Below are 140,205 nucleotides of genomic sequence, written 5' to 3'. Positions count from 1 at the left end.
CAATGAGGCGTGAGCAGGAAGGCAAAGTTGATGTTCCAGGGGGACAGAGCAGACCTCAGAGAAGGGCATGGGGAGCAGTGGCCCCGAGTGGGGAGCACTCTGCCCCATTGCATGAGCCTGAGGGGTGTGGGGTATGACGCAGAGATAAACTCCCCCGAGGGGGCCTTCGAGGTATAGCTGGCTTCGGTTAAGGTCAGGAGGTAGGGAAAGTGCTCAGAGGGGTTGAGGCTATGGGGGAACCTGCTGGACGGAAGAGGGCCTGATGAAGGGGTCTGGAGGGGAGGCTGCGGGAGGCAGATTGTCGGAGAGGGAGAGCACGTACGTAGCAGGGTGTAGATGACAGTGTCTGCCTTCCGGACAGCGACCGGTGCAAGGAGAAGGAGTGAAAATGTAATCCTGACAGGGCTTTGGGAGAAAAGCGAACCGAGGGTCCCAGGAGAGCCAGGCTCAGCCAGGAGGCCGGAGACCCAGAGTGCTGGGCAGGGCAGGGAACTGCCACTTCTGCTCTGGCGTGGGGTGGGGGTGGAGTCAACTGGGAGACTGCAGGGTGACCTCTGGGTGAAGCCTCAGGTTCTTGGACCCGGGCCCCTAGGACCCGCTGTGCGCTCCCCAGACTCACCTCTTCCCCACCCCTCCATCATTCTGCATCATGCTGGCTCGTGCAGACTCGCTGTCACTCTCCTCCCTCCGGGAGAGAGCTGGAAAGCGTGATTAATTCATCAGACTCACAACTGATGCTGATGGTTATGCCAGGCCCCGTGGAGGGAGGGAATCTGCTCCCCCAAAGACAGCTATCCCCTTGAGGGTTGCTTCCCAGCTGCTGCGCCCTACTGACCCACTAACATCCACGGGCAAAGGGATGCTCTGGTTTCCTTCCCTCCTTTGCCAACCTGGCCTATGGTAGGGGAAAGGCAAGGCAAGGCAGGATGGCTGAGGGTGTATGAGAGTGAGAGAGCAAAGAAGAGGTGAGGCAGGAGCTGGGGGTGGGGGGTGGGTGGGGGTGAAGGGGAGCTGCGGACAGATGGCCAGACCAGTATTTGCCTGGAAAGGTCCCCAGTGGTGTGTGTTTGCTTCTGTGACTCCCTAGGTGTATCACCAGAGCAAAAGGATGGAAACTATCTGTTAAAAGTCTATTATCCTGGAGCCTCCCCCCTGCCCAAGAATGTGACCTCCCACACCTCCACCCTCTGGGTCTTCTCCAATGGTACTAGAAGGTGTGACTGAAAGTGCCGGAAACTCATCAGGGGAACACACGGACTTGGAGGCAGCAGCAGATCTGAAGCTGAATTTATTGCCTCTTTCCCAAACTTAGAGGGCAGACACGTTGTAAACCCTCCTCATCCTCACTCCTGGGGGCCCGGGATCAACCTCCTTCATCTCCAGACAGCAAACAAGAGGAGAGGCCCCGAGACTGCTAGAGCTTTCGCAGATGTTGTTTGGGCAGAACCATAATGGGGCTGGGCCTCCCGGGGCTGCCGAGTGTCTGGGGCAGGCAGGAAGCTGGCATCACAGCTGGGACAGCCAGAGACAGCCCCCCACCCTCCCTGGGGTGGGGCCTCAAGTGTGGAGAAAGACAGACTCGGGAAAGAGGGACACACGGAAGAATCTGAAGGAGAGCTTCCCTCCTCCGGCCCCCTGGCTCCAGGCCCAAGGTGTTTGTGAAGCACACTGTGGCTCAGATCCAGGGGAGGCTGAGCGTTTGATCCATATGGTTCAGGGGAAGAGGGCTGATGGCCAGACTGGGAGTCGGGGCCCTGAACCTTAGTTTGCATATCTGTAACAAGAGAGTGTGGCCCGGAGAGCCACCCTCTCTCTTCCCTAATCTGTGATCTATGCTCGGCATTGATGACTCCTGGTGGCCCGGGAGATTATGTGATCACCAGCCACATTGCAGATCTCCTGATTCGATGACAGATATCCAGGAGGCCTCCTTCCTGAGCTGATGCCCTACATCCAGTTAGGGGCCAAGCCCTGCCAATCATCCTTTTGAAATATCTTCTACTCAGCACCACTAACGCTCCCTGCCATCGGATCTCGCCTAGACAATCACAACGATTTCCTACGCGGTCTCTCTTGCCTGGAGTACGCCCCTTCTTGCCTGGAGTATGCCCCTTCACGCCCTTTCCTCAGTCTATCCTCTGTTGTAAGAGCTCCTTCTAACCACAGGCTTATCTTCTCTCTCTCCTGCTTGGAAACCTTTGAAGGCTCTTTACAGGAAGTTCAAATTCATTGTTGGGCCTTCAAGGCCTTTATAATCTGGGTCAGTCTCTAAGCTCCACTAACCTGATTCTCTGTTTCTTAAACATACACTTGTCCTTGGAAACCACTGTGTCTTTGTTCATATTATGCGCTCAGCCTAGAATTTTCTTTGTCCACTTCTTTGCCCATCAAAAAGGCTACTCACTCCTTCAAGGCCTGGTTTCTATGTTACCTCCTTTGTGAAGCTTTCCTGGATTCACCACAACCTCCAACTCTCCATTGCAATTAGTCACTTCCTTCTCTGTCTATGACTCCATAGCTCATATGTTGGTGTTGCGGTTCATTGCGTAGTCCTGTGCCACTGGGACCCCTTGAAGGCGGGGTCTGGCTTCTACCTTTGTACTTCAGCGCCTGGCACACACCTTGGTCCTTAGCACATAGTAGGGACTCAGTGAATCTGGTTGAACTCATATCTCCATGCAAGTGATGTAGAAAGAGAGAAAACGTTATTCTTCCCATATTAGTGAAGGAAAACGTAAGCACAGATAGAGTGATGGACGTGTCAGAAAAGGCACTAAACGGCGGAGGTGGGCCTGGGGAAGGATGGGAAAGGATTCTAAATCTTACTGTATCCACCCCCAGCACTAAGAATAAATTGGTGGGAAGGAGTCTCTCTGCAGATTAAGAACGGGTGGTCTCAGCTGCTTAGTAGATCAGCCTTATTCTGAGGACTGACCCTGATGTTCATAATTAAACTTCTGAACTAGCTTGTAATTTATTTATTCAAGTGTGGTGGTTAGAGCACGTACCTTGGATCCACACTTCCCGGACTCAAATTCTAGCTGTGCAATCTTAAGCAAGTTATTAAACCTCTCTGTGCTTAGTTGTTTCTTCTTCTTCTTCTTCTTCTTCTTCTTCTTCTTCTTCTTCTTCTTCTTCTCCTCCTCCTCCTCCTCCTCCTTCTCCTTCTCCTTCTTCTTATTTAATTTCTTTATAATATGAGGCTAACAGTGGTTCTTACTTCATAGAGCTGTTGCATTAAATGAGTTTACAGTACTTAGATTAGTGCCTGGCACATAATAGTGGCCAGTACATATTAACTATTATCACTTATAATTTATATTTTGCTTCCTTCCAAGAAGAATTTGAGACAGCTTAAAATATTGAACCACATATAAAAGAAGACAATTATATGTATATATTTGTATTATGTTAAAGATCAGAAACCAATTGGTAGTATGAGGGAGAGAGATAACGTTAGGTATTTGCTCATGTGTTTGAATTCGTTCCTTTATTGACCCCTTAATTATCTTTGAGATTCCAGGAAACCAAGGCAAAAAAGGAATACATGCATTATATAGTTTCCATTGTGAAACGTAAGAAAGCATTCAAGTTAGCCTGTTAAATTAATGCCCCCCACACACACACACACACACACACACACACACACACACACACACGTGTGCATGCGCACACTGAACTCAAGAAGAAATTTATGGTGTGAATCCCTATGCTGGGATATTGGAGCCAAGGGATCTGAAGTTATTCTCAGTTGGCAGTTAGTGCCATCCTCAACTGGGCTTTAATGAGACCCCATGATGACAGTGGGAGTAATCAGAGTCGGGGATAAATGGCTGGGAAAATAGCAAGCAACATCCTTCCCATCTTTCCTTCTGTGCTCAGCTGACAGTTTCCTACCCTCCCTCCCTCTTGGCTCAAACAACTCCCTTGGGGTCAGGGGTTGAGTCCTCTGAGTCATACAAATGGCTGCAGGTGGTTTTTGCTGCCTCCCTCCAGAGCTGGAGTTGTAGGCAGGGAGGCGGGTCCCCTGGCAGAAGCTCCTGAGGTGAGTGGAGAGAGGAATGCTGTGAGATAGGACTAAGAGGGTTTTGAGAAGGGGGAGCCCCCAGATTTGAGCAGGATGATGATCTCAGTGGGAATGGGTAAGCTCCTAGCCAGATAACAACTCCCTGCCCCCCACGTTCTGAATTCAAAGAAGAATCTATAGTAAGTAAGCATCCTTATGTAAAAACATGTAGAAGTCCAGGAAGGCCACCACCCCTGTCCAGCCTGGCCCGGCTTAGGAGGAAGGACTCTGCTTAAGAACAGAAATACACAAAGGCTTTTCACTATTTCACTGAATTCATAAGGAGGCTCAGAAGTGTGGGTGGGGGGGTAGAAAACGCTGACTTACTCTGCGAAAGAAACAGGAGGAATCACCAAGGAAAAGGACTGAAATCCACAGCTCACAATAGCGAGAACACCCAGGGATCAGCAAGACGATTCCCAATCTGGTCCGCCTGGAGAAAAACAGGAGCTCAAAGCCAGAGACAGTGATGAGAAGGAAAATCTTCCTGGCTCTCCAGCCCCACTCCTGGAGGAATCTGGAAAAGTGTGAGGAAAAGCATTGGATCTCCCATACATCTTGGAATGCATCTTTGAACAACTCTTAACCAGCACCTAAAGTGCAGCTGACCTCGGCTAACGCAGTTCACCCATCGGGAGCATGGCTGTGGGTGTTGCCCCCCAGTGCCTTGACTTTAATGAGAACAACCACCTCCAAAGGAGGGTTTCTCCCTGCACGCCATGCAATCTACTTGGCAGTGAGGCTGTTCCATGGGGATCACTGAAGTCAGGGGCTGGGGAGGAAGAGAGGGAGAGTAAGCCCTATAGAGATTCATTCGCCCTGTCTGGTTCTCACCATGACTCACTGCCATTTACATATGGCTCATAAATCAACCACTTGACCCCCGGATCTGAACACCTTTTGTCCTTTTTGTCTTAGAGCCAGCGATCAAAGGAAGGAGACTTGGTGCCCATTCTCAGGGCTGGAGAGTGGGGGCTCTTCAGTCTGACTTGGGGAGAAATGGCCCCTGCCCTCAGGGAACTTCAGGTTGCCAAGGAGGAGGAAGCGTGCCCACGGAAGGCACCGTATGCCAAGCAGCCAGTGGACAGAGAAGTGTGGCCCGATGAGCATTGCGCAAACATAGTCTGAAATTAACGGAAGGGGCTGGAGCGGAGTTGCTAGCAGGCGGCCGGTGTCCAGCAGGAAACAGCGTGTTGAGCCTGGGAATCCTGCACCTGACCTGCATTTGGAGGTCAGACAGGCCCAACCAGTACCGTGCGAGGCATTCACACAAGGACGGCTGGCCTGCTGGCTTTTGGCAATTCTGGTCTCCCTCCCCGGTTTAACCGGAAGGGTCATCTCAAGCAAGCTCACTCACCACTTGCTTACTAACCAGAGACCCCAAACAGCCCTTCACAGCCTCGGGATTCAGGGAAAACACCAGGTGACTCTGTTTACAAAACTTAGACTTTTCTACAGGGTCAAAGGGCCTTCCCAGAGCAGCTGGGTGAGGCCCCAGAGAGGCAGGTTCTAGAGGTTGAGTCAGCATGTGGACCTCCCTCTGCTCCTGGCTTCTTCAGAAGGGGCATCTGAACAGGTTCTTCCAGGGCACAAAGTGACCGTCATTTTGCACAAGGCTTCACAGTTTACAAAGCTGTTTTGCACCAACAAGTGGAAGGCTCATCTGATCCATAAGGCAAATATCCTCTATACTTTATGAGCAAGGAAACTGAGCCTGGAGGCATCAGGAGGCTGAAGGTCAGCCAGCGGAGACAAGGAGGTCCTTCCCACTACACACACTGGCCTCCACATCACAGCTTTGGACTTCAGGGACACGGGGAATTCAGGAACTGAGTGCATCCATTAAAGGCCAATTCCTCCTCTGCATTTCAACCTAGCTGTGCCCCTTTCATCTGGAGAAGCCCCAAGAGGGACGATGCAGGGAGCTAACGTCTGGGTGACAAGACTGCCCGCCTGGACGCTCCTGCTCCGACTCTGGCTCCAGCTCTCGAAGGAAATAGAAATGCCACATCCTCTCCCCAAATTGGCTCACCTTTGCCCCAGCCTGGGAGCTGCTCGGAAGCAGAGCGCCTGGCTGGGGATGGGGGCAGCAGTCGCCCGGCCCCTCCGGAGTCTACACCCATATAAGGGCAGAGCTTCCAGTCGGCAGGGGCTGTGACGAACCAGCGGCCACGTCAGCGGGCGGCTGGGAGGAGCGGGCGCCTCGGCACGAAAACAAGTGACGCTGAGCAGACTGACGAGGGGCAGGGGGCAGGGGGAGGAGGAGCGGGGGCAGGTTAACCCCTTTAACCCCTGCGGGGCGGCCAACCCCGAGCATCGAGCATCGGTCCTCGGGTGTCGGTGTAAATGTGGGAGCATGGGTACTTTCTGTCCCCGGGGTGGCGCGGGTCCTGGGCCGAGCAAGTGCATTTGATGATTGTTTTGTCTCCAAGTGTATTTCACTTAGGATGTGTATTTCACTTACGATGATGGTGCCTATTCTTACTCTGGAGACAGAAGAGGAGCTTTGCCCTGTGTTGGGAGACCATCGCATCTCCTTTTTCCCTTAAACGAACAACACAACACGGCTCACACCCCTTGTGCTCCCCGAGACCACCCCCCCACCCGCCCGCCAAAAGCCTCAGGAGGGGCGCTGCTGTAAGGGACTGGTTTCCCTTTTTACCAAGCCACCTCCCTCCCACCCTCGCCAGAGCCAAGTCAAATAAAAAGAGGTCTGGCCTACGGGCTGACGGAGGATAAGCCTTAAAAAGGAAGTTTTCGGGATGCCTAGTGCTAGGCAGAGGCCTGGAAACCACAAGGAGAGAAACTCAGGCCTGGCATTTCCACCAGGTTTCTCGGGCAGGGGTGGGGGGTGGAGGTGCTCCTGTCTGCGTCCCTCCGGCTGTGCTCAGGTGAAGCCTGCTGGCGCGTGGCTCTTAGAGACCTGCCTGTGTCACCCGAATTTGTGAGGGAGAGGGTGAGGGCAGTGAGGAGTAAGGGTCCCAAGAAGGAGGGGAGGGGCTGGGAAGCAGAGAGGGTGTGAGAGAAGTTGGACACAGAGGAGAGAGCCAGAAACTCAGGCAGAGGCTGAGCTGCGGTTGGGTAACTTGGCTGGCCCTTCTGGGGGAGGAACTCCACCCAGGGGAAAGTCCCCAGGGCTTCCCAGACTGTCCCTTCCCGCCCACAGTGCTCACCTACCCACCCTCCCGGCCCTGTCTAAGGCCCACTTCCGCTCTTTACTTCCCCTGTGGAGGATTGCTGGTAGAGAAGTGCCCAAGCTGCAGGCGTAGAGAGAGAGAATGGGGGGCAGGGGCAGAGATAGCGGCCCTCCTTTGTGGGGGATCTGCCCAGGATTCGGCCAGTTTGCCTTGACTGTGGACACCATCCTCGATGCCCAGGCTCAGGGTGGTTAGTCGAAAACGGCTTTGAGGCTGGGAATTGAAGACAGTGCAGAACAGAAGCCTTGCTTCCTTCAAGGGCCAGCATCCTGGGGCTGGATAAAAGTGTCCTGCGCAGTGGTTGTGAAGGTGGACTTTTAAGTCTTAGCTCTGCCGAACCTCTCTGAACCTCAATCTCCTTGTCTGAAAAATAAGAATACGGGTGTCGAGGGGCGCCTGGGTGGCTCAGTCGGTGGAGCATCCATCTTCGGCTCAGGTCATGATCTCGCGATTTGTGAGTTCGGGCCCCGCGTCCGGCTCTGTGCTGACAGCTCAGAGCCTGGAGCCCGCTTCAGATTCTGTGTCTCCCCTTCTCTCTGCCCCTCCCCTGCTCATACTCTGCCTCTCTCTGTCTCTCAAAAATAAATAAATGTTAAGAAAAAAAACTTTTTTTTTAAATACGGGTGTCGGAGCGCCTGGGCGGCTCAGTCGGCTGAGCGTCCGACTTCGGCTCAGGTCGTGATCTCCCGGTTCGTGGGTTCAAGCCCCGCGTGGGGCTCTGTGCTGACAGCTCGGAGCCTGGAGCCTGCTTCGGATTCTGTGTCTCCCTCTCTGTCTCCCCCTCCCCTGCTTGTGCTCTGTCTCTCTCTCTCTCTCAAAAATAAGTAATCATTAAAAAAAAAATTTTTTTTTTAAAGAATACGGGTGTCTATCTTACTGGTTCTTCGGAGGACTCAAAGTGATTGTGCTTATAAACTATTCATCTCTTGCACAATATATGTGCAACCGACACGTAGAAGCAACAAGTCGTAGCTGTTACTACCTTTCGTAGCAGCAGGGGTGACTGAACAAGCCCTCTCTAGGACGCCACGGGGAAAGTTAGCCAGAACTGCCAGGTGTTCAGGGTCCCCCCCGCCCCTAGGCTCTCTTGTTCCCCTAGCGCCTCATCACCTCAGCCACCCCTTCCTCCACCCGGGGCCCAGCCTGACCTTGATGAAGGAGCAGTGAGTGTGGAAACACCACAGGTGTTCGTGTCCCAGCTGTGCCTCGGTTTCCTTACCCCTGAAATGGGGAGTATACTTTCTGGCTGGCTTCTCTTCTCGTGAGAGGCAGGGGAATAAACATGTGTCAAAAGACGCTGGGTGGCTCAGTCGGCCGGCCAAGCGTCCGATTTCAGCCCAGGTCATGATTTCACGGTGTGAGTTCGAGCCCCACACTGGGCTCTGCGTTGATAGTGCAGAACCTGCTTGGGATTCGCTCTGTCTCTCTGTCTCTCTCTCTGTCTCTTTCTCTGCCCCTCCACCACTCATGGTGCACATGCTCTCTCTCTCTCTCAAAAGGAGTAAATAAACTCAAGGTCCCCAGCTACCCATTCTCTACTTGGTACTTCTCCCTCCTGTTCCCGTTCTCCTGGACCTGAGTCCGTCTCTTTTCACAGCTGTGGGCATTTTGTGCACGGCTCCATCGATGGCTTTCCCTTCCGACCTCAGGATTCACGGCTGTTTAATTCTGGCTTCCCTGGTGGACAGCTCCATAGGGCAGGAAATCTGTCTCATTTCCCCAGTGTCCAGGGCAGGGCGCCTAGTAGGGGCTCAGTAAAAGCTAGTTTCCTTTTCGTCTATCAGCAAATCCTAGGGACGGAGGCCAAGGCAGGTGGCCCCAACAGAATTTGGGGAGGCGGACTTCTGTCCCCTGGGAGGGAGGGGGTGGGGAAGACAGGAGGGCAGAGGAGGGAAGGCACCCTTGGGCCTCAGGGACCCCTGCCCTTCCCAAAGCCCAGGATCACCCCCAGCGGTCGTGCTGAGCGGTGTTGCTCTAGGTTCCCAAGGCTGGGAGAAGCCTCTGAAAGCCTCCAGCCTCCGTGCTCCCCTCCTCTTCGGGAAGAGAGCAAATATCAAAGAATAAAAGGGAAGTGCTCGGGCCACAAGTTCTGCTTCCTCCCAGCTGCAGCACTAACCCAGGCCCTCCCGGACCCACACAAGGCCAGGCCATCTGTTCAGGAGGCACAGGAGGTGCTGGCTAGGGAAACAGAAAACAGCTGTCCTCCTGCCGATCGGTTTAAAATGAGGCGGGCTGTATCGTGCCCTCACCTCTGGTGACTGAAGACCCTGGCACAGCCCGGCTTCTGTCTGGCTAGCCCCTGCCCCTGGGCTGGCTGGAGGCCCACCCGCTTCCCTGGGGTGCCCCGCCGGCCACTGGGCCAGACCTGTCCTCACCCTCCCTGGGCGATCAGCTCCCGGCTGCTCACAGCTGCCTCTGTGCTGTCTGGACACCAGCCCTCATCAGTGTGGCCCTCTACACACTCACTTCTTAGCACCATGACTTTGGTCTGCGAAGGGCCTTGCCTGAGGCCGGGAGGAAGCTGCTTCTGCAGAAGCCAGGCGTTCACCCTCCGGGAGGGCCGGCTTTCCACGTAGGGGGAAAGGATGTGAGTCAGCAGCCCTGCCTTCACTGCCACTCAGCAACCTCTCTGAGCCTCAGTTTCCTCCTCTGAGGGCGGTGAAGACTGCTTACAGAGTGGCCATCAGGATCGAGATGAGATGTGGCTGCGAAGGCGCGTTATGAACGGTGCCAGCTCACACGTTATTTCCACCTGCCAGCCCCACCGAGCCCAGGTCACTGCGACCTGAACTGCCGACTCTACAAGGGGCCGTCCTTTCCTCAAACCCAAATAGTCTTCCCTCCTTGGGTGGCTGAGTGCGTCTCACTCAGGGCCCATTTACTCAGGCTGTGCCACAGAGAGGTACACCTGTCTCTTGTGGGGTACGGCACGTATCCTCAAGTGTTTTCTGTGGTTTGTGCGCCTGCCTTAACTGCTCCTGCCCGCTCCTAGTGTCATGAGAATAAAACCTTGTTCCTTGTTGATCCACGGCCGGCTGGTGCCTCTTTGTTGCCCCGCAGCACAGGGCAACAATAAGTGTAGGGAATCAAAGTGTGTAGTTTGGAGAGGACACACAGCCAGACAGCTCCTTGGGGCAAAACTTTATTTCTACCGCTTAGGACTTGATGGACAAATCCCGCTCTGGCTATAGAAGGGTTTTGTGTATCTTTGTCATGAATCGAGCGAATCTGGGATTCACGGGGCTTTCGAGAGGGCAGCTGCCTGCCCGAGGAGCCCAGAAAACCAAGCAGAGCCAGGCCCTCAGGAGAGGGGCTGTGGAAATCTCTCCTTTTAGAGAAGGACAAGGGTCTCAGGTTTTCAGCTCTCAGTGGCTGTCCTGCCCAGCTGGTCTCTTCTCTCGGAGGTGTGGCAAAGGGCAAGCAGCCCAGCACCCGGTGGCTCCCTGTCTGAAAGCTGTCACTGCTGTATCAATGCGCTGCCTGTGTTGCTGGGGCAGATGAGCCCTTGAGGCGGGAAGCCCTATTCCAATAAACACCCTAACCGCCCCGGGGAGCAGAAGGTTCTAGAAGACACAACATATCTCTATGCCTAGCTTATCAAGCAGACCCGGAACTGGATGGGAGAGAGATTTGAATCTCCCTCCAAAGGTCCAGAGAAGTTTCCTCGGGCCTGATCATTGTAACAAGAGCTCCCCCTCAGGCAGCGGGCTCCCCAGAGTAGTCAAACGGAGATAGCATCGTGTAAGGAGGAGCCAGGGCTTTGGGCTGCTGAGTCAAACTGCCTGGGTTCAATTCTTAGCTTGAACAAGTTCCCTAATAGTCTCTGTGCCTCCGTTTCCTCATCTGTAAGGCGGGAATTACACATATCACACACGATTGTTTGTGACTAATGAGGCCACGGGTCTCAACAACACTTCGGGCTCAATAGATAGTGTCGTTATAGGACCTCACTCAAGAGGCCTTCTAATCTATTTCTCTGCTATTATGAAATGAGGCTCTCTCCCTGATTCTGATGCCACTGAAATCAGGCCAACATATATACAGGTATTTCTTCTGGCCTCTGAACTCCAGGTCTAGCAAGAGGAGAAGGCCCGTCCCCTGTGGACAGTGAAGGCCACAGGAGGGTCCACCACCAAGGGGGTGATAACAGCTAGTCTGGGGGCCCGGAAGGTGGAAGGTCTGAGAATTTTCCACCTGGAAGGTGGAAGGCAGTGTGGGAAACCTGCCTGGCCAAGTGTCTCTGACCTGACTCATTCAGTCCCTTACCAGCCAAATATGTTTTATACTGATAGTGTTTATCAGCCAGAACTTTCGCATTTAACCTTCATGATACGTGATTTAATCTTCACGATGATCCCACAGAATAGGCTGGACTCCTCAGAAAGGCTGGCTGGGCCTGGATCTCCCACTCCTGACCCCTGCTCTGGCAGGCCACTCAGGGCTGAGGAGGGGCCCATCCGGCTTGGCCCCTGGGCCACCCCACTGCTACCAGGTGGCTCCATGGGGGTAGAGTTCAAGGTCCCACAGTGACAGGGCGACTTAATAACAGATTGATTCAGTGGGTGATTTGGGGCCGCGTGTAGGGAAAGGGCTCATCCTCTACCTTCTTCAAAGACTCCCTCCTAACGCCTGACCTCCCAGAGTTCAGAAGTACCGGGTGCAATTTCTAGAACCAAGACTGAAAACGAGCTGAGGACCTTTTTATCCTGCAAACAGGAAACTCTGGGTGCCCCGGGGAGGGGGCGCAGAGGGCACAGTGCTGGCCTGGACATCCAGAGAGAGCTACCTGGCTCCAGGATCACGCTCAGCTGACTCTGTGTGACTCTGTGAGGTCAGTCATATCACCCCTCCAGGCACCGGGGCAGGGAAGAGAGTCCTGCCCTATTCACAGGCGAGGGCTGAGTGCCTCCTGGTCCCAGCCCCAACTCTCCAGCCCAGAGCCAGGAGTCGGGAGCCCAGTGAAATGTTGGGCTCCGCGGCTGACTCGCGGGCCTCAGTCCCCTCCATTATGAAGTAGGGGTGTCGGACCATCCGTGAATTTGGGCAGCCTGTGATGACCTTCCCTGTGCCATAGGATCTCCGTTCCTTCCGTCTTTGGACATTTTGTCAACAAACCTTCAGTTTGTTGGCCTGATTTGAGTCCTTTTAAAGGCTTTTTTTTTTTTTTTCAATTTTTTTCAGTTTCATTCAATTTAACATTCTTCAAGCAACTAGTCTATGCCAGACATTACTGGGAAATCAGCAGTGGTCGAGATAGCTGTTTTTCAAGGTTCTTCCCGTTCGGCGGGGGAGATAGACAAGCACACCTGTAATGAGACCAGAGTCTCTGGAAGGTCCCACCCACTCCGAGAGCAGCTCCCTGAGGACACTTCAGCCTAGGGAGAAAGTCAGCCCCTTCCCGGAGAAAGGAGAGAGGGGGCTCACCTTCAGTAATCATCTCTGTTGGCCAGACACTGTGCCGGATAACTCATATATGCTACTGCAGTCCATCCTTATAAAGACCTTTAGATAAGAAGTAGGCCCATTTTACAGATGAACAAAGTAAGATTCAGGGTGCTGAAAGCCATGCTATGGGGTCAAACTAGGACCCAAACAAGGATGCCTGATGCCAGAGCCAATGCTCTTTCCACCCAACTAATAGAACGGGAAGGGTAGGAGCAGCGAGCCTTGGATCTGGGTCCTGCTGGCCTCTCTGGGTCTTCCTGGTCCCTCCGTCTCGGCCAGCTGGAGAACTGCCACTTTAAGAGACACAGCCCCTTCGCAAGGGGCTGGTTTCCATCCATTTTTAATGGCCCAGCTGCTGTGCTCTCTCTGCCTCCCTGTGGACTGACCCGGGAGTTTCTCTGCAACCGAGCACCACGCTCAGGCCTGTCAATGTTTAATTGCAGCAAGACTCTTATCTTGGTTACCCAAGTCGTTTAGATTACCCGGCAGGGCCTTGGGCATCGGGGGAGGCGGCAGATCGCAGATTCTGCCCTGCAGAGGGAGGAGGAGGGATTATTGGAGCGAGAAGGGCAGGAAGGCAGGAGGGGTGGAGGATGGTGGGGGAGATACTGTAATGGGAACAGAACATTCGGCTGCACTTGTACATGGCCCTGGCCGTGTCTTCCTCCACCCTGCCTCTTCTCAGCCACCCCCAGCAGTGAGCACTCGGGGTCTGCCCACTGAACTCTCTCAGAGCCTTCCCGGGAGGCCCAGAACCCAGGGGCAGGAGTGAATGAATATCTGTAGGGCTTACACAGGCACTTCCTTTGGGACCACTGTAGTGACCCCCGAGCATCTGGATCCGGTCCTTTTCAGGGGGAAAACACAACAGTATTGGCCACTCTTATGAACTGTTGAAAACAGGACTTTGAGTGCTCCAGGGACACAGGCATGTTGCAGAGGCCGCTCTTACCCTACCTTCGGCAGAACCCTGCTATAAACCCATGAGCTGAGGGTCCCCATGCCCCCATGCCCTCTAGAGTACCCTGAGGGGGAGGAACAGGTTCCAGTGCCTCCCCCCAGGGCCCATGCTATGCTCCAGGCCTGGAACACACAGGCAAGGTCTATTTGGGGAGTAGAACGTCATGGTTCAGACATCGCACCACAGGCCACTCAGATGTTATTTACAGACCCTGTCTAATGACCCGGCCTCCAGGCTGGGAGGGAGGGCATGGCCTTGCTGCCATCTCCGATTTCTCCTGCTCTCTGATTTTCTCACACCCTGTCACAATCCCTCACCTTCCCACCTTCTTTTGTAGCCAGGAGCACCCGGTGCCCCTGTATGTGATGTGTCACTCACAGCTGGGAGCCTGGACAGAGTGGTCTCAGGACAGAGGCAGAGGTCTGGGAGCAGAGCAAAGGCCAGAGGCCCAAGAGAGGTTCCTAGTCTTGGGGTTGGCATGGCAGGGAGGGTGGAGAGTTCTCCCGGAGTGAAATTGACCTGGCCCTGCCCTCTAGGGGAGACCTCTGTGGGAGGCTATGGGGAACAGGGACAGGGAAAGGAGATTGCATTATTATTTTGCTTCTAATTCAAGCGAGAAGCCGAGTGGTGGAACGGACCAGGAATGGCCAGCGTATCATGTGGATATTCACAAGCCTAGATCCTTGCTTCCCGGGTTCCGTGTTTGAAGGTTGTGCTTGTAGAGACTGGGGAATCTCAAAGGACGCGCCAGAGACCCTGTGGTATCAGGATCGGAGGCATGATAGACATGGGGCTAGGTCTCTCTGCTCGGAAAAACTCATGGGACTTCGTGTGAACCGGGGGTTTCCCTGCTGGTGGAGTCCCCTCCTCTCCCCCCATCTCTTCCTTTGCCCCCTCGGCATCCGTGCTGGGGCTTCCCCCAACCCCACCAACCACTCCATACCCTCCATCCCCACCATGGCTCAGGTCCTGACTGGCGTGTGATGTGTATAATAATAGTCACTGCCCCAAAATGGTATGAGAATTAAATGAGATAATCCTTATGGAATGCTTAGAACAGCACTTAGCTCACGGTCAACACTCAATAAATGTTGGCCATTATTGCCAGAGGTAGTGGTCAGAGGAAATAGGCAGGTGCCTTAGCCCCAACATCAAGGCACGTCGCTGTGACTCCCTTGCTTCACAGTTAACCCCCTGTATGATAGACAGAGCTGCTGTCGATGGAGGAAACCCCTCTGGTGGGTGCCCGCTGGGCCCTAGCATACACAAAGCCCCGGACATGACTGTGTTCCATGGGCTTTTTTTTTCCCCCCCAGAGCCACAGACTCATGACTTACTGGGAACCTTCTGGGTTGTAGGTTCTGGCCAACAAAGGTGAATAAGATAGGGTCTGTGCTGTTGGCAAACCCGACGTCTATTCAGGGAGGCAGGAAGGATCCTGGGAGGGGCCCAGTGACGATACTGCAGCCCCGCTGGCCGCCGACCGTCGAGCGCTGGCTGCTGTGCTCCTTGGAGCCAGGGGAAGGGGGAGAGTAGCCCAGGGAGGTCTGCTGGCTGGAAGAGGGCCTAAGGAAGGGTGGGAGTGGTAAAGGCAAAAGGGAGGGAGTCTTGGGAGGCAAAAAGCGTGCAGCTCGTCCCCGGCTCAATTATCCCTACTCTGTGCAAGGTGGCTCAATATTCAGGTAGCAGGTGGAAGCTGACTCAACCCGAGCTCATGTGAGATTGTTGGGTCTTGCTCTGCCTGGGGCCTCGGAGAATCCGGGGAGGGCAGGGACAATCTTACTGATCTTCAAAGGATCGCTGTCTCCCTCCCTGCGCTCGCCCTCCTTCACCACGAGATCTCATCGAGGAAGGCTTTGTTCATTCAACAACTATTTGCTAAAGCACTTACTGTGTGTTGGGCATTGTGGTAGGCACTGGAGACACAACAGTGACTAAAACAGACAGAACAGCCATTCCTAGCGTGAGGGGTGGGGGTGGGCGGGGGAAGGTCAGATACTACACGGGATAAGTAAGGGAATACACACATACTGTATCAGATTGCATTGTGAGAAGTGCTGAGGAGGAAAATGAAGCAGGGGAGGGGGTGAGATGCGAGATAGGGTGGCTGGAAGGTGAGAAGGTCACCGTCTGGGCTCCAGGAGGTCACCTTCATGTCTCGTTTGAACCTCCAGGGGGAGCTACAGAAGGCAGATGCGGGAGTGGGGGGCTGGGGGGGAGTGTCACCTCCGGGACTCTCATTTAGCAGGCCTGGGGTTGGGGTTGGGCCCAGACGTGTGAAGCCACGAGTGTGGTGCTTTCTTAGGAAACCGAGTCTAACTAAGAAAGATGGCCCTGGTTTTTCCCCTACGAAGGCCCTGTGGGAAGCCCAGGAAAACTGGACAGGGGTGGCTATGGCAGTGCCCCCCAGGTTTCGAGCCGTGGGGGAATCTTCACATGCCATATCCTCTTCCTGGAGCCCGGGCCCAATGCCCAGCCTCTCCAGGGAAAAGGATGAGTTTGGAGTTCCCGGCCAGAGCCTCCACCAGATGCAGCCGGGTTGGGCTGGAAGAAGGGGAAAATCCAGTTTGAGGACAGAAGCCTCGTTCGTTTGGGGTTCTGGCTCCTGAGTCAGTTCTGCTGCCCAGGGGCAGGGAGGAGGGTCCCCGGCCCAGCCCAGAGGCCGCTGTCCCAGCCCTCACCGGGGCAGTCTGGGGGCCCCAAGCTCTGGCGACAGAGGGGGGAAACTTCCCCTCTAGCAAAACTTCCTGGGGTGATCTGTTTATTCCAGAGAGCACTTTCTGAATACTGACTTTGTGCCAGATCCCACTCTAGGGGCTGAGCACGCAGTAGAGAGCAAAACAGGCAGAGTCCCGGCTCTCTTCGAGCTTACATTCCGTTGAGGGAGACAGACCCTGAACAAGATGATAAATGGAATCTAGATCTCTGGTCGTGATAAAGGCTAACAAAGAGAGAAGGGAGTTAGAAGGTGTTGGTAGCAAGTATATGATTGAGAGGTTCAAGGGAATGGGGTGACAATGTCCCCCCTCTCCTCCCCTCCCCCCACCCCACCCCAACCAGGGCCGCACGGGGAAGGTGATTTGAGTGAAGGCTCCAAGTAAAGCAAGGGAGTCGCAGGAGTAGAATTCCAGGTCGACGGAATGACAAGTTCAAAGGCACTGGGGCCGAGCTGTGTGTGGCAGGGTTGAGTTACAGCACGTTGGCCAGTGTGACCGGAGCTAGCAGCAAAAGAGGGAAGGCAAGGAGATGGAATCAGAGATCGCATTGACTAATCACAGAGGGCCCCACAGGCCCTATCAAGGACTTGGGTTTTCACTCCCAGTGAGGCAGGAAGACCAAAGGAGAATTTTGGCAGAGGAGTGACCAGATGTGACTTACATATTTAAGGGATCTCCTCTGGCAGCCGTGTTGAAAACAGATGATGTGGGACAAGAGTGGAAGCAAGACCAAGGAGGAGGCCATCACGTCCGTGAGAGATGATGCTAGCTTGGAATGGGCTGTTAGCAATCGGAAGATAAGAAGTGGCTGGATATTTTAAGGGAAGGGCCTACCGGATTTGCTGACAGACAAAACGAGGGTTGTAAGAAAAATTCTACGTTCGCACATACCGGGTGCCACGTGAAATCCTTCATGTGCCAATCATTCAGATTTTGCAATGATCGTTGAAGTGAGGTTTGATTGTTATATGCACTTTACAGATCAGGAAACTGACAGAGAGGCTCAGTACCTTGAAAACCCTCAAGTGCTGTTGCTGGTCTTTAAGCCCCATCTTCCCCCGAAGGCAAACCCTGAGCCCTTAGCAGCTCCGCTGTGACCGTCTTATCCACTCGTCCCCCTGCAACTCTCTGCTGCACCTCTACCCTGCGTCGGGCAGCGGACTCGATGTCGGGGATGCAAAGATGAGTAAGAGACAGTGCTTGACCTTGGAGAATGCATGGTTTGGAGGAGGAGACAGATAGGCGTGGAAATAACTACAGTTATAAGAGATGTGTGTGCAGAGTCCTAAGCCCTCAGAGGACCGGGCTGCCATACGGGGGCTAAGACACCTCAGAGGGGAAGGTGTGGGGCCGGGGCTGGAGTAGGGGCAGAAGAGGGGACCAGAAGAATCGGGGATGGAAAAGCATTCCTGGCTGAGGGCCCTGTGTGTGCCGAGGCACAGAGGTAGAAAGTGGTCTGGCACACCCAGAGAAGGGCACGAAAGGTGCTTTGGTTTGGGAAGAGTGTAGAGAGGCCCGGGAGGCTGGAGTGGAGCCGTGGCACTTTGCCGGGCCTCAGGCCTGCCCAAGAAAGAGCTCCTCCTGAGAACCAGGGGAAATCACCGCAGGGTTCCCAGGGGCAGAGATTCGGTCAGATCTGTTTTCCAAAGATGGTTCTCCATGGTTGGGGGGGGGGGGGGGGGGGTGGCGGTGGATGCCCGGGGCAGGAGGACGTGGTTTTCCCTGCTTCGGGATGACACTGCTCGCCATATCTGGTAAGACCATGAGAACCAGTACGTGTTTCCAGGAAACAAACAGTACTCTCCCGTGCATGTGTATCTCTGCGTGTGGTGCCTAAAAATAGACTCCGACACGGTGCTTGGCTCGAGTCTCACGCAGGGCCATGGCAGCGTCTTGCCACACTCCCTGAACTGCCTCTGCTGCTTCCTCCCCTCCCCTGGCAAGGCTCAGCCCCATCAAGCACCACCTTTCATCACCCAGAGGGCAGGGCCGGGATCTGACCTATCTTACCATGTTCCCCCTAGGACACCAAGGCCAGTGTCTGAACTGCCGAGTAAAGGATGTGAGTTTGGCCAAAGGGGGAGATATGGAGACTGTGTGACTCCTCCGTGACAAGGGTGAAAAGGAGAAGTGGGTTCGAAAACCTAACCCTCCCCCCCCCCCCCCCCCAGTGGTTCAGGGATCATCCTGGTCAGAGGTAGTGAGTGGATACGATGACCCTCGTCCCATCCGTGGGAAGCTCTATGACCTTTACGTTAGATTAATGAGGAGAGAGGAAACAGAGGCAGAGAAAGACAATATATATGTATATGTATATGCATATCTAGAGATACACATGTGAATATGTAGATACGGTATATACAAGTATATGTATATAAATATATACATGTATACCCACATATGTGTATATATGGAGAGAAAGACAAAAAAGGCACAGGAAACAGGGACAGAGACAGACAGACAGACAGCTAGAGACAGACAGATGGGGCAACCAACGTGGGTTTTAACCATGGCGATCTTCAAAGCCCCAGCTAGAGCAGACCTGCTAAGATAGGGCAGAATCGGGGCGCCTGGGTGGCGCAGTCGGTTAAGCTTCCAACTTCAGCCAGGTCACGATCTCGCGGTCCGTGAGTTCGAGCCCCAGGTCGGGCTCTGGGCTGATGGCTCGGAGCCTGGAGCCTGTTTCCGATTCTGTGTCTCCCTCTCTCTCTGCCCCTCCCCCGTTCATGCTCTGTCTCTCTCTGTCCCAAAATAAATAAACGTTGAAAAAAATAGAAAAATTAAAAAAAAATAAAATAGGGCAGAATCGATCCTGAGGTGCCACGGAGTCCAGCCTAGTTCCCCTTCCACATCCCCAGCTCAGAAATTTACATCAGTTTCTCCCTCTCTTGTCAACTCTGGGGGGAAAAAAAAAAGCAAAAAGCAGGAGGACAGCAAAACAGAGAAAACCCAGACTCACAGGGATTCGCAGAGTGAAGCCCCCCGCCCCCCAAGGGCTTACTAACCCCTTCTGCTCCAGGCTGAGGGGGAGCCCACGTTCTTGGCAGTTCTTTGTGAGGGGAGCCCACGTTCTTGGCAGTTCTTTGTGAGGCTGAGCCCTGTCCCAGAGGTCAGGGCCCGGATCGGGGAGGGCACTGGGCACCCGCCTCTCCTCTGGAGCACCAGGACCTGGCATGTCTCACCAGGCAGCCAAGTGGAGCCCAGTGTCAGCCAGGCCGCCCTCCTGAGCCACCCAATTCATCAGGAGCTGCAGGGACCTTGGGAGACTCCCTCACCTTGGGAGACAGCAGAGTCCTGCTCTTCACATGACTTCCGGGTGAGAGATATCGTCCTTTCCCTCTTGGGCCTCAGTCTCCTCATCTGGAAAATGGGAATAAAACACCTGCTACCGTGTGATCTCCCTTATACGTGGAACAACAACAAAACACCAAGCCTGTAAATACAGAGAACAGACTGGTGGTCGCCAGAGGGGAAGAAGGGGGCCGGGGGGAGTGGGCAAAATGGGTGAAGGGAGCCAAAAGGTACTTCCAGTTATAAAAGAGATAAGTTATGGGGATGTGATGTACAGTACGGGGCTGCCATGAATGCTACTGCATTGTATATTTGAAAGCCGCTAGGAGAGTGGATTTAAGAGCCTTCATTCTAAGAACAATAATTTTATCGCAACTACATACGGTGACGATGTTAACTACTCTTATCGTGGTGATCATTTTGGGATATAGACAAATATCAAAATCATTACATTGTACACCTGAAACTAATACGCTGTATGTCAATTGCACCTCAATAAAATTTATTCTTATTTATTTTTGAGAGAGAGCACAAGCAGGGGAGGGGCGGAGAGAGAGGGGGACAGAGGATCAGAAGTGAGCTCCGCGCTGACAGCGGTGAGCCTGATGCGGGGCTCCAACTCACAAACCACGAGATCATGACCTGAGCCGAAGTCCAACACTCAACCGAGTGAGCCACCCTGGCATCCCCATAAAACATTTTTAATCAAAAAAAAAAAAAAAAAAATCTGCTCTCCCATTTTACAGATGATGCAGCTGAGACACAAAGAGGTTGGGTAACAGGCCCATGGCACTATCTTCCCCAGGATTTGGGCCAGGCAGTCTGGCTCTAGATCCTGTGCCTTTCGCCACATGTCTTTGCTGCCTGTCTGCGTCACCAGCATCGCGGGAGGCCCGCCGCAGCACGGGGAGAGATATTTGTTCAAGCGTGTGAGGCTACGATATCTGCATTAAGATCATCCACTTTGACTCTAAGCTTGAATCCCAATTCCTACATCCGCACTGACTTCGGGTTGAACGACGGTGGTGGCCTCTGTGTCGAGGCTGGTGTGGGGCAAATCTTCAGGTTGCAGGGTCTATACCACGGTACGACCTCCCCTTCCCCGCACCTGAGAAAACGAAGGAGGCAGTAAAACTCCCAGCCTTAGCAAATTGAGATGGTTGAACACCATCTAGAACGTGGCAGGATTTTAACGAAATGCTCAAGAGCTGAATCGTTACGCATCGAGCACTTTTCAAAAAACCCCCTGATTCTTGAGGTTTAGGGACTACTAATCAAAGTTTCTGAAATGCCCAACACAAACGAACAAACAAACAAAACCCCAAACCCAGCACCTGCTCTGCTTCCCCCGCAGGCCTGCTGTGAGCAGGGATTAAGGTGGTAGCATTGTGGGGATTTTGTAAGCTGCACATGACTGGCCCGTGTGCTCCAGGCTGATGCATGCTTCCACGCCCCCCCCCCCCCCCCCGGGCTCCTAACCGCAGCAGGATGGAGACCCGGCCTGAGTGTGCTTTCTTAGAGGGTGTGTCTGAATCGGGGCTCCCCAGGAAGACCTGTTTGGGGACTGCCTGTCTCCCTCAGGGGTTTGTGTACAGAATGTGGGGTAGGGATCACCGTCGGGAGGGGGCCATCAGAGGACAAGAAAAGACCTTTTTCTTTTCGTGCTCAACCAAGCTACCCACAGCCTCTTTCCTACCCAGCTACCCCAAATCTCCAGACTCCTCAGGGGCTCTCAGATCTTCCGGGAAGGAGCACTCCGGGAAGGAGCATTCTCCAGGCAAGAAGCACTCCGGGGAGTGTCGGGGAGCAGACCACTCTGCGTTGCCCAGCTCCCGTACCCGGAGTGCCCAGAGTGGACCCTTGGAAAAGCTCTGTGCACTCGAGCTGGAAAGGGGGACCAGCGGGATTTGAGGGAGGACCCAGGAGGGCAGAGGCGCGGAGGACCTGTTTCCAGCGTCTGTGGGAAGCCTCCCGCCTCGGCCTCTTTGTGAAGTTGGTCTTTGCCGCCCCTGGGCTATAACAGCCATCCATTTATGAGGTCTCGTCATCCTACACCCTCGCTGCGCCATAGTTACATGAATGAGGCCCCTGAATTTGACACTTCTAAAATCCACATCACTATGATAACAAAACAGTTACCATTTACGGAGTCCCGTCTGCACGCCGGGCAAGGTGTCAGTCACCTAACACAGCTCAAGTCTAATCCTCCGCACAGCCTCAACTGAGTTGGGGCCCCAACTGAGAGGTCGGGAAGCCGGGTCCCACAAGGAGAAGTCACGTGGCCGAGGTCACGCCCAGTAGCATCATCCAAGTCCCAGCCTGGGAAGCCTGCGTTCTTGGGTAATGACCTCTCCAGGGAGGGCATATGATTGGCCCCTCCACCTCCTGTGTGTTTGGTGCTGTAAGCCAGGCCCCCCAGAAGTTAACCGACCCTGGTACCTGAAAAATCAAAGGAAAACGAGTTCTAGGCCTGTCAAGCTAAGTCAGGCCCTGTTGTTCCCACCCAGGTTCTGCCTCGGGCGGTTGGGGCGGTGGCAGGGGCAGAAGCTATCGAAAGAACCAGTCAAGGCTTGGGACGTGCAGTCAGAGCTCCTTGCTGTGTGTCCTGAGGTAAGTTAGTTAACTTATCTGAGCTCCACTTTCTGATCTACCTCACAGAATAAAGGTAGGTGTGCCTGGTCACCAGCGCCACCAGCTGTGCCTGCCTGACCCACTGGTCCTAAGTCCCTCCAGGACAGGAATCGCAGTTGGGCCTCGTTCCTGTCACCGGCCTCGACAACTTCCCTGCTTCCTTCAGGTGTCCTTGTAGCTGGCCCTCCCTGGTACCTTTCCCATCAAGGGGCTTCCTCAGGGCCTGTCACTCTGTGGTGATTGTCCAGCGCCAGCCCTGTTCTGTAAGCTCTTTGTGTCCCCAACTTGGGAAGGATGGTCACATAGTGGCCTTTCAGGAAGTGTTTAAAAGGGGGCACTCTGAGGAGTCGGGAAAGCAAGAAGAGAGCCGGCCGCTGACTGGGCGGTGGAAAGGCCCTGAACACTTTGTCTACTTGGCAGGCCGAGTTCGCCTTCTCTGCCCCCGTGGGGCCTCAGGCCTTTCTCGAAACAGTCTGACTCGTCTTTGGGAGAATTGCATCCTGCAAGCTGTTCTCTCCTGCATTTCCTGTGGAGCGGACAGCATTTCCCCCTCAGGCCAGAGCCCTGGGGCCCAGGCCATGCTTCTGAACCTGTCCCCGTCAGGCCCACGCAGGCCGGGTCCATTCCCAGGGCTCACCGCTGACAGAGCCCAGGCTGGCTGATTTGACTTGAGCAATTTCTGGCCTCGGGGCAAGACCGTGATCTCGCTGAGCTTTTCGTTTTGTGTTTTGTATTGTTTTGTTTTGTTTTGTTTTGTTTTGTTTTGTTTTGCCTTCCTGTCCAAGAACCTGAGAGCTCTTTTGCAACCTTTAGTCTCTTTCCTCTGGCAAGAAAAGGAAGGGAGACTTCTTCCATCCTGGGCCCATTTACACTGACTGGGGAGCGGGAGCGAAGGGGGGTGTGTGTGTGTGTGTGTGTGTGCCACAGGGGTCACCCACCGGGCTGCCTCCAGGGGCTTTCTCTAGAGGACACCTGAGCGGGTCCTTCCCATCGTAGGACCTACAGAGTGACTCCTTTCTGGACTGAACACAGAGGCAAGGTGTTCCAGACCCTTGCCCAGAACCGGGGACCCCCTCTCCAAGCCCAGGAAACAGGCTGCCTGGCCACTGCTTGGAACCCGGGACATGGGCTGATGGGAGAAGCCCCTTCCCTCCACTCAGGACAAACCCAGGGCCACACGGAGCCACTGCCCCCGCATTCAGCTTGTCGCACGCTCTGTGCACTCAAGTACTTCTATCTACGCACACACCCAGGGGAGTCAGCTGGTGAGATAGGGTGACTGGCTTTAAATAAACACTGTCAGCTATTTTAGGCCCCTGGGACCGGGTGCGTTTTCCTGGCCTGACACGCCTTCCAGGAGCCAACACCTGCGGAGACGTGCCCAGCTCCCAGCCGGGCGGCGTAGACCAACACGGAGGCCCAGCTCCCCCTGCTGGTGAGTCTGCAGTGTCTTCTCATCTCCATTGGCCAAGGCCTCCCCCTTGCCATGTTCTCCCTGGCTGCACAGTGGCCAACGCCACACCGCTGACACCATCGGGCTCCACGTGACCTGCCTGAACAGCAGCTCCTCGTACTCAGTGGTGTGAACACGCCTGAGGTGGCTGTGTGACACGGAAAGCTTCTTTGAAGGAGGCTGAGGAGCCATTTCTACATCCTAGGCCCACTCGTGAGCATCTAGGCCAAAGGAATTACTGATGTTCAACAGGTACGTGGTCAGACAGGGGCAGTGGGACAAGGCGGGCACCCATCACTGTGGAATCAGTGCCTAGAAGGTAGAGGGTCCTGTGGTAGGAACCAGGGGTCCAGGAGAAGGAGCCTGCCATGGCCCTCCTAAGGGGGGAGCTCTCAATCATGGGAAAAGCAGGCCAGATGGACCTACCAAGAGATCGCATCCTCAGGCAGGGAGCCACACTGAATTTACACGCGAGGGTGAAATGGCCCCGAAGGTGAAGGTTGGGGGACTCCTGAGGCTGAGGCCAGGATGGTGTCTCTGGCGGGGAGCCAGGCCTGGATCGTTCCCTCCATGTCAGGAGTCTCCTGTGTCATCCTCTCCTCGACACCCAGCCTCTCCGGGATTACAAGGGCCACTTACTAGTCCTTCTAGCGAGGGGCCCCTCTTCTGTCTTCTAGAGAACCTACAGGTTGAGACAGCGTCCACGTTCTTTCTGCTTTTCTTGGGCTGGGACCACCTTGGTGTCCCTTCTCCTGGACACCCCGGGATTTCAGGCTGAAATAAATTCCTCATGACTGACTGCAGCTCCCAAAGAAGATTTTCCTTTTCAGAGTTTCTGCCTAGGGATCCAGGGCACTCTCACTTCTACCTGGTCCTGGCTCTCTGCCCTTGAGGCCAGGGTGATATGAAGAGTGCATGGGTGAGCCCCAAGCTGATCCCATGTTATTAGTCATAGCACCTCTCCAGCCTCCGGACTTCTTGCTTGGTTGATTTGGTGGTAACCACTGGGGTCGATGACCCCACAGTCCCCCAAGCTCGATCTGCTCACCTGCGAGAAGACTCCCTTCACGGCACACCCTACTTACCCATTCTGCTGTGTGGCCAAGATCCCTTAACAACAAGTTCCAGTATGGGCCGTGGGTTACCCCTGTTTACTGTAGCATGATAATTACAGGACCAGGATTTGGAACCAGATAGACTGGGATCTGAATCCCAGTTCAACCTGTTACTCTCTGTGTTACCTTGGGCAATCTGCGTAACCTCTCAGAATCTCAGTTTCCAAATCTGGCAGCGAGGATAACACAGTTGACCAGACAGCATGGGGGAGACGATTAGGCGCCAACCCTCCACACAGTAAAAAATTCGAGGGTAACGTTTGACTCCCCAAAACTTAATTACTAAGAGCCTACTGTTGGCCAAAAGTCTTACCGAGAACATAAACACTCGACTAGCCATTATTCTGTATCCTATATGTGTTACATACCAGATTCTTACAAGAAAGCTAGAAAAAAGAAAATATTATTACGCAAGTCATAAGGAAGAGAAGCTACATTTACAGCTCTGGAGTGTATTTGTCAAAAGAAATCTGTATAGATGCGGACGGGTGCAATGCAAAACCCATGTTGTCCAAAGACCGAGATGCCATGGTTGTATGGCATGAGGCTGTGCAGGAAGGGAAGGGGATAATGCAGCGACTCCAAGAAATATGTACACTGGGCCAAAGCCAGATGAATCTGAAGGAAAAACATGGTATATCTTGCTGGAGAGTTAATTTAACCGGAAAAAATTTAGGGAAATATATTCTGAAGGAAACCAGCAAAATATACACCTCGAGTGCATTTCAAAGAAGCGAGAGGAGGCTGGAAGAAATGCTTTTACTTATGGTCACTTGCTTTGGGTTACGCTCTAAACTTGGGGGTCGGGGGAGCATCTGGTTAAGGGTCACGCCTTCAGCCTTTAGGAGTCTTTTGATAGAAGAGTCTGATGCGTGTGAGGAGCGGGTCCCTGCTTGTGCACAGCGACACCTCGTCAGGGGAGCTGCCCCAGACTTTGTACAGGCTTTTGCACCTCTGAGATCTTTCCTTGAATAATCCTGACTCTCCCGGGCTTCAGCCACCAGCACCAGGACACGAATCTGAGGCTCCAGTGAAGGAGCTGCGACCGACCGGTGTTCTCTTGTGCAAAATCGCTAGCTGATTAAGAAAGGTGGGTGGGGAGAATCTCTTTTCACAGATTCCAGGGGGGTAGGCGTGGGGATGAGGCAAGTCACTATTGGCTTATTCTAGTACTCTGAGGCCCAACCGCAGAAGCCCTGGGAAATTTTTGGGCTGACCCTGGGAGTCAGGTTGGGGATAACACTCAGAAACTGGTTACAGGAGCCCTGGCCACATTTGAGAGGAATTACGGAAACCGCACATTCCAGAACCCTGGAATCAGAGAGGAGAAAAAAGGGAGGTTGTGCGCAGCATGCTCCAGGCTCTGGGCTGGATGGTTTGCACGTGAGGTTTCAGTTACTAACAACAGCTTGTATAAGGTAAGGTAGCATTATCTCCGTGCCCAGAGAGGTCGTGAGACTTGTCCAAGGTCACATACCTTCCGTGGTAGAAGCTATTAGTAGTTCCCCAATAATTGTCTACTACTTGTCTAGGCAGTTAGAGCTGCCTAGAAAGGAGACTACATTTCCCAGCCTCCTGTGTGGCTAGGCATGGTCATGTGACTGAGTACTGACCAGTGAGAAGTAAAAGTCTTGTGGCAGTTTCTAGGAACCTTCCTTAAAGCGGTTTGTTTTGTGCCCTCTGCCCCTTCCTCTTGGTTCCTACTTCTATTTTGCTGTTTGGCAGCTAGGTGCCACCTTGAACCGTGAGGACAAGGGCCACCCAATAAGAACAGCAGAACAGTGATCTGGAAGAAGACTACTTGTAGGCTTTTACGCGGGAGAAACATAAACCACCTTGTTAAGGCCACGTTGGTGCAGGTTTTCTGTTACCTTCATTTGTACCTCACCCTGACTGAGATACCTAGTAAGTGATGGAGTGGGAGTTTGGACCTGAGTCAATGAGATCTTAAACCCACATTCTTCTACCACAATATGATGTTTCTGGGGCGCCCATGTGTATTCCAGCTGTACTGCTGTAAGGTCTTGGGTGTGAAGCATTCCTTGGAACCATGATGGCATGGGAGGAGGTGGAGGGGGAAGCTTATCTAATGCAACTCTTCACGCTCATTTATTCGAGGCAGCCCAGGGGTCTTTGATGGATCCAGAGGCACCTTGAGGCCAAAGTCCAGGCCCCTGAGAGGGTCGTGGAGGCAATATTCCCCCTGAGATCCAGGAAACTCCATCTTTCTGCCATTGGACTTGCTACACGGCCAACCTCTTGGGGTAGGTGAAAGCTGCATTCAGGTAGCCCCCAAACCCCACCCCAGTCTCCTCTGACAGACTGTGGCCACTTGGGACGCCTCTAAGGAAACTTTGCCAAGGAAGCCTGCTAAAACAGGTGAGCAATGCTCTTTCCATTGGGGAGTGTTGTAGGAGTTTTGTGAGCCCAGAACAATCTCACGTAGGCAAGGCATGGCCCCGTTTGGGGAAGGAAGTATGTTTTCTTTTACCCAATCTCAGAAGGGGTGGTTGGCAGCTTCATTAGAACTTAGTCTGAGTTAAAAGGGCTTTACGATCCTACTGTAGACCACTAGAACCTTCACATCACCGAGGAGAATCTGAAGTAGGAGCCACAACAGCTGGCTCTATATCTGAGAAGATGCTATTCACAGAGAAGACAGTTATCTGGCTGGGTGATCTGGAGGAACTCTCCTACCTTGTCACTTCCCTGGTTCCTATAAGGGGCATTATAATCACTACCTCTCAAGGTTACTGCAACATTGAATGAGATGAAATTGAATTGATGAAAACACGCTAAATTCTGCAAAGCACTTACCGATGTGAAAGATTACGATTCCACATTTGCATGGTAGAAATAAAAACACTGTTGCTGACACTTTGTGCCCAGCCAGATCCTCTTTCCTGGGCTAGTTGACCCGCAGTTGTGTGAAGACTGGTGCTAACAGTTCACAGGTCTTCCTTTCCAGAGAGTTCCCTTGGCTGCATGGAAGCTGCCTTGCCTGGGGGCCTGCAGTCAGTGACTGGCTGACTCAGGGGCAGGAAAGGCCAACCCCCTTACCTTAAGGTAGGATTATCTCTGGTACAATCCCTGCTCTGGAGCTCCCCTGCAGGATCAGGCTGATGCTGGTCCACAGCTGAGACCACAGCCTCACTTAGCTCCATCCCCTGCCCTATCCTGCTTCTTTTTCTTTCTCCTGAAAGTTCTTCTTCAGTAGACCACGTGTGCTGAAATCTGCTTTTAGGGAACCTGACCCAAGTGTTTACCTCATAAAATTGCTCTGAAGATACAATGATATAATATAGATAAAGAAGTTAGTCCCATACCTGATGTACAGCAAGTGTTCAAAAAAATGTTAGACATTGTTACCCAGGAGACCAGAGCATCAGAAACCTTCTAGTGTCATAGTAAGGGATAGAAATCTGGTGGGTTGGTCGGTGGATTGAATTTCACCTGCTAAGGCAATGGGATGAGTGGAGAGGGGCGGCTGAATTTTTCTTGGCTATCACTGGTTCTCTCTGCTTTGGGCAGTCAATGAAGATCAGCAACGGATGAAAAAATTTCAGTCATTACATACATTTACCAACAGAGGGCGCCATTTCCACACAAATAATTGCATTTCCTGGGCTAATCTGAACTAGGTTTCATCAAGGCAGCTCAGGTTGGTAGGGATGATCAGTTACATGGCAAAGCAGATTTAGGAAAATATCTTTAAGACCAGCACAGATCATTGGAGAGGAAAGAACAGGGAGAAACAATGGGTGAAGCTGGTGGGGAAGCTTCCCAGGAGGTGAAGCTTAAGCTGGGCACTCAGGAACGAATGGGGTGATGGGACATCACATCCCCAGAGGAAGCCATCAGCCTAGGCTAGGTGATCAGGGCCTGGGCAGGGCAATGGCAGGGAGGATGGCTAAGGGCAGGTGTGAAGGACCTCAAAGAGGGAAACAGGACTATGATTCCAACCAACAGATTATAAGAGAACAATAGGCTCAGTGACCTAGGAGCAGAAGTCAGGAAGGACAGTTTTTATGGAACACTGACAGCACTTTCTCCAACTGGTCTGACTGCCTTGTTATGGCGTGTACAATGACCTCACCCTACATAGCACCTTTCCAGCAAGCCATAATTCTGCAGGATTCCTGCTCTGTGAAGATTCTAGAAACCAGTGCAATATTCAGAGATGTTAATAGCATTAGGATTCCATTGGTTCTTTCTATTCAGAGTAGAGAAGGCAAAAAATGACCCACAGTTTTCCCTAGCCTCTGCTCTAGGAGAGAGGAATCATACAGTAATTTGAACAGGGAAGGTTTGATAGAAGAAATATCAACTATTTTATGTAGGGAATTAACTACACAGTGGGAATAGAGGGGAAGATTAAAGAATCTCCTAGGACTGACAGAGAACACACAAAGAAGAAACACACTTGGAAGGGGAGGGAGCACCCAAGGCTGGGGTTCAGCTCTTGTTGGAGAAAGCATGGTTACAGCTCCCTGGGTGGCAGAGAAATTGTCTGGGTTGTTTCTGGACAAAGCTGGTCCATACTCAGAGAGCCAAGATTGATGAGCAGAGAATGGCAGGTTGGGGCTGTTGGCTGGAAGCCTTCTGTTGGGTGCCCAAGTAATTTCCCCAGGAAGTTGCTTTTGGGGGATGCTGATGAACTCATGGCAAAGCCACCTAGGGCTCACTCAGAAACCTTTGGGAAGCTGCTCCTGGGAGAGCACTGAGTGCTGCACTTTACCGGAAACTGGCCCAGTCACCTCTCCTTTGGGAATCACCCGTGTGAAGGTGCAGCAGAATCTTGGAAAACAGGTGGGGCACCCACAGAACTAGCCACGAAGATGCCAGCAAGGAGTGATGCCGAAACTAGCTGGGTATGAACGCCCCCAGGGTTCCCCCCCTGGGGTCCTGGAACCCTGAACAGAAATTTCCTCTCCCCACTACCTTGTTCCTCTAGCGCTCTCTACCGACAAAGTTTAACATGTACCAACAGGCAAGGGAGAACTGTTCCAGGCTTATATGAAGGGTGGATTTAGAGCTGAAAGGCAATAAATTGTTAATTGCTACAGATGTTAGTGGGTTCCTTTGGGGGCGAGGGCATAGTGGGAGGGCTCTTCCATAAAACCTTTTTGAAAAATACTACATTAGGAAATATCCCTGCCAGCTAAGAAGTGAATCAAAATGAAGAACTCAAAAAATGAAGTTCTAAAACAAAAGGCAAAGAACAATTAAATCAGTAGAACCAAATAAAACTACACAAACTAAATAATTGTGATTCACATGATGCAAAAGTCCAGAAAAAAATGAGGTAAAGATAATTCTTACAATTATATACTGTATAATAAAGATTTCATCATTATGAACTGGGATTTTAGAATACAATTCACTTTGACAAAAACTGGGAAGTAGCAAAGTTAAAATTTTCATCTAGCAAAGGAGACATCAATAGGTATGGGAGCATATGAATTTGAAGACAGGTCAAAAGAAGTCATCCAGTGGAGCAGAACAGAGTTCTGAAATAGACCCACACACATATGGTCAAGTGATGTCCTACACAGAGTTAAAAAAAAAAAACTAACCATAAAAGAAATACTTCTTTTATGAAGTCTTAGAATATGATTTACTCAAAATTAAAGACCGCTGTTCATCAAAAGACTCAACTGAGAAAAGAAATAGACAAAACCAAAGATTGGTAGAAAACAGTCACAATACATGTATCTGAACATGCACTTCTGTCCAGAATATATTTTAAAAACTCGCATAACACAGTAACAAAACCAAACAACTCAAGAAAAATATGGATGACAGACTCAGACACTTTACATAAGAAGACATACAAATGGACAGTAAACACAGGAAAGAGTGCTCAACATCATTAGTCAGCAGGAAAAAATAAAAACCACAGTGAGCTGTCACTACACGCCCACCAGAATTTTTTAAATTTCTGAAACCAGCAACAACACATGTTGGCAAGTATTTGGCATAACTGGAACTCTCACACATTGCTTTTGGATGTGTCAAATGGTACAACTACTTTGCAAAGCTGCTTGGAGGTTCTTACAAAGTTAAACACACATCTACTCAATGATCCTGTAATTCCACACCTATATATTTATCCAGATGTTACGGACTGAATGTGTGTGTCTTCTCTCCCCCCCACCCCCCAATTCATGAAAACCTCACCTCCAATGTGATGGAGACTTTGGGGAGTAATTAATGAAGCCTTTGGGAAGGAGAGTGGAGCCCTCATGAATAGGATTAATATCTTTATAAAAGGAGACAAGAGAGACATCAGTCTCTCTGCCATGTTAGGGTACCATGAGAAGATGGTCAGATGTAAACCAGGAAAAGTGCTATCACCAAAAACCCAACCATGCTGGGATCCTGAGCTTGGACTTCCAGGCTCCAGAATTGTGAGAAGTAAATGCTAATTGTCTTAGCCAACCAGTCTATGGTATTTTGTTATAGCAGCCCGAACTGATGAACGCACCAAAGAAAATAAAAACATATGTCCACAAAGAGACTTGTACATGAATATTCATAGAAGATTTACATTCATAACAACCCCAAAATAGAAACAACCCAAAGTCAATTAACAGGAGGAATGTATACACAAACTGTAGTATAATTATACAATGAAATACTTCTCAGCAATTGAAGGAAACAAATATTGATAAACACAATACTATGGATGAGTTTCAAAACGTTATGCTGACTGAAATATGCCAGATGCTAAAGGGTATATACTTTGTGATTCTATTTATATGACATTCTACCACAGACAAAACTAAATCTATGACCATAGAATAAAATCAGTGGTTTTGGTGTGAGGGGTTACAGATTGACTGGGAAAGGCACGAGAGAACTTTCTGGAGTGATAAAGTTGTTCTCCACCATAATAGAAATATAAGTTATACAGGTGTGCACATTATAATAATTCATTTAACTGTACATGTAAGATGTATACATACATTGCAGTGTACATACGTTATACTTCAACACAAAGGAAAAATAAGTAAGATAAATAGGTATAAAATTTAACTGGGCAAAGGAGAAGGCAAAACTACATGAATGAAAACCAGTAGAAACAACTAAGAAATAGACACAGACCCAAAAGGGATGTTGGAGTTATCGGACACATACTTTAAAATAACTGTGCTTACTATGTTCAAGGAGATAAAAAATAGATGAATATTTGCAGAGAACTGGAGACTAAATAATGTGACATAACCAACTTGAAAAAGATCCAAATATAAATTATAAAACTGAAAAAAAATTCTAAACTGAACATAAGAACTCAAAAAAGGAATTTTACAGCAGACTAGATGCAGTTAAAGAGAGAATTAGTAAACTGAATGAGAGATCCAAAGGAAATATCCAGAACAAAGCATCACACAAATCTTGGTGTTGTATTTTCACTTTCATCTGGCTTGAAGTATTTTTTCATTTCTCTTGAGACTTTTTTGACCCTTGTATTACTTAGAAGTGTGTTGTTTAACCTTCATATATCTTATGATTTTCCAGCCATCTTTCTGCTACTGATTTCTAGTTTAAGTCCATTGTGACCTAAGAGCATACTTTGCATGACTATTATTCTTTTGAATAGGTTAAGATATGTTTTATGGCCCAGAATGTGTTCCATCTTGGTGACTGTTCCATGTAAGCTTGTGGGGAATGTGGATTATGCTGTTGTTGGGTGAAGTGTTCTATAAATGTCAATTAGATCCAGATGATGAATAGTGTTGCTCAGTTCAATTATATTCTAACTGATTTTATACCCACTGGATCTGTTAGTTCCCGGATGGGTGTTGAAGTCTCCAAATATAATAGATTTGTCTGTTTCTCCTTGAAGTTCTCAGCTTTTTCCTCAATATTTTGATGTCCTATTGTATACACAGATGAAGAATTACCATGTATTCTTGGAGAATTAACACTTTTATGTTTATGTAATGTCCCTCTTTATCTCTGATCATTTTTCTTGTTCTTGTTTTCTTGTCCTGAAGTCTGCTTTGTCTGAAGTTAACATCTGCTTCAGATTCATTTTGATTAGTATCGGCATAGGATATCTTTCTCCATCCTTTTACTTTTTCTTTTTTAAAGTTTATGTATTTATTTTGAGAGAGAGAGAGAGACTCTTTTTTTTCCCCCCCACAGCCTTAATGGGTTTAATAAGTTTACCCCTTCAGGGGCTCCTGGGTGGCTAAGTCGGTTAAATATCCAACTTCAGCTCAGGTCATGATCTCATGGTTCCTGGGTTCAAGCCCTGTGTTGGTCTCTGTGCTGACAGCTCAGAGCCTAGAGCTTGCTTCAGATTCTGTGGCTCCCTCTCTCTCACCCTACCCTGCTCATTCTCTCTCTCTCTCTCTTCTCTCTCTCTCTCAAATAAACATTAAAAAAAATAAGTTTACCCCTTCAGGTCCTATTTGCAGCAACGAATATTTCTTTGAAATGCCAGACAGACCCAGCAGTAGCCAACAGTACTCTTCAGATCTCGAGTTAAAAGTTCAGGTTCTCTGAGCATTTGGTGTTGCAGTGGCACTTGCCCAAAACTGGTACCTCCCTACAGCTGGATAACTTTAAATGTACCGGTGAAAAAAGGCTTTTTTTCCCCATCAAGGGGAAGAAAGAAAATCACTCCTCAAAACCCGCAGACCTGGCTGTGAGGTCTTTCCTCCTGTCCCATCTCTTCGAGTTTGCGTTTTGCAGTGAAGCAAGAGAGACTAAAATCTAACCTGACTTACAAGAAACAAGACAGTGATGGCTATAAAGGGAGTGACCAGGAGCAAATGAGATATTCCTTCACCTCCCACATCCAATATATGTGCCTCGCAGAAAAACAACAAAAAATAACAGGTCCACACAATACAACAGCTAAAATTACAAAATCCATTCATCCAAGGATGGTGGAAGGCAGGAAAGGGACTTGCAAGGATAAATAGCACAGGGAGAAAAAAGAAAAAAGTATTCAAATCGCTCCAGGCACGGGGGCCGACAAGTGCTAGAAAAGAGCTGCAGAAAAACCTGTGGTCCATTCAGAATCACCGGTGTCAAAAATCCACATCCTGGGGTCGGGAAGATTCTGCCTTATGTGCACCAGTGACAAAGATCCCAGTTCCTCAGAGAGAAGGGAATATGCAGCGGGCCCTTGGCAGAGTGGGTCCTGCCTTCCCAGGTGGAGGAAGGGACAAGGAAAAGAGATCCTGCAGCCTCCTTCCGATCCCACCCATCCCCTTTGGATGGCAGGTGACTCAGTGGCCGGCAGCAGCCTTCAGTTTGGCAGGAGAGCGATGGCGGTGATGGGAATTTTTCTGCAAAGATCGAGCTACTCAGGGGAGACTATAGGTAGACCGTCTTGTGGAAAAGTCTGTTGCTTAAGAAAACCACCAAGGAGAAGAGGCGCCACTGGAAAAGACATGCCGTGCCAGGGGTCTTTGCTTCATTGCCGCCCATAATGAACAGAGGAACAAGGATGGGGAGGAGGCATCCACTGAGAATATACCAGGACGGCGTTGCTGTGAGGAAAGCCAAGGGCAACCAAATCCAAAGTGGTGAGGCCAGTTCCTTTCTGTGCTTGACAACTGCTGGTGCCTTTCAATTCCTCTATTGAACCAATGATATTCAAAGCAGTACAGTGAGTAGAGGAGGGACATACGCAGAAGACTAACGAGCTGACCAACAAGGTGGTTGAGAAGGAGACTCACAAACATCCCCCGGGTGAGAAAAAGAGCCTGCCGCAAAAGGTTGAAGAGCATGTCAGTAATTATTTGGCTGAGACTAGGGAATGGGTGGGGCTTCCTCCCTGATACCTCAGATGCTAGATCAGCTATGTCTTGAAAACAAATGGCATTGACAACTTTGCTGAGCACAGACAGAGGAAGCATGCAAAAAGCACTGAAAATGGACGGAAGGAAGAAACATCTCCACGTAGTGATGGATCGCCGACAATTTGGGCTGTTACGGAGTGGAGTACAGAAATGAACACCTGATAAAACAAGAGGAGACTCAACCAGAATGCCCCGCCACCCCAAGTGCAGCACTGGAAAATTCCACTAAGGCTATGCGGCTCAGTCTCCTGCTTCCTTTCTGTACGTTGGGCTGTCCTCGGCGTCAGCACACCTGCTTGCCCTTCTTTGACGCTGCTCCTCTCTCTTTTGCTGAATCTGAGCATGTAGCTTTGAGATGGCACAAATTCCCTACAGGGAGTCTTTGATTTCCCTGGCAAAGTCCTAGGAAAAGGTTTGACACCTGTCAGCCATCTCTTCACCACCCAAAACTTACCAACTACGCAGAGGAGACAGAAGCATCTCAAAATCTCTCATCATGAAGGACCTTCTCTTCAAGAAAGAGGATACTCCGAGTGGAAATTAACAAGATCAGAGAAAGGAACGAAGCATTCAGAATGGAAGCCTGAGAGAGAAAGAATCTGAAGCAGTCTCCGTGCTCGGTGTGGAGTTAACATGGGGCTCGATCACATGATCCTGGGATCACGGCCTGAGCCGAAATCAAGAGTTGGACGCTCAAACAACTGAGCCACCCGGGTGCCCCTCTGTCCTTTTACTTTTAATCTGTGTCTTTATATTTATTATTTTTTTAAAAGTTTATTTATTTATTTTGAGAGAAAGAGAATGGGGGGAGGGCAGAGACAGAGGGAGAGAGAGAATCCCAGGCAGGACCTGCACTGTCAACAGGGCTCAAACTCACAAACCATGAGATCATGACCTAAGTGGAACTCAGGCGCTCAACCTCCTGAGCCACTTAGGTGCTCCTGCCTTCTCTAGTTTTAATTCAACATTTCAGAAGATTGCACTTCCTCTTTTCTTTCAGCATATCGGCATACCGTGTACTTCTTTTAAACCGTTCTTAGTGGTTGTCCTAGTATTTGCAATATACGTTTACAACTAACATTACTCCAGCTTCTATACCATTTCACGAGTGTGCAGCTAACCTTACAACAGAATATTCCCGATTCCTCCCTCTGTCCCTCATAACATTGCTGTCATTCATTTCACTTATCCATATGCTATAATCCCCCAACACGTTGTTGCTATTACTACTTTGAAGACTTATCTATCAGATCCATTAAGAATAAGAAACATGAAAGATTTTATTGTATCTTTATTTATTCCTTCTCTGGTGCTCTTTGTTATACAGATCTGAGTTTGTGACCTGTGTCATGTCCCTTCTCTCTGAAGAATTTCTTTAACACTTTTTTAAAGTTTATTTATTTTGAGAGAGAGAGAGAGAGAGTGCAGAAGCAGGGGGAGGGGCAGGGAGGGAAGGAGAGAGGGAGTCCCGAACAGGCTCCCCACTGTCAGCGCAGAGCCCGATGCAGGGCTTGATCTCACAAACCGCGAGGTCATGCAAGTGGGGGTGGGGCGGAGAGAGAGGAAGAGAGAGAGAGAGAGAATCCCAAACTCGACTTGGGGTTCGATCCCACGAACTGTGAGATCGTGACCTGAGCCGAAGTCAAGACTCGGACACTTAACCGACTGAACCACCCGGGCGCCCCTGAAGAGATCTTTCTCTAAACTGTAATGTGAGGAGGAAGTGGGGCTTCCGGAGGGAAGATCTATAATGCCTGACACCACTCCTCAGACTGGACCCCCAGCGGCTTTTAATTCTCAAGCTAGCCCGCCCTCAGCCTCCAGCAATTCATCACAATCACTATTTAAGGGTTCCTCCCAGCTTATTAAACTTGTAGAATCAATGAGTAAACATATGAGAGTGTTTCCTTCAAAAGATGAGTGAAATACACAAAGCTTGGGCACGCTAGTTCTTTTTTTAAAAAAGGAAAAACTCAAAGGCCCAGAATTGAGAGTGAGAATCATACACGAGTGTACGAGGGCACGATATATGACATGTCCCGCCGGGCCCTGCCCGGGCCCAGCCCAGGGCATGTGACAAAGCACCCCATGATGGCCTTGGGGGGCCCACAGGAGAGGAAGCACGTCCTCAGAGTCACTCAGCAGGCGGGGAGTGTGGATGGAAGTGCCTGAAATAGAAGCCTGTGCACAACCTCTGAGTGGGAGCTGAGGGAACCCTTCTAGGGCTGAGATGTTCCCACAAGGAGCAGGGTTTTGTGTGTGTGTGTGTGTGTGTGTGTGTGTGTGTGTGTTGGCCGATCCTGTCTGCCTGGCTCCCTAGAGGCTGAGTGGAACCCATCTCAGGGGGAGTCCCGGTCCAAGGTCCCGAGCTCAAGGCCACCACCGCTGCACGTGTTTAAAACCTTGAGTGATAAGGAGTCTCAGCTTCAAGTTTGGGGGAAGATAAGAAAAGCTTCAAAGCCTGTGGTTGGGACCAAAAGTGCTCCCTCCAAGGGGCCGAAGCGTGAGTTACTCAGAAGTCTGCGCCTCCCCGAGGGATTTGCGTTGAGGAATGACCTCAGCCCAGAGCAGTGCTAACCCTGCAGGCTATTAGCTCCACAGAGACAGCGGCTGTGAATGGATCTCGGGGTGCCCAACGCCTGGCACAGTAGTTGCGAGCTAGAAGGTATACAGCCAACAGGCTCATCAACCATTTTTTTTTTTTTTTTTTTTTTTTTGTAAATAATGAAAGCGATGTTTGCTCATTGTGAATAGTCAGAACGTAATTGCCCGAGGTTGAAAATCCAAAGCCCTGGGGCGCCTGGGTGGCTCAGTCGGTTAAGCGTCCGACTTCGGCTCAGGTCACCATCTCGCGGTCCGTGAGTTCGAGCCCCGTGTCAGGCTCTGGGCTGATGGCTCAGAGCCTGGAGCCTGTTTCCGATTCTGTGTCTCCCTCTCTCTGACCCTCCCCCGTTCATGATCTGTCTCTCTCTGTCTCAAAAATAAATAAACGTTAAAAAAAAAAAATTTAAAAAAAAAAAAAAGAAAATCCGAAGCCCTGTCTGACACCTGCTCTGGTTTCTTGAAGTTCCTTTTTTTTTCTGTTTGTTTTGGTCCATCCTTCACGTGGGGACTCTTTCATCAAGCATCTGGTGATCCTGGCTTTTCTTGCGCATGCGATCGTGAATCATCACCATCGGAAGCTCTGGGGCTTGGGAGGTTTCTCATCTGAGGCCCCATCTTGGGGTGATGGGACCAGGACACGGGTATTCCTCTGGGGGCCCCCACACGGTGTTGGAGTGTTGGTGGTCAGAGCTTCAGTCATTTTCCCTTGGCAGTTTTCCCTGAGAATAACTTTTCAATGCCCGGCTTGGGGCTGTAGTGGAGCGAAGGGCTGGGGTCTGAACACCCCACATGCAGACTGTCACGTAATTCTCCGGTCATCCGTCTCTGTCTTCAGTCTGGCGTCCACACCCCCATCCTCACTCCCCTCTGTGCTGAGCAAGGTGCTCCCAAGTCTACAGTCGCTCTGGTCCTTCCCTGCATTTTCTGGCTGGCTCCCGAGACGCTGGGCAGAACCCATTTGGACAGGCAAGGCCACTGGAAAAAGTGGATCTGAGGGTGTAACAGTTCACCCAGAACTATAATTGTCAGCCTCGCCCCACTTCATGACATTCTGCCAACTCCTGCGGCTTTCCAGGGTGCCTTGGCATGAGTCCCCTGCTTCCTGTGGGCTCGTCACCTGCAGTCTGAGGTCTCGGCTTCTCCAGGTCTGGTGAGTTAGGTCCACTTGTTCACTCTGTGTTCATCATCAAAGGTGAACATTTGAACACATGGTCGAACATTTGTTGACCTCTCTCATCTATTTTGGTCCCCTCTCCCATTTGCTCCATCTTATGTCATTTTATTCCTTTAACTGCTATTTTGGGGGAGCTTCAGAAGAGTGGAGATAAATACCTTAGTTCAATCTGTCAGGTGCTATGGGTACACCTTGCTTTTCCCCTTAAACAAGGTATTAAGGAAGGTCTTTCTTTCTTTCTTTCTTTCTTTCTTTCTTTCTTTCTTTCTTATTTCTTTTTTAAAGTTTATTTATTTTGAGAGAGACGGAGAGCAGGGGAGGGGCAGAGAGAGGGTGAGAGAGAGAGAATCTCAAGCGGGCTCTGCAATGTCAGCCCGAAGTGTGAATCGGGGCTCGAATTCACGAACATGAGATCATGACCTGAGCCAAAATCAAGAGTCAAATGCTTAACTGACTGAGCCACCCAGGCGACCCCCCCCTCCCCGCCCTTTATTTCTTTTGTGGAAGATTTTATTTTTAAGTAATCTCTACACCCAGCATAGAGCTCAAGAGTCAAGAGTCACATATACCACCAACTGAGCAAGACAACCATTCCCTGTATTCTTTTTTTTTTTTTTAATGTTTATTTATTTATTTTGAGAGAGAGAGAGAGGGCAAGAGAGCTCTGCACCATCAGCAAAGAGCCTGATGCGGGGCTTCAACTCACAAACTGTGAGATCATGACCTGAACTGAAATCAGGAGTTGGATGCCCAACCGACTGAGCCACCCAGGATCCCCCACCCCCCGCCCCACTTTATTCCTTTTTAATGGGATATAAAATTCCAGGCTCAAGAGGGAACACCTAAGCCTGTTTTAGGTTTATGTTACATCCTTGAATGTTGCAAGGAGCGTAATGGACATTGTTGTACATCAATAATTATGTGTAGAAATATATAAGGGACGGAAGAAGAGAGGGAGAGAGAGAAAGAAAGAGAAAAGGAAAGAGGAGGAAAGGAGTCTGTGTGGAATGTCAGGCGTCTGAACCAGACAGGTGGGGGGAGAGCCTTGGGGGGTGAGTACGCTGTGTTTCCCATCTTGACCCACTCTGCCCGGACCGCATCCTTCCCTCTCAGTTCTGGTACCCATGGCCTGCCCACCGCCTCAGGCTCAAACCCGTTACTGGTAAGAGAAGCAACTTCCCCTTGGGTTATGGTCCACCAGGATCTGGAAACAAGCTGACGCTGGGACGGACAAGGCCACAATCGTCATGGCCAGAGTGGACTCTGTGTGCCTTTTGTCCCCAAAGGATGCCCTGACTCCCAGACCTGAGTGTCAGTATGACTGAAGGAACATCAGCCAGCCATCATGAGCTCTACCGTCGCCTGAGACTCAGGCTCATCTGAAGGTGCCTGGATAGGAAAGGGAAGAGCCCAGGAGTCTCCAACTCAGCTCTGCCTCCTCTTGTATCCGGCTTTGGTCAGGTTTGCAAATTCTCTGGCTTCTCCTTCCCCACCTACTCTTGGGAGAGAATGGCTTCTGCTAATATATTAAGGAGATTTGATTTGTCTATTTAGATCATACAAGTATATTTGTATATTTAGGGGAGGTTTGCATGTCTCACATCAAGCACCTACTTCCTGAGCACTTGACATTGATTGAGTATTGAAGGATACTGAGGAATAACGTCCAACAATCAGCTCACTCAACAGATATTAACTGAGGCCTCCTGTTGTATGTACCAGCCCCTGGGGCTGTCGGTGCATAGTAGCAGGCAAACAGACACGGTCCCTTCTCTTATTCTGAGTTCAGAGGGGTCTTAGCAGGAGGATCTGATCTAAGTTTCTCAAAGACCGGCCGGGCTGCTGTGGGGAGAATGACGAGCAGGGGGCAAGAGAAGGACAAAGGAAGGGCAGTTATGAGGCTCCCTCAGTGGATGGGGCGAGAGCTAATGGTGGTTGCTGGTGGCGGAGGAGGTGGAAGAGGAGGGAGGACTTCTTGTAGCATCTGGTCACGTGAGGGTGGGGGAAAGCGTCATGTGACTGCAGGAACAGGGTGGACGGTGATGCCTTTTACCGTGATGGGGAAGAACTGGCTGGAATGTGGGAAGGAGCAGTTAACGGACGCATCTGAAGGCTCAGCACAGGCTCAGCCCTGGGAGGCATGGAGAGGCGTGTGGGGAGAGGCCCAGGCAGCTCCAGGGATGTGGTGCCTGTGTGCAGCAAGGGAAGAGGGGCGTCACACCAGCCACTGTGATCGTGGTCTCCTCATAAGACCTGGTTGGTGCTCTGTCACTTTTAAGCCCTTTCACACACTATCTACTCGATCCACATCGCAAGTAAGATAGGTAGTGTTATCTCCATTCTGCAGATGAGGAAACTGAGACTTGGCGAGGTTGTCACTAACCCCAACTCGGACAACCGGGATGGATGTGAACCGGAGGAGGCTCTAAAATGTCTGTATAGGAGTCTGCTCTGGGGTGGGCTGGGCTGGGGCTTTATCTTGAAGTTTCATTGTATATCAGTCGCACCAGTCTTACTTGAATTTGTGTTTTTGGGTGGGGGGCACTGGGAGAGGGTGGGAGAAACCAATGGGCATGGAACGAAGGGTATAAAGCCCCTCAGGTCATTGGTTGGGAGATCCACTGAGGCACACCCAGCTCTGTCTTGAGCACACCCAAGCAGGGAGTGCTTTCCTGTTCTGGATGGAAGGAATTGTTCCCAGATCACAGGAGATGGTGTGGACCAGCATGGCTGGGGAGGAGGCAAAGCCTGACTCAGATGGATCCCTGTAAGATTTGAGGGGCCGGGAAGGCTGCCCCAGGAGGGAGGGGGTCAAGGAGCAAAGGGCTGGTGTGCTATCAATTAGAAGATACCAGGACCTTTCAGCTCTAGACATGGGCCACCTGCACTGGGGGGCTGAGACTTTCATACTTGAGTTAGAAATTGGGGCGCGGGTGTTCTGGGTCGGTGCCCGCGAAAGGTTCAACCCTAGCTTCACAGGACATGGGCCTGCCTTCTCCTCCCCAGGCCCCCACCTCCAGGCAGCAGCTTTGTATTCCTTGATATTTTGCAGTTTTGATCTGCCTATCAGGTCAGCCTCAAATGTGCCCTACCTGGCCTGAGACATAATTGTAGAAGTCCAAGATAGTAAAGCAACGCACCCCTCTCCTCTCCTGCCGGCATGTCCAGTGCCCTCCCACCCAGACCCCCTTAGCAGAGAACACCCCACCCTGCTGTCCTCAATCAGTGGTTCTCAACTGATGGGATGCATGCAGGGTTTTTAACCATCTTGCTGTCCCTGCAGTCTGATGGGAGGTTTTGTCTGAGACGATCCGTGAGTGAATATCTGGCCAGAACCATCCTGCCGTTCTCCCTCTGTCTGCAAAACTACTAGTTCTCAAAGCTCTCCTCAAGCACCACCTCCCCCGTCTTCTCCCCCACTCGGGCTGGGTTCTGGCCACCCCCCCCCTTTACTCCCAGGGCACCCCTTCATCCTGCCCCTTGTCTTTGCTACTATATACGGTGCAAGTGGTACAACCTTGATTTTTTTCCCATTTCGGTAGACAAGTCATTGACATTGATGAAACATCCTTTTCCTACTCAGTTGAAACATTGCTTTTGTTGAACGTGTTTTCCACGTATGCTCAAATCTACCTCTGTCTGTCTGTCCTGATGCCTGTTCCATGCTTTGATCTCAATGAGTTTATAGTAAGTTTTGAATAGTATGCCCCTGGTCATTGCTATCTTTTTGTTTGAACTCGAGGAGAACTGACATGTTTTATGATATTGCTTCCGTATGCGGGAACATGTTCGGATCTTGTTTATGCCCTGCACTAGGTTTTGTAGATTTTACTATCTAATTTATTGTGATTCAATTTAGTCCTAAGTATTTTATAGCTTTTGACACTCCTGTGGATTCATTTGCCCCTGCTTCTATTTCTAATTGGTTTCTGCTAACGTACAGAAACGCTATTAATTTTTGTATATTCACCTTAAATCCAGCAAATTCTATTTTATTCCTGGTCTATTTTTTTTTTTTTTAGAGTCTAGAAAACTGAAGGCTTTTGTAGATATCCAAACATATCTACAACTATTGGCAGTTATATCATAATCATACACACACACACACACACACACACACACACGTATTTTTCCCCTTTTCTTAGTATAATAGCCAAAAATTTTAAGACAATGCCGAGCAGCATGGTGGTACCCTTCACGCGTTTTTTTTTATTACTTATTTTAATGGCAACACCTTTAGCATTTCAAAGTTTATGGTGTTTATGGTTGGTTTTTAGGAAATAGGGCATATATGTGCGCTTGCCAGGGTACCCGACTGAAATCTCTCCCCCACAGGGGTGCCCATGGGAGCTGATGTTGACGAGGTGTTGATTTTAGCATCAAAAAGACAAGTCAGAGCTCCTGACCATCACAAGATTTTTTAGCAGAGCAAATTAGAGGATCTTATTTCATATGTTAGGTTTCTACTTATTTTCCTTTGGAGAAATGGTCTGGGACAAAAATTAAAAGAAAACAATATAATAATAATCAAAAGGAGAAGGAGGAGAAGAAAAGAAAAAGAGAAGGAGGAGGAGGAGGAAAGGGAGGGGGAAGGAGAGGAGAATCAGCTGCATTAATCAAGGTAGTGATGTTAATGTTGGGCTATTGGGTGTCCTAGAGACCCCAGATGAGTTGGGACAGGTCAGTATTTGGAGCAACTCAGAACCCTGGGCCTCTGCAGTGCAGGGTCCTCTTGGGGACAGGAAGCTGAGTCAGAAAAGCTCAAAGCTGACAAGTATACGTGTATGGGGGTGGCAGGCAAGTGAAGGAGGCAACCGGCCTCTCTGGTGAAGCAATCTTTACTCCCACATTCCCCCTCCCCTTCTCGTTCACATCCCCGGAGCTGAGGCACCTCTGTAGATCTCAGGTGACCCTGAGCAGACTCCTTTGCAGGACCCCCATATGAAGGGAACAGAAATGACCAAAACAAGGGGCCGGGGCTGCCACAGAGAAAGCAAGGACACAGGGCCCGGGGGCACTGGGCATGGGGGTCCCACCCTCAGATCTCTGACACACACAGAGACTGGGCAGAACCAGGAATAATAACTACCAACATGTAGCACCTTTACAACAATTCTCTGGGCATTTCATTTTACAGATGAAGAAACTGGAACTCAGAGAAGTTAAGGAACTTGCTCGACGTTGCACAGATAGTAAATGGCAGAGCTGGGATTCAAATCCAGGCAAACTGACCCCAGAGCCTGTTGCCCCAGAATGTTCGCACTCAGCCATCCAGGCCACTCATGCTAAGGTCAAGGACCAAAGATCAGATCATCTAAAAGCTGCCAAGTTTTGCCTGGGACCCTGGAGTTCATGCACACACCAGACTTTGTCTGCAGACAGAATAAGTAACGTGAACATGGTTAGGTCCCAGAGTGGGTTGTATGGTACTCCTCCCCACCCCGCCCCCCCACAAGATATCTCCACCCAGAATCTCAGAATGTGACCTTATTTGGCATAAGGGTCTTTGCAGATGTAACTGAGGTAAGAATCTCAAGATGAGATCATCCTGGATTAAGGTGGGCCCTAAATCCAGTAAAAATTGTCTTATTAAGAGGCAACAGAAAACACTGAGACACAGGGGAAAGACCATGAGACAGAGATTGACTTAATGTCACCACAAGCCAAAGAATACCAGGAGCTTTCGGAGGCTGGAAGGCACAAGGAAAGATTCTTCCTTAGAAACTTCAGAGGACAGATGGCCTTGCCAACACCTTGATTTCAGACTTCTGGCCTCCAGAACTGAGAGAGAATGAATTTCTGTCATTTTAAGCCCCCCAGTTTGTGGGAATATGTTACAACAGCCGTAGGAAACTAATACAGCTCCCTATGACTTGTAAGAAACAGGGCATTTAAGGGGCACCCGTCTGACTCAGTTGGTGGAGCGTATGACTCTTGATCTCCAGGTCATGTGTTCAAGCCCCAGGTTGGGAGTGGAACTTAGTTAAAAAAAAAAAAAAAAAAGCAAAAAAGCAAAGGCATTTAAAACTACTACTAAGCTCATCCTTGCTATTTGCCATTATGTACTTTTCTCAATCGATGGATATAAAATACATCCACTGTGTCCATATGCGTCATGTGGATAGTGATGAAATTTGACTTTTATGAAATATATATTACATTTGCAACCCCATCGTCTTACAGAGAGGGCACGTGGATTCCAGAGGGGGCGGTGAAGAAACAAGCGAGCAGGCTGGTCTGGAGCCCAGCTCCCCTGACTTGTGAGTCATCCCTCTTCCTCCAGAGCCCAGTAAATTATAGATCACTCATAGCTCTTCACCAACTGACTCCAAGGAAATCAGAACCCTCCTTGTCCAGCAGGAGGCTTAGAAACACTTCCTGCTTCCCTCTCTTTGCCTCCCGGTTTGGTCATGTTAAGGGCCCGGTTTACCCACCGCCATTGGTCCAGAAAACCAAGAATTGCTAAAGGACATTGTGTCAGGTTTGCCCAACCCACGCTGTGTGACCTAGCCCTGCGCGCCCCACCTCAACCCCTCTCGCCCGCCTCTGCCACCCCCTGATTTCACCACTCCGGGCTAGAATGGAACGGGGCAGCCTGATAAAAGGAGAGCAGGGTCTAGAGAGTCGGTTGCACAGGCTGGAGACTGGTGCCGAGCCAGCGCCATGGCACGGTCCGTGGCCCGGGCAGGTGAGTAGGCCGGCAGGGACAGTGGGCGGGGCCCTGGGGGCTGTAAGGCAGGGAGGTGGCTTCTGCCTCGTGGCGCTGTTTGGGAGGGTACCGAAGCATCAGGAGAACCTCAGAGAGCCATCCTATTCCTTCCTCTGCCTCTATTCCTGTGGGCCCCCTTTGGCTCTTTCAATTCAAGAGCCTTTGTGTTGCAAGGAAAGGCTTTTCTCAACAGGCTGAAATGGACTTTTCCTGTGCCCCCTCGCCCCCTCCGGGTCCTGGAAGCCCAGAGTCGGTGAACACCACTGCGGTGGGTGGTTTTGTCTTTCCCACGTTCTTAAGCTTCTGCTTTTGGTCCTCATGCAAGAGATGCCCCCTGCCAGCAGCTTCCCCAGCCCCGTGCTGGTTGTCTTGCAAGAAAGCGGGCAGCCTGGGGGCCACGACCTTGGGTGCCCTTGCAAGTTCTCTTGCCCTTGCAAGCCCTTGCAAGGCTTTATTAGGTGAATGGGAAAATTCAAGGTCACCAGAAAGGTGAAATAAATCTTTTTAAAGGAGTCCTGCCGAGCCTAGGTCTCCAAGCATGTTGGGAACTCAGCTAACCTCCTGAGAGGCGTGGCGGGAAAGCCACAGAATGTGGTAAATACTGGCTGTGAGCAGAGGCACAGAGGCCTCCCTGAGAGATGGGATCTCTGGCCTAACCCTTCCAAATTGGCTCTTTCCAGCCCCAGGACAGCCCCAGGTTTCCTGGCTGCTCGAAAAGGGAAACTTTCTCTCTGAAAACCTCACAAGTTAGTGGTTTTCCTAAATCTTTCTCAATACACACCGTCCTCCACTGGCGCTCTAGGGAGGGACAACCTCAACTCATGGAAACTTCCATCAGCTCTAGGACTAGTCTAGGCCAGGGAGGGGCCCCTGCTGTCTGGCCTGGGGGTGAAGGGATGGACACAGTGCCCTCCTGGGTCCCTTTTGGACAGAGGAAGGTTGATTTGCGGGAAGCCATGCTGGGTCTACCCCCCTCTGACCACCTCTACCCACTGTGTTTCAATAGGCATACAGGGCCCGGAAAAATGCAAATAACTTCGTAACCTCTGCCTTCTCTCCTGTGCTGTTACAGGTTTGATAGTTCTACTGATGATCCAATGGGGTAAGTGGTGCCTTTCCTTTGTCATTTAAATGTTGATTTTATTTTTGAAAGAGAGAGAGAGGCAGAGAGAGAGGGAGACGGAGAATCCCACGCCGGCTCCTTGCTGTCGGCGCAGAGCCTGACGTGGGGCTCGAACCCACGAACTGTGAGATCGTGACCGGAGCCGAAATTAAAAGCTGGACTCCTAACCGACTAAGCCACCCACGCGCCCCCATAAGGGGTGCCTTTCTTGAGGGTAGCCGTGGATTCCCTCGGCCCCTTCCCTGGGGGAAGGACAACAGTCCTTTGAGGTAGGAATGATGGTCGTTGTCATGGTATGGAGGAGGAAGCTGAATTGCCTGGCTACAGAGCAGCAGAGTTGGGATTTCAAGCCAGGCATGAAAATTCCAGAGACCCTGTTCTTAACCACCGTACTTCATTGCCCCTATAGTACAAAAATCCATGCATAACGTTTTTTTTTAACGTTTTATTTTTTTAATTTATTTGAGAGAGAGAGAGAGAGCACAAGCAGGGGAGGGGCAGAGAAAGAGGGAGAGAGAGAATCCCAAATAGGCTCTCTGTTGTCAGCACAGAGCCAAATGTGAGGCTCGACCTCACGAACCATGAGATCATGACCTGAGCCAAAATCAAGTCAGTGGCCCAACCGAATGAGGCACCCGGGCACCGCAGGATATTTGATATGATACGACAGGATATGATGTAAGAAGAGACTCTAGGCTTCTTCCTAGATGGTCCTACGATGTGTTCCCTAGGTTAACCCTTTGCTTTGGGGAGTTCACCAACCCTCCTCCTGTATCACTACAGGCTGTACTCTCAGCCCCCAGTGGCAAGTTCTGGCAAGTTCTACTCCTAAGTGGCCTCTGGCTAGAGCCAGTGATGACCCAAGAACTCCAGCTTCCCCTTCGGGAGCCACCGATCTGCCCAAGGGGGTCCCAGATAGTCCTTCATGTGCTGGGCTCCCACACAGCCTCCTGTGGCCATTTTGCACCTTCTTCCCCCTCCCCTGATCTCTCAGTGGCCAAATGGAGGCTGGAGGGGACTGTGGAGAGACCCTGTTGGGACAAAAAGAAGTTCTAGAGTCTAGGCACTGGCCATAGATGTGCTCCAGTACAAACTCCCCATTCTGCCAAGTCCTTGGCATAAAATTTTGGCTTGTGCAAACCATACCCTCACAGATGACAAGTTCTAGAAGAGCCCTCAGAGACCACACAATCATTTTCAGATGGGGACCCTGGGCCAGGGCTGAAGGGGCAATTGGCCCAAAGTACATTTCTGGCAGATACAGGAGTAAAAACCAGCATTCTTGCTTTCTGGTTATCTTGTCAACCTAACATAGCACTGACCTCAGTGGAGGCCCTTGCCGCTAGATCAACCCCCTGGGAACAGACATCCTCACCCACCCACCCAACGAAAGTCTCTAAACTTTCTGAGGACTCCAGAAACAAGCTGCCTTTTCCTAGCTAAAACAAGCTCTTTATTAGGACCTTATCAGCAATATTCATAAACATAGATTCTCTATAAGAGATAACAAGAGGGGCGCCTGGGTGGCTCAGTCGGTTGGGCGTCCAACTTCGGCTCAGGTCATGATCTCACGGTCCGTGAGTTTGAGCCCCGCGTCAGGCTCTGTGCTGACAGCTCAGAGCCTGGAGCCTGTTTCAGATTCTGTGTCTCCCTCTCTCTCTGACCCTCCCCCATTCATGCTCTGTCTCTCTCTGTCTCAAAAATAAATAAACATTAAAAAAAAATTTTTTAAAAAAAGAGATAACAAGAAAATGTAAAATATTTAAAGCAAGAATAAACCACAAACTCAGGCTTGTAACTGGGGCCTCTTAAGTATTTGCATTTAATTTTTAAAAAAATTTTTTTAATGTTTTTATTTATTTGTGAGACAGAGAGAGACAGAGCATGAGCAGGGGAGGAGCAAAGAGAGAGGGAGACACAGAATCTGAAACAGGCTCCAGGCTCTGAGCTGTCAGCAGAGAGCCCGATGCAGGGCTCGAACTCACAAACTGCGAGATCACGACCTGAGCTGAAGTCGGACGCTTAACGACTGAGCCAGCCAGGCGCCCCTGTATTTGCATTTTAATGAACATTCTGAAGTATTCCAAGCAACATGTTGAAAGTCCTGCCTCTCCGCTGTCAGCCTATCAAGTGTCATGTTTAACACCCTCTGGCATTAGGTAGAGGGGGTCAGTCCTCAGCAGACCCTTCTGACCACCATTTCTTTTCTTGGTCCCGAATGGCCAGGCTCTGCTGCAAAGCTGGTCTGCTACTTCACCAACTGGGCCCAGTACAGACAGGGAGCTGCTCGCTTCTTGCCCAAGGATGTGAACCCCAATCTGTGCACCCACCTCATTTATGCCTTTGCGGGCATGACCAATCACCAGCTCAGCTCCATAGAGTGGGATGATGAGGTTTTCTACCAGGAGTTCAACGGCCTGAAGAAGATGTGAGTTGCACTGGACGGGGATGGGGGTTGGTGGAGGCAGGTACCTCTTTCCAGAGCCAAAAACCTTCCCCAGCACTGCAATCCTGCTACAGACCTGCTGTGTGGCTTTGGGCAAGTCACATCACCTCTCTGGGCTTTCCTGTGCTTATACGGGAGGAGTAGGGGTAGATAGGGACTCCTTAAGGGCCCTTCCATTTAGGTCTAGGTGGGATCTGGCTTGGGAAACTGTTTTCTCCGCTGGGAATGTATGCCCTTTTTCCTCCTACAATCTATGCGTTTTTTCAGCTCCCATGTTATCACCCTCTTGACAAAGCCGCTCTGCGGATACGCCCTGATCTCTCTTCCTGAGTTCTTCATGTGTATGTCTCCCCAGCCAGATAAGAGGCCCCTGAAGACAAGAGCATGCTGTTTCTTTCCCAATCTAGAGCTCCCCTCACCCAGGATCTACGCATAGGGACTTACACCTTCCCCCCCACCCCATCAGTGCCCATCAGGGCACCCACAAGCCCTTGCTTTCCCAGTCAGTGAGGTGAGCTTGGGGAACTGGCCGGGCATTAAAACCTGCAAATTCTGGCATTTGTCTTATCTTTCCCAGGAATCCCAAGCTGAAGACACTGCTTTCCATCGGGGGCTGGAACTTTGGCACTCAGAAGTGAGTTGGCCACGGCACCTGTATGGCAGAGCCACTGGGTGGTGACCTGACTCACTGGCAAGAGAGAACCTGGCCAGTGGGTTCTGGGAATCAGGCCAGGTGGAATATAGTCAGGGTGGGGGATCAGGAGGGCGGCCTGGACTCTGGGGGCTGACCTTCCTCCTGGGCTCGTGGTGCCTCATCGGGAGGGCTGTGGAGGGGGCTTAGCTCTGACTGTTACACATCCGGTCTTGCCGGGAGCACAGGAGAGATCCTGGCCTCTTTCCAGGCCTCAGTGTCTTCCTCCATGAAATGGGTACAGGGAGAGTCCCAACTAACCTCAGACAACATACAGTGACGATATTTCCTGAGCTCTGAGACAGGATATCTTGTTTGAGAATTTTTGTTCCACTTCTGGGTGTCAAAGGCAGTCTGTGAGAACGAGCTCGGATGCCAAACTGTGGGCATTTTTGAGGAATAGGACGTTTTTGAGGAATTCGGGAGATGATCGAATGGGACATATGAAACTAGACTTTTCCTAGAAAATCCACAATATATGGTTCCCAAAGTTCTAAACTACTCTTTCTAAAACTTTTTGGATCATGAGCCCTTTTGAAAATCTGATACAATTTATGACCCACCTTCCCCAATCTTTTATTGGAATGAGGGGATTCTTAGCCTGGGGTTCCCAGGCACATGGACCCCACTTAAGAAGTGCTGCTATTAATTAAATCAGTAAATGAATAGAAAACCAATTAAAGTGGGATCCATCTATAAATACCTCGAGACACTTATAGGGATCTTGGGAATCAGGAGATGTGGGGAGGGGGTTCCTGGGGCAGCTTGGGATTTTAAGGGGCTCCAGACAAGTAACAGTAATGGCACAAAGCATTTTACAAGTGTGAGTTTGAAGAAAATGACCACATTGACCCACCAGAGAACAAAAGCAGCAGGTTTCCAGGTTACTCAGCTCTTTCTACTTCCCTTTGTGCTCATATTAGAAACTGTTCCCTCCTTTCTAAACCTCTACCCTGGGGTGACAGCCGGCTCTGATTCACAAATCCCTGAGCAGGGAAAAGGCAGTAGGCATGTGGAGGGAGTTTGGGGAGGCAGAGCTCCTGGCAAGTCACTGTGCCCTGGGGGCCGGACACCCTTCTAGACGGTCCCTTTCCTTAGGCCTGGCTGGTAAGTCAACAGCAAATATCCCAGCAGCATCTGAAGCAGCCCTCCCAGCATCCTCCTGGCCTGAACAGCCAGCCACAAATATCCTGCGTAGTTTCTCGTCTGCCTGTGAGGGAGAGAGTGGCCTCCTGTCAGCAAGACAGGCCCATACTGCCCTTCATCACCTCTCAGATTCACAGATATGGTGGCTACAGCCAACAACCGTCAGACCTTCGTCAACTCAGCCGTTAAGTTTCTGCGCAAATATGATTTTGATGGCCTTGACCTTGACTGGGAGTACCCAGGGAGCCGGGGGAGCCCTCCTTCGGACAAGCAGCGCTTCACAGCCCTGGTGCAGGTATGGTTGGAGGTCACCCAGTTGGCCTGGGGCGGGGGGACCCAGATTGGTGGCCTCACCGGACAGGCCGGCACTGTTCTGTCCCCAAGGTCTGTTGCTTCGGGTATGTGCAGAGCCCAGACGAGCCCTGCGGTCAGTTTTCAGACTCCTGGGAGTGAACATCTGCTTGGGGCCCACAGGGGCCAGCCTGGCCCCTGCCTTTGTATTCACTGTGAGCCACCTCTGCAGGACCTGGCCGCTGCCTTCCAGCGGGAAGCCCAGATGTCAGGGAAGGAACGCCTCCTTCTGAGCGCAGCCGTCCCAGCCGGGAGAAAGAACATAGAGGCTGGATACGAGGTGGACAAAATTGCTCAGTGAGTCTCAGGCCGATGGCGTGGAACGTGTGTTCTCTGAGGTGGGAGAGACCGAGGTCCGGCTGAGTCGCCTCAGGACTAGAACAGATGGTCACCTGCAAGGTACCGTCTGGGGAAAGCCCTACCCCTCCACCAGCAGATCCAGGAAGGATTTGCTCACGCTGTCTGCTTACTCCAGTGTCCTGGAGTGTCTCTTTTGGAATCCTTGCCTTTTTCCTTGGGAACTCGGTCTTAACATCAAGCACCCTGGGAGCGCAAGAGTGAAACCAAGAGGACAAGTCATCTGGCTCTCTGCACCCCAAGGTGTTGAGCGTTAGAAATGCGGAATCTCCGGCCCTACCCCAGGCCTCCTAAAATTAGAGCCCACGCTTTAATGGCTTTCCCGGGTGATTCACGTGCACACGAAAGTTTTAACAACACTGAGCTAGATTTCCCTCCCAAACGGTAAGAGTACGAGGGGGGAACTAGGGAGTGCTGTCTAATCCCCTCTCCCAGGACCAGGCGGGAGCCTGCACCGCTGCCTCTTACCTCGAGGGCCCTTCCCAGGCCACACACTGAGGACAGGCGGGAGCAAGGAGGGACTGCTCACCAGCCTGTCACCCCTCTCTCCATGCTTCCTGCAGGAGCCTGGATTTCATCAGCCTTATGGCCTACGACTTCCATGGCTCTTATGAGAAGACCACAGGACATAACAGCCCCCTCTACAAGAGGCAGGGAGAGAGCGGGGCAGTGGCCGAACTCAACGTGGTGAGTGGCTGCAGAGGTGAGGCGGGACCCCCCCATCCGCAGGTCCTGTCAGGTGGCCTCTTTTGAGCCTTGAGGCCCTAGTGGAAAAGAAAGGCAGGATAACCAAGCAGGGCACAGAGGAGCCCGGACTTTTCCTTTCTTTGCTTGTTTATTTCCTGTCCTGTGCCAGTGCTGAGGGGAAGCCTTACTTCTCTGTAGCCTCCTGGCTGATGTTCGACACAGCAAACCAACTGAATGACATCAAATAATGCAGTGGCTACTTGGGAAGCCGTCTTTGAGCTTGAATGTCCAGCAAAAATGACCTCTTGCTTCCTTCACCTCCTCTACCCCATTTCCTTCAAAACAATGGGTGACCATTCACTCCTTGTCACTGATTCACCTTCAGTGACGAGCCGCCTCCACCCCCTACCCCAGCACGTGGAAAGGGCAGGTTGGGTTTCAGACTGGGGTGAGTGGTGGTTTCCTGCCCAACTCGCCCTCGCCAAGCAGCCTGGAGGGTTTTTATAGGCCCACTCGACACTTTGAAAGTTAAGAACAACCATATTATTTCTTCTTTTAAAACAAACCAAAACAGCCCTAAATTAAAGTGCTTTTTAATTTGGGGGAGCCCATGTCTTGGTGCATCGGCTAGGGTAGAACAATCTAAGCTTCTGTGGCTCTTTCGCAAATAAGGGAGCCATCTCTGAGTGCTTGAGTCAGGAATCCATAATTCACACTGAGCCCAGACCCCTCCACCCCCATCAGGAAAACTGTATGGGTCCTGGGGGAAGCCAGCCCAGCTCGGCAGCCTGACACCCAAAGACATTCAGCTGACAGGTGAGGGCCCCGAAATCCCACCAGCACCCTGTTCCCCCAGCTGTATGCTCTGGATCCACGCAGGGGGAGGGAGGCCTTTCTCTTCTTACAAGGAGACCTTCTACTCTCTATACTGTGTGCCCGGGACTGCCTCCGGCCAGAGGGGGACTTTTCTGAACTTACACAAGGTGCCATAGAGCTGAGCAGGGGGCCTTGACCTCTGCCTTTGAATAAGCTCCCATCTGATCAGAGATAAATCATGTAGACCAACAAAAAGAAATAAATACGAATACACGTAGTGAAAAATGTTCCTGACTTAAGTGCTAAGAGGGTGAGGAGTAACAGGAGGACTTGTACTTGAACAGAGTGGCTTCCTGGGGGAAGTGAGCCTGTAATCCTGGCTTAAGGGAAGAATCTTCATTATTCATTTATTTCACATACGTATGCTGGGTACCTCCTCATGTCACAGGCTGGGGGTGTTAAGTGAAGTAATACACGATGGGGTCGGTCCCGTTCAGAGGCAAATGAGGCAGCCGTGTAGTCATTTGTTCTTTCTATTTGAGCATCTAAGTGTCAGGCATTGTTCGAGGCACGAGGGATACAGAGATAAATAAAACGGACCCCATTCCCTGCTCTTGTACTCTGGGTGAGACCTAGAACAACAATAATGCGTATGATGAGCATGATCTCAGCTTTCCTTTACTGCACTATGCTGGGCCTTCCACATGCATTACATCTTTTAGTTCTTGCCATTTCTATCCATTAGTTCTTGCCATTTCCATTTTACACACAGGAAGCCCGAGGCTCAGCAAGGTTAAGTTGTTGAGTAAGGAAGGGATCTCGGGCGCTTTGCTCACTGAGGTATCCCAAGCATAGAGCCTGGCCACAATGGGCCATCAATAAATATTTGCCCCGTGAATGGTTGTCTGACTCCAATGGTTGTCTGGGGTCGAGGGTCTAAGACAAGACCTAAAGAAGACAGGGCGGTGTTGGAACACTAAAGCCCATCGGAAGCCCGCAGCCTTAGATGACCAGAACCAGGCCGAAGGCAAAGTAAATTAACCCTGCCCCTCCTTCTCCATCACCAGGACTTTGCCGTGCAACTCTGGGTGCAGAAGGGGACCCCTGCCAACAAACTGATCCTTGGCATGCCTGCCTATGGACGATCCTTCACCATGGCCTCCCCATCAAACACTGGAGTGGGGGCCCCAGCCACGGGGCCTGGAACCCCTGGCCCCTTCACCAAAGAGGGAGGGCTGCTGGCTTACTATGAGGTGGGAAAACCCCACGGGGCCCCGAGTATGGGCTGGGGTGGGGGGTGCTCCTACTCCCATAGTTTCTGAGTGAGGATGCCAAGAGCAGCAAATTCTGGCCAAGTGAAGCCCAACCCCTTTATGCCATCTTGGATTATCCTTAAACCCCAGTGCCTCATTGAATCCAGGGTTCTAGGTCACTCAATCTAGAACCTCCTACGTTCTCCAGACTTCCTCAGATAGGAATTTTCCAATCTCTAGTCTCCTCTGGGCAAAGAGGCACAGATGTCTGTGGTGCCCCCTGCCTCTGCCCCAGCTCTGCCCTCTGCTCCTAACAGGTCTGCTCCTGGAAGGGGGCCACTAAGCCCAGAATCATGGACCAGAAGGTGCCCTATGCCTTCAAGGGCAACCAGTGGGTGGGCTTTGATGATGTGGAGAGCTTCAAAACCAAGGTGAGGCCCAGCCCTGCTGGGAGGGGGGTGGTCCTGGATGGGTCCAGGTCAATAACATTGAATGATAGCATCCAGACCCTCTCCAAAGAGGAATCTCCTCTGAAACATTTCACAAGTCTTCGTGTGATAGCATTTTGTATTTTTACCAACTATTGGTTAAGAAAAGGCATGATCACAAAAAATTGCCCTACGTTAAGTACCACTCTTGAAAGAATTTTTATTTTATTACATATATATATATATATATATATATATATATGTTTGCATTTAATAAAATACAAATTCTACAGACATATGAAGAGGAGAAATACATACAGTGAGATATATCATTTTATTCAGCTCAATGACAACATTTGTGCATGCTCAGATTACAGACCTTTTGATTTACTTATATGACTCCCCACTCCTGCCCAGTATCAGCGGCTCAAAACAGGTGTATTTGTGTGTTTCCATGCCTCTCTCCCCCATGAGATCACGAACTCCTGCAGAGGCACCTGCTCTGGTTTGTCTATCCGGACATCTCACGTCAGCTGTGATGCAGGGCAGACAGTGGCCGGTCCCTCTAGAGGTGTAGACAAAGCGCTCTGGGAGAATTGCGAAGGGAGTGTGATCCTGGCAGCGGGGAGATGGGAGAAGGGATCACGGTGGAAGGGTCTTCGAGAAGGTCTGAAAACAGAAGGGCGAGGAAACTGAGAAGCAAAGACATGTGGGGAGGAGAGGCCAGGCTGGACTCCGAAAACAAGCTGTCGGCCCTCACCGCTGGAGGGGAAGTAGCCAGAATGGGAGACTGGGGCCGGCAAGGGCTCCAGACCAGCCCTACTCTCCAACTCCCCGCATGGCGTGTTAGGCTTAGGGGACGGGGAAACCCACTTGCGGGAACACACAGGCATTCACTGGGGAAACCTCAGCGATCTGGTGGAGGAAAGAAGGCCCTCAGGGAGGACAAAGACTTAAAGACAAGAAATTGTTCAGATCTCTGGGGAAGCTTTGTCATCCCTATGGGAACTGGACTCATCACAACCCGCAGGCCGTGCCCCCAAATACAGCAGCTCGGCACAGAAAAGACGGAGTTGTCAAAGCTTGCAACCTAGGGAAGTTCACACACCCATCCACTTCCCAAACCCCCACCCTCACCCTCACCCAGGCCATGCTCTTGTTGAGACGGGCGGATTCCAGAGGGATCAGGACTCAGTCGCTTAGGCTTCCCGCCCAGGGCTGTGTCCAGAAGCCTTGACCACTCATGACCTGGGGGTGCTGGAAAAAGAGCCCTACCTAGATGAGGAAGCGGGTTCTGGGACAGGCCAGGCCGGGTTCCCCCGGGTTCCTCCACCTGCGCCTTGCTCCTTGTGCACAGGCCAGCTACCTGAAGCAGAAGGGACTGGGTGGCGCCATGGTGTGGGCTCTGGACATGGACGACTTCACTGGCTTCTTCTGTAACCAGGGCCCATATCCCCTCATCAAGGCACTGCAGCTGGAGCTGAGTGAGTAAGGGGCCAGGGACCAGAGGCGGAATTTGCGGGTAGAGTAGGAACACCCCCTCCCTGAACTACAGGTCCTGGCTCCTTCTGGGGAAATACCCTTATTCCAATCCTGTGATTTCCCAAATTTCATGCACCCCCCAGGGGCCAAGGAAATTTTGGAAGCCATTCTCTTTTCAGGCTCTTCTTCCCCTTTCTGACGGCAGCAACGCCTGTCCAGGGCTTGCCTCTGGCGGCCCTCAGCCAGGGAGCTGCAGCTTTGCTCCTCTCTTATTGAAGAGAAAGCCTGCGTTCACCTGGAGCGCAAGACCCCCGGAGGCCCTCGCCAGTGTGTGGCTAGTCTTTGCAGATGATAGATGGCCACTGGCACCCCTGTGTTTTCTGTTGAGCTGCGCTGCAGCCTAAGTGTGGCTGTTGGGCACCTGGCTGTGCTCTGCCTTTGGGTGGGGGGAGTGGTGAGGTATTGAGCCACGGCCTGCCTGTGGTGGTTGCCCGTGTGCTTGGCCTGTAGGTTTGGGATCTCTTGGGGGAGGCTTGGCTGAATGTTCGCTGTCTCCCCAGGTCTTCCTTTAGGCCCGCCAGGACCTGAAGTCCCAGCACCAGACCAGCCTTCTGAACCTGAGCGTGTCCCCAGCCTCGAACAAGACACCTTCTGCCGGGGCAAAGCTGACGGGCTCTACCCCAACCCTGGGGACCAGTCCAGCTACTATAGCTGTGCAGGGGGGCAGCTATTCCAGCAAAGCTGCCCAGCAAGCCTGGTGTTCAGCTCCTCCTGCAAATGCTGCACTTGGAGTTGAGTGCCCAGGGCCCCTGCAGCCCCAGCCACCGGGCCAGGCGCTGGGGTCACTCCACAGTCTGCCTCTGCAGCTCTCCCTGGGGGCTACAATCCTAGAGACCTCCCTGTGGCTTTTATGTATCCAAGCTTTCTGCTCTCAGCCTTGAGTTCCTTTTCCTATGGTCCTTCTGGACCTTTTACTTGCAAAATAAATCTATGGTTTGTTCCCCACGGTCCCCAGGTATGGTGACTTACAGAACCTCTCTAAGCACACTGTCAGTTCAAAACTGGGAAGGTGGGGAAGCCAAGAGGCAAGGGTAACCTAAGGCATGCATAGGTCTGAGCCAGGCTGGAAGGCAGGCCCTTCGGGGTGCCCACATTCCAGTGGGCAGCTCTCAAGGCACTGGTGACCTCGCTGGAGAGCTTTTCCTGCTGTCCTCCACTCGGGTGTTATTCCCAAGATTCACACTAGATGGCAGCAGAAAAGAGCTTTTCCTTGCCTTAGGGCTCTGCAATGGCCACCCAGCATTAAAATAAGAATCCAAACCCCAGGTATTCAGGGCTCCCTTTGAGATAAATCCTGTTTTAGGCCTTCTATCACCTACTGCTCCTATATGCCAGACAAAGGAGGGACAATTATTATCCTCATTTTACAGGTATTTAAACAGAAGGCTAACTAACCCAGTTCCGAGTCCAGAACTGAGTCCTAAATGGGCCACGTTGCACACACAGTATCCCGGATAACCGAGCAATGCAAATGGTCCCTGCAGCTTTGGGTTGAAGCCTGGTCGTTCCATTGGAAGAAAATCTGCACGTAACCTAATGGTCCATCTTGCCATGCACTCACCCAAGCTGGGTTTTGGGGTGGGACTCAGGCAGGCAGCAGGAGATGGGGACATGTAGGAGAGAGGAGGTGACCTGGCCCTTCACCCTAGTACAACCAGTACCAGATCCCCATAAAAATTACCTCCCCGCTTCTACGCCCCGCCTGTCCTTGGGCCTTTACAAATCTGTTCTTCTTCGGCCCCGAGCACAGGTCTGCTCACCACACATGCCCTTCCTTTGAGGTCTCAACTCGAAGGGGACGCGCCACATCCAGGCCTGACAAGAGCCTCCTAACTGCTCAGAATGGCGTCCAGGGTGGTGGTTTCCTTTTGGGGGGTGCAGAGCTGGCTTCTGGCTCTGTCACCTGCTAGCGGTGTGACTTGAGGCCAAGAAACAGAACCTCATCACCTCATCTGTTGGGTGGAGTTAAGCCTCGTCATCATGATCAGCACTCACTCTTCCCTCCCTCTTCCCATCTCTGTCCTTTCTTTACCTTCTGCGGGCTGGGTAAGTCAAGAATCTAGCAGAGTCTCCTTGTAGCAGAATTTATGGGTCCCCAAACAGCCCAAGTCCCCCTACATCATCACTGTGACATTGGTGCTACCTTCATGTTGAGGACAGTTTTAAGCAGGGCTTCTCTCTGATCTTCTCCAAACCCATGGTCCCTGTGTCGGCTCAGGCCAGTGCCACTTGTCACCCTGCCTCCTGCCCCTCCCTTGTCCAGGCCAACCTCCATCTAGCCCCCAGCTCAACATTTCTAAATTTTGGATCAAATCCTAACACTTCCCTTACCTAAGAGCTGCCAACAGCTTCTAGCGAACAGAGAGTCAAGTCTCCATCATCAGCATAGAGTCAAAGCCCTGCATTAGGCCTCAGCCTCATCCCTTGGTCTCATTTCCTTTCATCCCACCCCAGTTTGGTGGCTGGGTCCCCAGACCACCTTGCTCAGCCATGCTGGCTTCTCATGAGAAACCTCCCATAGTCTGTCATCACCCCTGTGAGGTTTGAGCCCCAGCCCCAAAGCAAATACTACTTTTAAACTAAACTTTCTCCCTTGACCTATCAGACTGCCCCACCAGCCCCACACAATCCACTTATAGACTAGGGGACGCACCCCTGTACAGAGCCGGCCTTTCGAGTCAGGTGCAAATGCTGCTTGAGTTGTTGGGGGGATCAGCTTTGAGTAATAGCGTTTGAAAAGGATTTTTGTGTCACTCATGTCTTGGTGGCTTAACCCACGAATGTCTGGCCGCTCTCCGTAACAGCAATGACCACTCTCAGCCCCATGAAGGACAGGTCCCTCTGACCTTCTCTCTGAGGACGTTCATAGCGTTCACCACCATGTCTAACACACCTGCCAGAACCCAGGCAAACAGTTAAGCCCCATCCCTTCTCCCAACTGGGACCAAGCTCTCCTGGGGGGCCGGCAGGCCCCCACCTCCACAGGTACCCACTTCCAAATGTACCACACCCTACGTGAGCAGTGAAACTCTATTGTTTTTATTGTGGTTTAGTTTTGAAATCTACCATATAGACCAAAGAGTGTTTCAAATATGTATGCTCAGTATCTCCCATGAGTCTGTCACCCAGGTAAGGAAACAGAACATTACCAGTACCTTCAAAACTACTGATGCGCTTCTCCCTAATCCTACACCCTTCTATCTCGATTTCGATTATTCATTCCCTCGTCTTCTTATAGCTTTATCAACTGTGCGTCTATTCCTAGACTAGAAGTTGTTTATTCTAGACTATTTTGAACCTTATATAAATAGAAACGTACTGTGTGGTGCTTTCTCTGGCTCACTTCTTATCTCCACTTAGCCAGAGCTCACCCTATTCACTGCTGCATAATTTTCTACCACATGCCATGCCACAATCTCTTCTTTCTGCTATCAGGACACACGGGTGTTGTTTCCAGTTTGGGGCTAACGTGGACCACATTGCTACAAACACTTTTGAGCCTGTCTATTGGTACCCATGTGTACAATTTGGGACACATGCGAGTTCAACTTTCCTAGGTGCGGGCAGAGGTTTTCCCAAAGTGGACATACAACTACTCCCTACCATTGCACCTAGTGAACCCCTTCCTCACCATTCCTACGCCCTACTTTATGCTGATCTGTGAGGTGTAAAAAACGGCATCTCACTCGAGTTTAAACTCGCATTGCCTTAATTACTTACATTTCAGCATCTTCTTACGTCTACAAGCTATTGTGTTTGTTCTTTTGTGAATAATCTGTTGTGTCGCTTGCCCATGTTTCTATTGTGTTGTCTCTTTCTTATTGAAATGTAACAGTTCTTTACATATTCTGAACACGGATCTTTGATGTAGGTTTGACCATATCTTTTCCCAGTTTGAGGTGTGGCTTTTCATTTTTTGAGTATTGTTTAATGTAGTTACCTTTGCCAGTCCTATCCCTTATGGTTTGTGCTTCCTGCATTTTGTTTAAGAAGTCTTCTTCTAGGGGCGTCTGGCTGGCTCAGACAGAAAAGCATGTGACTCTTGATCATAGGGTTGTGAGTTCAAGCCCCATGCTGGTTGCAGAGATTACTTAAATTAAAAAAAAAAAAAAAAAAAAAAAAAAACAAGGCACCTGGGAGGCTTAGTCGTCGGTTAAGTGTCTGAATCTGAATCTTGATTTCAGCTCAGGTCATGATCCTCTGATTCGTGGGATCAAATCCCACATCAGGCTCTACACTGACAACACAGAGCCTGCCTGGGATTCTCTCTCTCCGCCTGTCCCTGCCTCCCTTGTGCCCCCCCCCCAAATAAATAAGTAAACTTAAAAAAAAAAAAGAAAGAAAGAAATCTCACGATTCATCGGTTCCAGCCCCACCTCAGGCTCTATGCTGACAGTTCAGAGCCTGCTTAGGATTCTCTCTCTGCCCCTCCCCCATTTGTACTGTCTCTGTCTCTCTCAAAATAAATAAACTTTAAAAATTAAATTAAATTAAATTTTCTGGCTAATTGTTGCTAACCTATAATAACATCACTGACATTTGGAAACTGATGCTGTGTCCAGGAAACTTTTCAAACCCTCTTACTAACTTTAATTAATGATCATTCTGCAGAGTGTTCTATATAGACAATCGTATTATCTACACGAATAAGTTTTGTTTCTTCCATTCCAAGCTTTATGCCTTTGTTTATTTTTCTAGTTGACTGTGCTAGCTGAGGCCTCCAATACAGTGGTGAATAAAAGCAGTGATAAGGGGCATCTTACCTTGTTCCTGGCCTGAAAGGGGATGTTTGCAACATCTCACCGTTAAGTATGCGATTTATCGTAGGTTTTTCACAAACGTCTTCTATGAGACTAAGGAAGTTTGCTTCTACTCTTGGTTTCCTGTCCTGAGAGTTTCCATAAGAAAGGCTGTGAATTTTTTCAGGAGGCTTTTATTTGCAATAGATTTTTGCTTTTATTCTGTTCATAAAGCAAATTACATTCATCAGTTTTCCCCCTGTTACATTCATCTTGCATTCCTAGGAGTAATCCAACATGGCCCTGATGGGTTATCTTTCCCGTGCATCGCCGGATCTGGCCAATACTGTGTTTCACATTTTTGTGTTTATATATTAATAACAAGATGGGCCTGTGTGTTTTCTTTCTCACACGCTAGGATGCCCTTGCCATCACTGCTACCGGCCAGATTAATAATAAACCGACTTAGGGTATCAATGTTTTGCTGGCCTCATTAAACGAGTTGGGGAGCTTCCCTCTTTCCACTCTCTGGATGAGTTGTGTCCCAGGACTTCTCTGTTCCTTGAATGGTAGCTGCCACCAGGAAAGCCATCTCAGCTCCATGCTTTCTTGAGGCTCATTTGTAAGTGCTGATTCGATGTCCTATAGTGGTCGCAGAACCGTCGCATTTCTGATTTTGTCTAGAGCAGGCCGAGAGCTGAACTCACTAAGGGTCGAGAGGCCTGCAGTCCCCTGGTTAAAAAGCCCTAATCTGAGATAAAGTCAGGGAGGTTGCTGGTTGTCTCTCCCTTCCATCTGTCCCTCCCAAGTGGCCCTTAACGGGGAGCAGCTAGAGGCCGCCCGGGCACCCCCTTGCCAGGTCACGCACCTGCTCCAAGGCCAGGCCCTGGTCCAGTGCGGAATTACCACCGTGGAGCACTCCTTATGCTCATCCCACTGTCTGCTGTCGTGTTCAGAGCTTGGTGCAAAGAGAAAACAGCCAGATTCTTCTTCATTAATTCAGCAATTTGGGCAAAAAAAAAAAAAAAAAAAAAAATGTGTTTAAAAACTTGTCGCAGGGAGAGAAAGATGGCTTCCAAAGGCCCACTGTTGAATTCCTTTTAGGCGTTGCCATTCTATTTAGCATGGGAGTGGGGAGAAGGGAACAGACATTCCTGCCAGGCCCCTGCCCCTCAGCCCCTACCATATGGCATGTGAGATCTGGCCCCGGCACCACCGGCTCCCTCCTCAGTGTGCCCTTGCCATTCCAGCTGTTGCCCAGGCCAGTGATAAACTGATGAGACCAGGCAGCCAGGAGGCCAGGCTTAGCTAAGGACACCCTCCCAGTCCTCCCACCCCCTTGGGCCCTTCATTCCAAGAAGGGACACTGAAGGGGCCACCTGAGAATGGGAGGCATCAAAGGAAAATGGCAGGAGGACCCAGTGCCTATAACTTCTGCCATCACTACAACTTGCCCTTGATCTTCTGGAGCAGAGCCTCTAAGGCACCGAGGAGCCAGACCCCTCCAAATCAGACCAGCCCCACGAGCTGGGGGGTCTTGTTTTCCCTAAGCGCCTTCCTGGCATCTAGTTTGAGATCCTTGATCGCTTCTCGGCCTTTTGGGCAAGATCAAGTGTAATTTGAGATCCTTGAGCTGTAGTGACAGTTCATGTGACCTTATTTCGGCCTCTGTGGGGATGAAAATCTCTACCTTATTCATTTTTAAAGTTAGCTGTTTGTCCCACGTGGCTTCTCTGCGTCCATGGATAAGTCTTGGGCCGCCTTCCAGTGCACAACCCAGGGCTCCCCTCGGCCCTGCCCCACTGAAAGGCAGACCTTGAGCATAAGGGGCTCAGACTCTGGAACATGAGCCAGGGCAGGACTTGAAGCTGGACATCTGGGATCCTTAAAGTCAGAGTACAGAGAGACTGTCCCTCTACCGTGTTCCTACCGCCATCACCACTCAAAGATGACTTGGTATGGAGGAAAGTACACTAGGCCTTTATCTCTGCCTGTGTGAGAGAGGACTTGGGCAAGTCACTTAGCTTGGGTCCTCAGTGCCCCACCGAACAGTGGGCAGTTGGACTAGATGACCTACCAGCCACAGCGAGCCACCACCAGCTACTGGATTGTCCCTTCCCAGAAAGCAGAAAAACAAGGGAGAGCTAGAGCCTCCATTTGGCTTACGTATTGGCCCCTCACCTTATTCTCCCAACCACAAGGCCCCTTTCAGTACAAGCCTTGAACAGCATGTGGGGGTCTCTCTCTGTGGCTCCCTCTTCCACCTGACGCACGCGCACACACACACACACACACACACACACTCACACTCACGAAACCTGTCCTTTCTTGACCTTTGTTTACAGGCAGCCGCAAGAATGGGAAAAGGACATCTCACATTACCCTTTATGCCAGATCCTGTCTTTGCACATCTCCCCTGCAGACTCCAGCCAGGCTGCCCTTGCCCTCCCGTCTGCCCTGTTCCACAATCTGCAGGGAAGCCACAGATCTGAAGCCAGCCAGCGGCTGAACATGATGTCCAGGCTAACCCTGGAGTGACTCAGGGGTTACTGGCCTGTGGAGGGCGTCCAGATCTCCACTCTTCAGCCAGTGGAGAGACCTTCTCCTGGCGCACCAGTCCCCGAATGCCTTGAGACAATCTCTTTCTAATCCTTTAATCCAGTGGTAGGAGCCATTTTCTATTAAGAGACAGTGATCTCAGTGGAAAAAAATAATCATCCGAGGGCCATAAGATCATAGAAAATTACTTAATTTAGGTGCGGAGGCTGCTGCTAGTTTTCCATTAACAGGGACGTAACAGCATTCAACACACCTGACTTTTTTTTTTTTTTTTAATTTATATCCAAGTTAGTTAGTATATAGTGCAATAATGATTTCAGGAGTAGATTCCTTAATGCCCCGGACCCATTGGGCCCATCCCCCCTCCCACACCCCCTCCAGTAACCCTCTGTTTGTTCTCCATATTTAAGAGTCTCTTGTGTTTTGTCCCCCTCCCTGTTTTTATATCATTTTTGCTTCTCTTCCCTTATGTTCATCTGTTTGGTATCTTAAAGTTCTCTTATGAGTGAAATCATATGATATTTGTCTTTCTCTGACTGACTAATTTCGCTTAGCATAATACCCTCTAGTTCCAGCCACGTAGCTGGAAATGGCAAGATTTCATTCTTTTTTGATTGCCGAGTAATACTCCATTGTATATATATACCACATCTTCTTTATCCGTTCATCCATCGATGGACATTTGGGCTCTTTCCATACTTTGGCTATTGTGGATAGTGTTGCTATAAACATGGGGGTGCATGTGTCCCTTTGAAACAGCACACCTGTATCCCGTGGATAAATACCTAGCAGTGCAATTTCTGGGCCATAAGGTAGTTCTATTTTTAATTTTTTGAGGAACCTCCATACCAACACACCTGATTTCTAAAGGAAGACAAAACCATACTCAACAATCGGTATTTAAAAATACGTCTTGGTTCTAAATTTGGGGCAGTCGAGCTGATGGGATTTGAAATAGTGTGAAGGAAAGTTGAGAGTAAGAAACTGTGGTGAGAGGGGCGCCTGGGTGGCGCAGTCGGTTAAGCGTCCGACTTCAGCCAGGTCACGATCTCGCGGTCCGTGAGTTCGAGCCCCGCGTCAGGCTCTGGGCTGATGGCTCGGAGCCTGGAGCCTGTTTCCGATTCTGTGTCTCCCTCTCTCTCTGCCCCTCCCCCGTTCATGCTCTGTCTCTCTCTGTCCCAAAAATAAATAACGTTGAAAAAAAAAAAATTTTAATAAAAAAAAAAAAGAAACTGTGGTGAGAATAAAAAGAAATGGAATCAGGTAAGAAAAAGATGGAGAGAGGTCGGGTGGTGGAGAGGAAGAGAAGGAGGACAGAGCCAGGAAGCCTCCGCGGGACAAGGGCTAACTTGTCCCTGCTTAGCTCTGGGCTCCTGGTCGTCCCTCATCCTGTAATGCCTGGTGTTTAGGTTACTACCTGGATTTCAGGTTACCATTTGTAGTCAACAGCCTGGGTGCTTATTTCCATTATACCATCCGCTTCACAAAAATTCCACAAATTAGGTATTTTACAAAGGAAGAAGCTAAGACTCAGAAAAGTTGCCCAAGTTCACACATCGGTAATAATTAGAGTGAGGACCAAATCCATACCTTGGCCAGAACCTCATGCTGTATGTATGCACTCTGTCGGCACATATGACTGTGTCACCACCATCTCCCTACTGAACTGTGGGTCACTTGTGTCCATCACCTCCTGTTCCCCAGGATCCGGCCACTCTTGCTTTCCTTCTGTTCCTTGTACCCATTAAACTCATCCCATCTCGGTCCCCACCTTCCCCGACCTCAAAGCTTTGTCCCATCTGTTCCCCTCTCTGGGACAGCTCATGCCCACACCTCCCCCTGCCACCTCAACCCCACTTCAGGTCTCTCCTTAGCGTCGCTTCTTCAGAGACCCCCTCCCCAACCACTTGACAGTCACACGAGCACATCACTCTGAGTTATTTTTATCAGTGACGCTTACCACTACGTGATGTTTTCTTTGTTTATTATCTATGTCCCTGGGCTAGGACAGAATCTCTGCCTGAGCAAGAACTGATCCAGACTTAGGACTAGATCTCCAGTATCTAACATTACTTCTGGCATAGATGCTTAATAAGTATTTGTTGAATGGATGGATGGGTGGATGGATGGGTGGATGGATGGACAAACTACTCTCTATCCCTTCATAGATTCTCCTAGCAGAGGTGCGTTTTCCCAGGGAGCCAATTACATCAAGCCCTAGACTGTATTTCCCACATCAGCACTCATCCCCTCTGCAACTTTAACCAGACCTCATCCACTCCACAAGCATGTCCAAGCTCTTTGCTGAAGCTGTGGATGGAGATAAATGAGACTTGACCCCAGACACGAGGCTTGATCTTCTGTAGTTTACAGAGTCCATGAGGGGAGATAAAGCATGCCCACAAAGCATTATAATTAAAGATTAAATGAGCCATAAACAATGAAATAGGAACACACTAAACATATTCAAAGGAAGAAGAAATCCTCTCTGAATGACGGAGCAGTGAGAGCTTTAACAAATAGAGGCACCAACACAGAGACTGAGCCTGAAGGCAGGTTCAGAGCCTCCTCAGTCTCCAAGGCAGAGTATTAACCAGGCAAGTGTTGAGAGCCAGGATCCCCAGGGCTTGTCCAGACTGGACCGGGTACGGGGCACAGGAAGGAGGCAGCGCGAGGTAAGGATGGAGGAAGAGGTTGGAGCCAGGCTATGCAGGTTTGTGGACTCAACATAACCACAGGAGAGTGAGCCACGCGGGCACCGTGAGCCAGGCAGCCAAGTGCCCAAGAGGCGCCCAGTCCGTGGCATTCAGCAGCTGCCAGGAGTGGGGGTTTGTTGGTGGAGGGCTCTGGCCTGCAGTGACGGGGGGCGGGGGGTGGTTACTGGCCTCGTTTCTCTCTGAAAAGCTCAGTGAGACAGATTTCTCTTTTCCTCAAGCAGTGTGAAATACAAGCTGGTCAACATGCATGATTTCTCAACAGCAGGATTCATTTCCTGCTGCTTCATTGTAGCAGTTTTTGGGACGATATCCCGCTATAATGGGGGGCAAGGCTCCAGGCTACAGCCATTCTGCTGTCCAGCTAATCCTGTTTCAGAACACAGTTCTCCTCCTAAGGGAGCAAGCCGGTCAGGACAGAGGAGGGGACCTAGAGGGCTGGAGGTGGGGTGGAAATGAGGAAGGAGCAGGGCTCCCTAACGTCGCTCATGGCCTGTGGGGGCTCTGGAAGGAAGAGGCCGGTGGGTCCAGGAGATTTAGGGAGTCTCAAGGAAGGACGCCGGATCCCAAAGAATTCTCAGTCCCTGCATCGTTTCTCTCCACCTTCCTGAGGTCCACGGCCCCTTCCATAGACTCAGCCATACCTGTTTCTGGCACCTGAGACTACAGACGGATCTTCCAGTGCCTTCTTCTGGGCCCATCTCTATAAATACTATACCACACTGTAATGTAAATATTGGCTCTTAAGGCTGCTCCTGCATAAACTGTGAGCCCCTTGAGGGCAAGGGCCTTGTCCTAATGCCTTGGCGTCCCCAGCCTCTGCTGCACATGCCCCAGGCCACCACCTGTGGGTTTGCTAACTGGGTGAATGGGGTGGTTGCCCCCTACATCTTCTGGGTCTATTCCACCTCTGCGGGACCTCTACCCATCTGAATGCCTCAGGGCTTGCCCAGGGCTTTCTGCCCTTCTCTCCTTAGATCATCTCTTCCATTTCCAGGGCTTTAAATAGCATGGTTATGCTAATGGTTCCCACACTTGCGTATCTCCAGCCCAGACCTCCCCTCTGAGCTCCAGATGCGTACATCCACCGGCCTACTTGCTCTCTCCACTCCGATGAGGTGTAAACAGCTCATCTTTGCCTGAAATAGAATCCCTTATTATAAAACCTGTCTGCACCTCAAGGGTGCCTCACTTTAGAAAATTACCCAGCGCCTCTCCATGTGCTGAGGTGGAACCCCAAGGTGATTCCTGCTTCTTCCTTTTCCCTCAGCTCTTACATTCACCTCCTCAGTAAGGTTGATTTTCCCCTCCAGTAAATGTCTAGAGTCGGCCCTCTTCTCCCCATGTCCCCCCCCCCCCCCCGACCAGCCTAGTCCAGGTGGCCACACGTCTTGCCTAGACCTCTCTGATGGCTGTTCATGCTCTCACTTCTTCCATTCCAGTTTCCCTCCAAAGCTGGTCTCGGCAGACAGCAAGAGTGACTTTTCAAAACACAAATCCTGTGGCGTACCCCCCTGCTTAAACATTCAATGGCATCTGACAACACTGAGGGCCAAACCCCTTCATGGTTTACAAGGGTCCCTAACCAGACCCTTCTCTCTCATCACCATTTTCTCTTTCTCTTTTTTTTTTTTTTCTCTCACCCCTGGGACCTTGCATATGGTGTTCTCTATCTAGATCATTCTCCCTGCTTCTGGACATGGCCAACTCCCCTCTCATCCCTCAGATTCCAGCTTAAGGCCACCTCCCCCGAGACGACTCTCCGACCATCCAAACTAAACCCCACTCCACACCCCACCCAGCTTAGCCCTGGACCTGGCACCTCATGGGGGCTCAGTAACTATTCCAGAAAGAAAAGGTAGGTACAGTCTCCATCCCAGGCCATCTCCTGCAAGCTCCTGTCTTCCTCCTTCTCGGCTACCCAGGATTCAGCGCCCGCTCCCTTTATTTTTACATTTCTCGAAACTACCCACACAAACACCATATTGTAGGGTTTCTTTCTCCTCCAAAATTAGCTGCAGAACTGGACAAAGACTCCTTGGCTGCTAGCTTCCTGGCTGTCTCTTTCGGTTTCAGGGTTTAAAAGCTAGTCCTGCAGGGGAACAGTGGGAGAATGGAAAATCACCAACAGGGAGAAGTGACGGAGTCCGGAGACCAGCCGAGTTCTGACAGTCATGGCCATGCTCTATAGTTAGCTCCTGACTTCCTTTCTTGGCAAGATCTTACCGGTTATCTAGGGCAGTCCCCGTTTCAACTGTTCCGTTCCATTGTCTGACTATGTATCATGAGTTTTCTTACAATATGGTCCCTCTACCCCCTCTCCACCTGCTCTCCCCACAACCAGGGTGGCCTTTCTTAAACGACCCGCACAGTCAAGAGGTGAAAGGCCATAGGTTCCAAGTTCAAGCCCTTGACCCACCACATTAAAGTCTGTGTGACTTTGGGGAAAGTATCCTCTCCAAGACTCAGTTTGCTCAGCTGTAAAGTAGGAATAGACTAGTACCTTCCTCCCAGGATTTGGCAGGGGATGACTGGCATATAATGTGTTGAGCATTTGGCACTCATAGAAAGCCCCCCTTCCCTCTCAGGATGGATAAATGGCATGAAATTTTCAACCAAAAGACTCTTGGGGCCCGGTGAGCAATTTAGTGCTTTAACCGAAAGTGTAGGTGGATAATTAACATGCTGTTGAGTGATGGGTGCTTTCTCTCAGTTCTCCTGCGGCCCGACTGGGGAGCCAGGTCATGTCCATAGGTGGGGAGCGCAGGCTTCCTGATGAGGAAAAGTGATCAGTTGCAGCCACCAGGGAAAGGACAAGTATTTATTGGAAACCAGAGCTCAGAAGACTGGCCTTAGGCAGACCAGAAAGGGTTCGTCTCTCCGGCCTGGTTCTCCTGGGCCCCAGCTTGCGAGCCACGGTGCATCCCCAAACAGGGGATGAAAGATGGCCTCTCCACGTGGAACAAGGAGAGAAGATGGCACCGGTCACTCAGTGTGCACGTCCCCTTGGTACCCTGGAGCCTCCCCTGAAGGCTGTCTGAACACCTGGTTCAGATTCAGTTCTGCAGACGGACAGTGTGCCACCTCCTAGGCCAGAGTGTGAAGGGATGACCAGTGTCTCCAAGGCCCCCTTGTGACAACCTTTCAAGGGGAAGGTGCATGCAGGTGATTCCTGGGGACAGAGGAGGGATCATGCAGCCCCGTTGCCCCTGCCCACGTGGCAATTCTATTCCTGGGGCTAACCCACGTGGTCCTGCCTGGAGTTTGTTCTTATTAAGGAAGCTGGCACTTCCTTTCAACGTGTCAGGGGCACCAGGTGCACACCAAGTTCACATCACCTCCCGGAGGGGCCCCCTTAGCAGGAAAAAGGGCACTTTGTGCTTCAGGCCACGTCTGTTGAAACAAAACCGCAGGCCGGGCCCTGGGGCGGGCAGCTGGGAGACCTGGAAACAAAGTCACCTACTCTTGGCTTCCTTGTTCGACAGAGAAAACCACCTCTGTACTCTTTTCCTGGGGCTGCTGAAACAAATCCCGCAAACCTTCGTGGCCGAACACAACATGTATCTGTTATCTGACAGTCAGAAATCCAAAATAAGCTTACGAGGCTAAAGTCAAGGAGTCAGCCAGCTCGTTCCTTCTGGCCCCAGGGCAGAATCCATTTTCTTTCCTTTTTTTTGCCTTCTAGAAGCCTCCTGCATTCCTTGCCTTCCATCACCACATCCCTCTTCTGTGTCTGAAGGAGTCTTGTGATTACCCGTGGGTGATCCAAAATAATCTCCCCTCTGTCAGCTCTCCTTAACTTAGACACATCCTCCAAGCCCCCTTTGCCATGTAAGGTGATACGTTCCCAGGTGCTGGGGGAGTGGGACAGGGGTGTCTTTGGGGAGCCATTATTCTGTTGACCACAATCTTCTTACCATGTAAAGCTGTTCTCTTCCAAACCTCATGCATTTCCCAGGCTCCAGAAGGGACCTTATGTCATCTCAAGCCAAAGGGCCCGGGCTTAAAATTCCTAAGACAGAGGGTCTACAGAAACCTCCAGCTGCTTCTTTTAGTATTGAAGGCCCTTAAAGGACGTTCTCACTGTTCTCTGAATCATCTCCTGGCTATGGTGAAAGAGATCCATGTAGCTCTGCCCAAGTGTTCCTCAAGTTCAGTGCATAATGGAGGGGCCACGGGAGCGTCTCAAGTGCAGAAGATGGAAAGCCCACGGAAGAGCCAGAAGTTGAGGTTGGGGGTGGAGGAGGAAGGGAACAAACACTTGCTGTACCTCTGCTTAGTGTGCCAAAGCCTTACATACGACGTCTCCTTTAACACTTAACGACAATCCTGGGGAGATACTGAGGCTCGCAGGGGTGGAATAATGTTCCCAAGGCCAGCAGGTGGCAGAGCTGAATGGGAATGAGAGGTTTCTTTCTGCACCTGCCACAGCGTAGTGCAGGGTTCAGCTCACTGGGGCCCTGGCTTGGTACATTACCAGCGTTGCTTTTCTCCTGGCATTAGAAACAACCCCAGAGAGGGGACCATCGCTTATGGTGACAAGGGCTGTTTAGACAGGTCAGAGCCACACACTAGTAGCTGAGGTTTAGAGCTTCTGGAAGTGAGAGGGTGTGTGTGTGTGTGTGTGTGTGTGCATTCCATTAACTTGTACTTTTTTTTTTTAATGTTTTTTTTATTTTTGAGGGAGAGAGAGAGTGCAAGCGGGGCAGGAGCAGAGAGAGAGGGAGACACAGCATTCAAAGCAGGCTCCACGATGTCAGCGCAAAGTCTGATGTGGGGTCCGAATTCATGAACCGTGAGCTCATGACCTGAGCCAAAGTCGGATGCTCAGCCGACTGAGCCACCCAAGCGCCCCACATTAACGCGTACTTTGAATGGAGAGGAGAAGGGGAAGACTGTCCTAGTGGATGGGAGTGTATGATTGTTAGCCGGACAGGAAGGGAGGCCCAGTAAAGGTCACTAAAAACACTGTCTGTATTCAAAACATTCCTCGACACGGTGGCTTGAAATCACCATCATCATCATCCAAAGACATTTACCAGAGACCTTTGTCCTTGGGCTGACGAGATCTGTGGAGAGGCGGACCCCTGCACAATTATGGCGGTGGAGAAGTTCAGTGGAAAGAGACACAGACTCTGCTCCCAGGAGGCACCAGATCCGAAGAGGAAAGGGGGAAAGAGATCCTATCTTCGGGGAGATCCATGTGCGGCAGATGGAAAAGAGAGTGTTCAGTTTAGAAGGAAAGCTGGAACACACAGGAACCAAGCACATCTCCACACAGGCAGGTGTTCCCAAATCCCCACAATGCAATGGTTGTAAAGCCAGAGCCAGAGGAAAGAACACTTAGAAGTGAGCTTGGTGAAAGAGGAAGGTTCCAGGAGGAGGTGAGTCTGGAAGCAGGAGGGAAAAGTGAAGTGGAGAGTTGAGAGCAGAGCGCTGGGGAGGGAGAGGAAGTCACTCATTTGAGGGGTCCGTGGAGGTAAGAGAGGTGGGCGTGAGTAGCCTGACCGCCGGCAGGGAGCTGCCCGGATGAGCCAGAGTGGTCATCCCTTCTTTAACAAGACGGTCAAGGGCAGGGGTTTTATAAAAAAAAAATAAACACACATGTCTCTGATCTAGGGGCTCCGGGATGGGCGAGGAATCCCGGCCCCGAGTTCTTGAGTGGTGCCTCACCCAGCTTTCTTCTCCTAGTCCGCTGCCCAGAGGACGCAGACCCGCAGGGGTCCCTGGCTCCCTTACAGAGGAGGCCTCCCACATGGCTGTCCCACCCATCCAGGCAGAAATGGTGTCCGGATCATTCCCCACCCTGTCTACTTACCAAGAAACTGATGACAGGTCAGCTGAAGGGACTGGTACGATCACGTGTCCATTATCTTCATGTGGCTTCTCTAGAGAGAACAGTTTTCATGATCCTCTGACTTTAGTTAATGTACCAAACGTATGTGAACACTGCAGGAACAAAAGGTGAAGCTGTGCCTTGTTTGTTTGTTTGTTTGTTTGTTTTTAAGATCTTATTTTTTAAAGTAATGTCTACTCCCAACACGGGGCTCAAACCCACTACCTCAAGAGTGGCACCACCGACTGAGCCAGCCAAGTCCCCCCCCCCTTCCCTGTTTCCAGTGACTAAGCACTTCATATGCCACAGTCAAGGGAAGAGAAAAAAAAAAAAAGGAAAAAAACCGACAGGGCTGTCGTAACTGGCTCTGTTTCCCCAAACAATAAGCCTTGAATACCTCCCAGAAATGTGGACTCTCTAACAAAAACAACACTTGATCCCTGAGTTTTGCTGTGCCGAAATCTGAGGGCATGTTCTGAATATCACAGCCATGTGAGAAAGCTGCTATTTTCCACCACGAATAGACCGCTGTAAACACGGTCATCTTGGTCATTTTTGATTTTTCCCTTTAAATACTCGTGCTTTGTATTTGACCTGCTGGCTGTCAGAAAAGCAGCCCCCTCACACTTTTCACGAGTGATTGTTTTCTTCCCTTTCCTAAAAGCACTGGTCTCTGGTTCTCCCCTGACAGCTTACTCCTAGGATTCCCACCGATGGCGTCAAGGTCACGCACACCTCGTCCAGACCCAGGGCCGTGGAGCCCTCACCCTCCCCTGGCTCCTCCGGGGACTCTCCTGTGAGCTGAAGGAGCTGCATCGGGTTCTCGGCCAAGTTCGTTTCTGGTTCTGAGGGAGCTACAGCCGGGTGTGCCCACATTGGTGGCAGGAGCAGTGCCGACCACCGTGCAATTAGCCTGGCCACGGAGCAGTTTCTGTCCCGGGGCAACCCACGGGCGTTCTGGAATCGGATTCCCCTGGTACGCTTTTGCTTTGGTGAGGGGAATGTGTTTGAGGATTCTGGGAGGAATGGGTTGAGGATTCTGATGGTTTCCGGCATTTGAGAATACAGAGTTTGAAAAAGGGTTGTGTGTGCGTTTCTGTAACTCTTGATCGGGTTCTGTGTTCGCATGTTTCGTGTTGGTACCGGTAGAAGTTCTGTTCTAATTTCAGAAGCTCTTCCTTATCCCGGAGTTCTGGCTTTTTTTTTTTTTTTTAATGTTTATTTTTGAGAGCGAGAACGTGAGGAGGGGAGAGGCAGAGAGAGAGAGAGGGGGACAGCGGATCCGAAGCAGGCTCTGCACTACAGCAGAGAGCCTGATGCAGGGCCCGATCGAGCTCAAGAACCGTGAGATCACGATCTGAGCTGAAGTCAGATGCTCAACCAACGGAGCCACCCAGATGCCTCCCAAAGTTCTGGTTTGTATCGTGTACTCATTATGGTCCCAATAGCTGTTGATAGTGACAAAGGTGAACACCCTATACCAAAGATGAAAGGAAACAAAAAGCTCTCTTGAATGTCCCTAAGTAATGAATGATTCAAAATTAACCTCTCTTCGGAAACTTATATATGAGGTTAAAAGGAGGTTATTATTGTGAGGGATGTGGGCATTATAAGAGAGAGAACGTACGCTGCTAAATTCAAAAGGAAATCCCCAAATTACTCGGACTTCCAAAAACGCGTCCTCCGAATGACCTGATGGTGCTTAATTATAGGACTTAATTGATCAGCTTTCTTAAAAGACGCTGGTAGTGCCTGTTTCTATCTTAGATTCTCTTAGCTCCTCCAACTTGTACAGGAGTTGGTAAAATGATCTATTTTACATAAAGGAAAACATTTTGAGCAAGCGAACTGATACAGTTTATTCACTCCTGGAGGAAGTTAATAGGTCAGATTATGGTTAAGATCTTTTCAAATCTAATGGACTAAGCACCTATTGCAAACTTCTTTTTCCTAAAAGAAATATTACCATATCAAGCACTCACATAAGTGTGAAGAATCCAAAGATTTCTAAAATATTTTTCTACTTTCATGCTTTAAATCTGTTGACTTTTTGAGAATTTTTTTCTTGCTAAAACTATTTAAGTTTTCTTGCTAAAACTAAAATTTATAATTTGTTGCTAAACTATGTAATTATAAAAAGGGGGGAAAACATGGCTTAATTAGTGATCTTGGTTACTAGGGTATAAAATAAGCAAAAGCATGACTGTTAAAACATCTTAAAAGTTTTAATATCTCATCTATAATTGTGTAAGCAGAATAATTTGTATAATATTATAATCAAGACGATTCTTTGGAAAAATTAAACTGGTTTAATAATTTGGGTTTAGTACTGATGCATAAGGGCACTTGTACCCCAATGTTTATAGCAGCACTCTCAACAATAGCCAAATTATGGAAAGAGCCTAAATGTCCATCAACTGGTGGATGGATAAAGAAATTATGGTTTATATACACAATGGAATACTACGTGGCAATGAGAAAAAATGAAATATGGCCTTTTGTAGCAACGTGGATGGAACTGGAGAGTGTGATGCTAAGTGAAATAAGCCATACAGAGAAAGACAGATGCCATACGATTTCACTCTTATGTGGATCCTTAGAAACTTAACAGGAACCCATGGGGGAGGGGAAGAAAAAAAAAGAAAAAGAAAAAGAGGTTAGAGTGGGAGAGAGCCAAAGCATAAGAGACTGTTAAAAACTGAGAACAAACTGAGGGTTGATGGGGGGTGGGAGGGAGGGGAGGGTGGGGGATGGGTATCGAGGAGGGCACCTTTTGGGATGAGCACTGGGTGTTGTATGGAAACCAATTTGACAATAAATTTCACATATTGGAAAAAATAAATAAATAAATAAACAAACAAACAAATAAATAAATAAAAAATAATTTGGGTTTATAAGCACCTCTATGCCTTCTCCCTGATTCTACCACCATCATAAAATCAATGTGAATGCAATATTCTAGTCTGTACAATGTGGGTTTATTTGCCTGTAGAAAGTGCAATTATTTTGAATTGCCTAACTTTTCTCTACCATTTTTCCTGGTCATAAACTAACATCAATTTATCTAAGATTACAAAATTGCAAAATACAGAGTTCAGGTAAGTTAATAATAAAGGGTAGTATCTTTATAGAAAAAGATTATTCTGTAGAATGCTAAAAGGACACACGTGTGAATGTGTCAGATTATAACTTCCAGAGCCTTAGTTAACCATAAGACCTTAAACTAATATTAATTTGAGTTAATAATAAGCAATGTTTGGATACTCGAACAGCATCATTTTAAAATACCCCTGCTGTTATTTAATACAGCATAGCATAGCCAGCAGTAACAGGTTGAAAGCTTGTATAAATGCCTTTGGGTTATGTTAATGTACATACAGAGTTTTAAAAGAAAGATTAAAAAAAAAGATCAGTTATAATAATATGTACATGCAAGATAACAGATATATTTTTTAATCAGGAGAAAAAAAAGAAAACTTTTATCATAAACTAAAAATGTCTGTGTGCAAAACATAAAAGAAAATAGTAAGAGACAAATTTGAGGTTATGCAACAAGCTTGGATGGTCCAAGGGGAAAGTAAAATCCATTTTCTTATGTATAAAGTAGCTATAAATAATGAGTTTGAAAGGAGAAATGACGTGTTAATTGTTTAAATGGGTTGGCTTGATGTTAATTAAATTATTCATGAGTATTGTATTCTTTACTATAAATTGTTACATTAATGATCTATGCAAAGAACACACCCACCATTGAGATCTGCTGCCCGTTTTTCTAACTAACATAACCTACTCCCAAAAAATGCAAGTCCCTTTTTATAAACAGATTCTGTTAATTCTTTGTTGTTTTGGCATATTTTTTTTACATTTTAACATAAAGTCCTTCTTTTGGAAAACATTAATTTTCCTAAATAATTACTACCTATTTCTGTATGTTTTTTTAAAAAAATATTGCTGGGGCACCTGGGTGGCTCATTCGGTTAAGCCTCCGACTCTTGGTTTGGGCTCAGGTCATGATCTCACAGTTCGTGAGTTTGAGCCCCATGTCATGCTCTGGGCTGAGAGCACAGAGCCTGCCTGGGGTTCTCTCTCTCTTTCTCTCTCTGCCCCTCCCCCCACTCACTCTCTCTCTCTGTCGGAATAAAGCAACTTAAAAAAAATTAAAAATATATTGTCAAAGCATTGTTTATAACTAGTTTCTGCCGTCCAATAATTAAGTTCATATCTCGTACTTAAATTCATAACTCTTTCAAATTTGACCTTGCCCAAATTCGGGCCCCTCATGCAGAAGAGTAAAACTGTGAAGACATCTTTCACACCAAACCATTGATAGGTTTTCGAGACGGCCATCGTTAACGCATGGACTTATTTTTTCACTTTATGAAATGGGATATATGAAAAGTAATGAGTTCTGTTTGCCATTCTCCACATGGTTGATTAGCCCGACACAATTGTCAGAGTCGTCCTATTTATTCCTGCTCATCAAAAAGAAACATTCAGTTTTACTAAGTATTTATAAGTAAAATGCATTGGTTTAAACATTTCCATGATTCTAGTGAAAACGATCAGGTTCACATTTCACTTTGAAAAGGAACATTCTGATACTCGTGTACAGAGACTGACACGATAATTGTCAACACATTCATTGACTTTAAATTTTGTCCCTAGGTTTAATTATCCTCGTCAATTGGTAACATTCTTACTTTATGGCATAAAATAAAGGCGCTAGGGATTTGCTAATGCCCTCGGTCTCACAAACTGATTGCATATTATACCTTAATAAAAGACTCCCAAGTTCCTCCATTCTTGTTGATTAACTAGAACCATTTAATCTCATTTGTACAGATGATAATTAATCTTATAATTACAGATGATATTTCCTTTTTCCCTGCATCTAATAAAGGCTGCTGCTACAAGCTCAAGATTAGGAATGAGTCTTCTGGAAGAAATAATAGAAAAATATCAACAAAGAACTGCTCATTGGGTTATCACTACAACAGCAGAGCTGAGTGGTCGCATATGCAAACAATTTAAAAGCATAAAACTTTGCAGATGTAGTCTACCTAACCCAAGAGCAGCAAAAACAAATATTAGTTACCTAGGACTAAATGAATTGGCTTCATTATGGTTAATACTTACATTAACCGACATCAGGGAATTCTAGAGGGAATTGATACTTACGACCATGTAGGTTATTTGCATAGGTTCAATAAGAATCTGTCCTTTTTCTTGGATATTGACCATGCCAAAAATCCCACTTAATTAGGTGTGACAAACCCATAAGGAACAAAGACTACGATTTACATGGGGGAATGACACCTATAAAGTCCTCCCAGGAAAACTTCTCTGGGACAGCCCTTATGACTCAAGAAATTCCAGCCTTACAGGTAGTAAAAATATTCACTTCCTGGCAGTCCAGAAATATTAACACATACGGGAATTTTAGAGAAAATCATGCTAATAAAGATAGTAAAGATCCTTCTGACACATAAGAGTCACTTATAACCCGAGGAGCTTTACAAAGCCTCCAAACAGAAGTTCACCATAAAGCATCAGTATCACACAGCTCAAGTTTTGTTAGCCATTCAAAAAGAAAACGTTTATGCATTAATCAATGCTGCTTGGTATACCTATGGAAGTAAATTTTCATCAAGTAAAATAAAACTTTAATTTGAAGGGGCGCCTGGGTGGCTCAGTCGGCTAAGCCTCCGACTTCAGCTCGGGTCACGATCTCACGGTCCGTGAGTCCGAGCCCCGCGTCAGGCTCTGGGCTGATGGCTCAGAGCCTGAAGCCTGCTTCCGATTCTGTGTCTCCCTCTCTCTCTGCCCCTCCCGTTCATGCTCTGTCTCTCTCTGTCTCAAAAAGAAAATAAACGTTAAAAAAAAAATTAAAAAAATAAATAAATAAAAATATTAATTTGAAGACATTGAGCTAATCGAATTTAAATTTTCTCAACAGCAAGAACTTGCCCACGAGGAAAGAAAAACTGTAGAAGCAAAGACCGACCCTGCTCCATTCATGACTGAGTACCCACCACTGGGGGTGCAGTTGGTGGGGTGTGGACATTGTTCATGGGAAGGTAAACCAAAAACAACTTATCCTGACTGGTTCAGGCCTCCAAAATAATTAGCTTTGACTCGTTCTCAAAAGTATGGATGCTCTGACCAAAACAATTTTATCCCTGATTTTGATGAGGCTAAGTGAAGAAAGGTTGTAAACATGATGAACGTGTAAGAAGCAGCTGAATTCCACCATGAATGTGGTAGTCTTGGTCATCTGTTTTTCCCTTTAAATACTTGCGTTTTGTATTTGACAGGCCAGTCTCTCTTTCTGAAGTCTGACTCCTTTTCCATTTCCCCAAGTAATTGTTTTCTTGTCTAAATGTTTCTGAGTCTCTGGTGGCGTGTGCTGTGTTCCAACAGCAACACAGAGCTGGAGCTGAGGTTTTGGAAACGAATTTGAACTCCCACCTGGCCGAAGTTCCTATCTGGAGGAAAAATTCGTCCGCCAAAAAAAACACCCTTCCCTTCAAATGTTTGGTGGGAAGTTCACACCGCATCTGTTTGCTCTGACACCCTACGCAAAAGGAAAGGATCCTCAAAACGGCTACGCACAAGAGGCCACCGTAGGGGTCCAGGAACTTGTCCTCAGAGAGGTAGTTCTGTCCACATTCAGGATCCTGACCCAGCCTCGCCTGTGCCTCCCTCACTCCCTTCCCTGCCTCAAACGCTCTTGAGTTCTTCTTCTAGTTCTTGGAACATGGCGGCCTCTTCCTACACCGGCTCTTTCTGCTTCTTCTGCCTCACATGCTCTTTAGGCAGGCCGGCACCTAGCCTTCCCTCCTACCTCAGTTTACACATCACTTCCTACGGAAGCTTTCCCTGACACCCAGACCACCACCGCCGCCCCAGTATAAAGTCTCCCGACCTTCAGAACTGTTTTGGTAAACTTCTCCCAATTGTAATAAATTACTTCTTTATGTGACTCTCTGTTTCATGTCCGTCTTCTTGGCCAGACTGTATACTTCAAGAGGATGGGGACTGACTTTGTTTTTACTCATCTTTCTGTCCCTGCCACCTCTGACGGTGCAACGAAAGTGCTCAATAAGCCTTGGTTGAATGAGTAAATGGATAACCAGTGTAGCATAGAGTCTTATTGAGAGTGACAAGAATGATTGCGTGAGATGAAATTTCACAAACAGCAGGTTCCAAACTCAAAATAGAAGAGTTTGGAGTCATGTGCCATCTTGACATCACTCATTCATTCATTTATCCAGTCATTCGGTGAGTTCTTTACTAAGCATCTACCGGGGCGCCTGGGTGGCTCAGTCGGTTAAGCGTCCGACTTCAGCTCAGGTCACGATCTCACGGTCCTTGAGTCCGAGCCCCGCGTCGGGCTCTGGGCTGATGGCTCGGAGCCTGGAGCTTGCTTCCGATTCTGTGTCTCCCTCTCTCTCTGCCCCTCCCCCATTCATGCTCTGTCTCTCTCTGTCTCAAAAATAAATAAACGTTTAAAAAAAAATTTACTAAGCATCTACTATGTGTCCCCAAGCACTGGGGACAGATACAACGGTGAATAAAATGGACCCAATCTTGGCTAGTACTCAAATATATAGAGAACTTCTACAATTCAACACCAAAAAAAAAAAAAAAAAAAAAAAAAAAACCCAAGTAACCCAATTAATAATGGACAGAAGACATAAACAGACATTTCTCCAAAGAAGAGAGCCGCCAGAAGGCAAACACAGACATGAAAAGATGTTCAACATCACTCATCATCACGGAAATGCAAATCAGAACCACAGTGAGATGTCACCTCACTCCTCTCAGAATGGGTTAAAGTCAAAAACACAAGAAACAGCAAGTGTTGGCGAGGATGTAGAGAAAAAGGACCACACCGTTGGCAGGAATGCAAACCGGTACAGCCACGGTGGAGAACAGTATGGAGGTTCCTCAAAAAATTCAAAACAGAATTGCCATATGACCTAATAATTCCTAGGAATGTGTATTTACTGAAAGAAAACAAAATCACTCATTTGAAAAGATACATGTACCCCTATGTTTATTGCGGCACTATTTACAATAGTCAAGATATGGAAGCAACCCAAGTGTCCATTCAAAGATGAATGGATAAAGTTTATACTTACATATACAATGGAATATTACTCAGCCATAAAGAAGAAAGAAATCTTGCCATTTGCAACAACATGGGTCTATCTAGAGGGTATAACGCTAAATGAAATAAGTCAGAGAAAGACAAACACCATACGACTTCGCTCATAGGTGGAATTTACAAAACAAACAAACAAAGAGAAAAAGAGAGAATCAAAGAACAGACTCTTAAATATAGAGAACAAACTGATGGTTACCGGAGAGAAGTGGGCCAGGGGGATGAGCGAAACAGGTAAGGAGGATGAAGAATACATTTACTGTGATGAGCACTAAGTAATGTACAGAGTTGTCAACATAACACTGTATGTTCATTGAACTTGAACTTGAAAAACATAAAATTTAAAAATAACTGGCCCAGTCCTTGCCTCTACTGTACCTGTTGCCTAGTGAGGGAGGCAGACCTTAATAAGGCATCCACATCCACACGCAAGATGTAAACTTGCAACCCAGTCAGGTACTAGGAAAAGGGATACAAAGTACTCTGACAGCTCCATTCGGGCGGTATCCCTCCCCGGGGCGTCTGCCTTTTCTGAAGGTGCTTGCTGAGCCTCAGTGTGAAGGACGAGTAGGAGTAAACTGGCCACAGAAGGGCAGTGTGGGGAGACAAGTCCCCACGGCACCTTTGCACAGCCTCTGAACAGAAGAACAGGCCGTCTTTGTTCCAGACTACCTTTTTGATTATGTTTGTATAGCAAACAGCCTTGGAAGACAGAAACAGTGTTTTCCCCTGGAGCAAAAGGCAGCTTTGTTTACTGTCCAGTATAATAAAGATACTGTCTCCCCCAAGGTCCAAGGAGAGTCAGGCTTACCGCTCACTGTAAAATATTTGGGTTCCTCAAGCTCGGTTCCTCCGCCGTGACACAAGATATTGCACACACAGGATCCACCTGGGCTGTTCCAACATCACCCCTGGAACCTGGGGCCAAGGGAAGTGTGTTGGGGGCCCCACAGCTGGTGTGTTATATTAAGAGTATGCAGATTGGGGCACCTGGGTGTCTCAATCAGTTAAGCGTCCGACTCTTGATTTCATCTCAGGTCATGATCTCATGGCTTCAGATCAGCCCCGCGTCGGGCTCTGCACTGGGTGTAGAGCCTGCTTGGGGTTCTCTCCCTCTGTCTCTGCCCCTCCCCAGCTCACACTTGTGCATGCGCAGGCACTCTCTCTCTCTCTGTCTCACAAAAAAATAAATTAATTTTTAAAAATAAAATAAAAAATGAAAAGGATATGCAGATTATGACATGCTGGATGGAGAGACACAAGCCATCCACACGTGGTCATTAGGTACCTCTCTCAGCATCAAAGCTCCCACTTTGGGGAAGTGAATGCCCTGGGGCCCCTTTTTTTTTTTTTAACTCAGTAAATATTTATTTTTTATTTTTTTTAAATAGAACTTATTGTCAAAATGGCTACCATACAGCGTGTAAAGTGCACTCTTGGTTTTTAGGGCAGATTCCTGTGGTTCATCACTTCCATACAACACCCCAGTGCCCATCCCAGCAGGTGCCCTCCTCCATGCCCATCACCCACTTTGTCCTCCCCCCCCAAACCCCTATCAACCCTCAGTTTGTTCTCTGTATTTAAGAGTCTCTTATGGTTTGCCTCCCTCATTCTCTGTAACTATTTTTTCCCTTCCCTTCCCCCATGGTCTTCTGTTAAGTTTCTCAAGGTCCACATATGAGTGAAAACATATGGTATCTGTTCTTCTCTGACTGACTTATTTCACTTAGCGTAATACCTTCCAGTTCCATCCACGTTGCTGCAAATGGCCAGATTTCATTCTTTCTCATCGCCAAGGAGTATTCCACTGTGTCTATAAACCACATCTTCTTTATCCATTCGTCAGTTGATGGACATTTGGGCTCTTTCCATAATTTGGCTATTGTTGAAAGCGCCACTATAAACATTGGGGTACATGTGCCCCTATGCATCAGCACCCCTGTATCCCTTAGGTAAATTCCTGGCAGTGCTATATTTCTGGTAGGGTAGTACTGTTTTTGTTTTTCTGGGAAACCTCCACACAGTTTCAGTGCAGTCACACAAGAGTAGTAAAGCCACAAGATTTCTCACTTACAAATCTCAGAAATGAGGATAAATGGTAATTAGAGAGAAGGACGGTCCTCTGTCCCAGGTCACCAGCGGGCAAGAGACAAAGAAAAAGCACCAATTACTTATAAGCTGCTTGGGGCAGAGGTCAGTAACTTTTCACCAGCTCAGCTCTAAGTGATTATTTTAAAAGGTGTATCAAGAAAAGCAAAGGGGCACCTGGGTGGCTCAGTCGGTTCAGCGACCGACTTCAGCTCAGGTCATGATCTCACGGTCTGTGAGTTCGAGCCTCGTGTCGGGCTCTGGGCTGACAGCTCAGAGCCTGGAGCCTGCTTCCGATTCTGTGTCTCCCTCTCTCTCTGCCCCTCCCCCGCTCATGCTCTGTCTCTCTCTCTCTCTCTCTGTGAAAAATAAATAAACATTAAAAAAAATTTTTTTTAAGGAAAAGAAAAGAAAAGCAGGAACTTGTAGCAGGAATCCCAAGTTCGGGTCCTTATCTAAATGTTCAGATTCTGAGGGTGAGCAGAGTTGTCATACTATAAAATGCTGAGGCTGCAATTCAAAATAGCTGTTTTCTCATCACAGGAAAGGACACAAATATGAAATCCATGCTTCTTGCCCCGCAATGAATAATAAGTCCTTTGCTTCTGACCTAGGATTCTCATGTCTTCTGCCAGAATCCATGAAACTGTGGCTGTCTATCTCATTAGCTGGCAAGCAGCATAAAAGCTCAGGTCCTTCAGTTATTGACAGGCTAGTGGATGGCATGTGCAAAAGCCCTGTGGTGGGAGACAGTAGAGCAAATATAAGGGTATGAAAGACGGGTGGAGGTGGGGATGCAGGGGGCAGGAGGTGAGAGGAGGCTGGGAGGCGCTGAGCTAGGGAACACTTAGCCACACTGATGAGGCAGGCCCAGGAGTATCTTTGCCATTTGTTGTGACACTGCCGCTTTCATGCAGAACGTGTAGAATTAATAAACTGGTCTGGAGAGGGACAGAGGACAACAAGGCTTAGGCAGATCTGAGCCTATGAGATAACTTTTAACAAAGGAAGAGTGAAAATGGGAAGGGTCTTCTTAACCTCCTGCCCGCTGTAATGAAACTTTTTCTTGCATGCTACTTTGTAACAGTTCTGCTAAAGTTTAGAAGAAGTTCGCTTCTCAGTGCCCAAATGAAGGAGGAAAAGCTATCACTGACTGGCGTTACCACTGTCTGCCATCCAGGGTCCAAAAGGAGGCAGTCGCCTTAAAAGGAAAAGCAGTGACCCTTTTAGTATGCACAGAGTGACCCTGGACAAACTCCTTTTTGTCCACTCCTCATACAATAAAGGGGACTTGTCCCAGTTTTACAGAGGAGAGGAAGGGAGGAAAGAAGGAGAGACCTCACTCACCAAGAGAAGGCTGTGAAACCAGGGTGGCTAACGTCAGATTATTACCTAATTTTGTGGTAAAAATAATAGGGCTTTGTTAAGAAGCCCTCTGAGCTGCTCTGGCTCTTGGAATTTGGGACATTTCACTCACTGCCTATTAATTAATTTACAGCCTGCAAAGAATGGGCTTGCCCTGGAGCTTTGGCCAAAAAAAGTATCCCCACAAAGGGGGCAAACCATGCAGAGCCTCCTTAGGAAGTTTTGTTCCGGGGGCGCCTGGGTGATTCAGTCAGTTAAGCATCGGACTTCGGCTCAGGTCATGATCTCACGGTTCGTGAGTTCAAGCCCCGCGTCAGGCTCTGTGCTGACAGCTCAGAGTCTGGAGCCTGCTTTGGATTCTGTGTCTCTGTCTCTCTGCCCCTGCTTGTGCTCTGTCTCTTTCTGAAAATAAACATTAAAAAACATTTTTTAAGGAAGTTTTTTGTTCTTACCCTGAGAGTAATAAGGAGTCACAGGAGGACTTGGGGGGGTGGGTGTGACATCATTAGGTGTGGGTTTCAGGAGCATCACTGAGAGAGATCATGGAGGTTATCGATCTTCTGGAATGATCTGCTCCTGGGGGGAAATCCAGAACTGCGGGAATTAACTCTGTGGCAATTCACTGCAGCCCCAGGTTGGCAACAAATCCTATAACTGGAATTTCAAAAAGGAAAGCAAAACAGCTGCAGGCCTGAGAGCAGTCCAGGGAATTTCCCACTCCTCTGCAGCTTTCCATTAGAAAATAATCAGCATGTTGTTGGGCTCCCTGCTGCGATTCTCCTCTGCCTCTCCTTCTGCCCCCTCCCCGGCTTGGGAGTTCTCTCTCTCTCTCTTCTAAAATAAAAGTTAAAAAAAAAAAATTAGCCCATCAATCGCTAAAAGGCTGTCTGAGCCTCACCTGACTCAGGCCAGGCTGTGGGAAACAGGCTCGGAGACAGAAAGCCTGCGTGGGGAGCAGGTCAGGCAGGATACTGCTGACCTGGGGAGAAAAGAAATTACAGCCTTGTTTGGGCCGCTGCGGGTTACAGAACTCACTGTGCCCAGTTTCCACCCGGCCAGGGCCCTGGACGGAGGGCTGGCGATGCAAAGGGGCAGAGGCTGCTAGGAAAGCTGGGAGACTGCAGGCAGAAAGGTGGGGGTGGGGTGGGGTGGGGTGGGCAGAAGGCAAGGGAGGCAGGTCTCTGGGAATAAGGCTGGGTCACTCACCCAGGAGTCACCAGACCATCACCCCAGTGGGTGGCACATGCCTCCTGAAGACCTGGCCCGGGTTTTCAAAACTCTCCAAGGTTTCTCAATCTTTCTCTGGCAGCCCACAGAGCTCCTCCCCTGCGAGTCCCAGCCACAGTAGTTCCTCTTCCTCCACACGGGTCAGTTCCCATAAATGAGACGTTTTGGAGCTCGTGGGAGTGGAGTGGGACAGATATAAAAAGGAAGTGCGAGGTGTGGGGAAGATGCCCTATCTAAGCAGCTGGACACCAGGAGCTGAGGGCACTGGAATTGGCCACACCGTGCCCCTCTCTGCTGCAGCCAGGATGGTTCTGAGGGCGGCTCAGACAGGTCTCTGGACTGGTCAAGGCTGTTCTGCTTGTGCGTTTTCAGGCTGAGAGCCAGAGATAGCCCACAGAGCCACTGCACAGAGAGGCTGGCCTCCTACCTGCTGGGGGGGTGGGGGGGGGGAGGGAAGGAGGAGGAGGAGGAGAAGGAAGAGGAGGAGGAGGCACCAGGGCAAATGGTGTTAACCCCTAGATTGCCTGGAAGGGGGGGAGCGGTGAGCAGAAAGGAAGGGCAGGATGTACTCACAGGGGGTCTGACTCTGGATTTCCCTTCAGGCTTTGTGGTCCTGGTGCTGCTCCAGAGCTGTAAGTAACCCCTCTTTCAAGTCACGGGAGACAGGGGTCTGATGAGGGTGATGTGGATGAAGTCTTGGCAGAGGGGAGCCCTTCCCAGTGTCTTCTGTGATTCAAATGGCTCGGGAATATTAGCATTTGTTAAACCAAGGTGATAAGCATATGGATGTTTTTTACACTCTTCTTCTGTATTTTTCTGTGTATTGGAAAATTTTCAAAATAAAAACCCTTCAAAGGCTCGGGTCCGATGAAGGCCTGGACTCACGGCCTGGTGAGCACCACCCATGGGCCCGGTAAGCAGCACGGGGGAGTGGCGCCCACGGTTCTTCCTCCATAACCAAGAGGGCAGAAAAGGCCTCCTCTGCAGCAGGAGGACTTAGAACGAGGAGAAGAACTTCCTGGCCCATTGCGATTGTGCCCCAGTTTGGGGGACAGGCTGAGGGGGCCTGGGGACCTCCATTCTGGGTGGGTGACAAGTTAGGGACACTCCCGCAGGAAGGCAGAGAAGAAATGGGCCAGAGCGGCCCCGATCAACGACGTTGCAGGATCTGCGAGGCTCCACCCTGAGGGCCAGGGTCTTCTGAACCAGCCGTCTTGGGCTGGGTCCCTCCTCTCCTTCAAAGCCACTGCCTCCAGGAAGCCTTCTTTACTTGCACCGAGCCCCATTTTACCTTTATTCACCAGCCCCTACCCTCCGTGCACGCAGCGCCGTGTCCTAAGTCTACAGGATATTCATCCACGGCATTTAATCTGTTCAAAGCATTTTCAGAATCAGCCTCATTTTCATCAGAGGCAGAGGGAACCGAACCAGCCCCTTGCATTTAGAATTCTAAGTTTGCTCACATCTCGGCCCCAGCGCCCAGTGCCCCATCGGTGCTCGGCGCGGGGCTCAGCCAGAGGCCCCCTGGCTCAGTCCTGGCTCGGGCGCCACCCCGGGCTCCGTCTTCAGGTTCTGCGTACAAACTGGTCTGCTACTACACCAGCTGGTCCCAGTACCGGGAGGGTGATGGGAGCTGCTTCCCAGATGCCATCGACCCCTTCCTCTGCACCCACGTCATCTACAGCTTTGCCAACATCAGCAACGATGAGATCGACACCTGGGAGTGGAATGATGTCACGCTCTACGACACGCTGAACACGCTCAAGGACAGGTCGGGCCACAGGCTGCCAGGAAAGGAAGGAGATGTAGGGCGGGGCTGGCTGGTCCCAGGGCAGGGTGCCTCTGCTCGGGAGGATGGATGAGGGCCCCCGGGGCCTGGGGTGGGGAGTGGGAGGGCCTGGGCTTCCGTGGGAGCAGGCGATGAGGGCACGTGTTGGGCCATATCTGGTGACGACAGAGGCAGGCTCTGGAAGGCGGGCTGAGGGGAGCCCTCTCCCCCACTGGGGGTGCTTCTCCAGGAAGCACGGAAAATACTCATGACTCTATTTTGCCATATCCCGGCTTCCCCACTCAGGGGAACAAAAATGGGCAGTGTACCTCAGAGTGACCGCCGCAAGGTCTATGCCTCTTAGAATCCTGATTCTCAGGGTCGGAAAGGCATCCCACCTAAGCTAGAAGCCTGTGACAGCCTCCCAAACAGGGGCCAGCCGGTGTCGCGACAGCCTCACTCCACGCCGGCCCTCCCGTCTCCCTGCTCCCCACAGGAACCCCAACCTGAAGACCCTTCTGTCTGTGGGCGGATGGAGCTTTGGTTCTCAAAGGTAAGACCCATCCCCCAAAGGCTGATGGAATGGGGGTGAGGAGGCGTAGGTCTCCCCACCCACTCTACGGGGTCACGGGGGCTCCAGACCGGTTAGGCCTAAATGATTGTCAGGCGCCCACCCCACGTATAGCCAAGAAACCAGAGCCCAGAGAGGGAGAGGGCCCTGCAGAGAGTCACACGGAGTGCTGACAGCCTGGGAGGACTCCCTGGGGTGGGTAGGGTTGGAGCAGGGCTTAAAAAGGAGGGGAGACGTGGCCCTACTGGCTGCCACGTAAAGAGTGATTGCTACATGTCGGGCAACCCATCCAGCCACGGTCACAGGAAATCCCCGCGGCAGCGCTGTGAAAGAGGGTCAGGATCCCCACTTCACGGAGAAGGAAACTGAGGTGCGGGTTATGACCTTTCCAAAGTGGCTTGGCTCGTATGACAATTTTTTCGAAAATGACACTACAGAAGCTGTCTCTGAGATGCCTGGAGCGGGGTCCCATCCCAGCCATGCCCTTCTAGAGCTTGTGGGGCCCAGGCCCGCGGCTGCACGTGCTTCAGAAATCCCTCCCGACGGCCAAGGCTCCCAGCACGTCGGTACTGAGCCCTCTACTGGGGTGATTTGGGTCCTAGATTTTCCAAAATAGCCTCCACGACCCAGAGTCGTCGGACTTTCATCAAGTCGGTGCCGCCATTTCTGCGAACCCATGGCTTTGATGGGCTGGACCTGGCCTGGCTCCACCCTGGGCGGAGAGACAAGCCCTACTTCACCACCCTGGTCAAGGTACTGGTGGGGTCCGGGAGAGGGGTGGGGACGTTGGGGACCTGAGCCGGCACCAGGGGGCGGGGGGGTGGGGCGCGAGTGGTCTTTAGCTGCTGGCCTCCTGAGGGCAGGCAGAGAGGGCCTGACACCTCCTGGCCACGGGGTCCTGGGATGGGAAAGACGAACTGGCCTGTGCCCCAAGATCTTACACAGCAAGGAAGACGTCTTATTAACACGATGGGAGGTGGGCTGGGGTCCTCCGAGGCAGGAGGCCAGGCACCCACTTAGTGGGGCGGCATCATCATCCACTGTTTGGTCCCAGATGCCCGTTACCCAGCATGCCCCGCACTGGGGACACTTGGCCACATCTGACAGCAGCCCAAGCATCTCCACTACCCCAGGGACAGAGTGATCACCTAAATAAATTGTCCACAAGGGGCGCCTGGGTGTCTCAGTCGGTTAAGCGTCCGACTTCGGCTCGGGTCATGATCCTACAGTTCATGGGTTCAAGCCCCACATCGGGCTCTGTGCTGACAGCTCGGAGCCTGGAGCCTGCTTCCGATTCTGTGTCTGCCTCTCTCTCTGCCCCGTGCCCTGCTCACACTCTGTCTCTGTCTCTCAAAAAGTGAATAAACATTAACCAAAAAAATTTTTTTAAATAAATTGTCCACAGTACCGATATAATTTTAATTTTAAAGACCACTAAATGTACATTTAAAGACCACTTCAATCTTGTCATCTCACGTACTGGCTTGAACAAAACAGACCGCAAAGCAAATTTCTTCCAACCTGACCTGTGGGCCAACTAGGATCACCGTCTGTCCTCATGGTCCCTCTAGGACAGGGAGCGACTGAGTGTCGATGGGTGTGTGTGGGGTTTGGGGATGTGATTGGTCCAAACAGGTTTTTTTAGGAGAAGGATGGGGGAGCCCAAGGTGAATTGGTTGCTTTATCATTTCCACCGAAGCCCTGTCAGGTTGGGGAGCCCAGCAGATGGGGAAAGCCAATGACATGCTCAGGGACCTCTGTCTCTCTCACCAGGCTCCCTCTCACACAGCCGGGGCCCCTTTCACTCCCCTGCATCTCTCCCAACCAGGAAATGAAGGCTGAGTTTGCAAGGGAAGCCCAGAGGGGAGCAGGACAGCTCCTGCTCAGCGCAGCCGTGTCTGCAGGGAAGGTTGCCATCGACAACGGCTATGACATCGCCCAGATATCCCCGTGAGTCCCCCGCCCCGCCCCAGCGCTCCTCGTAAAGTCAGAAGACTGGATTTCTAGTCCCCGTTCCTCCACACATTTGATGTGTGCTCTTGAGCAAGTCACTTCCCCTCTCTGCGCCTCGGTCTTCCCATCTGTCAAATGGGGGCATAGTAGTCCCTGGGGGGATTGTGCTAACCAGTTGGGAGAGTTTCTATGAAGGTATTTGTGGAAAAGGAAGTAGGAAATGATATGCCAACCGGCCAGCCACTGAGGGACGTTTCCTCCACACCAGGCTTTTCTCCACAGAGTGCTGGTCACTGGAGATGCCGGACTGCGGCAAGAAAACTGTGCCTTTCTGCACCGCCTCCGTGTGCTTGCACACACACGGGCGACCCCCGCTCTGTGCATCCCTCCTTCTCCCCCTGCCCCCTGATGCATGTGAGAATGAGCAGCTCACTGCCCAGCGGGGCTGATGTCGCAGTGGAACAAAGACATGGAGCTTAAGAAACCTGGGAATAAAGAACGAAGGTTCTTTACTGTGACTTTTTAGAATCTGTAGAATTTGGGGAGGTGTAGATGCAGTGTTTACATTGATCGTTTAGGAGGTAGGAACTAGGCGGTTCTCAACCATTTGCCCAGAACACCTGAGGCTCATATTCACACAACCTACCTGTGGTCCCTCTCACCCACGTGCGTGTAACCCTCCCTCCCCACCCCAGTGCGTCCTTTGGTCCAGCTCCGTCCCCACCAGGCTGTCTGTCGATGCCGCTTTAAAAAAAATTTTTTTTTAAACGTTTTATTTATTTTTGAGACAGAGAGAGACAGAGCATGAACGGGGGAGGGGCAGAGAGAGAGGGAGACACAGAATCGGAAGCAGGCTCCAGGCTCCGAGCCATCAGCCCAGAGCCCGAGGCGGGGCTCGAACTCACGGACCGCGAGATCGTGACCTGAGCTGAAGTCGGACGCTCAACCGACTGCGCCACCCAGGCGCCCCTCGATGCCGCTTTTAATCTGCTCTCACTAAGATGAACGTGGCTGACGTGGAGGGCAGGAGGCAGGATAGAGCCAGTTCCCAAATGTGTGCCGGGGGCATAACAGAAGAGTTCCATTCTTGCCTTAAATGCACTTGTGGGGCTCTGAGCCCACCCCCCGGGGGCGTGGCCCAGGGGAAGTGGTCACGCGGCCTGGACAGTGGATCACAGGTTCCCTACGGGGCTTTGGGTTAATGGCCTGTCTCCTGCCTCCCCTTGTTCACGACGCTCTGGGCTGATGGATGCCTTTCTAATTTCCTGCCTCGCCCTCTGACCTCTCTTCCCCAGACACCTGGACTTCATCAGCGTTATGAGCTATGACTTTCACGGAGCCTGGCGTCAGACCACAGGACATCATAGCCCCCTGTTCCGAGGCCCGGAGGATAAAAGTGCTGACAGATTCAACAATGTCGTGAGTGCCTGGAAGGAGGGTGGCCAGCCAGGAAGGGACCACAGACACCTGTCACCTGCCAGGGCTCACACACCAAGCCTGTGCACCTCAGGAATTCCTGCAAGGGAGGCGTTATGGGGCCCACTCTGCAGATGAGGAAACTAAGGCGCGAAGTCTATGAGTTCTCCACGGCTCCGGAACGGACGAGGCAGGAGTCTAATCTAGAACAGCCTTTCGCTTGCTGTGTGACCTGAGCCGATCATCTGATTGGCTGCCAAATAGTAATAATCCCTTCCTATACCTAAGACAATTTTTTTGAGAATGAAACTACAGAATGCATTTTTCAATGTTTATGTATTATGTGTGTGTGTGTGTGTGTGTGTGTGAGAGAGAGAGAGAGAGAGAGAGAGAGAGAATGAGCAGGGGAGAGGCAGAGAGAGGGAGAGAGAGTCCCAAGCAGGCTCCGAGACGTCAGCGCAGTGCTGACCGGAGGCTCCCTCCCGGGAACCGTGAGATCATGAACTGAACCGAAACCAAGAGTCAGGTGCCCAGCAGACCGAGCCACCCAGGCGTCCCTACAAAATGCATTTTAGACTGGTATATCAGTTCCCGGAAGGAAGGGAATCCCAGATGCAAGGCAGACCTGGAGCTCGGCCCGTCAGGGTGGCACCAACAATTGTATGATCTTACCTGTCCTGCATGGCCAGTTCCCCTAACTGCTCATGCCCTCCCCTCCTCCCCCCTGCCAGGACTACGCCGTGGGCTACATGTTGAGGCTGGGGGCCCCAGCCAATAAGCTGGTGATGGGCATCCCCGCCTTCGGGAGGAGTTTCACTCTGGCCTCCTCCAAGACGGGTGTGGGAGCCCCAATCTCCGGGCCCGGATTACCAGGCCAGTTCACCAAGGAGGAAGGGATCCTGGCCTACTATGAGGTATGCACGAGGGAGAAGGTAAGATCCCCACACTCCCAGAGGCCCTGGGGAAGGTGAGCTTCCCACCTCACCCCCCCATTCGCTCCTTTGGGAATAAAAACACGTTCCAGCGAACACTGCACCCTGAGGAGGAGGAAGGGGGGAGTCAGGCCTCTTGGTACTACGTCTCCTGAAGGCACAGCGGGTCTGCACTGCTAACCTCCCAGATACTCCTCTGGCCACCGAGTCAGAGTTTTCCTCCCAGCCCGGAAGAGAGCGGTGGCTAAAAGCCGGGTTCTTTGTTTTGCCCCAGCCTCTGGCCCTCTGTACAGCCTCGAGCCAGTCCTTAGTGTCAACCCATCATTTCCCACATCCCCGTTTAAGATATACCAGAAGCAAGTTCCACATCTGAATGAAAACATACGATACCTGTCTTCCTCTGACTGACTTACTTCACCCAGCATGACACCCTCCGGTTCCATCCACGTTGCTGCAAATGGCCGGATTTCATTCTTTCTCATCGCCAAGCAGTATCCCATCGTGTCTATAAACCACATCTTCTTTATCCATTCGTCAGTGGATGGACATTCAGGCTCTTTCCATCATTTGACTATTGTTGAAAGTGCTGCTATAAACATTGGGGTACATGTGCCCTTATGCATCAGCACTTCTGTATCCCTAGGGTAAATTCTTAGCAGGGCTATTGCTGGGTTATAGGGTAGTTCTATTTTTAATTTTTTGAGGAACCTCCACACTGTTTTCCAGAGCGGCTCCACCAGTTTGCATCCCATGGGGGAAAGGAAGGGGAAAAAAAAGTAGTTACAGAGAGGGAGGGAGGCAAACCATAAGAGACTCAAATACAGAGAACAAACTGAGGGTGGATCGGAGGGCGGGGCAGAGGGGAAAGTGGGTGATGGGCATCGAGGAGGGCAGTTGTTGGGACGAGCACTGGGTGTTGCATGTAAGCGATGAATCACAGGAATCTACCCCCCAAACCGAGAGCACACTGTACTCACTGTGTGGTCGCCAATTTGACAATAAAGTGTATTTAAAAAAATACCAGAAGCAAACCAGAGTCCCTTTAATGCCCTCAGGCTACAGCACCCACAGAACCATAGGGCATTTGCATCTGCTTTACATAAATTTGCGTGAAGACTGCAATCTGAGCTGGGGAGGGGGCAGTGCTGGGGACAGATGTAGTCAGCAGGATGAAGCAAGAGGCTGAAAGAGATTTGGAGAATGGCATCTCCTCGGTGACCTGCGAAGAAGTCTCACACAGCTCCCCATGCCACCCCTGCCCCGTTTTCTGCTCAGATCTGTGACTTCCTCGAGGGAGCCGCGGTCCATAGACTCTCTGTCCAGAAGGTCCCCTATGCCACCAAGGGCAACCAGTGGCTGGGGTACGATGACCAGGAGAGCGTCAAAAACAAGGTAGGTCCTCAAGGCCATGCCCCGGGATGAAGAGGGAGAGGGAAACCCTTCTCCAAGCGGCCAGAGTCAGGTCACCTGCACTGAGGGTGGAGCTGGGTTATTGAGGTGGGGGGGGTGGGGGACGGTCAGGTCTGAGGCACCTGCTGTTTTCTTCCCTGGGGAGGGGCCTAGGCGGCACGTTCCCTTCATACACACTCTAGCCCAGGGAACCCAGCTCCGCCCACTCTGGGTCTTCCTTTCCAGGTTCAGTACCTGAGGAGCAGGCAGCTGGCTGGTGCCATGGTGTGGGCTGTGGATCTGGATGACTTCCGGGGGTCCTTCTGTGGCCGGGGTCTGCCCTTCCCTCTCACCACTGCCATCAAGGATGCGCTCGCTGCGGCTTAGCCCTTGTCCTGCACACGGTGGGGCAGGGCTGCCCCTCCCCTTGGCTCCAGCCGGCCGGGAGCCGGATCGCCCACCCTTCTGAGTCCCCGACTAAGCCTCAGTCTCCCTCCCTTGGACCCCACGCAGAGAGCCACAGTGAAGCCATCTGAGCTCAGCTCTAGTGGACAAGCAGGTAGAGGCAGGGCCACAGGCAGGTAAGGCATGGGGGCCAGCACAGTGTAAGCCACGGGGACAGCACACACCTGCTGCTTTATGAAAATGCTCAATGACCCCAGCCCCACACACGGGGACTTCTTCAACTCCCTTACCCCCAAGCCTCCTTGCCAAAGGACCCCATTTTGGCCAACTCTACCACCGAGGAGCCAAACGTCACTCTCAAAGGAGCGGCCACAGTAATTACACCCTCAGCGAAGCCCAACTTGAAACCTGCACCCAGGAATGTTATGTCTCCCCTCCTACTTCCCTTTCCTAATTGCACAGCGGCTGCTCAATAAATCACCAGAGTTTAATGGTGTGTTGGTACAGCTTCAGTCTCTCTTTGTGGCCCGGTGGGACCCTCCCTGGGCTCCCCTCCCCTATCTCTTCTGGCTGGATTCGTTTCTTTCAGGCTTGGGGGCCCTGAGCTTGTAGGAGGTGAGGCTACCCTGGCCTCCACTGGGCTCCAGAGGGTCCCCAAAGAAGGCCAGCCTCTGCAGATCTATCTGCTGTGGACTTAACCCAAGAGGGCTGATGGCCGTTCAAATATTGTCTTCCCCTCTTAGGACACACTCGGCCCTCAACCCAAGCAGAGACCAAGGTTCCTCTGCTCAGGCTGACCAGGGACAGCAGGTGGCAGGCAGATGGGACAGGAATATAGATGAGATGTGATGGGCTCAGAAGACAAGCCAGTCTTCCAGCCTTTATGAGGTAGAAATGCCCTCATCAGCACTCCCAGGGCCCCAGGCATGCCTTCTACCCAAGAGTCCAGATGTACACTCCAAAGTCAAAGAGAATTATGTGTGGATTCCCTCCTGTTTGGAGGGAATTATTTGTGACTTGGCCTAGTGGTTTGTGACACGGGTTAGAGGTAAAGGGAAGGAAGTACCTACTGGCCACCTTCAAATCTGAACGAGCTGGAGCTGGGCCAGTGCAACTGATCCCAAGGTCACAACCCTGCTAAAGGCAAAGAAAATGAGAACTTGGCCGGAGTTAATGGGGGGAGGGGGTTACCTGGCATTTCATCGCTGGAGAGGGGGGCCAGGCACCCTCAATCCCTGCCCCTCGCCCACCCCCTCACACAAGAGTCTTTGAAAACCCTCCAGGGCAGCCAACCCCCCTCCTCCTTCCTAGAGCCACCATTCCCCCAGTCCGGGACAGGCTCCGAAGGGCTGACTCAGGGGCCTGCAGAGTTAGTCACATTCACTTATAGCTGCAGAGTCAGAGGCCAGGGATGGGGATCGGGTCTCCAGGGCCCGCCCCCTGCCTGGCAGGACACTGAGTCACCTGGTAGAGGACACAGGCACCCAGGCAGGGCTGGACCCCGAGGCTCTCCAGACCCTCCGCTGCCACTCCCCAAAGAAGACAGCCAGCTGTGAAAGGCGGCCCCACTCCTGTGTGGCCAGCCCCGGCTAGGGGGAGAGCACTCATATGGCTGAGGGCCCTAAATAAATGACACGTGTATTTATTTTTAAATTATGGGATATATCGTACATGCTAAAGAGTGCATAAGGGGTGCCCGGGTAGCTCAGTCAGTTAAGCGTCTGACTTCAGCTCAGGTCATGATCTCACAGTCTCTGAGTTCAAGCCCCGCATCGGGCTCTGTGCTGGCAGCTCAGAGCCTGGAGCCTGCTTCGGATTCTGTGTCTCCCTCTCTCTCTGCCCCTCCCCTGCTCACATTCTGCCTCTCTCTCTCTCTCTCAAAAATAAATAAACATTAAACAAAATACTCTTAAAGGGTGCATAAAATGTATTTGTTTAATGTAAAGAATTAGTAACTAGTGAAAACCTGCGTACCCACCACCCAGGACAGGAAGTGAGACCTCAGTAGTGCTCCTGAAACTCCACCATCACATACCTCCCCGGCCCTCTGCCTCGAGGCAGCCCCTGTTCTGACTGCCCCTGTTTTCCTCTGCGGCCTCACCACCTACGGAAGCCCCTCGAGAAAGAGAGCCTGGCGTTTCCTGCCTTTGAACTGAACGCGGACGGGATTTCCCCGTTCCGCGAGCCTTCCTCCTTTCGTTCGCCATTATGTCTGTGAGATCGTCCACGCAGCTGAAGTTTGTTCATTTCCTTCCGTATTTTGGATTGATTACAGGCGCACCCCTACGCCCGTGATGCTGTGTGATGATGTCATAGCGATGCATTCCGCTATTGAGGAACAGCCGTTTTCACCAGGCGCAGGCTATTACAAATCAGATTGCTGTGAATGTTTTCGTGCGTGTCTCTGGGGGTACGTGCGTGAAGGTGTCACTACAGGGGTGTCACTACAGGTCACAGATAAGCCCATTGTCTACTTTTACTAGATACTGTCTCGCTTTTTCCGAAGGGATTTCTTCGATCTCCGCTCCCACGAGCTATGACGGTTCCTGTTGCTTCCCCTTCTCCCAGGCACTTGGTATTTTCAGGCTTATTAAATGATTACCAATCTTAATGTTTTATTGGATGGATGAATCAATGACTAGACATTTGGTTGCAGCTGCCTCATCGCCCCCACTGCAAATGCCCGTGCCCATGCCCTGCTGCCAAGAGTCTAGAAGTTTCAGAGTGCTGTCCTCCTCCAGGGTCTCTTCCAGCTCTGCCTCGTGACTTTATCTCATTCCCAAGGGCTAGGGGACTCTCACAGGGGTCTCTGTACTACATGGGGAAACTGAGGCCCCGAGCAGAGATCGCGGAGACGGTGTCCTCTCCAGCCTCTCCAGCAGAAGCAGTGGCCAGAAGCCTTCGACCCCCTTCCCAGGGTCCCATTTCTGGAAGACTTTCCTCCAACTAGCCCCACCTTGGGCATCTCAGTTCCTTCCCTCTCTAGAACCCTCAGCCTCACACAGCACAAGCGAGAATGCCCAGGGAACGTGAGGCCAAGGGGAGTGTGGAATACCAGGGCAAAGCTGGCAAGGCTCCCCAGGGAGGGCTGTTTCAGGCTGTCTGGGTCCCAGCACCCAGGTTGAGAAGCCCTGGGTACAAGTGGCTCCACAGAGGCCAAACACAATGCCCGATCTGGGTTCCTTCTCCAGATGGGAGCTCTTGTTCCCACTGCCCTGACCCCTGGCACAACCTCCAGAGGCAACGTCCCATCTCACCTATCTGTGCCCTCCTGCCATCCGGGCACCAGCACCCTGGCCGCCGAGGTCCGATCAGAGCGATGGACGAGGTAGTGTGCGCCTCAAGGGACCCTGCAGTTCCTCCCCCAGAGCTATTCCTGGCCTAGGCGTCTCCCCACCCCACCAGTCCTCCCACCTGACCTGACCCCACAGCTGGGAATCATCATTGGCTGGGGGGGGGGGGGGGTCAGCCCCTGACTATATAAGCCTGGGCCTAGGTGTCCCAGGCATCCTGGAGGTCTAGACCTACCCCTGCTGACCCCTGCACACTCCAGCCTGACCCCTCAGCTGGCACAGCAATGACAGAAAAAGCCACCTCGGAGGCCCCCGCCTGTGGTCCGGAGGAAACCGCCTCTGAGTCTGCCAAGGCACCCAGCGCAGAGCCTTCTGGAGAAATGGCAGCATCAGAGCCTGCTGGGGAAGAGCAGGCTCCCGCACCATAGGAGCCTGCCCCTCAGGCACCGGCCCCCACACCCCCGCAGCCACTAAACCTGCACCTCCAAATGAAGGTGACAAGAGACGGGGCAGGTGGAGGAGGGAAGCGGGGAGGGAATGGCAGGGAATGGAGGGGAGAGGGGAGAGCTCTCCGCCACAGGCCTCTTCATCTCTCCCTACTTCTCTCCCAGACATCCCCAGTGCCCCGCTGCTGCTGGCCGGGGAGGATGTGAGCAACAGCTCAGTGACCGTGAGCTGGGAGCCCCCAGAGAGGCTAGGGCGGCTGGGGCTCCAGGGCTATGTGCTAGAGCTCTGCCGAGAGGGAGGTGAGCTCTGGGCTAAGCCCTGCGTACACCCAGGGGTGGTGGGCTGGGGGGTAGGAGGGACAAGCCCCCAGACCCTGCAGCTGGGCCAGTCTGGGGTGGGGGTGGGGGGCTAGATACAGAAGGATGAAGTGCAAGTGGTCCCCTCAACCCACTCACCTACCACTTTGTGCTCACTCCATGTACCTCTGAGGCAGGGGGGTTGTCCAAATGACCTCGGGAGACCCCCTGTTGTCCAGCTCCAGGGAGCCTCTGAGCAAGTATCAGATAGAAGGGTAGGGGTCCCTCGGGTGCTGCTCTGCTGAGAAGGGAAGGAGATGCTGAGTCGCAGAGGGCCCTGCTGGGGGAGGGTGAGCAGGAGGTGGGGACCAGAGAAGCTGGGAGTAGGGGACAGTTGAGAGCAGGAGACCGTGAGGAGAAACGGGGATCAGGGCAATGGCCCAATTCCTGCTGCCTCTGTGCCGTTCACCTCCACGATGGCCAAGTTCAGCCTGGCTTCTGCCTTTGCCCCTACATTGCTGCATGACGTGGCAAGTGTGTCCAACCCTCTCTGGGCTTTTCTGGCCACCATTCCAGGGCTCGAACATCAGGGGTGTTTGATGCCATTTGACAAGTCAGGGAAGGGGAGCAAGGAAGAAATGAAGCTCAGAGAGGGAGGTCAACTTCCCCAGATCACCAGGGAAAAGGAAAGCCCCTCTGAGAAGCATGACCATGGCCATGAAGCAGGGGCCTTGCCTGCTCCCCATTTTCCACAGCCTCTGAGGGGGTGCCCATGAATGCCCGGCCCATGATGGTGACCCAGCCGACCGACCGTGCGGAACCTGGCTCCGGGAGACCAATTCTTCCTGCGTGTGGCTGCAGTGAGCTCTGCAGGGGCCGGCCCACCAGCTGTGCTAGAGCAGCCTGTCCACATCCAGAAGATGATCGGTAAGGCCCACCCTTTCGTCTCCTGCTCCCCGAGCCCTTCCCAGGCACCTCATCCAATGGGTAGGAAAACTGAGGCCATCAGGCCAAGGAAACAGGACTGTCCTCTCCCCCCCCACCCCCCATCCCACCCTCACGAGCACAAGCCACGTGCTATCACCAGCTTGCCTTAAGAAAGTTCCAGGTTCCTCAGCAGCAAGCCTCTGGAGGTCAAAGACGCTATTTCCCCGAGTGGCCCAGCCCCCAAGCGTTGTGGGGGGAAGGGCTCCCTGACCCCCCCGAACTGAAAGCTCAAGTTCCCCAAGTCACCTGCCTCAGGGTCCCAATGCTAGGAGCCATCCTGTTCTTCCTCCTATCTAATCTGAGCCCCTCCAGCGGCCACGCAAGCTCATTTTCTGCCCATTTTCTGTTCTTGTCCTATGGCCTGGGTTCCAGATCTTCCCAAAGGTTTTGTAACCGAGAGAAGTCTTCGCTTGCCTCTTATCCCACCGTGTCCTGAAGTGGGAGGAAGTGGGAGGAAGACAAGAGTCTGCAGAAGGCCTGGGAAGTTTTCTCCATCCCCAGAGGGCAGCAGTGTACTGGGGACCTAGGAGGCCAGCTGCTGTCCCCTTGCTAAGATTTCTATTTGCAGGGTGCATTAGCCTCAAGCCTACCCTTGCTCCCCTCCCAGAGCTGCTCAGGTTTCAGTCTGTTAATGGCAGTGAGTCATTTGGTCTGATCCGAGGTCTCTGGGGACAGCCCAGGGCCCAGGGTGAAGAGAGACACAGGCCAGCAGGTGGCCTTCCTTCTTGTTCCCCCACACCCACAGGGGGACAGTGTTCCCCCACAGTTCTGGACAAGCCCTCCAAAAAGGAGTGAGCTTCATAGCCACAGGAGGGGTCAAGTTCGGATTCGAGGAAATACTTCTCGACTTCAAGGCCCAAGAGATGTGGGGCCACGGGGCTAGTGAGATCAGAATCCTAGACTGTCACGGCTGGTCCATCTAAGCCAAGCAGGTCCCAAGGAGCCCAGGGACTCCCTCGAGGTCACCCAGCCCAATAGCGGCAATCCCAGAGCCTGACTCCCACACAAGACCGTTCACGTGCCACCAAGCATCAGGGAGTCTTCTCTGGGACCTTCCCATCCTCTGAGTGTGAGACATGGCCCTGCCCTAGCAGCCACAGTATGGACACGTTGACTCTAGCCTGGAGGTGCCAGGAAGCCCTCCTGGCTGGGAGGGTCCTGGACCTGCCCCATGGAGCTCAGACTCGGAGAGGGTGCAGGGTCCTGGGCCCTCTGCTCCAAGGCACGGCACTGAAGGAGCCAGCCACACTCAGCACCCACGACTCCATTAACATTCCTCTGGCAGGAGAGGAGGGGATTTCCTGGAGAGAAGAGGGAGGGGAGGCTGTGAACAAAGAGGGACCAGCCAGGCCCTCCTCCTGGGCAGGGCAGGGTGGGGACCTTGTCCAGAATCCTCAGCTGCTCAGCTGTCCCTTCTTAGCCACCTGGAGCTGCCAAGCATTCCTGGCCCCCTGCAGCTGCCCCTGGAGCATTCTGCTCCTTAGGCTCCCAGAGCCAAGTGCCTGCACAGCTAATCCGCGGAGACACAGTGTTCCTTCCCACCATCTCCTCCCCCTCCAGCCTGTGTGCCACCCACCAACTGCTGCCACCTGTTTCCTGCTGAGGGGCCCCGGCCACCACCACTGCTGCCCCGCCCAGGGGGTACAACGGCAGGGGCCGCTGCAGGCTCCCTTGGAATGCCCAGTGGCTTTAGCGGTTGCACCTGATTAGGTGACGGTCAGGAAGGTGGCTCCCTGCCCTGGCATGGGACTGAAATAAGATTTCAGGAAGGATTTCCCAATTGTAAGACTGAAAGGCAGTGAGAGGGGTGACGGAGAAAGAAGGGGGTATGTCTGCTCCGGCCTCATTTAAGAAGAGAAAGCTCCTAATCCTCCCATGTGGCCTCGAGACAGAGAAGTGAGCAAATCGATTTCAGAGGGGCTTCTCTGGAGGCCCATGGCTGGTGTGGAATGGAAGGAAGGTGCTGGATTCGGAGGAAGATGGCATTGACGCCTTTCCTGGGAATGAAGGCCGACAGGTGCCACACCTGATTCCCCACTAGGGGGAGCCAAGGAGCCCGCCAGGACCCATCTGGAGCCCAGGAATGCCTGGGCCGCAGGGCAAATCCCAGCCTGACAAGGTCAGGGCACCAAGGGAGTGCCCGGGATGCCTACTGTTTCACACCATGGAGGCCCTGCCCTCCTGGAACCTCCTGGTTCTCAATTCCCCAAGCACCTTAGGGAATATGGGCCCATGGATCTCCAGCAGTGACCTTTGCCTTGCCCACCAAGGAGGCAGCCCCAGAACACCCCTCGGAGCCCTCCTGCCCAGCCAGTGACCCTCACCAGCTGTCTCCTACCCCCGCCACAGTAGCCTCCAACCAGCAACCCTATTGCTGGGCTAAGCCTAAACTCTCGCTTTGACGCAGAGGCCCCCAAGATCCGCGTCCCCTGCCATTGTAGTCAGACCTGCATCCGCCAGGTGGGAGAGACCGTCAGTCTGCAAATCCCCTTCCAGGTAGGTGTGGCTCCTGCCCAGGATAACGACCTGGATGGAAATCAGGGCCCCCATCTGAGATGTGTCAGAGAAGCCCAGGGGATGTCAGGATCCCCATGAAGGTTGGCCTAAGACCCACCACGATAGCTTCACCCTCCCTCTGTCGTACACGGGACTCTTGCGACTCTCCAGCCTGTGGACAGGGTGGGTGGTCCCAGGGCTGGCTGGACACCTGGAGAACGAGGCTGTGAGCAGCACGTGTGTCTCCAACTTCTGGTGCCGTTCCTGGGAAGGGCTGATGAAGCCGGTTCCCCTGGGCACGGCTCCAGGGATCCCTGGACTTGAGTGGGTATGGGGGTGCTGGAGCCTCCTGCACCCGCCCCGAAAGCTCCTCCCTTCCGGGGGAGTCCCAAGCCTCAGGCCTGTTGGACCCACAGTGGCCACGCCCTGGACAGCCAGCGAGTGCACGTGTGCACTGGGGACCAGGACTCCGTCCTCGGCCCAGAGCTCCGACTCAGGCCGCTACGAGCTCACTGTGCATCTCGAAGATTCGGAGGCCAGGGCAGCCATCGACATCCTGGTGGTTGGTACGGGGTCAGGGGAGGCAGGGTTGACTTGCTGGGGGTCCAGATACCCCACCTCCTACCCCAGAGCTGACAGCTGAAGGGATCAGACCAGAGACTGTGACAGGAGCCAGATCCTGGCTGGAGTGGGGGGGTGGGGGGTTGTGGCAAGCCCAGCCTTCCCCCCTCACTCCCTCTTCACACTCTGGTCCCGCAGAGAAACCTGGGCCCCCCAGCAGCGTCCGGCTCCTGGACGTCTGGGGCTACGACGTTGCCCTTGAATGGACACCGCCCCAGGACCCAGGCAACACAGAGCTCCCGGGCTACGTGGTGCAGAAGGCAGACAAAATGACAGGGGTGAGGCCTGTTGGAGCCGAGTGGGGTGGGGGAAGTGGCCAAGGTGGCCAGGAAGGCCCAGCCCTCCAAGAGTCCAGGGACCAAGTCCTAGTCTAACTGCCACTAACCTGACTCCTCGTGTGGCTTTTAGCAAGATCCCTGTCCTCCTTGGGCCTCAGTTTCCTCCTGAAGACTGCAAGGAGTGTGTGTGTGTGTGTGTGTGTGTGAGACTCTCTGAGGCCCTGCAAGGTCTAGAGCAGTGCTTCTGGAAATGTAATTACGCCTATGAATCACCTGGGAATCTCGCTAAAATGCAGATTTTAACTGAGTGGCTCTGGGGTGGGGACTGAGATCCTGCACTTCCAAGGAGTTCCCAGGTGACTGTGAGTTTGCAGGTCCTCAGGCCACCCCTGGAGTGGTAAAAATCCAGAATTCTCTGAGGACCCCAGAGAGATCATCTGAGTGACCCAGGGACCCCTTCTCCCAAAGCTGGACGGTTCAGCCCCCAGGGAAAGGGCATGGAATGAGCCCCTCAGAGGAAGGGACCGCAGGGTGAGCCAGGTGGGCAAGGGCAGGGGTCAGAGGGGAGGACGACAGGGCTGGGGTTCCCGCAGCAATGGTTCACGGTGCTGGAGCGCTACCACCCGACCACCTGCACCGTCTCTGACCTCATCGTGGGAAATGCCTACTCCTTTCGGGTCTTCTCGGAGAACCTGTGTGGACTCAGCACCTTGGCCCCCGTCACCAAGGAGCCAGCCCGGATCCGGAAGGCAGGTGGGTCTGGGCCTGGGAGCAGACACCAAGCCAGGACTGACTGCCGGGCTCGGCCTTTCCTGGCGTGTCAGCGTCCCTCCCTGCGGGCTTCTGGTGGGGGCCGCGAGCCGGGACGTTGGCTTCCCTCTCCTCACCCCTGCCACAGCTCCGCACACACTCACGCATTCCCACGAGCGGCTGTAAAGAAATGCATGCAGTTGATTGATTTTAACAAACACATCGGAACAGACGAGATGCGCCCCTGGGGAGGCTGTGCGCTTATTCTGCCGTTGCTGGTGGCTGCCGGCATCGTAGCAGTCACTGGGGCTAGTGTGCAGTGTCCCAAGAGAACTGCTCTGAAGGGCAGTGCGCGTGGGCGGGTATCATCCAGTGAGTTTGCTAAAACACAAGCCTCGCAACCCTAATACAACACCACAGAGACGGATAAGAAAGAGGGGTATTTACTGTCTCCACACAGGCACCCGGCCTGCTTGAGTCAAATGTGAAATGCCAAGCCCTTTCTCCCTGTCGCCCTGTGACCTCCAGCTCCCCCCACCCCCATGCAGAGTCTGTGTGGGCTTGGGAAGGCACACTCTTTTCAACTCCGGCCCGAGCTACACAGAATTAGGAAGAAATTTTTGTTTAAAAAAGGAAAGCCAGTCAGGTCTCCCAAGACCAACAGAAATGAAATATGGTATCTCCGGGTTGTAGGTCCCCAGCCTCAGCCAAGAGCTTCTCCTCTATCCAGTCTTCCTGCCCATTCCCCTCTCGGTCCCCTCGCTGACCCGCCCAGCCATGGTCCCAGCTTTCCTCTGCCGCTTTGAGACATTCGGTCTCTACGTTCCCACACGTTGGCCACCCCTGGCTTCCAAGATCACAGGAGCCTGGGATCCTGCCACAGAGCTCCTTCATCCCACGGCAGCCATGAAATGGCTTGTCGCCTGCCCTTGTGATGCTAAGATCCTTCTCCAGACCAGCAGCTCTCTGATCAGAGAGCCATGGTCCTCGTGTAATTTTCTACCCTTTAAACCCCAGACTCACCAAGTGATATCAGGCAAGACATGCATCCATGAAGGCCTCAGTTTCCCATCTGTCAAATGGGGATAACACACTCACGCTTGCAGAGGGACACGATGCAGATTAAATGAGCCACCTAAGTGTAAGCTATCGTGATTATTTTAGGAAAATGGATGGGGTTAGTTCTAAGAGGTCTACTCCTATAACCTCGAATTTGCCCCCCTTTCTCTCCCGAACCCAGATATTGTTGCCAAGCCTAAAGGGTTTGTCGAGCAAGACTTCTCAGAAGCCCCTTCGTTTACCCTGCCCCTGGCTGACCACACCTCCACCCCGGGCTACAGCACTCAGCTCTTCTGCAGGGTCCGAGCACTGCCCAAGGTGAAGCCCTGCTATGTCCTGGTGGGGGTGGGGGCGGGCGGGGCAGTGGCTTGAATCTACGCAGGCAGCTCCTTCAAAGCCCATCCCAGCCCTCCTCTGCTCTCGATGCTCCCCTAGCCCAAGATAATCTGGATGAAAACCGAAATGGACATCCAGGGTGACCCCAAATACCACGCCTCTCTGAGCAAGGTGTCTGCACCCTGGAGATCCGGAAGCCCAGCCCCTTTGATCTCCGGGCTCTACACCTGCAAGGCCATCAGTGTGCTAGGGGAGGCATCTGTGGCCTGCCGGCTGGAGGTCAAAGGTAAGGTTATGAGGAGGGTCCTCCCAAGGACAGGAGAAGAGGAGAAGCCACCGCCTCTCCTGCTGGGCTAGATGAGGCTGGGTGCTGGAAATCAAGGCAAGACAGAGGGGTGGTAAAGATGGAGAGGTCTGGCTGTCAGAAGGATTTTCCAAGTGGGAGGTTGGCCCGGTGTAGAGAAAGGAGGTAATAGAGTCTGCCACTCAGACTGATCCATTGACTGGGGTGAAGGGGTGTAGCCCTGAGCCCCTCTTGTCCCGCTGCCCCCAACTCGGGGCCCCTGCAGCTGTCCCCCTCCCCCACTCTAACTGCGGCATCTCTTCCGGCCTCAGCCACGCACTGAAGAGCGACAGGAGGCTGTGATGAGAATGGTAAATGTCTGGACCCGCTGTCTCTGGGGTCAGGCAGGGGGTGGGGGTGAGAGGGGAAGGTGGTGGTCAGCTCTGGGTACAAATCTGCAGCGTCAGGCAATGTGCACCCGAGACAGGGGTCTAGCCTTGGCTCTGTGTGCCCTTAGACCAGGGCACTTCCTTGGCAGCAATGTGGGGGCAATGACCTATGCCTCACCTTCCCTCCCCAGGGGGTTCTGAGGCTCTGGACAGGCAGGGAAGTTTCCCGGAGCCGCAGAGGCAGAGCTCAGAGCTGGACACGGGGCCCCTGGGGCAGGAGGCCTGGGAAGGAAAGAGAGGGCCTATGTCCCTGTGCCCTGTCTCTCCTCTTCAGAGGGCAGGTGGAGCCCAGCCCTGCCTAACAGCAGGGCTCATGACACGTGTCCTCCACCAGGTGCTGCAGACCTGGGGGGGGTTGGGGCCACCAGGCTCAGCATCAAGCTCCACGGATGCCCCAGACCCCCATTTCTGTGACAGCGGATGGCTTTGCTCCCTGGTACCTGCCTAGCCTCCTCCCAGAGAGGCTGGAGCCCAGGAGCCAGAAGTAGGCCTGGCGGGCCCCAGGCCAGTCTCCCCGGGCATGTGAGGGGGCCTGGAAAGTGCAGAGATTGGAGCGCCCCTGCAGAGAGCTGCAGTCTGGGCGAGAAGCACTCAAATAAAGGCGTGTGGTGTTAAAGTGCGGGGGCCTCTGTGACCACGAGCATCGTTGTGATGGGGGAGGTGCTGTGTCCCGGTGAGGGGGAGGGGGGGTTGATGTGTCACCATGAGGGGGTCTCCACGAATGACATCCTGAGGAAGGTTCCAGTGGGAGGGGACTCAGGATGTCATGGGAGGGTGGGGAGTTCCAGACATGAGCTTTTTTTAGGATCTCGCTTTCACAGTCGGGGTTTGCTATGCCTACAGCCTAACTACGGGAACAGACACCCTCTTCTCTGGAACCCTCCTTGCTCTGAACGCCTCCGTATCTCCCCTCTCCCTGCTTCCTCCCCATCCCCACCTCCCCCCCCCCCATTGCTCCTCTGTGCTGAGGTTGTCTATTGCCCTCAGATGGTTGGGCGGTGGGGTGGGTAGCCAGGGGTGTGCTCTCCATCAAGGTTCACAGTCTTTTATTAGTCAGGTGGCCCTCCTTGGGAGCCAGGGAACATCCTACCTCTGAGAAAGGGAAGGGCCTGGACTCAAGGCCTGGAGTTGCTGTCCACGCTCAGAACCCTGCCCCCCTCCCTCCATACACGGGGCGCCCGAGTTTGGCAGAGGGTGGACCCTTCCCCAGATGCTCTAAAGCCTAGACTGTGCAACAGAGCCCCAAGCCCCTGAAAACTGTGCTAGATGCCAGGGATACTGAGGGTATCTAAGTGCCAGCAAGACCTCCCCTCCCTTACTCTCAGGACTGTGGTCTCCCCTGGCCTGTTCCAGCCTGGTCCATGGCATCCCAGGAGTACCCAACCTCAGCACTTTCCCTTGGTCCCCTCCTCCCCAGGCAGGCAGAATGCGCCCTCATGTTGGCACGTCTGGGGCTCTCCTCTCCATCTGGCCCAGAAAGAGCAGAGACGGATGTCACTTAGGGGAGTCCAGGCCATCACCAGGGGCTAGTGGAGCTGGTTGGCCCAGATGACGGGTACATTCGAGGCTCCACCTTGGGACACTCAGGGCAAGAACAATGGCTCAGTGCTGCCACCTGGTGGCTGCATGAGGCCTGCACATCAACTCTATACCCAGGCTCTTCTACCCCAGGAGCCTCTACCTCCGGGGGTTGGTGGAGAATAAAGCAAAGGTTGGGGATGATTCCTGGATCTGCCGTTTCTGCTTCCCCCAGATATAAACCTGGGCTCCCCAGGGCAAGGAGGGCAGGCACCCTGACGCCCAGCAAAGCTGGGAGCTCAGGGTCCCGGGAGGCTGGGACGGAGGCTCCTTGCTTCCCGCCCCTCCGTGGCTCTGCCACCTTCTCCTACAGAACAGGAGAGAAAGCAGGGCCATGAAGCCCAGTTTCTTTCTCTCCATCCACGTTGGAGGGGATCCTCTCCTTTCCTTAGGCTTGGTCCCAGGGTTGCATGACCACCACCAGAGATAAGCAGGCTCCCCTAACTGCCATGGGAGCCCAAGCTTGCCCTCCAGCCCACGTGGCCCCTTTGCAGCCTCAGTCTCCCCGGGTCAGTCCAGCCTGAAGCGCCGGGCTGCCTGTGGGATGGTCACACAGGTGGGGAGTTTCAAGCCACTTTCCTCCTCCCCTCAGCTCACCTGGCTCCTTCCCCATGAACGGCCCCCCCAACCCCGCCAAACCTCCTCCAGAACCCAAGGTGCAGGGCATCGGCACCCCACAGCCCCGCCAGAAAGGCTCAGGGAGTGGGACCGGTGGGGAGGTGGGACTGGGCTGAGATGCCCCTGATGGGGGCAGGCAGACGCAGTAGGTGCAGTCTAGTCGTGGGGCCCCTCTTCCGGGGGCTCCTCATCAACAGGGGGTGCAGGCCGACAGCGGAAATGGTCATTCCAAATCTTAAGGAAGGTGACCCGGAACTTCTGGATGCGGAAGGCGTAGACGATGGGGTTCATGGCTGAGTTGCCATGCGTGAGGAAGATGGCGACGTAGATGAGGATGCTGGGCTTCCGGCAGGAAGGGCAGAAGAGGGTGATGCAGTTAAGGATGTGCAGGGGCAGCCAGCTGAGGGCGAAGAGGAAGAGGATGAGGGCCAGCGACTTGGCGATCTTCAGCTCCTTCCCATAGTACTTCTGTGGGTCGCCAGAGGAGGCCGACACCTTCTTGTTGAGCTGTTTGCGGATCAGGTAGAAGACCTCCAGGTAGATAAGGACCATGAGCAGCAGGGGGGGCAGCACCCAGACGAAGAAGTTGAAGTAGACCATGTACTCCATGCTGATGACCTTCTCAAACTCGCACTCAATCACGGGCTCGCCCTCGCTGCCGTTGGCCGCCCAGGCCCGCTCCACCTCCCCCAGCTTGTTCCAGCCGAACAGGGGTGTCAGGCCCACCACGAAGGAGAGGATCCAGCAGCCGGCGATGGCCACCGCCGCCCTCCGGGGAGTCACCACCGTCTTGTACCTGGGGGAGGGGAGGGCAGAGTGTGAGTCCCCCCCCCCCCCACCAGGCTCCATCAGCCCCTACGGGGCCCCGAAAGGAGGCTCCCGCCCCCAGCCAGGACCCAGTGAGTGGGGAGGTGCCGGTCTTTGGCCAGAGGTCCGAGTCTCCAGGGTCCAAGATTTGGGCCAGAGCTTACAATGCACTGGTGCATCTCACCTGCAGAGGGTGGGAAGCCTGGTTAGCATAAAAATCATAACAAACGAAAAATCAAGATTAAAAATCAGGACAGAAAACAACAAAGGACCTCCCGGAAGAGTTTTAATAAAATCACCAAAGTAAAAATCAATCACGTGTGCTCGGCGCGTCCCTGTCGGTCACCTCTCGTCACTGTTTCACGACAGCCCTCGCGGGGTAGGAAAGCCCCGGACAAACAAGTGCCCATCTGACAGATGAGGAAACTGAGGTTCCAAGCAATCACGTGACCCGCCCAAGGCCACATGGAAGGTGGTGGCACTTTCCTGTGATTCCTCACACACGTCTACACTGACCAAAAAACAGCCAGAGGGTTGAAGAACCACTCTTCCCCTTGGGCCAGCTGACTCAACTGTCAAAAAGAGCCTTCCACACCTCCCTCCTGTTGGCCCTGCCCCTTACCTCCCTACCGGTGCCCCCATCTCCCCTTCCATGCTTACCTCCCCTTTCCCCTTCCAATCACTGTCCATGCGTATCTCCTGAGGGCTTGAGTTCAAGCACCATCTCTGTCCCCCAAGCTGATGGAGAATTATTCTCGGGAAAGATAACTGATGGTCACTGAGCATTCGCTGCAAACAAGGCACATGAATGCATGCATGCATGGGTGCACTTGCTGCACAGATGGGGTGTTTTCTGTGCCAAGCGCCAGTCTCTACGCTTGGTATTAGGTAAAGGACCCTGGCCTCTCCACAGCTCACATTTTGGGCAAAGAGACAGACAACATGGAAATAAACACACAAGACAATTACAGGTTGCCGTGTGTCCTCTGAAGGGAACGAACAGATTATGTCAGGGGATAGAGCTTTCCAGCCTTTCCTGTGTCACGACACACGGAGAAAATGAGAACATCTGGATGACACGGAAAATGGACGAGGCTGCCCATGGGCGGTGACGGTGCCCCCACCGAGGGCAGAGAGTTTCAGCGTCCTGGGAGCTCCCCACTTCCCTTTAAACCAATCCAGCCAGTAACCAGCATGTCTTCTGCCCACACACCGCCCTGGAGTGAGTGCCAGGGGCTGGGGCCCGCCCGGCCCTGTGCCGAGGAGCTGGCTCAGCGCAGCAACTTGCCCAGTTGTTATTTTCCAATGCAGCCTCTGAGATGGATGGAGTGCCCTCTTGAGCATGTAAACAGCTCCTGAGACCCACAGGGGTGGAAGGGGAGGCCTCCCTAGGACTCCATTTGCTTCTGTCCTGTGCCTGCAGAATCCATGGCTTTCTTCTTCACGGCGATGATACTTAAGGTCCCTCTCACCCTGGACACCTCTCCAAGCACCAAAGCCCCCTGCTCTGTGAAGGATTATAGGGATGGGAAGGGGAACGATTTGAGGGGAGGGAGAAACCAGATCCCCTCACCCCATCTAGAGAGCAAGCACTAGAAGGGACTTTGGGAACCTCATTTCCAATCTCCTTATCGTTCCAATGGGAGAAATGGGGACCCTGGCTGACTCTGACACCTTCAGTGTGGTGCCCCCTCCCCTACTCTGATCATAGGGTCCTCGTGTCCCCGGAGCACCAAGACGCCTTGAAGGCACCCAGTTCGCTTGTGCCTCCTTAAGTTTTCTTACACATGATCCTTGCTATCTTGCTGCAACTGAAGCCCATTCCCACCTCTTGGACCACCAGCAGGATGGCCAGCCTGGTGCACACACTGAAAGTCAGAGACTGGAATTTGCAGCCTACTAGATCAACCCTTTCTCTGTAAAATGAGACAGTGGACCCCACTTCAGAGGGTAAGGACAGAAAAAATAACATAAGGGAAGTAGTCTGTGAACACCCCACCAATGCTCCTGTGCCTGAGCTCCTACCCCTCGAAGCCCCTAGAAACACTCCCACTTGGAAAACCTCCAGTGTCTCTAGATGTTCAGCAAAACACAGCCTAACGGCTCTCAGATATCTGGCTCCGGGCTCGTTACTGATGATCTGGAAGTGCTCCCCACACATCCCATGGTGGAAGAAGCTCTGGATGAGTCTAGGGGGCAAGACCAAAGGAGCACGGACCGTTCTGCCGGGAGAGAAGGCTGACATTGCCATGGCTGCCGCGAGGTTGGGGGAAGCGGGTTTCCAGGGTGAGCCTCAGCAGGACCAAATGGGGCTGCGGCTGTGGAAGGCTGGGGGCCAGGCACCCCCCTCCTGACCCCACCACCGCGGCCCATCGCACATCCGATTTATATCCATTTATCGTTTACAGAGCCCTGTACATTCACGTCTCAGGTGATCCCCACAACCACCCTGGGAATGCAGCACGTAATGGAATTACCATTTCACAGATTAGGAACTCCGGGCCCCGAAACGGCCGATAACTTATCAGGGTCTCGTGACTCTGAGACCAGTTCTCCTTCGGGGCACCAGGCTCCCTACAGGTCACTTAGATATAGGCTGACTGGCAGAGTGGCAATGCCCCTTTCCTATGAGCTTTAAAATGGGAACATCTGGACCCTGTCCAAAGAGGGTCTGCCCAGAGATGCGGGGATGGACAAGGTGACCTCATGTTGTCATCTAGCCTGGGGACTGGGGGGATGGGGGGGGTGGGAGCGGGGGGCACCCAGGACCCACACCCGGGCAATGATGACCCACTGAGAGAGGAGGTGGGTACAGACAGTAACCCAGGTGCGAGAGAGGGAGGAGGCAACTTCTCACTAGAGAGGCGCCCACACCCCTCCTCCCCTCACCCTTCCTGACTGTCTGGAGCCCCGGGGTTAAAGCTTTCCTGGGGCTCCTCCAGGGCCAGGTCCCAGCAGACCTGCAGCTTAGGGTATCAGTTCTCATCTGTTTTTGTTGCTATTTTCTCCATGGTGGGAAAGGGCTGGACCCAGGACCTTAGCTGAGGTGGGGCGGGCTCTCACAGGAAGGGTTGTGTCCCAGGACCAGGGAGAAACTCACCTCTCCCCACACGTGGGAAAGAGAAACAGAGGCTGCAAGTCCTGGGGCGCACATGGGGTGGGGCAAGTTGAATGTTCTCCCATGCTTGGGGCTATCCCTCCCAAGTTGGGGCCTGAGGCCACACCACCCCCGCGGCTGTGTTGGGAACTAGCCAGACAGACGGCTGTCCTCAGGAGCGTGCAGTCTCAGATAGACATGGGGGGGGGGCGGTGGGGGAGCAAACTTTGGAGACATCAAAACACAGGGCAGGCAGCACCTTCCGGACGTCATTGAAGGCACCAGCCCCATCACCTCCAGTATCTCCCTCACAGTGCTGAAAATCCCACCATCGGTGAGATAGATCCCTTTGGGTTAAGAATTGGCCTCTATGGGTAAGATTTTTAAAAGCCAAGACAGCACTAACTCAGAGTATGAATTCGCTTATGAGCCAGCACCTTCCTGATGACAGTGAAAACATGGAAAGACTGTGCACCTGGAGTAGAGGGGTGGCAGGCTCCGAGAGGGAGAGGAAGAGCTTCGGGAAAGAGGGGCAGGGGAGTTCCCAACCCTGAGCGCCGGCCCGGCTGAATGAGGAAGAATCTCCTACCAGATGCTGCCAGGGCAAGCGTGGTTCAGAGGCAGACATAGGGGGAAGGTCTACAAATCCCACGCTCAAGAGGGCAGGGCAGAGGATGCCGTTGCCACACCCCTGCACACTCTGGCAGGGGTGCCACACGGGAAGGGGAGGTTCCGGAGGCTAAGGGAGGGGGGGCATCGAAAAAATAACAGCTAATTGATCAGTAAAGATGACAAGAACAATGCCGATAGGAGCTAACACTTACTGATATTTTTCGTGGGCCAGGCACTGACTAAAGACAGTCCTATGAGTTAGGTATTGTTATGGTTATTGTTTCCATTTTTTTCAACTACAGGAACCGAGACTCCGATGATGAGACCCGTCCAAGGTCCCTCAGCCAGACAGAGGCAGAGACAGAACTCCTAAGATTCAGATCGTTCCAAGTCCAAAGCTCAGGCTGGACCCAACTCTGGCACTCCCGTAAGTTGGCGTTGAGGGGGGTTGGAGGGTGGAACCCCAGAGTGGAAGGGAGCCATGGTGAGCCTTGCCTGCTCCAGACAAGCTGCTTGGATTGAGCCGTTCTGAAGATGCCATTAGACCTGCCTGGGAGCCTCCCTCCTCCCTCCGGGTCTGACCTCTTCATAGCCCCCAGACTGGTCTGTTCATGAGCTGCCTAGATGTTTAGCGGCAGGTGTCGGGGCAACCCAGCGGGCAGGTGCCTCCCTTTGATTCACTAAACAGATACTCACTGGGCACCTTTAGGGTTCAGAAACATTGAAATATTGAAGAGAACGGGCTCTCATGAAAGTAACTTTCTCGAAGCAAGGGGACAGGAAATGGACGTAAAAAACAAATAAACAGATCAGCTCAGACAGTGAAGTCAACAGGACTCCCCGAGGGAGTGAGTAGCTGCTGGGCAGAGGGGACCCTCTGAGGAGGACACGCTGAACTGAGCGCCGAACGATCACCAAGAGCCAACCAGGCAACGATGGGGGCGGTGGCAGCGGGGGGTGGGCAGAGCCTTCCGGCAGAAGGCACGGCCGGTCCACTTGAAAACTACAAAAATTTGAAAACACGCTAGTAATAGGCCTTAAGTGTGGAGGGCTTCATGCTGCTATAGTAAGTTGGTTTTGAAAGTTATAAACAAAACAAAACAAGGTAAGGCAGGTGCAGGTGCTGAGGCTGGAGGTCAAGGCACAGAGCAGCAAGGGAGGCCAGTGAGGGCAGGGACCAGGGCGGGTCGGTCACAGCTGTGGTCAGGGACACACCTAGGGCCGGGAGGGCCACAGTAAAGTTCTGGGGTGTATTCTGAGTGCAGGGAAGCCATGGCACGTAGAAGAGTACAGTCATCCAACGTCTGTTTTTAAAAGCTCCCTCGGACCGCTGTGTGGAGAATGAGTTGTGGCCGGGAAAGCAAGAAAACCACAGGGAGGCTATTTTAGCCATCCAGGCAAGAGATTAGGTGGTGTTCTCTGGTCGGCACAGGGGCAGGGGACAATGGACGGCTTTAAGACGCACTTGGGAACCGAGCCAATGGGACCTGCTGCTGAATCTGGCCGTCCAGGTGAGAGGAAGAATCATCAAGATGATGCTCATGTTGTGATCCTGGCCACTGGGCAGAGGGAGATACTGTTTCCTAAGTCTCCCTGACCCCTGGCTCCTCCGGGGGCCCCTCCCCTTACTCTGAACCCCAGTCCTCTTGCCCACGAGGTCCACACCGCATCACTGAGCCCTCGCTTCTATCCAGCTGGGAGCGGATGCTTTCTGTCCATCTCCCCTCATTCAGATCTCAGCACAGACGTCACTTCCTCAGAGAAGCTTCCCTGACCGCCCTGCAAGACAGCCCCCATCACCCTGTACCTCTTGCCCTGTTTAAGTCCTTTTTTTTTCTTTTTTCTTTTAGAGAGAGTGAGAGAGAGAGAGTGCAAGAGTAGGGGAGAGGGGCAGAGAGAGAGAGAGAGAGAGACAGAATCTCAAGCAGGCTCCACGCTCAATGCAGGGTTCGATCCCACCCGCCCTGGGATGATGACCCGGGCCAAAATCAAGCCAAAATCCATCAGACACTCAGCCGACACAGGAAGTGATAAGCTCTATCAGGAAAATTAGGGCCACCCAGGCGCCCCTAATTTTCCTGATAGAGCTTATCACTTCCTGTCTCTCTCTCTCTCATTCTGTCTTCACATATGTATACACATATATGCATTTATCATCTGTTTCTCTCCAGCAGAATGTGAGCTCCGCTCAGGACAGGGCCCTACTTTGCAGGCTCACCACCGCAACCCCGGTACCTCGAACAGCGTTCAATCACTATTTGCTGAACAAATGAATAGATACGTGTAGAAACGGGTAAGCGAATCCACACGGCCATTTATTCAATCACTTATGATTTATCCCATGATAAATAAAATTTATTCAGTGAGAAATAAAAAATGATTTATTCAATCATCTACGATTGGTTGAGGACCTATCACAGGAGTACATCTCAGGGCACCAGAAATAAAGATTAAATAGTAGCTGCTCAGTTGGCGAAGGTCAGATAAGAAAGGCATAGCCAGAGCCCTGGAAGTAATCATAGAGCCCTGGATGAGAAAAAATCATTCCCTGGTTCATTCCCCACTGCCCTGGGAGCTGTGGGAGCCCACTGATGAACTGGGTAACTACGGGTCTCCTGCTTAGGTCCTGGGACGTAAGGCCGCTCTGACGAGGGCCTCTTACGAGAGGTATGAGAAAGAGCCACCAGGTCACCAGCCAGCCCCCAGCACTTCCACGGCGGCCCAAAGCCCAGCGCTGCCCCTGCGAACCGTGGCCAGAACTAACTTCCCCAGTCTTCCAGCCCGCAGCCCAGAGAAGATGTCTCCATCTCAAGCGAAATCCTAGTGGGAGCCATGGGCGTGCCCCTCCTCATGGGTCCCGTGCCTCACGAATAGGCTCCTTTTCACAGATAAGATTACTTCCAGTCAGAGGCCCTAGCTGTGCACAGAGGGGAGGCCTCTCCCTGCCCAGAGCCTCCAAGGGAGGATCTTCCTGCGCATGACGAGGCACTGACTTTTCGGTGGACCCTGAGAACGTGAGCAAAAACCCTCCTCAAACCAGGCCAAAGCTCCGAAAGTCACCTGGTGATGAACAGACCACAAGACGGGGGCAGGAAAGAAGAATCTGACAGAGAAAAGAGAAGGGGGGAGACCCGAAAGATCTCTCTTTGGTGGATGGAGAACTTGCCAAACAGAGGGAGTGTTCAGGGCACTTTGTCACTGCACACACAAGACCTGGGCCTGAAGCTGGCTGTCCCCAGCCTCCCTCCTCCTTCTGCCCTGCTGTGTGTCACCAGGGGATGAGCCCTGCAGGCTGCGTTTCCCAAGCTCCTGAGTCGGTGGGGGTCTGCGGGTGAGCACTGGAGCACCGAGGGAGGAGAGGAAAGCCAGGATCTTTCTACCCCTCTCTGTGAGTCTTATGCAGCCGTTACATCGGCTCCTTGGCCTTACCTCCCAGCAGACATGCCCACCGTGGTCCCAGCTTCCACCAGCCCCTGGGCCCCAGGACCCACCTCCTCCCTTTGTCCCTCGGCCCAGGGCTACCTTCCCGTGGCTGCTAATCTCTGGGTTACCTCACTATCCCGTTCGGCCTCTCAGATGTTTCCTCACCTGTGGAACCAATTCCTGGCATTCAAGGCCCTCAGCCGTAAACACCTCAATGATCTCTGAGTTCCCCGTTAGACCCCAGCGGCTCAGAAGTGAAGCCAGAACAGGAAGAACTGAACACAGTCATCACAGAGAACTCCCTGCCAGGGGGATGAGAGAACTGACCAGACTCTTCACAAGTATGTGTTGACTCAAAGAAGAGAGAGAGAGAGAAAGAAAAGAGGGAGAGAAGCCACATGGCCGTTTTGGAAAGGGCTGAATGTGGCCTTGTTGGAAGACAGGGGTGATGAAGTGTCCTGTCAACTGTTGAGGCCAGGGAAGGTCCTCAGGTCTGGCTGTCCCTGTTTCCCAGTCACGTGGCCAGAGCACTGGGCCCGAGGGCTGGGGAGGGGAGCGGGGAGCTGTCAGCGTGTATCTGCAGCCCTACGGGTTGGAGAGTCGGGAACTGAACCCTCCACCTCTCCTTCCCTCTTCCTCGGTGTCTGAGAAGGAGCGAGGCTACATTGTTCTGCTCCCCTCCTTCCTGCCTCCCTTCTTATCAAGAATCTTGGCCACTTGCAACTGGAAACTTGGATCTCAAGACCAGGGAAGTAAGGCTTTCAGACTATTAAACTGCTTCCTGCAGAGAAATTCTTCCTCCCAAAGGAGAACAGGAAACCAGATACAATCAAAGGTGCTGGGCACACTCCAGGGGCCAAATATTTAACAGTTACATTGCCCAGGGGAGTCTGGATCAGGGGTCATTGGGAGGGGCCAGGATGCCTGGGTCCTAGTAACCCTGCCTTGAATTTTGCTCACTTCAGACCCTGTGGCATCAGCTACCGTGTCTGATACGAGTGTCACCAGTCCCCAAGAGGGAAATCTGTCTGATACCTCCAGGACCAGCCCAAAGGCTACACAGAGAAGGAGCGGATGCTCTAAGCAACTTGAAAGAAAGGAGCGGATAAATTGATTAGGTCATTAGTGTAAATGGGCCTTGGAAATAGCTCCTGGTCACTTGCTAAGGACAGATCACTCCACAGCCTGGTGGGCAGACCATCAAGTGTGCGTATGTGATTCAGAAACCAGCCGCCTCCCCACCCCTCCCCGCTAGAGATTCAGGGCCTCTCCCTTGGATCTGGGAGCGAGCAGAAAAAAACATAGCTCCTGCCCCACAGGAACTCTCTGTCTGACAGGTAGGCACAGCCCCTGCCCAAAGGGAGCGGCCAGGGTGACGAGAGAGCAGCCCCTGCCGAAACACACGAGGCCGAGGTTCCCGGCATGAAGCCCAGGCTCACCGGCTGCACGTGTAGCTGGCACCACCAGTCCTGCCCCAGGCCTGCGTGCCACCCCACGAAGCACCTCTTCTCTGTGGGTGTGCCTTCCCTGATCCTTACAGAGAGGGATCCGGATTTGTCAGAGCTGCAAAGGCGGCTGCAGGGAGTAGGGCCTAGGGAGCAGGGTTCTCTGACTCGGAGGAGGCACATCTTCCAAGTGCATCTGCCTGCCCATCCTCAGTCCTTTCCCCCAGCCCAGGGTGAGTCGGAATGTCCCCGAACAGACGATGCCCTGGGTGATTTTGAGACGCAGTCACCTCCTCCCCACCCACCATGGGAAGCAGCTCTCTGACTCCCAAGGCCAGGTGTGGCCCCACATCCCAGTGACCGGACGGCCCTGGAGAAGGAGGGGGTCTGACCTGATCAGGCAGCTCGGGGAGACCGGACCCAGACCTCGGCATTCCTGGCCATTTCCTGCTCTGAGACTTAATTCTCTCCTGCTGTCAGGTAAGGCCAGGATGGCAAAAAGACCAAGGCCAAATGGCCCCACCTGCCGAGGGTGACTTTCTGACTCATTTGGCGGGTGGGACGGAAAAACCCACCCTGTCTGCATACGGATTTAATGGCCTGTGAGTGGTTGGTGCAGCGAGGCCTTTACTGTGACGACCGTGGTGGTGAAGGGCCAAATTCCTTTTCCAGTGAAGTGGAAAGACCTGCCTCTGGGGAGAGGGACCTGATGGGATCATTTCCACAGGCCTCTCTGGCCTCTTCAGACAGTGGCCACTGACCAGAGGCAGCCAAGAATCTTCCAGTGTGTCTGGCACATCAGCGGGGCAGGGCAGGAGGGACACGGGAACGTGAGCACCTCCCTGGGCTCGAGGGCACAGAGGGGCCCATGCTGCCTGTCCGCGTGGCAGCAACCTCAGGACCCCCAAAGAGACAGAGTCCTCCCTTGGGGTCCTTCCTTGTGGTGTGGGTCAGGAGAGAGGGGTTCCCGTCCAGGCTCTGCTGGGAGTGAGCTGGTCTGGGTGAGACCCCTCCCCTTTGGGGCATCTGTGTCCTCAATCGAGATGATGTGGGACTGAGCCAGATGTCTCCCAAGCTCTGCACGGTGTGCCCCCTCTTCTGGAATGCGTTCGATCATCCTATATAGAGAGCTGAGCTTGGCACTAACAGAAAGCGGGGCTGGAGGGTGGGGGGGGGGGGGGTGCCCTGAGACCCAAACTCCTCTCCCAGTGCGGGGAGGAGGGGCCCGAGGGCCGTGGGGGTGAGGCACACACAGTCTCCCAGAAGGGAGTTCCTCCCCTCAGCTTTCGTGTTCTAGCTATGTGCCCCACAGACAGGACGATGGGCAGTGACAAAGGCCAGAAAGAGAAAGAGGCGTGTGTGGGGGGTGAGTGAAGGAGTAAGTGAATGAAGGAAGTGTGCTGCAGAGTCAGAGTTCGCTCTGTTGACTGAGTCGAACGAGTTCAAGCTGCGGCTCCACCGGTTAACAGCTCGTGGCCTTGAGCAAGTAACGACTGGAGCCTCAGCTCTGTCCTCGGCCTGAGAAGACGCCCTTTGCTGGCTCACTGTGACCATGGGGCTGGTGCGCTAACTCGTCTAGGCCCTGGGTCAATAGTGGCAGCTGGGGCCTAGCGTTGTCACCTCACCTTATCGCTTCACCACCCAGGGGACACCCCTGACTCCACTGGAAAATACGGTCAGCTCCTAAAGAGATACAAAGCAGGTTGCAGGGACACAGATTAAAAAGTTGCTGGGGCGCCTGGGTGGCGCAGTCGGTTAAGCGGCCGACTTCGACTCAGGTCACGATCTCGCGGTCCGCGAGTTCGAGCCCCGCGTCGGGCTCTGGGCCGACGGCTCGGAGCCTGGAGCCTGCTTCCGATTCTGTGTCTCCCTCTCTCTCTGCCCCTCCCCCGCTCATGCTCTGTCTCTCTCTGTCTCAAAAATAAATAAACGTTAAAAAAAAAAAAGTTGCTTGCTTCATTTTGGAAGACTGGCCACATGGCTTCAGTTTCTCTTTGCAGGAGCTCTCCCACCTAACTCAACCTTGGTACAGAATTAGTCTGTGTTCCCTGATCTGCCTGGGGTGGGGAGGGGGCAGGCGAGGGTGGGAGCTTGCTCAGCCCCGCACGAAACCCCACACAGGGCCCTGGAGGAGCCATACTCCCTAGCTGGGCCCAGTAAAGCTCTCTCGGGGGAAGTGGCCGGTGTGGAGACTGCAGACAGCGGCAGGGCAGACTCAGGAGGAGCCCGCGTTCTTTCTCCTTCCTCCCTTCTGAGCATCTCCTGGCCTAGAAACCACGGGATAGTCAGCATCTGCCTAAAAGCCTATGTCCATCAAGGGACCATAACGTAACCCCCGCCAGGGAGATCCCATGCAGACTCCAGAGCATCCCAAAGGCAGTAGCCCAGCTGGGACCCAGGAGACAGGCCTTCTGCGCCGCGGCTGAGCCTGGAGTCACAGGCAATGCCTCTGCCAGACCCTCCCCAGCCTAGGAGACGGGGATGCTCGTCCTGGGGAGGCAACTGTTCCCAGGGGGCTTCCTAACGTTCAGAGCCTCTAGCCCTCTCCTCTAGAAAAGATGTGACAGATGGCAGGATGTGGGAGGACAGAGAGGGCAGGGGCAATTCTCCACCTTGGAAATCTTTCCAGAGTCCACTCCCACCATCAGGCCTCCACTCCAGATCTTCTGCTTTTATATCAGGAAATCCTTCCCAGGTCTAACTCCAGTCCCTTCTGCTGCCTCACCATCCAAAAGCGGGACTGCTCTTAGGACCTGGAAGGAGCTGTGTGTTCCCCCCAGGTCCTGGCCTTTCTCCCCACGGACATCCAGCTCAGTGGGGTTTGGAGCACAAATAACAGCAGTGAGAACCCCAGCACTTTCCCACGGTTGCTGGTCGGCATCTCCCGATGCTTTGTTTGCCGTGTATCTCACTGCACGTGTGCATTTTCACCGAGCCCCACACGGCCAAGTCCCCGGCCAGGCCCAGCCCAGACTCCAGTCCTTCCCAGTCAGCAGCGCACGGGGGGAGAACGGGGCAACAGCCGCTGGCCCTGAGCCCCACCAGCCCCCCACCCTACATTGGCTCAAGTGCCCCCCCTCTATTCTGCCCCAGCCACGGAAATGAGCTGGGGGGCCCCAGAAGCAGTGGAAGGGGGGGGACACCTGCACCCACACTCCCCCGGGTGGACTCAGGGAGGGCACAGATCCCCCTTTCCAGGACAGCACGTGGCAGGAGATAGGATGTTGGCTCTCCTGGGTCACAGTTGGAGCCTGATGCCCTCCTCCTCCCCACGTGGGACAATAAGTTGAATTCTTTGTTCTCCTCTGGAGCATAAAACCACAAGTACCCCCAGAGCATCACCCAGGTCTGCTTCAGTGTTGTGTCCTAGCAGCTGCCGCGATGTCTGGCATGCGGTAGGCACCCAACAATATTCGGGGAAGGAAAATGGATTCGTATAAAACGCTCAATTAAAACCAGAGAAAGCTGAAAAAGAGGGGGCAGGTGGAAGAAATAAGGAACAAATCTAATGAAATAGAAAGCAATTACAAACACAGTAGATATTAATCCGACCATGTCAATAATCACTTTTAATGTGGATAAAGTCAGGGGCGCCCGGGCGGCTCAGGTCATGGTCTCACGGTTCATGAGTTCGAGCCCCACTTTGGTCTCTGCACTGGCAGCACAGAGCCTGCTTGGGATTCTCTGTTTCCGCCTCTCTCTCTCTCTCTTTCTCTCTCCCTCCCTCTTTTTCTCAAAATAAATAAATAAACATTGAAAAAAAAAAAAAAAAAAAGAAGTGTGGATAAAGTCGGAGGGAGGGTCAGAGGAAGCCTGCTCCCTCTCAGCAGACAGAAGACCCTGCACCAAGCACACACAGATCAGGCACCTGCTCTGGGATCCTCAGGACTTCATGCTTGGGTCCTGCTTCTGTCACCCAGCCCAGTACATTTAGCCAGCTTAATTCGATAGTTGTAGCAAGAGTCTAACCACACTTCCTTCTGCTGCAAGGCCAGCCCTTCTCCTCACTGCCAGCCCTGGGAGGAGGTGGGGCCCAGCCTGTTCTCTGCTTTGCAGGGAGCTGCCCTGCACCCCTGTCCTTTGCACAGAGCAGCCAGAGCGGCTGGCAGCGTCCCAGAGCAGGGGCCCGGCGAGGCAGCTTCTCTGAGGGCTGATCGATAAACTCATTTTCAGTCACTCCCACTTCTGCAAAGCCCTGTAAATCACTCACATCTGCTACGACCCTGGATGGCGGAATCTCACATTACGATGTGTGTGGGGGAGGAGGAAGCTTATTAAATCAAAGCCCTTTTTTTTTTTTCCATCTACCATTCACGAAAACTTCAAAGCGTCGTGCTCAGAGCTGGAAAAAGAGGATGCAGAGGGCTGGCAGTAATGGGCCTTGGGGACTCAACCAGGCAAGAATCAGGCAGGACACGCACTGCCGCCACAGGGGTGAGGGAGGTGGGGCTGGGGGCACCGAAGTGGCTTTCCTGATACCAATGCTGACGATCTGGGCTACTTGGAAGGTCCACCTTCGGGGGCCCCAACATTTTTTTTTAACGTTTATTTATTTTTGAGACAGAGAGAGACAGAGCATGAACGGGGGAGGGTCAGAGAGAGGGAGACACAGAATCCGAAACAGGCTCCAGGCTCCGAGCCGTCAGCACAGAGCCCGACGCGGGGCTCGAACTCACGGACCGCGAGATCGTGACCTGAGCCGAAGTCGGCCGCTTAACCGACTGAGCCACCCGGGTGCCCCGGGCCCCCAACATTTAAATCTTGCAGAGGCCCGACCACGTACCCCTCCCCTTCCTCCGACCTCCTCGGCTGGTACTCACATCCCTGACAGCCACACCGGTTGGCCGGGGAGCAAGAAGTTCCAGGTTAACCCAGCAGTAGCAGGCTCTTAACAGGCATTAGAGGGCCTGCCTTTGAATCAGATTCAAACTTGCCGTGTCAGCAAATTGTATCACCTCACAGAATCCTGGCTTCTGTGTCTGTAAAATGGAGCTGAGCTCTGCCGGGCCCAGCTCCCGGTGTGTCCCTTGTCACCGTCTGGCATTGAGTTTTGCACACAGTCTCTCCTTCCCTCTTTTCTCAGTCATCCCGGGAGCGATTTGCCCAAGGTCATAGCGCTGCTGACCGGAACTGGAACACCTTTGGAACACCTCCAAAGGTGGTGTTTTTGTGTTTCACACATCTATGTTCCCGTGAGCCTGTGAGGGAAGGGAGGATAGGGACCGTAGCCTTTCATCCCTTGGTGTCCCTTGTTGTCTGAGCCTCTCAGACTATAATATGTGTGGGTGGCAGGACCCAGTGGCACTCGGCACAATATCTGGCACAAGAACAGCCCCCCCGCACCCTTGTTTGGGGAGAGGCTGACTGAGGAGCCCAGAAAAAAAGGAAAGGCATTGTCTTGTATCCTACAGGAAACAGGAACACAAGTCCCCACCAGGTCCATCGCAAAGCCACCCGTGTGACCTGTTCCTCTTAATGGATAGCTTCCCCCCCCCCCCCCCCGCACCGTGCAGACAGAAAAGAGCCAGCATGGGAGAAGAAAGGATAAAGACGCTCGCCACCTTGGCAACATGATAATGACACAGCCCAGCACCATCGCAAAGCGCTTCCCAGCCAGGGATCCTACTTGTTGCAAACAGCTTGCCAGGTTAAAAAAGAACAGACTGTTGCCATTTTACAGATTGGAAAACTGAGGCCCAGGAAGGTTCAGTGAGTGCCCAAGGCCACAGCTTGGCCGGCCAGTGTCTGAGGTGAAACTGAATCCAGGTTCCTCTGACTTGGGCCCAGTGCTCTTTGCAGGATGCACTCTCCCTGTGGGTGGCAGAGAGGTCCTCCTGAGCCCCTCACAGCACCCCCTGCCGCCAGGACCCAGCCCAGGGCCTGCTGGGAGGCCTCTCTAGCCCGTCTCCACCACTCTCACCTCTGTGGACCTCGTGGGATCATTTCCGCTGCCCTGATGCTGACAACGCCTCCAGATTTAGCTTCCCTGCGCTTGTGATTCAAGCGGCCGGGCAAACGAGCACGTGCGGGCCCCGGGGCCTGAGAGAAAGCAGGCGGGGCCTAAAGGAAACCAGGCGGCAGGCCAGGCCTGCACCCACTGGCAATTTCTGCCCCAGAAGTCTCAGCCATCTTAGCTCAGGCTGTGCCGATCCATCTCGCTGTCTGCAAAATCTTGTGTCCCGTGTCCATTGCCGCCCAGAAGCTCTCTGAGGACAGGGGCTGCGGTTCCCGGTCTGGAAATCCCTGAGCACAGTGGCAGTGGGGAGTGGGCATTTCACAAGTGGCATCCACTTTGGTATCTGGCAGGCGCCAAGCTCCAATCCAAGTGTTGGGTCACAATTTTCAAGGGACTCTACCTCCCCGGTTCCTTATTTCTTTATGTGTAAAATGATGCTGAGCGCAGCCTTTCAGGACTACATAAAATCAAATATGCTGACAAAGAAGGCGCTCAGTGCTGCTCCCGACACCGAGGAGGTGCTCCCCGGGCGAGCATTCCCTTCCCACCAGCCCGCACCTCTCCTTCCTCGGGACCCCCTCATCCCTGCACTCATGGAAGAGCCTGGAGCAGGAAGGGAGGTGCCCAAACACTCTCTCCAGGGCAGTGATGGAACACACCCCTACCTGTGCACAGGGCTTTCTGCGCCTCCCAGGCCTGCCACTTCCCCAAGGCTGAGCTCCCCAACGACGGCAGGCCTTGGCATGCATGCAAAGGAACCCCTCAAGCCACACTGGTGGATGGGAGTGTCAGCTGTCCACCCCAATCGCACCAGAGACAGAAGACGCACGCACGCGCGCGCACACACACACACACACACACACAGGCACACACACCATTATCCATCCATCCTCCCCACTCCCACCAAACAGCAGGAAGGGGAAGAACAAGCCCCATGACCCTGGAGGGAGCCGTTAGGTTTTCACGTATCACCCTCTCAAGAGTCGCGTGAGCCAAATATTATTACTTCCATTTTCATACGTAGCACCTGAGGCTCAGAGACTTTGCCTAAGGTCAGAACACGTAAGTAGCAGAGCCCAGGCTGGGAGGGCAGTGTGGCCAGCCTGACTCCCGATGCACTCGGGCCTCTGTGCCCCTCGGCTCCCCTATCCTTCATCAGACTCCGCACGGACACCGCTCAGCGGATCCTGGTAACACCCCCGAGAAGCCTGCGTCCTTTCTACCAGTGAAGGTGGGGCGAGGTGGGGTGGCTTGTCCAAGTGGCAGACCCGTCGGCCTCTTGGTTCCCAGCCCCCGGTCTCCCTCTGGACTGGCCAGACTGGGAAATCACTTCTCCCCCCCCCTCCCCCACCCCCCCCACCCCGGTTCAGGAGAAGGCCCCCTGTCCTTGATTCTCCTCACAGGTGTCTTCCTTGAACATTTTTCCTTCAAGCCTTGCCTGCAGACGGAGCTCAGACCCAGGCCACGTTCTGACAGGCCTTTTCTAGGCCCCTCCTCGCCTAACTGACTCCAGCAGTGGGAGGAGACATCTCTGCGGACCCCTGGAGGGCCAGGGGCTGCCCCATCACCGGGGAGTTAAAGCGAGTTAAAGCCCGGGCCAGCCTGCACCTTCAGTCACTGCTAGTTCCTTCCCGGCCAACCTCGAGGCACGCCTCCCGCCTGGTGTGGTCGGGGAGTCTCTCGTGGCGCACACCCTCCAGCCTGCCGGCAGCCAGCCACCGCCCGGGGGCCCATCTCACAGCCCATCTAGCAGGAGCCAGGAGCTGTCGGCAACTCCAGCAGGTGGTAGACACCCGAGAGGGGAGAGGCTTGCTCTTGCAACACCAGCTCCAAAGGCAGACCTGGCTCCTCTGCCAAGCGTCGGGCAGCACCCACTTCCTGACCCTCCTCATCTCCTAGCGGCAGCTCTCCATCTGGCTCCTGGGTCTCTGCTTCCCTCATGCACCTCCAGCCCTGCAGGAGACATCAGCTCCTTCTGCTACCTCAGCGCCGGGCAGTCAGGCCAGCCCTTGGGCAGCACCTGGAACTGCAGGCCAGAGAGCAGATTTGGGGTGCGGGTGGGGTAACCCTCCCTCCCCCCCATTCGTCCCCGCGCCAACATACCCCTGAACAATGGAGCCATTCTCCCCTCCCATTGCAAGAACGGTGTCTCACGGGCAACTCTTGGTGGTAGGGATGGGGATTCGGCCCATTTTATGGATGTGAAAACTGAGACCCAAAGAGGGAAGTGATTTATCCCGAATCACCCAGCTTAAGTGTTGGAGTCAAGGCTCAAATACGGATCTTTTCATTCATCCATTCAGCCGTTCATTTAACACTTCTGGTTACATTTGGCAGCTACGTGACTGACAGTGTGTTGTTCAGCCTCTCTGAGCCTCAGCTTCTCAGAAAATGTGGAAATTAGGGAGTCCGTATAAAGTATTCAGCGTAGGGCGTCACACATTTTAGGTGCTCAAGAATCAATCGCTACTGTTACCATTCATTTGTTGATTCATTGGACCAGTCATGGGAACAAAAAATGGGCAGAAAGCATGCTGGGCACCATGGGGACAGAGATGCATAGACCTGGATCCCCACCCCCGCAAAGTGCTCGCAGGCAAGTGATGGAGATTACCTCCGTGCAGTTTGGCAAGAGCTGTGTTTAAAGCCCTTGAAGAAGAACTGTGGGCACGTGAAGGTAGGGCAAGGAGGGCTTCCTGGAGGAGGTCTCATCTGAGCTGAGTATTAGAGAATGAGGAGGAATTAGACAAGAGGAGAAAAGAAAACAGCTTTCCGGGGTGTATGGGTGTGTGTCTAAGATATGGTCTTAGATGTTAAGACTCCAAGGACGCACAGGTTAAGAAGTAACTGGCCCGGAGCCAGGGAAAGTGAGTTTTAAGCACAGGTACAGGGAGGGGTGGGGCTGAGCATCCCAGGCTTGGGGGAGTGACCTTGGCTCTGTGTGCCTGGGTGCAGGCCAGGCCTACTCAGGCTTCTTGCTGCGTGGCCACTGGTAAACCGTGTCTCACCCACCAGACTATAGGTCTGTGCCCTTGAGGACAGGACCTGTGTCGTCAGAAAACGCTTGTTGACTTGACTGCATAAACTGCGTTCCTTTGTCAGGGAGGATTCATGGTGGTGGGCGGGGCATGAGGGCCTTGGGGAGCACAAACAGGAAAGAGCCTTGGCTGGGACTCTTGTCTGGGCCTCAGAGAGTGTGAGCTGGGGTGGGGGGGGGCAGGGGGGAGCAAACAGGGTTGAGTGAAAGGTTTGGAAGCCCAGGATATTATTTTTTTTTTATTTGTAAAGATAAAAATAAAAAGCTACAACCCCCTACACACACACACACACACACACACACACACGCACACACGCGCACACACAAACCCTGGTGTGCATATATGAATACACATACCCCACTAAGAGCCTGAAGCCACAGTGGCCTCCTGTCGTGATTACAGGTGGTGGTGGCAGAGGCGTCAGGCCTTCCTTCACACCCCTAGCTGGCTCCCTGGCTCACTCCCAGACTGTCAGTCCCTGGGGCCGGACACAGCCACTCTGAATGGTGTCTGTGTCTCTCCCCAGCCCTCGCGGGGCCACTGTCATCAAGGCAGCCCCAGGAGGCCCATGATGTGGGGGTTGGGGAGGGTTGTGTTTACTCTGCAGGGGACGAGCCACCTTGGCAGGTGTGTCTGCTGAGTCCCCAAACACGCTGAATGTTTTCCTCCCCAGGGAGCGTTTACAGAGCCAGCGGCCCCCAGGGGAGCCCTTGCTTCAGCTCTCTCAGACGCCGGCCCCTCAGAAGGACAAGGAGGGCTTGGGAGGGGCTGCTCACATCCCCTTCCCTCATAGAAACAGGAGCGTGGAGACCAGAGGGAGCCAAGCTGGGGTCCAGAGACCAGGATTCTCTCCCCAACTTGCTTGGTAAGCCCAGGTGAGACCTTTCACCGCTCTGCCTCCCAGCCCCCCACCCTCTGATCTCTTGGGAATGTTTTAATGAAATAACCCTTCAAGCTCCAGTACCTCTGTGAGTGAATACAAAAGACCCAATCGACTTCTTCCCCAGGTGGCCACTCCATCTGCCCCCCTAAGCCTTCCTTCCTCCGTGACAGCATTCTCGCATTCCTTCCCCCAACAGACACTGACTCGGCCACCTACTAGGTGCCAGCCAGACAGGTGTTAGGTACTGGGATACAACAGAGCAAGACAGATGGAGAGATCTACACCCTGCCCTCACGGGGCACACAACCCATGTGACACAGATCTGAGCCCGGTGGGACCCCAGGGGCCACGTGACATCAAGCGGTAAATGAAAAATGAGTTAGGATTATTTGACGATAGTAACAGCCCCCACTTCCTGAGTGCCTACTGTGTGCCAGTCTCTTAACATATCTCATCACTAGGCCTCCTAACAACCTTTAGAAGGAAGTATCAAGCAGCCTCTTGTGCAGAGGAGGAAATGGAAGCTCAGAAAGGTTAAGTAAGCACTCCAAAATGGCACAGCTCTAAGTGCTGAACCGTCTGCCTGGGGAGACTGCTTTTACCCTTTGTTCCACTGATGTAGCTCCGTTAAAGCAGGGGAAGAGAGAAGCCTCTCCGAAAAGGGGATCATTACAAATATGTAGGGTAGAGGGGCTTTTGTCCAACAGACCTTCCCCTCTTGTGCCCCCACGAGAGGTTCATTGCCTGGTGAGATCCCGTTCCAGCTGGGCGGGTACGTATCAGAGCTCCTGGTTCCGCCGGGACAGAAAAAAAAAAAGAACTGAGAACCAGCACTTGCCACGCGGTAGTCTGGGCCCTCAGTCAGGGTGGAGAGGGGAGAATCGGAAACCAGTGGCCTCCGAGATCAGGCTGCACCGTGGCCGCTTTCTTCGGGGAAGGACAGACCGTGCTTCTCCGAGCAGGCCAGGAAGAAAGACCCAGATGGGGCTCCCCCATCCCACCCGCTCTGCCCATCGTTGGGGGGGGGGGGGGCGGGGGGGGGAGTGTCAGAGCTGATTCTTGATAACTGCTTAGCGACTACCATGCTCTTTGCTGCCGTAGCTGAAACTGCACCACTCAGTGCCCTACAGTGGCCGTCAGAGGAGCCTGTTGTGGGGGGGTAGGGGGAGGTACAAGCACCCTGCAGGGGACCAGCGCAATCCATGGTGCTAGGTCTGGTGGGTTCCAGCAATGCGGGGGGTGGGGAGGGGGGGACGTGAGGCTCTGGAGGCACACAGAGACTCCAGGGACAGTGGCACCCAAGGGAGCCTGAGGACAGACAGACACTCAGGGGCCTTAGCGATCCCAGAAGCCACTGTGTCTCATTCTGAATGGAGCCTGGCAGCAAGGAAGAACCCCCAAGTCTGCTGTCTCCTTCTGGCAGCTTCAGGGGGCCCAAAGACACACAGCCTTATTGCTCTGGTTCCAGCCTAAGAAAGCCAATAGCCTCCCAAGAAGTGAGGTGAGAAGAGGGAGCAGCTGGAGGCACCCAGGAAGCTTGCTGGGTATTCAAGGGGCTCCTTCCACAAGGCTGTGTGAGGCAAGAAGGGGCCCACCTGCTGGGCCACATGAAAGGACAGGAAGCTGGGGAATGAGTGAGAGAGAAGGCCACCAGAGGACCCGTTATCATATCACCTCCGCTTGAGTATCTACTAGGGTCTGAATCTCGCCCCCACCCCCACCCCCACCCCCGGTTTCTTCCCTCTCTGTGGACCCAGCACCGCCATCTACCCAATGGCTTCAACCATAAATCTGGGACTCATATTTGACCCCTTCTCCCATTTTGCACACCTAATCCATTACCAGTGGGTTCTAACTCTCACATACCCTAAATCTTTCCAGTTCTCTCCATCTCTACTGCCTCCTGGACTCCCTGCCCACCCGCGCCCTCCCCTCAGAGCCATGACCTCCTATCGTCTTCTCTTGCCCCCTCCGGCCCATCCTCCACACAGCAGGCAGGGTGACCTTTTTCCGTCAATGTGGCGAATACCCTGATTGAGTTCTTTCGGTGTTAAACCCCCCTCGCACACATGGAATAAATCCTATTTGGTTATGATATATTATCCTTTTTACCTATCACCGGATTTGATTTCCTAATATTTCATTGGCTAATTCTGGCCTTTTAAAAATGTAATTTAGATGACGTCATTCCCTGCTTAAAGCACTCAGAGGCTTCATAGCGCACTCAGAATAAAATCCAAACCCTTGCCCAGGAACCACAAGGGCTACAAGGCCCCACCTGAGTCCTCGAACACCTGTGGGTCTCTTTGGACACACTCAGGGTTTGAAGAAGCCAGAGCCAGCCACAGAGAGGAGAAAGAGGGCTTCCTTCCTTGAATTCCCCTGAAGTTATCATTGTAGCTACCCGCTTGTTTATCTGTGGACTAGCTCTCTCCCTACACCAGTTCCTAAGCTCCAGGGACCAGGGCCAACTTCTTGACCACGATTAGACACCTAACGTCTCGTCCAAAGTCTGGCATTTCTAAATGAGGGAAGGGACTCTCCATCCGCTCCATGCCTGAGCCAGTGCTGCCGAACGCAGCCTGTGATAAGCACAAGGCCACGCCGCCAGAGTCTCGCTTCAAATTCATCACCATGAACTTCAGGTGGGCCCTGAATGCTGCCTCCAATTACGCTAGAGTCGAGTATAGAGAGTCTAGTCTAGACTAGAGTCTCGAGTCTACTCCCTCCCCCAGTTCCAGAGAATTATTTCCCGCTTGCTACTCTCTCCGCTGCCTCCTCCCACATCCTCCCTTTCAGCTGATGACCTTGCTTCCCACTTCACCGAGAAAGCTGAAACACTAGAAGAGAACTTCACCTGGCAGCATCTGCGCCCACACGCCCTGCCTTCCTGCCTGATAGGCCACCTCCAAGCGCCTCGAAGCCAGCCCACCAGTGTCTGTCCCCACCCGGGCTGCCGAAACGAAGCCTGCACTCCAGAAATTCTCTCCTTGGCTCCAACGCCAGTTTTGCACTCTCTCCTGGATCGTGAGATAGGGGCACACGAGTGTGCCCAGGTCCCCCTCCAATCTTAGAAAATAACACAAAACAAAATGCCTGGTTCCCGCTTCGCCTGAAAGCTTCTGCCCCATTACTTTGATCCTTTTGTAACAAAATTCTTCAAAAGAGAAATCTACATCAACTGCCTTCAATTCCTTCCTCTTCTCTCTTGAGCTTTCTCCAGTCAAGCTTTCTGCTCCCACCCTCCGCTGACATTGTTCTTGCTAAATCCAACAGTAATTCTCAGTCCTCACATCACTCGATCCACTGGCAGCATCTGAAAAAGCCAATCCCTCACTTCTCCTTGACATACTTTCTAAGCTTCGCTTCTGGGACACCACACCCAGGGCGCTGGGGGCTCTGAGTTTTCCTCCTACGTCTGAGCCTTCTCTTCTCCCCAGCCTCTCAGTGCTTGGTCCTCAGTTCCCGTCTCTTCTTTATCTGTTCTTCCGCTCTTGGAGACCTCACGGCGGCCCCTTGGGGATTTACACACCATCCACGTGCCAATGGCTCTCACATTTATATCCCCAGCCCAGACCTTTCTCCTGAACCCCATCCTTACGTATCCATCCAACCACCCGCTCAACAGTCCAGACTCAAGGTGTCTAAATCTGAACTCTATTGCTCACAAAACCTGGACCGTCCACAGCCTTTCCCGCCTTAGATAATGCCAACTCCATCTTTCCAGTGGCTTCGGACTAAAGCTTGGGTCATGCTGGAATCTTGTTTCTCTCATATCCCACACCCAATCCATAAGCAAATTCATTGGCCCTTTTCTTCAAAATACATCCAGAATTTTAACAAGTCACCGTACATTCATACAGTGGAATTCTAGCAATGAGAAAAAAAAAAAACAGAAACAAAAACCAGCCAACCCACAAAAAAATTCTACTGTTTCACTCAATAATAGGGATGACTCTCAGACGTAATTTTAAGCTTCAGAAGCCAGACACAAATCACTATGTGATTTCCCTTTATAAAAGTTCAAGAACAGGGAAAATCAGTCCGTGGGGATAAAGGTCAGAATAGTGGTGACCTTTCAGAGGGCATGGGAGGGACACAAGGGAACCTTCTGGGGTGCTGAAAATGTTCCAAATACTGATCACAGTGGTGGTCACATAGGTATATCAACATGCAAAAATGTATTGAGCTGTATACTTAAGACGTATGCACCTCACTATATAAACATTTTACCTTAATAAAAAATAAACTTTGAACATGCACATCCAGAATCAACCACTTCTCACTGTCATCTCTCCATCACGCTGATTCAGGGTACCTACCTCTGCTCTCATGTGATTAGCTCCTAACTAGTGCCCTGCCCGCCCCTACAGTGCAGTCTCAATACAGCAGCAGAGTGAACCTTTAAAACCTAAATCAAACCATGTTGCTTCTTTGCTCTAAACCCTGCAGTGGCTCCCCATTTCCCTCAGAATAAAAGCCCATGTCCTTCCAGCAGCCTCTAAGCCAGTAGCTTATCATCTTTCCAGCCCTATCTCTGACCACTCTCCAGCTTTATCACTCCACCCCCGCTGCACAGACCTCCTTGCCAGTCCCCAAATACGTCAGGTACATTCCTTCCCTAGGACCTTTGCTCCAAGTATCTCCTCCATGTGAAATGTTCTCCCAATATCTGCACAGCATAGTCCCTCACCTCTAAGGTTTTGCCCCATTTAAAACTGCAACCCTCTCTCTCCACCCCCACCCTGGCATCCCCAATCCCACTTAGACTGCTCTTTTCCTTCCCCCATTGGCACATTCTACCTTCTAACGCTCTGCATATTAGGCACTGTGTTCATTACTTAGCATCTGTCCTCCAACCCATTAGAATGCAGACTCTAGGGGGATCTTTGTTTTGTTGATGAACGTATCCTGCATCCAGAATATCTATAACAATACCTGGCACATAGGAGGCACTCAATAAGTATTTGTTGAATGGATGAATGAATGAATGAATGAATGAACGAATGAGTAGATCAGGACTCTGCATGAGAACAAGAAAAAGGAACCAGTTGCCCTACTCTCTCAAAGGACAGAGAAGTTCTGGAGGCAGGTGGCAGGAAGATATCCCTCAAGGGCCTCTGCCACATGACCTGGGCTGCAGAGAGTGAATGTAGAGAAGGGTCCAGCGGCCCCACCCAAGCACTTTAAGGTGTCAAGTGCCAGTCTCCTGACACCCCCACTTCCACCATAGGCAGGTTGGGAGTTTGTCCTCAGCCACCTTGGTCTGTAGGAATCCACAAGTTCAACAGTGGCTAAGAGCCCCCAGATGGAGGTAGAGACCAGCCCAGCCCACCCATCTTTGTATCTACAGGTAGCCCTGCAAAGTGCCTGGGACATGGCAGGTGCTCCAAGTCAGTTTATGAAATAGATCTATGGGGGGCACCTGGGAGGCTCAGTCAATTAAGCGTCCGACTTCGGCTCAGGTCATGATCTCACGGTCCATGCGTTCAAGCCCCGCATTGGGCTCTGTGCTGACGGTTCAGGGCCTGGAGCCTGCTTCGGATTCTGTGTCTCCCTCTCTCTCTGCCCCTCTCCTGCTCACACTCTGTCTCTCTGCTCTCTCTCTCACACACACACACACACACACACACACATATTCTCTCTCTCTCTCGCTCTCAAGAATAAAATACAACATTAAAAAAAATTGAAATAGATCTATGAAAGTCACCATGTCCCTAACATTATACCCCTAATCCCGCTGGGGATAAAACTCCCAGGGTGAAGAGCAGTGCAGGAAAAGGTGCCGCATCTCCTTGTCTTTGAGGTCAGGGAAGGCCCTTGTCTCCACCTCCCTGCCCACCCCCACGCCAGTATTTCCAAGGGGCCATGAACACCGAGGTCCACTCACCCACCTGCTTCCTCTTCCTCTCCCGTCCCATGGCTACCCACCAGCCTTTTCTCGTTCTGCAGCAGTTGGCAGCCTCCTCTGGGCTTGAGTTAAGGAGACTGAGGCTGACGGGGTAATTCACGCAGCCCAAGGAACCATCTGTCCTCCTTCCTCTCTGCTCTGTGCCTACCCTGCCAAGTGGAGCCAACTAGCAAGTGCCACACTCCAAGCCTCTCCCCCTCGGGGACAGCTGTCCTCACCAAGGGGCAAGGAAACAGGATGTCCAGGCCTCAGGGAATAGAGACTAGGCAACGAGGACTAGGCCCGGAGCCCAGCCGGTCCTGCCCTGCTGAGCCCAGAAAGGCAAACAGGCAGAGGAAAACCGATGCACTTCTGGGGATCTGCAGTTTCCATGAAATTGGGCAGGAGGAGTGGGGAGAGGTGGAGTAAAGGGAGGTGGGAAATATTTTAAAAATTAAAAATTAAAAAATCCTGACGGCTGGAAGCTGTGCTCACCTAGGGTTCTAGGCTTGGCCCTGACCCTGCCAACAATGTGAATTGTGGGTATCATTGTAGTTAGGATCCAAATGGCCCAAAATATAAGCATGAATAAATAAAATATGAAACTCATTTATTCAGAAAGTGCTTCCAGCCTGCCTCCTCTGTGCCAGGCACGGGGACACGTGCCATTTCGGTGTTTACCAAGCCCAGAAAAACCAGCTGGACCACGAGCGATGGGCAAGAAGTAGACGCAAGGCGCCTAACAGAGGAAATTGGCCTGGTCCAGGTGGAGAGGAGGTCAGAAAAGTCCACCCGGAGGAGGGGCTGTTTCAGCCGAGACCTAAAAAGATGGACGAAAAGACAATCCGGTGTTTACCCTCATAAAACTCTTACAGAATCATGTTTATTGACATGGGGAAATGCTCATAATGCATTAAGTAAACAAAATGGGATGGGACATAAAACCATCCATGCTCTCAACTGTGTGAAAGTTATATTTATAATCTATCTATATTTAGAGGTACAGATATATATAGACACACATGGAAAAATTCTCTGGAACAGCAAAATGTTAACACTAGTTACGTGTAGGTGGTAGAATTACTGGTGACTTTACCATCTTTACTCCCTCCTATGCGTCTCAACATTTGAACAGGAAACAGAGATGGCTTTCATGCTTGGAGATAAGTATCAAATGTCAGGACATGGCCTCTAAGGTTCCACCCATGGCCCTTGGTAGAGGGCTTCTCGGGAGGACGTCGTGGCCATTCCCCTGCTTCCAAGCAGCACGAACACCTGGGAAGCTTACTCCTAAAGCACTCAGAGGCCTCCTGGAAGCCGTTCTGATGCCAGCTGGGAGAAGTTTCTTTCGCCCTGGAAACGAATCCAGATTTCTCTCAACTGAAGTCTATGCCCCCCTCACTCGGCACGCTCTTCAGCATAAGCCACCTGAAGGCTGGCCCTCGGTCAAACAAAGAAATGTCCTTTTTAATCTCAGAGGGATGTCTCTCTTCACTTTCCCCCTCTCAGCCCACCACTGATCTGCTGACTGACCCTGGGGAGGCTGCGTTCTCTGTTCTGTTCCTGCAGGAGAGGCGATTGCCAACGGCTCCTCCTGCCCCAGCCTTTTACAACAGACGCTGGGGCCGAGAGTCAGGATGGGAGGGGAGGAAAAGAGCTCGTGGCTGACCGACCTTGAACACACAGGGGTCCCGGGCCTCTCTTTCCCCTTCAGCAAGTGTGAGGAAGTCAGGCTTCAGGGCTTGCCAGCTCTCCTCTCCCCAGCCACTCTCAGCCTCTGACCACCCCACCCCGCAGGGGAGCTGGAGATGGCCTGCCCACCCCCCCCCACCCCCCCACCCCCGTGAAAGCAGTGTCACCATAGAGAACAACTGTTCGGGGCCTCCGGGGACACAGACGGTCGCCTGCTGGTGTACGCGCACAGGAGGCACGCTGGGTGTCCGGAAAGACCCAGGCCCGCTAACTTTATGCCTAACAACAAACATGTCCTCATCTACCAGATTCCTCCCCGGCCCCAGCATGCTGGCCTCCCACACTCCCCGCTGTGCCTCCCCGGGTCAGCAGCCCAGTTGGGCAGGCCTCCAGCTGTGGACAGAGGCAGGGCTGCCTGGGGCTCAGCTGCGGCACTGGAGTGAAGGTGAGGAGGACTCAGAGGGAGGCGCCCAGCATGGGCACAGCACGAGGGCCATTGGCAAAGACCGGGGGAGCAAAATCACCGCACTGACAGCCTTGAGGAAACTCCTCCATAATCCCCATAGTTTCCAGGGGCCGATTCAAGAGGCACAGGGGCTCCCTGCTTAAAGACGGCTGTGAGACAGGCCCAGATTCAAATCCTGTCTCTGCTGGCGACAAGACTTTCGTCAGGGCAACTTACTGAACCTCCCTACCCCTTAGACCTGTTTACAGGAGTGTCTACAGAGCGGGGACAGCAATGCCCTCTCCTAGCGAGAAGCCAGGAGCATTAAATGAGATGAAGCATGTAAAAAAAAAAACATAGCACTGTGCCTAGCTCCTACCCATTAGGAACTAAAAAACACAACCTTCTCAGGAGTCATGATAAGGAAGAACCACAGAGTTAGAGCTAAAAGGCAGCTCAGAGACCTCAAATCTAGTCCCTTCATTTAACACATGAGGTGGGGGGGGGGGGTGGAGGGGAAGCTCAGAGAGTTTGAATAATTCATCCAAGGATGCAGGGCTAGAAAGTAACAGAGCAAGGTTCAGACTCAAGTTTTTCTGACTCCCAAGCATCCACCGCCCTGGCCACAGGTAACCCTTGCTCAGGTCTCCTTCCCACAGAGAGGGCTTTGGCCGGGGAGCCCCCTGTTGGCACTCCTCCCCATAACCAGCCCCCCGGAGTAGGCCACAGAGGGCCACCAAGGAAACTCAGGGTGAGGGAGTGGTGGATAAAGACTGCAGATTCCCTAGAAGTACGAGCTCAGGGGGTAATGGGGTGTGGATTACCAGGCCTGTGGAGGTGCTATGCAAATAGGATGCAAAACACACGTAAATGACCACAGGTTATTGATGAATCAACAATTTGAGATCTTTTTTTCTTTTCTTTCTTCCTTTTTAATTTTTTTTTTTTTTTTTTTTTTTTTGTCGTCACTGGACCACACTATGGGATGTGAACCTTCTTTTCTTTCTTGGCTTTCTGCCAAATGGAATGAAATAAAATTTGTGGTTGACTGACCGAACCATGCTTTGCTTGGTGAGGGGCCCAAGCTCACTCTGTCACCCGGCTACCCCACAGATGTCTCACCAACGCTTGCTCAGTATTACTCCCCAGCGTCCAAGGCATCTACCTCCGACTGGCTTGTCAGGGCAGCAAGTCAAATGCATGGGGGCTTCTGGCTGACAGACAGTCCCCCAGGCCCAGCAGCCTGCTGACTGTAACTGCCCAGGGAGCATCATGCTGTTCCTCCTGCAGGGGGACCTGGCAGTGACGGGCAAGGGCCTGGAGTGGCCCATCACGTCAGCCCAGCCTCCAGGATCCTGGCTTTAGGAGCTAGACCACAGCAGCCTTTCTCTAACCGAGGAGACTCCTCTCCATGGGGCAGGGCCCTCCCAAGCTACTGCGGGGTTGCGGCTCTTAAGGAACTGCCTGAGCTACTGGGACAGCCGTGGTCAGATCCCTGAAGCAGAATGCAGGGGGTAGATGGGGTGCCTGGGTGGCTCAGCTGGTTAAGCGTCTGACTTAGGCTCAGGTCATGATGAGTTTGAGCCCTGCCTCGGGCTCTGTGCTGACAGCTCAGAGCCTGGAGCCCGCTTCGGATTCTGTCTCCCTCTCTCTCTCTGCCCCTCCCCCACTTGTGTTCTGTCTGTCTGTCTGTCTGTCTGTCTCTCTCTCTCTCTCTCAAAATTAAATAAATAAACATTAAAAAAATAAAAAATAAATAAAAAGAATGCATGGGCGGTCTAGTCTCCCGCAAGAAGGTTAGAGGTTAGACATCTGGAATGCCTGCCTGAGGCTCAACCCTGTGAGCTCTGAAAACTCATCCAATTCAGTCAACATTTCCTGAGTGTCTTCCATGTGCCAGACACTGGGCGAGGCATTCTGGAGAATTTGCAGAAATGGACAAAATGCAATTGCTGCTGCTCAGATCACTGCCCTTGACACAGTGACAATCCACCGAGGAAGAAAAGTACAAGTTCATGTACAAATATAACTTAACGGTGTTTTGAAATCTGCCTGGAAACGCGGGGTTTGTGCGTGTGCGCATGTGCACGCGTGTGGGGGCGTGTGTGTTGCTGTCTGAAAGCACCAGGGCGCAGTGGGGTGGGGGGCGAGGGCTTTGCTCATTCAGACCCACTTTGAGCCATACGTGAATAATGATACTAAAGCTACAAACATAAATATACCACTGAATGGCTGGCAGATAATACTGAGTGCATTACATAGTACTAAGTGTTTTATATATAGGGGTTTATTATATTCTTCCAATCATTTTTGGAAGAAGGTACTATTATTAATATCCCCTTTTATAGATGAGGAAATTGAAGCCTCATGAGGTTAACAAGCGACCTTCCCGAGGTCACACGGCTAGGAATGTATAGCAAGGATTCGAACCCAGCCTGTATTCTTAGCCTCTGTGCACACGCCTGCCTCGGCCCTCGGAAGGCAGCGGCTCCTCAAGACCCCTGGCTCCCGGAAGCTGGAGCAAGGAACAACCACAGCTGCCTCCTGGAAGAACGAGCCTGCAGTCCCTACTGGCACAGCCAGCCCCCTCCCCACAGGGCAAGTAGGGCACATTCGGCAGGCCTGTGACCTCTGTCACAGCAGGATCAGGCCTTTGGTTCACCTTGGCATCCGCTCAGCAGACAGAATTTCTTGAGCAAGCCTTCCTACATCTGCGTATCTGTGTGAGTTTTCTAATGTGGCAATACGTTGTTGTAATGGTCCCGCTCAGAGGCCCAGCCCACTCTAATGGGCTGCGACCAGCTTCCTCTGCGCAGCCCGGCCACGACCTGGGACTAATGGCAGCATGAAGGCCCCTCTGCGGCTGTGCCTGCGGGGCTCCAGGGCCACCTCCTGTGCCTCTCCCTGTCCCCTGAGCAGCCATCTTCACCCCCCTCCCCTGGGAAAGTGTGAGGGCCGTAAGCAAGGCACAGAGTCTGGGATGGTGGGGGGGGGGGAGGGGGGGGGAAATCAGGAAGGAAGGTGGGCGGCGGAATCTAGGCTGTGCTCCCCACCAGCTTGGGGAGACCCTCTGGGTCTTTCTGAAGTTTCTCCTTTCCCAGCTCCTACTCAACCTCCCTTAGGGGATCACGGAGGGAATAGGAAAACGTGGTGCATGAAGAAAAGCTTTGAAAAGGTAAATGTGCACAAATGCAAGGCAAACAGGAGAAGCGTGGGCGCCGAGGCCTTCCCCGGGCAAGCTGCCAAGTGAGGCCAGAGGCCCCATGTCCCAGATATGGAAGTGACTCTGGGGATGGCAGGTGCCAGAGATGGCCAGAGCTCCCTGGTAGAAAGGGAACCTATTGGTGACAAGACTCAAAGAGGGGGCGAGCCCGCCTCACAAGAGCATCCCGGCCGGGCCAGCCCTGGCAGTGCGCCCAGGCATTCGCTGGCACTGGGTGGCCCAGGCACTGCCTGGCGACGAGATTATGGCCTGGCGGGCCCCGTCGTGGACTGGACACCCGCACGAGGGCTGCCACTGTCAGGCCACCCACCCCGGCGCTGCCTGGGCACAGCACAAGCACCTCTGCTGTGACTGGCAAAGACACACGTGGGTTAGGGACAGAACAGGCAGAGTAAAAGCAAGTGCCTGAATTTCTCCCTCCTCCTGCCTGCAACGGGGATCCCATGAGTGGGAGCTGGGCAGAAGTAATCAGACTGCTTGGGTTCAAAGGACAGCCCTGGAGGGCGGAGCTGGCCACAGAATGCCAGAGAACAGGAGAGCCGAAGATTGCGTTCTTTCGGGAAGCCTGCCGGGGTCTGGCTCGAGAAGCAGCACTCCTCTGCCCCTGGTACGTCCCCCTCAGTCCATCCTCACCCCACTCCAGCAATCTGTTCTGCCCCTTCCACCTCCCCGGAACGGGCAGAGCTGTTTATTCCCACCCCGAGCTCACTGCGACTGTCTTGGCTGCCCCTCCAAACCCCCCACCCCAGGCTGCACAGGCAGCCTTGGGATTCCTGGCCACGTCAGGAGAGCAGCCGCAGCTTCAGCTCTGGGGTCGTGGGCACTGCCAGGTTTACATTCCTCCAGCAACCCGGGCTCTCACGGCTTCCACTGCAGCTCGGCCTCCCTCAGTAGAGCAGAGGACAGGAAGGCAGAGTGAGGGCTGGGGCACAACGGCCCGCGGAATATCGGGCTTTTGTGGGGCCTTACGCTCTACCTTTTATCCTCTCTAGATGGCCCTCGAGCCACCGATCGTGGGGCGCAGGGGGTACCTTCAGCTGCTCTGGACTCACCGGAGCGGGATCTTGACGCGGAGGTAGCGGTCCACGGCAATTGCCAGCAGGGCGAGGATGGAGCTCTGGGTGAGGATGAGGACAGGGCAGGCGACCATGAGGCAGGTGTGGAAATAGGTCCGTGGCCCGATGTTGATGAGGATGGCTAGTGGGATGACCAGAGCGCCCACCGCCACGTCAGCCACCGCCAGCGATACGATGAAGCAGAAGGTGGCATCCCGCAGCGTCTGGTTCACCTTCACTGCCCAGATCACCAGCACGTTCCCGGGCACAGAGACCAGGGCGATGAGCACCTCGATGCCAATGTAGGCGGCCTGGAAGGCCGAGATGGAGGGCGGCATGACAGGCACAGGCGAGGCACATCAGCAGGCAGGCACCAAGGGGCACGAGGCAGGCACCTGTGGTCACGGAAGCCTGGGGTGGGGAGGCCTGCCGGCAGGTGCAGGGGGAGCCCAGGCAGCTCTGAAACTCCCGCTGCCCTTTGGAGCTGTGCCCCACTTGGCACACCCAGTGCCTGCCCAGGCTGGCGGGATACCCTGGCCCTTTCTCTGCCTGATCTTTGTCCCCTCCCCTTATCTTCCCCAGAGGGTCCATTCGACAACTTAAAATAGCAGCGCTCACTCCTCCACTGGCTCCTTTATCAGGTGTGAGGCAGCTCCCGGGGCGCGCACACACGCACCCCACAGGGGTCCCTCTGCCTGGCTCTGCCCACCCATGCCCACAGAACAGGCTGCAGGGAGCTCACCATCCTGCCCGCTGGCCACCAGGGGGTCCCGGAGGCGGTGCCCAAAGTTGCGGGCACCTGGGGGCGCGCCGAGCCGCGGGGCCGCGCCGGGCAGGGCTGGGCTCCGGGACCCGCGCGGCGGCTCATCGTCCTGGGGCTCCCGCCGCAGCTCTCCCAGCACGGCCTTTCCAGCAATCACATGGTGCGGCGGAGGCTCAGCCCCAGGCGCTTTTAAAGAGGTAGCGCCCCGGTGTCGCACCTGGAACTGGGCTGGCAGGCGTGGGTCTGGGGGACCGAGCCCAGCCGCAGACCCGGGCGCGGGCCCCGCCTTTGCCCAGCTGGCGCACACACGTGCCCGGCGCCACCCACCCAAGCCGCTGCTGGCGCCCGCCTCCCAGCAGTGCCCTGGTTCCGCTCCAGGGACCCTCCCGGGCCACGGACCCTCGCCCACCCCAGTCCCAAGGGACATCTAGCCGCCCCTCTCAACACTCTCCTGCATCCCCATTGGGAAGCCACAGCGGCGAACCGAGGCACAGACTTACCCAAGGTCACCAAAGCTGGCAGAGCTAGCTACCTGCACGGTCGTGTCTCTGCGCCCTCCCAGCTCGACGCCTTCGGCAGCCGCTCGCTCCGGGGATGCCTGGGCGATCCGGGGCCAGCTGGGAGGTCCAGGGGGACGGTAGCTGGCTGGGACTCGACTCGGGCGCCGCCGCCTCCGTCGCCCCCGGCGCGGGAGCTGAGTGACAACCGGGCTCCGCACACCGGGAGGGGGCGGGGGCGGCGGCGGCACCCGCGGGCCCCTCCCTCCTCGCCCTCCGTCTCCTCCCCCACCCCCTCCTCTAAACAAAGGAAGTGATTCTGGGTGAGAAAAGCTGGGAAAATGTGAGATTTTCGCAGGGTCTGGTGTGTGAATCCAGTCTCGGGAGTGGACAGAGGTGCAGCCTCCATGTGTTCACCGGTTCCCTTCTCCATGTGGGATGCCCGGAGCCCTGGTCTGGCCTCCGGCGGCACCCCTGCACCCGACACCGCACAACCTCTCACCTGCAGGGCTCCGGGATGTCCCCCACCCACCCCCACCTCCCCCAACAGTCAGCTGGAAGCTCTACACACTGTCCCACCCTTCAATCCTGAAACCCTGCTCTCCCATGAAGCCAGCCCCTGCATAGTCTCAGGAACTAACATCCTTCCAGAGCACATCACTTTGCAGGCTCTTATCTGAGTCATTATATTTCTTCCTCCTCTTTCTTTCAGAACGGCCTGTTAGTCTATTAGCA

At 52.3% G+C, this 140,205-nt stretch overlaps 4 protein-coding genes, 1 long non-coding RNA gene and 1 pseudogene across 12 annotated transcripts; 3 read left to right on the top strand and 3 right to left on the bottom strand.

Moving 5' to 3' along the window:
• Positions 1-23,700: 23,700 nt before the first annotated feature.
• On the top strand, positions 23,701-56,970 carry CHIT1 (chitinase 1). Of its 4 annotated transcripts, none has more exons than XM_058701597.1 (12): positions 23,701-24,013; positions 44,659-44,735; positions 46,257-46,286; positions 48,534-48,735; positions 49,331-49,387; positions 50,720-50,885; positions 51,114-51,238; positions 51,862-51,985; positions 53,869-54,054; positions 54,372-54,485; positions 55,840-55,966; positions 56,525-56,970. In XM_058701597.1, exons 1-12 carry the CDS (start codon positions 24,003-24,005, stop codon positions 56,758-56,760), a joined length of 1,455 nt encoding a protein of 484 aa, XP_058557580.1. In that variant the 5' UTR covers positions 23,701-24,002; the 3' UTR covers positions 56,761-56,970. The 4 variants fall into 4 exon arrangements, with proteins under 4 accessions (XP_058557580.1, XP_058557583.1, XP_058557582.1 ...); XM_058701600.1 differs by lacking the exon at positions 23,701-24,013 and adding an exon at positions 40,594-40,731; XM_058701599.1 differs by lacking the exon at positions 23,701-24,013 and adding an exon at positions 40,594-40,731 and having other exon boundaries at positions 44,659-44,764.
• Positions 34,122-35,161, bottom strand: LOC131496222 (etoposide-induced protein 2.4 homolog; annotated as a pseudogene).
• LOC131496224 (uncharacterized) lies at positions 55,038-92,635 on the bottom strand. 2 transcript variants are annotated; one of them, XR_009254383.1, is made up of 5 exons: positions 91,750-92,635; positions 71,855-71,985; positions 61,632-61,752; positions 60,788-61,514; positions 55,038-55,151 (listed from the first exon to the last, which is right to left on the bottom strand). It is a non-coding gene; the product is annotated as an uncharacterized LOC131496224 (long non-coding RNA). The 2 variants fall into 2 exon arrangements; XR_009254384.1 differs by having other exon boundaries at positions 60,788-61,495.
• On the top strand, positions 84,867-93,649 carry CHI3L1 (chitinase 3 like 1). Of its 2 annotated transcripts, none has more exons than XM_058701601.1 (10): positions 84,867-85,079; positions 85,322-85,351; positions 86,289-86,490; positions 86,984-87,040; positions 87,661-87,811; positions 88,887-89,008; positions 90,307-90,430; positions 91,159-91,341; positions 92,635-92,751; positions 92,995-93,649. In XM_058701601.1, the coding sequence occupies exons 1-10, from the start codon at positions 84,944-84,946 to the stop codon at positions 93,133-93,135; spliced, it is 1,263 nt and encodes a 420-aa protein (XP_058557584.1). In that variant the 5' UTR covers positions 84,867-84,943; the 3' UTR covers positions 93,136-93,649. The 2 variants fall into 2 exon arrangements, with proteins under 2 accessions (XP_058557584.1, XP_058557585.1); XM_058701602.1 differs by having other exon boundaries at positions 84,872-85,049.
• Positions 93,650-96,269: 2,620 nt separating this feature from the next.
• Positions 96,270-105,050, top strand: MYBPH (myosin binding protein H). The gene is given in 14 exon segments (XM_058701607.1): positions 96,270-96,907; positions 96,910-96,940; positions 97,058-97,192; positions 97,945-97,994; positions 97,996-98,116; positions 100,584-100,676; positions 101,040-101,145; positions 101,147-101,238; positions 101,432-101,571; positions 102,165-102,324; positions 103,562-103,698; positions 103,816-103,870; positions 103,873-103,928; positions 103,930-105,050. Coding segments are annotated over 14 exon segments (1,497 nt in total). The 5' UTR covers positions 96,270-96,730; the 3' UTR covers positions 104,074-105,050.
• A 427-nt stretch (positions 105,051-105,477) lies between these two features.
• ADORA1 (adenosine A1 receptor) lies at positions 105,478-139,699 on the bottom strand. 3 transcript variants are annotated; one of them, XM_058701606.1, is made up of 3 exons: positions 139,474-139,699; positions 138,208-138,605; positions 105,478-107,440 (listed from the first exon to the last, which is right to left on the bottom strand). In XM_058701606.1, the coding sequence occupies exons 2-3, from the start codon at positions 138,546-138,548 to the stop codon at positions 106,801-106,803; spliced, it is 981 nt and encodes a 326-aa protein (XP_058557589.1). In that variant the 5' UTR covers positions 138,549-138,605; positions 139,474-139,699; the 3' UTR covers positions 105,478-106,800. The 3 variants fall into 3 exon arrangements, with proteins under 3 accessions (XP_058557589.1, XP_058557588.1, XP_058557587.1); XM_058701605.1 differs by lacking the exon at positions 139,474-139,699 and adding an exon at positions 138,953-139,064; XM_058701604.1 differs by lacking the exon at positions 139,474-139,699 and having other exon boundaries at positions 138,208-139,090.
• Positions 139,700-140,205: the final 506 nt, after the last annotated feature.

This window comes from Neofelis nebulosa, chromosome 15 (genome assembly GCF_028018385.1).
Source record: "Neofelis nebulosa isolate mNeoNeb1 chromosome 15, mNeoNeb1.pri, whole genome shotgun sequence".
Taxonomy (NCBI): Eukaryota; Metazoa; Chordata; class Mammalia; order Carnivora; family Felidae; genus Neofelis; species Neofelis nebulosa.
Note: the sequence above shows the minus strand (reverse complement) of the source record. Positions and strands in the feature narration are given on the sequence as shown.

What these genes read in the sequence shown, in the direction of transcription:
- CHIT1 (XM_058701597.1), top strand. An exon ending in GCTTCACAGCCCTGGTGCAG is followed by an intron (nt 50,886 to 51,113) that starts GTATGGTTGGAG and finishes CCACCTCTGCAG; the next exon opens with GACCTGGCCGCTGCCTTCCA. An exon ending in GGCACTGCAGCTGGAGCTGA is followed by an intron (nt 55,967 to 56,524) that starts GTGAGTAAGGGG and finishes CTGTCTCCCCAG; the next exon opens with GTCTTCCTTTAGGCCCGCCA.
- CHI3L1 (XM_058701601.1), top strand. Translation starts at nt 84,944, where the DNA reads ATGCCCTATCTAAGCAGCTGGACACCAGGAGCTGAGGGCACTGGAATT. An exon ending in TGGTCAAGGCTGTTCTGCTT is followed by an intron (nt 85,080 to 85,321) that starts GTGCGTTTTCAG and finishes ATTTCCCTTCAG; the next exon opens with GCTTTGTGGTCCTGGTGCTG. An exon ending in GGATCCTGGCCTACTATGAG is followed by an intron (nt 91,342 to 92,634) that starts GTATGCACGAGG and finishes TTTTCTGCTCAG; the next exon opens with ATCTGTGACTTCCTCGAGGG.
- ADORA1 (XM_058701606.1), bottom strand. Translation starts at nt 138,548, where the DNA reads ATGCCGCCCTCCATCTCGGCCTTCCAGGCCGCCTACATTGGCATCGAG. An exon ending in CGCGTCAAGATCCCGCTCCG is followed by an intron (nt 107,441 to 138,207) that starts GTGAGTCCAGAG and finishes CCCCTCCCCCAG; the next exon opens with GTACAAGACGGTGGTGACTC.